The sequence below is a fragment of the Pseudophryne corroboree genome, chromosome 4 (genome assembly GCF_028390025.1).
Source record: "Pseudophryne corroboree isolate aPseCor3 chromosome 4, aPseCor3.hap2, whole genome shotgun sequence".
NCBI lineage: Eukaryota > Metazoa > Chordata > Amphibia > Anura > Myobatrachidae > Pseudophryne > Pseudophryne corroboree.
The window spans coordinates 921,065,798-921,209,976 of NC_086447.1; the positions used below are offsets into that span (position 1 = coordinate 921,065,798).

General features: G+C 49.6%; 1 protein-coding gene across 1 annotated transcript; it reads right to left on the reverse strand.

The window, feature by feature from the left end:
* Positions 1 to 4,384: 4,384 nt before the first annotated feature.
* FBXO28 (F-box protein 28) lies at positions 4,385 to 69,894 on the reverse strand. Its single transcript, XM_063919010.1, has 5 exons — positions 69,535 to 69,894; positions 37,165 to 37,274; positions 26,100 to 26,238; positions 12,441 to 12,636; positions 4,385 to 5,837 (listed from the first exon to the last, which is right to left on the reverse strand). The coding sequence occupies exons 1-5, from the start codon at positions 69,877 to 69,879 to the stop codon at positions 5,446 to 5,448; spliced, it is 1,182 nt and encodes a 393-aa protein (XP_063775080.1). The 5' UTR covers positions 69,880 to 69,894; the 3' UTR covers positions 4,385 to 5,445.
* Positions 69,895 to 144,179: the final 74,285 nt, after the last annotated feature.

A 144,179-nucleotide genomic window follows, 5' to 3' on the forward strand; every position in this document is an offset into this window, starting at 1 on the left:
CCACCTGACACACCCATCGTTTCTCACACTCCCTCTCTCCACCCGACACACCCATCGTTTCTCACACTCCCCTCACTCTCTCCACCTGACACACCCATCGTTTCTCACACTCCCCTCACTCTCTCCACCTGACACACCCATCGTTTCTCACACTCCCCTCACTCTCTTCACCTGACACACCCATCGTTTCTCACACTCCCTCTCTCCACCCGACACACCCATCGTTTCTCACACTCCCCTCACTCTCTCTCTCCACCTGACACACCCATCGTTTCTCACACTCCCCTCACTCTCTCTCTCCACCTGACACACCCATCGTTTCTCACACTCCCTCTCTCCACCCGACACACCCATCGTTTCTCACACTCCCCTCCCTCTCTCCACCCGACACACCCATCGTTTCTCACACTCCCCTCACTCTCCACCTGACACACCCATCGTTTCTCACACTCCCCTCACTCTCTTCACCTGACACACCCATCGTTTCTCACACTCCCTCTCTCCACCCGACACACCCATCGTTTCTCACACTCCCCTCACTCTCTCCACCTGACACACCCATCGTTTCTCACACTCCCCTCACTCTCTCTCCACCTGACACACCCATCGTTTCTCACACTCCCCTCACTCTCTCTCTCCACCTGACACACCCATCGTTTCTCACACTCCCCTCACTCTCTCTCTCCACCTGACACACCCATCGTTTCTCACACTCCCCTCACTCTCTCTCCACCTGACACACCCATCGTTTCTCACACTCCCCTCACTCTCTCTCCACCTGACACACCCATCGTTTCTCACACTCCCCTCACTCTCTCCACCTGACACACCCATCGTTTCTCACACTCCCCTCTCTCTCCACCTGACACCCATTATTTCTCACACTTCCCTCACTCACTCTCTCCACCTGACACATCCATCATTTCTCACACTCCTCTCTCTCTCCACCTGACACACCCATCGTTTCTCACTCCCCTCACTCGCTCTTTCCGTCTGACACACCCATCGTTTCTCACTCCCCTCTCTCTCCCCTCCTGACACACCCATCATTTCTCACTCCCCTCACTCTCCACCTGACACACCCATAGTTTCTCACTCCCCTTACTCTCTCCACATGACACACCCATCGTTTCACTCCCCTCACTCTCTCTCCACCTGACACACCCATCGTTTCTCACACTCCCCACCCGACACACCCATCGTTTCTCACACTCCCCTCACTCTCTCTCTCCACCCGACACACCCATCGTTTCTCACACTCCCCTCACTCTCTCTCCACCTGACACACTCATCGTTTCTCACAATCCCCTCTCTCTCCACCTGACACACCCATCGTTTCTCACACTCCCCTCACTCTCTCCACCTGACACCCATCGTTTCTCACACTCCTCTCTCCACCTGACACACCCATCGTTTCTCACACTCCCCTCACTCTCTCCACCTGACACCCATCGTTTCACTCCCCTCACTCTCTCCACCCGACACACCCATCGTTTCTCACACTCCCCTCACTCTCTCTCCCCCTGACACACCCATCGTTTCTCACACTCCCCTCACACACTCTCCACCTGACACACCCATCGTTTCACACTCCCCTCACTCGCTCTTTCCGCCTGACACACCCATCATTTCTCACACTCCCCTCACTCGCTCTCTCCGCCTGACACACCCATCATTTCTCACACTCCCCTCACTCGCTCTCCCCTCCTGACACACCCATCGTTTCTCACTCCCCTCACTCTCTCCACCTGACACACCCATCGTTTCTCACACTCCCCTCACTCTCTCCACCTGACACACCCATCGTTTCTCACACTCCCCTCACACTCTCTCCACCTGACACACCCATCGTTTCTCACACTCCCCTCACTCTCTCTCTCCACCTGACACACCCATCGTTTCTCACTCCCCTCACTCTCTCCACCTGACACCCATCGTTTCACTCCCCTCACTCTCTCCACCTGACACACCCATCGTTTCACACAATCCCCTCTCTCTCTCCACCTGACACACCCATCGTTTCTCACACTCCCCTCACTCTCTCCACCTGACACCCATCGTTTCTCACTCTCCTCACTCTCTCTCTCTCTACCTGACACACCCATTATTTCTCACACTCCCCTCACTCGCTCTTTCCGTCTGACACACCCATCGTTTCTCACACTCCCCTCACTCGCTCTCCCCACCTGACACCCATCGTTTCTCACACTCCCCTCACTCTTTAGCTGACACACCCATCGTTTCTCACACTCCCCTCACACTCTCTCCACCTGACACACCCATCATTTATCACTCCCCTCACTCTCTCCTCCTGACACCCATCATTTCTCTCCCTCCCCTCACTCTCTCCACCTGACACACCCATCGTTTCTCACACTCCCCTCACTCTCTCCACCTGACACACCCATCGTTTCTCACTCCCCTCTCTCTCCACCTGACACCCATTATTTCTCACTCCCCTCACTCTCTCCACCTGACACACCCATCGTTTCTCACTCCCCTCTCTCTCCACCTGACACCCATCATTTCTCACTCCCCTCACTCTTCTCCTGACACACCCATCGTTTCTCACACTCCCCTCACTCTCTCTCTCCACCTGACACACCCATCGTTTCTCACTCCCCTCACTCTCTCCACCTGACACACCCATCGTTTCTCACACTCCCCTCTCTCCTCCTGACACACCCATCGTTTCTCACACTCTCCTCTCTCTCCACCTGACACACCCATCGTTTCTCACACTCCCCTCACTCTCCCTCCTCCTGACACATCCATCGTTTCTCACACACCCCTCACTCTCTCCTCCTGACACACCCATCGTTTCTCTCACTCCTCTCACTCTCCCCACCTGACACACCCATTGTTTCTCTCTCCCCTCACTTTCTCCACCTGACACACCCATCGTTTCACTCCCCTCACACTCTCTCCACCTGACACACCCATCGTTTCTCACACTCCCCTCACTCTCTTGCTCCCCTAAGGTACATTGTAGTGACAATGGCAGAGGAGGGGAGCCCTCTTAGAATTTTGCTATGGGGTCTTCAAAGTTCTAGTTTTGCCCCAGATGGCGGCTATCAATATCCCCGACAGCGACAGTCCGCCCACCAGAATGCCAGCAGCAGGGCAAGCGAGTCCTCTTGCGGGCTTGCTGCACTCGCCACAGGCTCTATTCCCACTGCAGGGGTGTAGTGGACAACTACGAGTTGGAATAGCCCTGGTGCACTGGGATTCCGGCTGTCCGCATTATCGGCTGGCGGGATCCTGACAGCCGGCATTTTAACTGCATCCTATTCCCATGACATCATCATCGTACACCGCAATCAGTTGGCACTGGATTTCAGCTGCCGATGTACCAGACATTTACACAGAAAGTGACTTCGGGTCTAGCAAGACCAAGAGAAGCTTTGAGGGCCCTGCCCTGACAGACAGCTAAGCTCATGTTATTGCATACTATAGTTTGTATTAAAAATTACAATAAAAAATAAAATAAAAAAAGAAATAAAGTCTACATAAACATAAGATGTAAAGGCTGAACCGTCATGAAGGAGCGTTTCTACCGCACATACTGTCCCCCATTCTTTCCTCCGCAGAAGGCTGCTTCATTGGGTGGGAGTTGTCTACCTTCCAGAACACGTACAGAAGGACTGGCACCTTGTTAAGCTTGCTTTGTAGGAATGCACTTTGTGGACTGGTCATTTCAGTCACAGGGGAGGAGTCGATGTCACAGCACCTTAAGTGACTGCAGTCTCACCTGACGTAGATTCCACACCTACGTCAGTCTTAAAGCCATGGAGGAAGTCCAGCTGTCTGCTCAATGGTAATAAGACATTTACAGACGTCTTTAGAAATCCTCGCACTAATTTTAGTGTATTGTCCTTTGTACACTTCTTTAGTTTTAGTGATGCACAAAGAAATGTAATTGTAGAGCCTGGACAGATCCTAGCTGTACAGCACCGTGACCCAACCACCCTATGAAATATATATTCAGAGAGATCGTTTACCAGAGGAAGCAGCCACACCCAGAGGATGACACTGATGAAAGGGAACATTCTCATCACTATCACCCATGAGCAGGAAAACATAGCGAGGATCCTGTTGCCTTCCTTCTATGTAAAGGGATTTAATACTGCACTTTTATTTCCTAGTCTAAACTCGTCTCAGACTTTCCAGGAACTGTGGAACTAAAAATCCCAGCATGTCCTACCCTTGGCCTGAGCTAGCTACTGTAGATCATCATCTTCAACAGCGTCCGGCTCCAACAAACATGTAAAGTAACTTTCCCCCGAGAGGGGACTTTAGATCGTGAAACTCGAGTCCGAGAAAACAGCAAATAATTGGAACAGCAGTCAGACGACACAAAAGGATGCTTAGCTCACAAGGGAAAAAAGGTATCATATATATTTATATGGATATATATACGGTGTATACACAATTCAAGTCTAAGTGATGTTTTACAAAGACTGGCTTTTTCAGACATTAGTGGATCATATACCAGTACCCAGCATTGAACTCAAAGGAAAAGGAACAGTGTCACGTATACAATCTGCCGCGTTTCGCTCAATGTGAAACTGGTGCAAGGGTCGAAACTTCTAACAGTCCAACGTCTGGATGTTACAAATCTGTTAACAGGAAAATAGGCACTGAGGAGTTAGGTTACCAATAACAAACGGAACATAAATAACACTTAAAAAAATAATAATAAAGAAGCGTATGGTGGGTGCTAGGTAACGCCACGCAGTATGTTCTAGACTTCATGACAGGTTCACAACTAATCTGAAGTAGTGGATCTAGTGACGTTTTAGACATTTTGACGAAAAGGTGGGTGTGGTGTGTAGAGTGCATGCTGTCTGCCCGCACACAGGGGAGGGTAACAACTTGGGGGCTGCACCAAAATACCATTCACTGCAGACCAGCGACATGACAAAACTTTACGCTGGTGCACGGTTGATTGTTTCCGAATGAGCAAGTTGCATTTTCTGGAATATTGGTTTAGCCCCACAAGATCGCCACCTCCGCTGCATCTGGGCGCCAAGTACACTTTAAATGCGCGCCGTCATTTCTTAGCCTAGATAAAGAGATGAGGACCCTCGTCCATTAAATAAATAGGTTAAGGATTCTCGACAGGAGAAATACCCAGCGTGCGTGAAGAGTTTAGCCTAGTGTTGTGAAGAAATTCATCAGGGAACCCCCTTACGCTGTGTCGTGCAGGTCCTCGGAAATCCATGACCAAGAACGCATCCCTGCTGTAACCTACCAATGGCTGCAAATGAAAAAGACAGGACTACAGAGTAACCCACAGAAGGTGCTCATCTTTGTATGTGGCATTTCAATTGCAAGGAAGGGAAAGTGTAACCTACACCAAAGCTGAGGTTCGGTTGCACCTTGGTTGCCAACCAGTGCCCAGTCCAGGAACCATGCCGCTAGCTAAACACAGTTTTAATAGAATTACTTCCTGGTTCGGAGCCGTTTTGATTTCCTAGGGCAGTCCACAACCTCGGCTACTTTCTTCCTCTTCCGGGGGGAGTCGTCCCTTGGACCCGTTCCCGAGGTGCCTACCGCGCTGTCCACCACATCACGCAGTTTGTGCTCTAACTCCGTGAGGCGAACGTTCTGCTCGCCTATGATTTGGGTCTGTTCTAGAAGTTTCTGGTCCTGGTCCTGAAGCTGTTTCTGCTGCTCCTGTACCTTGGTGCGCAGTTCCGTCACCTCCCGCCTGAGGACGGTCAGGCCGGCCCCGTTGGCTTTCACTTGCTGTACCAGTTTCGTCACCTCCTGCCTGGAAGGGTTCTGCTTGGAGAACAGCTGCATGGTACTCAGAGTCGTGGAGGGACCAGGAACTATATACGGGGGGGAAAAAAAATGTAAATTAGTACCTCTTAGTCCACAGTCCTACGGTGTTCCGACACTATATAATAAATAGACTACAAGAGACAGACTACTGCAGATGGGTAGAATATACAGATGCAACAGTCCTTCGTGTAGTTTTATGGAACAATTGGGACTGCAAATGAAGCCGGTTTATTCTTCCGTAATGACCACTAGATGGCAAATAGGCCAAACTTTGTTCTTTGTCATAACCTAGTGGAAATAATGATTAAATCATCAGAGGCTGATTTTGCGTCACCCGAGAACGGCGAGCTTTTGCATACAGCGCAGATGCAGGTTTACGCACATCCGTCTTTTTCAGAGTCGGACGGAACCCGGACGCACCCGTCTTTCCCTGTAATGGGGCGTTTGGGGACGTGAACTGGTGACAATGCCATCACACATGGGCGTGTATCTGAAGCATAGGAAAGAGGGAAGCCCGTTTCTAGCGGATCTCTTACACTTTAGATGCTACTGGTGCATTGCTGGCACTAATGATGATGCTTGCGGGACCCGGCGTCCAATGAATGGATAGCGCAGCTTTCCGTTGCATGCACACAGACACCTGCATACGTATAAGGTAGTAATCTGGGCTGCCGCCAACTACAGCCATTGTTTATGCCAGTCTGAATCAGCCTCTAACTGAGCCATGGATTTCAGTGAAAAAATAAGAATTTACTTACCGATAATTCTATTTCTCGTAGTCCGTAGTGGATGCTGGGGACTCCGTCAGGACCATGGGGTTTAGCGGCTCCGCAGGAGACAGGGCACAATAATAAAAGCTTTAGGATCAGGTGGTGTGCACTGGCTCCTCCCCCTATGACCCTCCTCCAAGCCTCAGTTAGGATACTGTGCCCGGACGAGCGTGCATAATAAGGAAGGATATTGAATCCCGGGTAAGACTCATACCAGCCACACCAATCACACCGTACAACCTGTGATCTGAACCCAGTTAACAGTATGATAACAACGAAGGAGCCTCTGAAAAGATGACTCACAACAAGAATAACCCGATTTTTGTAACAATAACTATGTCCAAGTATTGCAGACAATCCGCACTTGGGATGGGCGCCCAGCATCCACTACGGACTACGAGAAATAGAATTATCGGTAAGTAAATTCTTATTTTCTCTAACGTCCTAAGTGGATGCTGGGGACTCCGTCAGGACCATGGGGATTATACCAAAGCTCCCAAACGGGCGGGAGAGTGCGGATGACTCTGCAGCACCGAATGAGAGAACTCCAGGTCCTCCTCAGTCAGGGTGTGCCCCTGACCAAGTAGCAGCTCGGCAAAGTTGTAAAGCCGAGACCCCTCGGGCAGCCGCCCAAGATGAGCCCACTTCCTTGTGGAATGGGCTTTTACTGATTTTGGCTGTGGCAAGCCTGCCACAGAATGTGCAAGCTGAATTGTACTACAAATCCAGCGAGCAATCGTCTGCTTAGAAGCAGGAACACCCATCTTGTTGGGTGCATACAGGCTAAACAGCGAGTCAGATTTTCTGACTCCAGTCGTCCTGGAAACATATTTTCAGGGCCCTGACAACGTCAAGTAACTTGGAGTCCTCCAAGTCCCTAGTAGCCGCAGGTACCACAATAGGTTGGTTCATGTGAAAAACAGAAAACACCTTAAGGAGAAATTGAGGATGAGTCCTCAATTCTGCCCTGTCAGAATGAAAAATTAAGTAAGGGCTTTTATATGATAAAGCCGCCCATTCTGACACACGCCTGGCTGAAGCCAGGGCTAATAGAATCTTCACCTTCCATGTGAAATATTTTAATTCCACAGTGGTGAGTGGATCAAACCAATGTGACTTTAGGAAACTCAAAACAACATTGAGATCCCAAGGTGCCACTGGGGGCACAAAAGGAGGCTGTATATGCAGTACCCCTTTTACAAACGTCTGAACTTCAGGCACTGAAGCCAGTTCTTTCTGGAAGAAATTCGACAGGGTCGAAATTTGAACCTTAATGGACCCTAATTTTAGGCCCATAGACAGTCCTGTTTTCAGGAAATGTAGGAAACGACCCAGTTGGAATTCCTCTGTAGGGACCTTCTTGGCCTCACACCACGCAACATATTTTCGCCAAATGCGGTGAAAATGTTTTGCGGTTACATCCTTCCTGGCTTCGACCAGGGTAGGGATGACTTCATCTGGAATGCCCTTTCAGGATCCGGCGTTCAACTGCCATGCCGTCAAACGCAGCCGCGGTAAGTCTTGGAACAGACAAGGCCCCTGCTGGAGCAGGTCCTTTCTTAAAAGGTAGAGGCCACGGTTCTTCCGTGAGCATCTCTTGAAGTTCCGGGTACCAAGTCCTTCTTGACCCATCCGGAACCACGAGTATCGTTCTTACTCATCTCCTTCTTATGATTCTCAGTACTTTTGGTATGAGATGCATAGGAGGGAACACATACCCTGACTGGTACACCCACAGTGTTACCAGAGCGTCCACCACTATTGCCTGAGGGTCCCTTGACCTGGCGCAATATTTGTCTAGTTTTTTTGTTCAGGCGGGACGCCATCATGTCCACCTTTGGTTTTTCCCAACGGTTTACAATCATGTGGAAGACTTCCCGCTGAAGTCCCCACTCTCCCGGGTGGAGGTTATGCCTGCTGAGGAAGTCTGCTTCCCAGTTTTCCACTCCCGGAATTAACACTGCTGAGAGTGTTATCACATGATTTTTCGCCCAGCGAAGAATCCTTGCAATTTCTGCCATTTCCCTCCTGCTTCATGTGCCGCCCTGTCTGTTTACGTGGGCGACTGCCGTGATGTTGTCCCACTGGATCAATACCGGCTGACCTTGAAGCAGAGGTCTTGCTAAGCTTAGAGCCTTGTAAATTGCCCTTAGCTCCAGTATATTTATGTGGAGAGAAGTCTCCAGACTTGATCACACTCCCTGGAAATTTTTTCCTTGTGTGACTGCTCCCCAGCCACTCAGGCTGGCATCCGTGGTCACCAGGACCCAGTCCTGAATGTCGAATCTGCGGCCCTTTCATAGATGAGCACTCTGCAGCCACCGCAGAAGAAAACACCCTTGTCCTTGGAGACAGGGTTATCCGCTGATGCATCTGAAGATGCGATCCGGACCATTTTCCCAGCAGATTCCACTGAAAGGTTCTTGCGTGAAATCTACCGAATGGGATCGCTTTGTAAGAAACCACCATTTTTCACAGGACCCTTGTGCAATGATGCACTGATACTTTTCCTGGTTTTAGGAGGTTCCTGACTAGCTCGGATAACTCCCTGGCCTTCTTCTCCGGGAGAAAACATCCTTTTCTGGACTGTGTCCAGAATCATTCCTAGGAACATTAGACGTGTCGTCGGAAAAAGCTGCGATTTTGGAATATTTAGAATCCACTCGTGCTGTCGTAGAACTACTTGAGATAGTGCTACTCCGACCGCCAACTGTTCTCTGGACCTTGCCCTTATCAGGAAAGCGTCCATATATCTTTTAGGAAGAATCATCATTTCGGCCATTACCATGGTAAAGACCCGGGGTGCCGTGGACAATCCAAACGGCAGCTTCTGAACTGATAGTGACAGTTCTGTACCACGAACCTGAGATACCCTTGGTGAGAAGGGCAAAATTTGGACATGTAGGTAAGCGTCCCTGATATCCAGTGACACCATATCGTCCTGGTTCGCTATCACTGCTCTGAGTGACTCCATCTTGATTTGAACCCTTGTATGTAATTGTTCAAATCTTTTAGATCTCACCGAGCCGTTTGGCTTCAGTACCACAATATAGTGTGGAATAATACCCCTTCCCTTGTTGTAGGAGGGGTACTTTGATTATCACCTGCTGGGAATACAGCCTGTGAATTTTTTCCCAATACTGCCTCCCTGTCGGAGGGAGACGTTGGTAAAGCAGACTTCAGGAACTTGTGAGGGGAAGACGTCTCGAATTTCCAATGTACACCTGGGATACTACGTGTAGGATCCAGGAGTCCACTTGCGAGTGAGCCCACTGCGTGCTGAAACTCTTGAGATGACCCCCCACCGCACCTGAGTCCGCTTGTATGGCCCCAGCGTCATGCTGCGGACTTGGCAGAAGCTGTGGAGGACTTCTGTTCCTGGGAATGGGCTGCCTGCTGCAGTCTTCTTCCCTTTCCTCTAACCCTGGGCAGATATGACTGGCCTTTTGCCCGCCTGCCTTTATGGGTACGAAAGGACTGAGACTGAAAAGACTGTGTCCTTTTCTGCTGAGATGTGACTTGGGGTAACAAAAGTGGATTTTCCAGCTGTTGCCATGGCCACCAGGTCCGATGGACCGCCCCTTTATACGGCAATACTTCCATGTGCCGTCTGGAATCTGCATCACCTGACCACTGTCGTGTCTATAAACATCGTCTGGCAGATATGGACATCACATCTACTCTTGATGCCAGAATGCAAATATCCCTCTGCGCATCTCGCATATATAGAAATGCATCCTTAAAATGCTCTATAGTCAATAAAATATTGTTCCTGTCAAGGGTATCAATATTTTCAGTCAGGAAATCCGACCAAGCCCCCCCAGCGCTGCACATCCAGGCTGAGGCGATTGCTGGTCGTAGTATAACACCAGTATGTGTGTATATACTTTTTAGGATATTTTTCAGCTTCCTATCAGCTGGCTCTTTGAGGGCGGCCGTATCTGGAGACGGTAACGCCACTTGTTTTTATAAGCGTGTGAGCGCCTTATCCACCCTAAGGTGTGTTTCCCAACTCGCCCTCACTTCTGGCGGGAAAGGGTATACCTCCAATAATTTTCTATCGGAGGAAACCCACGTATCATCACACACTTTAATTTATCTGATTCAGGAAAAACTACAAGTAGATTATTCCCACCCTACATAATACCCTTATTTGTGGTACTTGTAGTATCAGAAATATGTAACACCTCCTTCATTGCCCTTAACATGTAACGTGTGGCCCTAAAGGAAAATACGTTTGTTTCTTCACCGTCGACACTGAAGTCAGTGTCCGTGTCTGTGTCGACCAACTGAGGTAAATGGGCGTTTTTACAAGCCCCTGACGGTGTCTGAGACGCCTGGACAGGTACTAATTTGTTTGCCGGCCGTCTCATGTCGTCAACCGACCTTGCATCGTGTTGACATTATCACGTAATTCCTAAATAAGCCATCCATTCCGGTGTCGACTCCCTAGAGAGTGACATCACCAATACAGGCAATTTGCTCCGCCTCCTCACCAACATCGTCCTCCTACATGTCGACACACACGTACCGACACACAGCACACACACAGGGAATGCTCTGATAGAGGACAGGACCCCACTAGCCCTTTGGGGAGACAGAGGGAGAGTTTGCCAGCACACACCAAAAACGCTATAATTATACAGGGACAACCCCTTATACAAGTGTTTTCCCTTATAGCATTTTCACATATGTAATCATATCGCCAAATAAGTGCCCCCCCTCTCTGTTTTAACCCTGTTTCTGTAGTGCAGTGCAGGGGAGAGCCTGGGAGCCTTCCTCACAGCAGAGCTGAGCAGGAAAATGGCGCCGTGTGCTGAGGAGAATAGGCCCCGCCCCCTAAAACGGCGGGCTCTTCTCCCGGAGTTTGTGAGATCTGGCAGGGGTTAAATGCATCCATATAGCCTCAAGGGCTATATGTGATGTATTTTAGCCATAAAAAAGGTATAATACATTGCTGCCCAGGGCGCCCCCCCCAGCGCCCTGCACCCTCAGTGACCGCTGGTATGAAGTGTGCTGACAACAATGGCGCACAGCTGCAGTGCTGTGCGCTACCTTATGAAGACTGAAAGTCTTCTGCCGCCTGTTTCTGGACCTCTGGACCTCTTCAACTTCGGCATCTGCAAGGGGGGTCGGCGGCACGGCTCCGGGACGAACCCCAGGGTGAGACCTGTGTTCCGACTCCCTCTGGAGCTAATGGTGTCCAGTAGCCTAAGAAGCAAATCCATCCTGCACGCAGGTGAGTTTACTTCTCTCCCCTAAGTCCCTCGTAGCAGTGAGCCTGTTGCCAGCAGGACTCACTGAAAATAAAAAACCTAACTTAAACTTTTATTCTAAGCAGCTCAGGAGAGCCACCTAGATTGCACCCTTCTCGGCCGGGCACAAAAATCTAACTGAGGCTTTGAGGAGGGTCATAGGGGGAGGAGCCAGTGCACACCACCTGATCCTAAAGCTTTTATTATTGTGCCCTGTCTCCTGCGGAGCCGCTAAACCCCATGGTCCTGACGGAGTCCCCAGCATCCACTTAGGACGTTAGAGAAATCATGACCTATATGGGGAACGCACACAGGGTGAGCAAAAATTACCTAGCAATTTATATTATATCTGATTAAGGCACGACTGACAACTTCTACAAAACCTTTGAAGCTTTAACACCAAAGTAGAGAAAACAAAACGGGAAGGCCCAGTCAGTCTGGAAGCCGCCGAGTGCCCTGTAGGATGCAGCAGCGGAGGACTCGCGCCTCCGTAATAGCGCTGACATGAAGATGTATGGCGAGTAAGGCTCTCTCAGCTTTATGTGCTGCGGGGGATCAGTAGGAGCGTGACTATATATACCATAGGTTGGGTAAGTTCTCGTCATCAACCACAGCGCACACATACCTGGCGGAGAGCCCATGAGACGGCCGGACACTTCAGAGCCTGGCAACTTCTTTTTAAGTATTGGAACAATCTTTTCATCAAAATATTCCATTGCCATAGAGGAGATGTCCCGTAACTCCTGCAGGACCTCGTGGGCTCTCTGGGGGGACCTTGTAGAATTGACGTATCTCAGTACACTGTAGATTTCATCAATAACCTGCCACGAAACAGAAAATAAATGTATTAGGGACAATTTTCCCAATGTATGCCGGGACCTCAGATAACCTCTAAGGTGGCAGATTAGAAGTTTGTTATTAAAAGACATTGTGGTTGTATTTTCGGGCGCTGATTACATTGCACTGGCAATCACGCGTACATTAAACAAGGACCCTTCTGTCCGTTGCTGGGATATAGGGGGTCATTCAGAGTTGATCGCTTGCTAGCAGCTTTTAGCAGCCGTGCAAACGCTATGCCGCCGCCCACTGCGGAGTGTATTTTAGCTTAGCAGAAGTGCGAACGCTTGTGCAGCCGCCCACTGGGGAGTGTATTTTAGCAGAAGTGTGAACACTATGCCGCTGCCCACTGGGGAGTGTATTTTAGCTTAGCAGAAGTGTGAACGCTATGCCGCCGCCCACTGCGGAGTGTATTTTAGCTTAGCAGAAGTGTGAACACTATGCCGCTGCCCACTGCGGAGTGTATTTTAGCTTAGCAGAAGTGTGAACGCTATGCCGCCGCCCACTGCGGAGTGTATTTTAGCTTAGCAGAAGTGTGAACACTATGCCGCCGCCCACTGGGGAGTGTATTTTAGCTTAGCAGAAGTGTGAACACTATGCCGCTGCCCACTGGGGAGTGTATTTTAGCTTAGCAGAAGTGCGAACGCATGTGCAGCCGAGCTCTGCAAAAACATTTTGTGCAGTGTCAGAGTAGCTTTGAGCCTACTCAGCGCTTGCGATCACTTCAGCCTATTTGTGTCCGGATTTGATGTCATACATCCGCCCAGCGACCGCCCAGCCATGCCTGCGTTTTTTCAGACACGCCTGCGTTTTTTCAGACACGCCTGCGTTTTTGCAAACACTCCCTGAAAATGGTCAGTTGACACCCAGAAACGCCCCCTTCCTGTCAATCTTCTTGCGGCCGTCAGTGCGACTGAATACTTTGCTAGAACCTGTGCAAAACAACAACTGGCTTTGTACTCATACGACGCGCGTGCGCATTGCGGCCCATATGCATGCACAGAAATGACGATTTTTAGCCTGATCGCTGCGCTGCGAACAACGGCAGCTAGCGATCAACTCGGAATGACCCCCATAATCCAGTCGGAGCTACACAAATGTCTGCAAGGCCAAGAATGAGCTTTAATACAGGGCTGGAGAGACGATCTCAATATAGATATGGATGGGGCAGTCTGGTCACGTGGCAATATATTGTGGGCCGATGGTCACGTGGCAATATATTGTGGGCCGATGGTCACGTGGCAATATATTGTGGGCCGATGGTCACGTGGCAATATATTGTGGGCCGATGGTCACGTGGCAATATATTGTGGGCCGATGGTCACGTGGCAATATATTGTGGGCCGATGGTCACGTGGCAATGTATGGGGCCGATGGGCACGTGGCAATGTATGGGGCCGATGGGCACGTGGCAATGTATGGGGCCGATGGGCACGTGGCAATGTATGGGGCCGATGGGCACGTGGCAATGTATGGGGCCGATGGTCACGTGACTACATATTCCATATTGATAGTGGCAGTATTTGTCCAACAACGTTTAAAAAATAAGAATTTACTTACCGATAATTCTATTTCTCGGAGTCCGTAGTGGATGCTGGGGTTCCTGAAAGGACCATGGGGAATAGCGGCTCCGCAGGAGACAGGGCACAAAAGTAAAGCTTTCCGATCAGGTGGTGTGCACTGGCTCCTACCCCTATGACCCTCCTCCAAGCCAGTTAGGTACTGTGCCCGGACGAGCGTACACAATAAGGGAGGAATTTTGAATCCCGGGTAAGACTCATACCAGCCACACCAATCACACCGTACAACTTGTGATCTAAACCCAGTTAACAGTATGATAACAGCGGAGCCTCTGAAAAGATGGCTCACAACAATAATAACCCGATTTTTGTAACTATGTACAAGTATTGCAGATAATCCGCACTTGGGATGGGCGCCCAGCATCCACTACGGACTCCGAGAAATAGAATTATCGGTAAGTAAATTCTTATTTTCTCTATCGTCCTAGTGGATGCTGGGGTTCCTGAAAGGACCATGGGGATTATACCAAAGCTCCCAAACGGGCGGGAGAGTGCGGATGACTCTGCAGCACCGAATGAGAGAACTCCAGGTCCTCCTTAGCCAGGGTATCAAATTTGTAGAATTTAGCAAACGTGTTTGCCCCTGACCAAGTAGCTGCTCGGCAAAGTTGTAAAGCCGAGACCCCTCGGGCAGCCGCCCAAGATGAGCCCACTTTCCTTGTGGAATGGGCTTTTACAGATTTTGGCTGTGGCAGGCCTGCCACAGAATGTGCAAGCTGAATTGTATTACACATCCAACTAGCAATAGTCTGCTTAGAAGCAAGAGCACCCAGTTTGTTGGGTGCATACAGGATAACAGCAAGTCAGTTTTCCTGACTCCAGCCGTCCTGGAACATATTTTCAGGGCCCTGACAACATCTAGCAACTTGGAGTCCTCCAAGTCCCTAGTAGGTGCAAGGCACCACAATAAGCTGGTTCAGGTGAAACACTGACACCACCTTAGGGAGAGAACTGGGGACGAGTCCGCAGCTCTGCCCTGTCCGAATGGACAAACAGATATGGGCTTTTTTGAGAAAAAACCACCAATTTGACACTCGCCTGGTCCAGGCCAGGGCCAAGAGCATGGTCACTTTTCATGTGAGATGCTTCAAATCCACAGATTTGACTGGTTTTAAACCAATGTGATTTGAGGAATCCCAGAACTACGTTGAGATCCCACAGTGCCACTGGAGGCACAAAAGGGGGTTGTATATGCAATACTCCCTTGACAAACTTCTGGACTTCAGGAACTGAAGCCAATTCTTTCTGGAAGAAAATCGACAGGGCCGAAATTTGAACCTTAATGGACCCCAATTTGAGGCCCATAGACACTCCTGTTTGCAGGAAATGCAGGAAACGACCGAGTTGAAATTTCTTTGTGGGGCCTTCCTGGCCTCACACCACGCAACATATTTTCGCCACATGTGGTGATAATGTTGTGCGGTCACCTCCTTTCTGGCTTTGACCAGGGTAGGAATGACCTCTTCCGGAATGCCTTTTTCCCTTAGGATCCGGCTTTCCACCGCCATGCCGACAAACGCAGCTGCGGTAAGTCTTGGAACAGACATGGTACTTGCTGAAGCAAGTCCCTTCTTAGCGGCAGAGGCCATAAGACCTCTGTAAGCATCTCTTGAAGTTCCGGGTACCAAGTCCTTCTTGGCCAATCCGGAGCCATGAGTATAGTTCTTACTCCTCTACGTCTTATAATTCTCAGCACCTTAGGTATGAGAAGCAGAGGAGGGAACACATACACCGACTGGTACACCCACGGTGTTACCAGAACGTCCACAGCTATTGCCTGAGGGTCTCTTGACCTGGCGCAATACCTGTCCCGTTTTTTTGTTCAGACGGGACGCCATCATGTCCACCTTTGGTATTTCCCAACGGTTTACAATCATGTGGAAAAAACTTCCCGATGAAGTTTCCACTCTCCCGGGTGGAGGTCGTGCCTGCTGAGGAAGTCTGCTTCCCAGTTTCCATTCCCGGGATGAAACACTGCTGACAGTGCTATCACATGATTTTCCGCCCAGCGAAAAGTCCTTGCAGTTTTTGCCATTGCCCTCCTGCTTCTTGTGTCGCCCTGTCTGTTTACGTGGGCGACTGCCGTGATGTTTTTCCCACTGGATCAATACCGGCTGACCTTGAAGCAGAGGTCTTGCTAAGCTTAGAGCATTATAAATTTACCCTTAGCTCCAGTATATTTATGTGGAGAAAAGTCTCCAGACTTGATCACACTCCCTGGAAATTTTTTCCTTGTGTGACTGCTCCCCAGCCTCTCGGGCTGGGCTCCGTGGTCACCAGCATCCAATCCTGAATGCCGAATCTGCGGCCCTCTAGAAGATGAGCACTCTATAACCACCACAGGAGAGACACCCTTGTCCTTGGATATAGGGTTATCCGCTGATGCATCTGAAGATGCGATCCGGACCATTTGTCCAGCAGATCCCACTGAAAAGTTCTTGCGTGAAATCTGCCGAATGGAATTGCTTCGTAGGAAGCCACCATTTTTACCAGGACCCTTGTGCAATGATGCACTGTTTTTAGGAGGTTCCTGACTAGCTCGGATAACTCCCTGGCTTTCTCTTCCGGGAGAAACACCTTTTTCTGGACTGTGTCCAGAATCATCCCTAGGCACAGCAGACGTGTCGTCGGGATCAGCTGCGATTTTGGAATATTTAGAATCCACCCGTGCTGTTGTAGCAGTATCCGAGATAGTGCTACTCCGACCTCCAACTGTTCCCTGGACTATGCCCTTATCAGGAGATCGTCCAAGTAAGGGATAATTAAGACGCCTTTTCTTCGAAGAAGAATCATCATTTCGGCCATTACCTTGGTAAAGACCCGGGGTGCCGTGGACAATCCAAACGGCAGCGTCTGAAACTGATAGTGACAGTTCTGCACCACGAACCTGAGGTACCCTTAGTGAGAAGGGCAAATTTGGGACATAGAGGTAAGCATCCCTGATGTCCCGGGACACTATATAGTCCCCTTCTTCCTGGTTCGTTATCACTGCTCTGAGTGACTCCATCTTGATTTGAACCTTTGTAAGTGTTCAAAAAATTTTTTAGAATAAGTCTCACCTAGCCTTCTGGCTTCAGTACCACAATATAGTGTGGAATAATACCCCTTTTCTTGTAGTAGGAGGGGTAATTTAATTATCACCTGCTGGGAATACAGCTTGTGAATTTTTTCCCATACTGCCTCCTTGTCGGAGGGAGACCTTGGTAAAGCAGACTTCAGGAGCCTGCGAAGGGGAAACGTCTCGACATTCCAATCTGTACCCCTGGGATACTACTTGTAGGATCCAGGGGTCCTGTACGGTCTCAGCGCCATGCTGAGAACTTGTCAGAAGCGGTGGAACGCTTCTGTTCCTGGGAATGGGCTGCCTGCTGCAGTCTTCTTCCCTTTCCTCTATCCCTGGGCAGATATGATCTTATAGGGACGAAAGGACTGAGGCTGAAAAGACGGTGTCTTTTTCTGCAGAGATGTGACTTAGGGTAAAAACGGCGGATTTTCCAGCAGTTGCCGTGGCCACCAGGTCCGATGGACCGACCCCAAATAACTCCTCTTCCTTTATACGGCAATACACCTTTGTGCCGTTTGGAATCTGCATCACCTGACCACTGTCGTGTCCATAACATCTTCTGGCAGATATGGACATCGCATTTACTCTTGATGCCAGAGTGCAAATATCCCTCTGTGCATCTCGCATATATAGAAATGCATCCTTTAAATGCTCTATAGTCAATAAAATACTGTCCCTGTCAAGGGTATCAATATGTTTAGTCAGGGAATCCGACCAAGCCACCCCAGCTCTGCACATCCAGGCTGAGGCGATCGCTGGTCGCAGTATAACACCAGTATGTGTGTATATACCTTTTATGATATTTTCCAGCCTCCTGTCAGCTGGTCCTTGAGGACGGCCCTATCTATAGACGGTACCGCCACTTGTTTTGATAAGCGTGTGAGCGCCTTATCCACCCTAAGGGGTGTTTCCCAACGCGCCCTAACTTCTGGCGGGAAAGGGTATACCGCCCATAATTTTCTATCGGGGGGAACCCACGCATCATCACACACTTTATTTAATTTATCTGATTCAGGAAAAACTACGGTAGTTTTTTCACATCCCACATAATACCCTCTTTTGTGGTACTTGTAGTATCAGAAATATGAAACACCTCCTTCATTGCCTTTAACGTGTGGCCCTAATAAGGAATACGTTTGTTTATTCACCGTCGACACTGGATTCAGTGTCCCTGTCTGTGTCTGTGTCGACCGACTAAAGTAAACGGGCGTTTTAAAAACCCCTGACGGTGTTTTTGAGACGTCTGGACCGGTACTAATTGTTTGTCGGCCGTCTCATGTCGTCAACCGACCTTGCAGCGTGTTGACATTATCACGTAATTCCCTAAATAAGCCATCCATTCCGGTGTCGACTCCCTAGAGAGTGACATCACCATTACAGGCAATTGCTCCGCCTCCTCACCAACATCGTCCTCATACATGTCGACACACACGTACCGACACACAGCACACACACAGGGAATGCTCTGATAGAGGACAGGACCCACTAGCCCTTTGGAGAGACAGAGGGAGAGTTTACCAGCACACACCAAAAACGCTATAATTATATAGGGACAACCTTATATAAGTGTTTTCCCTTATAGCATCTTTTTTATATATTTCTAACGCCAAATTAGTGCCCCCCCTCTCTGTTTTAACCCTGTTTCTGTAGTGCAGTGCAGGGGAGAGCCTGGGAGCCTTCCCTCCAGCCTTTCTGTGAGGGAAAATGGCGCTGTGTGCTGAGGAGATAGGCCCCGCCCCTTTTTCGGCGGCCTCGTCTCCCGCTCTTAACGGATTCTGGCAGGGGTTAAATATCTCCATATAGCCTCCGGAGGCTATATGTGAGGTATTTTTAGCCAAAATAGGTATTCATTTGCCTCCCAGGGCGCCCCCCTCCCAGCGCCCTGCACCCTCAGTGACTGCCGTGTGAAGTGTGCTGAGAGGAAAATGGCGCACAGCTGCAGTGCTGTGCGCTACCTTTAGAAGACTGAGGAGTCTTCTGCCGCCGATTCTGGACCTCTTCTTACTTCAGCATCTGCAAGGGGGCCGGCGGCAAGGCTCCGGTGACCCATCCAGGCTGTACCTGTGATCGTCCCTCTGGAGCTGATGTCCAGTAGCCAAGAAGCCAATCCATCCTGCACGCAGGTGAGTTCACTTCTTCTCCCCTAAGTCCCTCGTTGCAGTGATCCTGTTGCCAGCAGGACTCACTGTAAAATAAAAAACCTAAGCTAAACTTTTCTAAGCAGCTCTTTAGGAGAGCCACCTAGATTGCACCCTTCTCGGCCGGGCACAAAAATCTAACTGGCTTGGAGGAGGGTCATAGGGGGAGGAGCCAGTGCACACCACCTGATCGGAAAGCTTTACTTTTGTGCCCTGTCTCCTGCGGAGCCGCTATTCCCCATGGTCCTTTCAGGAACCCCAGCATCCACTAGGACGATAGAGAAATTGCAAATAGCTCTTGGTTTATTCTTTGTGGGGAACATTGATCAGTGCATCCTAGAGCAGTCTAGGTCAGTGATGGGAAACCTTTGGCAATCCAGCTGTTGTTGGCCAAATAGCAGAAAGGTAGCAGGGCATGCTGGGATGTGTAGTTCAACAACAGCTGGAGTGCCAAAGGATCCCCATCACTGGTCTAGGTCAAAGGGCTGCCATGGAAAAGATTTTGTATAAATCAATACAGGGCAGTTTTTAAATAAATTGCCTGCAAACGTATGGTATTTTCATTTATATATTTTCAATGTTAAACTAAGAATGTTTAAAAAAAATAAGAATTTACTCACCGGTAATTCTATTTCTCGTAGTCCGTAGTGGATGCTGGGAACTCCGTAAGGACCATGGGGAATAGCGGCTCCGAAGGAGGCTGGGCACTCTAGAAAGATTTAGGACTACCTGGTGTGCACTGGCTCCTCCCACTATGACCCTCCTCCAAGCCTCAGTTAGGACACTGTGCCCGGACGAGCGTACACAATAAGGAAGGATTTTGAATCCCGGGTAAGACTCATACCAGCCACACCAATCACACCGTACAACCTGTGATACTATATCCAGTTTGACAGTATGAAAAACAACTGAGCCTCTCAACAGATGGCTCAACAATAACCCTTTAGTTAACAATAACTATTTACAAGTATTGCAGACAAACCGCACTTGGGATGGGCGCCCAGCATCCACTACGGACTACGAGAAATAGAAATACCGGTGAGTAAATTCTTATTTTCTCTGACGTCCTAGTGGATGCTGGGAACTCCGTAAAGGACCATGGGGATTATACCAAAGCTCCCAAACGGGCAGGAGAGTGCGGATGACTCTGTAGCACCGAATGAGAGAACTCCAGGTCCTCCTCAGCCAGGGTATCAAATTTGTAGAATTTTGCAAATGTGTTCTCCCCTGACCAAGTAGCTGCTCTGCAAAGTTGTAAAGCCGAGACCCCTCGGGCAGCCGCCCAAGATGAGCCCACCTTCCTTGTGGAATGGGCTTTTACAGATTTTGGCTGTGGCATGCCTGCCACTGAATGTGCAAGCTGAATTGTACTACAAATCCAACGAGCAATAGTCTGCTTAGAAGCAGGAGCACCCAGCTTGTTGGGTGCATACAGGATAAACAGCGAGTCAGATTTTCTGACTCCAGCCGTCCTGGAAACATATTTTCAGGGCCCTGACAACGTCTAGCAACTTGGAGTCCTCCAAATCCCTAGTAGCCGCAGGCACCACAATAGGCTGGTTCAGGTGAAACGCTGACACCACCTTAGGGAGAAACTGGGGACGAGTCCTCAATTCTGCCCTATCCATATGGAAAATCAGATAAGGGCTTTTACATGATAAAGCCGCCAATTCTGACACTCGCCTGGCTGAAGCCAAGGCCAATAACATGACCACTTTCCACGTGAGATATTTCAGATCCACGGTTTTTAGTGGCTCAAACCAATGTGATTTTAAGAAGCTCAACATCACGTTGAGATCCCAAGGTGCCACAGGAGGCACAAATGGGGGCTGAATATGCAGCACTCCTTTCACAAATGTCTGAACTTCAGGTACTGAAGCTAGTTCTTTTTGAAAGAAAATCGACAGAGCCGAGATCTGTACTTTAATGGAGCCTAGTTTTAGGCCCATATTCACTCCTGCTTGCAGGAAATGCAGAAATCGACCTAGTTGAAATTCCTCTGTTGGGGCCTTTTTGGCCTCGCACCATGCAACATATTTCCGCCATATGCGGTGATAATGCTTTGCCGTAACATCTTTCCTGGCCTTAATAAGCGTAGGAATGACTTCTTCCGGAATACCCTTTTCCTTTAGGATCCGGTGTTCAACCGCCATGCCGTCAAACGCAGCCGCGGTAAGTCTTGGAACAGACAGGGCCCCTGTTGTAGCAGGTCCTGTCTGAGCGGTAGAGGCCACGGGTCCTCTGAGAGCATCTCTTGAAGTTCCGGGTACCACGCTCGTCTTGGCCAATCCGGAACCACGAGAATGGTGTTTACTCCTCGCTTTCTTATTATTCTCAATACCTTTGGTATGAGAGGCAGAAGAGGGAACACATAAACCGACTGGTACACCCACGGTGTCACTAGAGCGTCCACAGCTATCGCCTGAGGGTCCTTTGACCTGGCGCAATATCTTTTTAACTTTTTGTTGAGGCGGGACGCCATCATGTCCACCTGTGGTTTTTCCCAACGGTTTACCAGCATCTGGAAGACTTCTGGATGAAGTCCCCACTCTCCCGGGTGGAGGTCGTGGCTGCTGAGGAAGTCTGCTTCCCAGTTGTCCACTTCCGGAATGAACACTGCTGACAGTGCTAGTACATGATTCTCCGCCCATCGGAGAATTCTTGTGGCTTCCGCCATCGCCATCCTGCTTCTTGTGCCGCCCTGTCGATTCACATGGGCGACAGCCGTGATGTTGTCTGACTGGATCAGCACCGGCTGGTGTAGGAGCAGTGATTTTGCTTGACTTAGGGCATTGTAAATGGCCCTTAGTTCCAGAATATTTATGTGAAGGGAAGTCTCCTGACTCGACCATAGTCCTTGGAAGTTTCTTCCCTGTGTGACTGCCCCCCCCCCAGCCTCGAAGGCTGGCATCCGTGGTCACCAGGACCCAGTCCTGTATGCCGAACCTGCGGCCCTCCAGAAGATGAGCACTCTGCAGCCACCACAGTAGAGACACCCTGGTTCTTGGAGACAGGGTTATCAAGCGATGCATCTGAAGATGTGATCCGGACCACTGGTCCAACAGGTCCCACTGAAAGATTCTGGCATGGAACCTGCCGAAGGGAATTGCTTCGTAAGAAGCTACCATCTTTCCCAGGACCCGCGTGCAGCGATGCACTGATACCTGTTTTGGTTTCAGGAGGTCTCTGACTAGAGATGACAACTCCCTGGCTTTCTCCTCCGGGAGAAACACTTTTTTCTGGACTGTATCCAGAATCATACCCAGGAACATTAGACGTGTCGTGGGGACCAGCTGTGACTTTGGGATATTCAGAATCCAGCCGTGCTGGTGCAGCACCTCCTGAGATAGTGCTACTCCCACCAACAACTGTTCCTTGGACCTCGCTTTTATTAGGAGATCGTCCAAGTACGGGATAATTAAAACTCCCTTTTTTCGAAGGAGTATCATCATTTCCGCCATCACCTTGGTAAATACCCTCGGTGCCGTGGACAGTCCAAACGGCAGCGTCTGGAATTGGTAATGGCAATCCTGTACCACAAATCTGAGGTACTTCTGGTGAGGATGGTAAATGGGGACATGCAAGTAAGCATCCTTGATGTCCAGGGATACCATGTAATCCCCCTCGTCCAGGCTCGCAATAACAGCCTTGAGCGATTCCATCTTGAACTTGAATTTTTTTATGTATGTGTTCAAGGATTTCAAATTTAAAATGGGTCTCACCGAACCGTCCGGTTTCGGTACCACAAATAGTGTGGAATAGTAACCCCGGCCTTGTTGAAGTAGGGGCACCTTGACTATCACCTGCTGGGAATACAGCTTGTGAATTGCCGCTATCACCGCCTCCCTGTCTGAGGGAGCAATCGGCAAGGCAGATTTTAGGAACCGGTGGGGTGGAGACGCCTCGAATTCCAGTTTGTACCCCTGAGATACTATTTGAAGGATCCAGGGATCCACCTGTGAGCGAGCCCACTGATCGCTGAAATTCTTGAGGCGGCCCCCCACCGTACCTGGCTCCGCCTGTGGAGCCCCACCGTCATGCGGCGGACTCCGGAGACGGTAGTGCCACCTTTTTAGACAAACGTGTGAGCGCTTTATCCACTCTAGGGGGTGTTTCCCAACGTGACCTATCCTCTGGCGGGAAAGGGAACGCCATTAGTACCTTCTCAGGAATTACCAATTTTTTATCAGGGAAAACCCACGCTTCTTCACACACTTCATTTAATTCATCTGATGGGGGAAAAACTACCGGTAGTTTTTTCTCTCCAAACATAATACCCTTTTTAGTGGTACCAGTAGTTATATCAGAAATGTTTAACACCTCTTTCATTGCCTCAATCATACAGTGAATGGCCTTAGTGGGCATCAGGTTTGACTCATCGTCGTCGACACTGGTGTCAGTATCCGTGTCGACATCTGGGTCTGCTTGAGGTAGCGGGCGTTTTAGAGCCCCTGACGACCCATGCGACGCCTGGGCGGCAGGCACGAGCTGAGAAGTCGGCTGTCCCACATTTGGCATGTCGTCGATTTTCTTATATAAGGAGTCTATACGTGCACTCATTACTTTCCATAAGCCCATCCACTCAGGTGTCTGCCCCGCAGGGGGTGACATCCCTTCTAAAGGCATCTGCTCCGCCTCCACATCATTATCCTCATCAAACATGTCGACACAGCCGTACCGACACACCGCACACACACAAGGAATGCTCCGAATGAGGACAGGACCCACAAAAGCCCTTTGGGGGGACAGAGTGAGAGTATGCCAGCACACACCAGAGCGCTATATAATGCAGGGACTAACTAAGTTATGTCCCCTATAGCTGCTTTTTATATTATATATGTATTGCGCCCAAATTTAGTGCCCCCCCTCTCTGTTTTTACCCTGTTCTGAAGTGTAGACTGCAGGGGAGAGCCAGGGAGCTTCCTTCCAGCGGATCTGTGAAGGAGAAATGGCGCCAGTGTGTCTGAGGAAGATAGCTCCGCCCCTTTTCCGCGGCCTATTCTCCCGCTTTTTTCTGGATTCTGGCAGGGGAATTTACCACATATATAGCCTCTAGGGCTATATATTGTGGTATTTTTGCCAGCCAAGGTGTTTTTATTGCAGCTCAGGGCGCCCCCCCCCCCCCCCCCCCAAGCGCCCTGCACCCTCAGTGACCGGAGTGTGAAGTGTGCATGAGGAGCAATGGCGCACAGCTGCAGTGCTGTGCGCTACCTTGGTGAAGACTGATGTCTTCTGCCGCCGATTTTCCGGACCTCTTCTTGCTTCTGGCTCTGTAAGGGGGACGGCGGCGCGGCTCCGGGACCGAACACCAAGGACTGGGCCTGCGGTCGATCCCTCTGGAGCTAATGGTGTCCAGTAGCCTAAGAAGCCCAATCAGGCTGCAAGCAGGCGAGTTCGCTTCTTCTCCCCTTAGTCCCTCGCTGCAGTGAGCCTGTTGCCAAGCAGGTCTCACTGAAAATAAAAAACCTAAAATTATACTTTCTATCTAAGGGCTCAGGAGAGCCCCTAGTGTGCATCCAACCTCGGCCGGGCACGAAATCTAACTGAGGCTTGGAGGAGGGTCATAGTGGGAGGAGCCAGTGCACACCAGGTAGTCCTAAATCTTTCTAGAGTGCCCAGCCTCCTTCGGAGCCCGCTTTTCCCCATGGTCCTTACGGAGTTCCCAGCATCCACTAGGACGTTAGAGAAATATATATATTAATAAAAATCAGATTTGCAAAACCAAGTCATAATCTTATAATGCCATATAAAAGGTATAAAGTGCAGACAGGCTAGGCACTGGGGTAATGAAGCATCCTACACTGACACCTAGTGGAGACTGGAGGAAAGTGACCATCGTGCCTATACACCCATTTCAACAGTTTAATGAGCATCAGGCTTCCAACTACCAGCTGCAGAATCTGTTACCACGAAAGCTGCCAAACCCACACGGGCGCCATCAACTTGTCGCTGTTCACTCTCCAAGCATTGGGGCGATGTATCATTGAGCGCCTGTTTTAGTGTGTTAATGGGATGTAAAGATCTATTAGCAAAAGGACAAATTCATGCTAAAATGTCTAATTATTTCCTTCGCACTAAAGAGGAATAATGCCTAGAGTATGGAAACCTGAAGGAGTGTATGTAATGGGCTGCATGAAACGTGGCTAAATCTGCCAGAACAGGGATTAGTAGATGCAACAGAACACCAGGCCCCTGTACTATTTACCTAACCACGCCCCAATAATTACCTCCATAGCTCATTGGCGCAGCCTATCAGAAGAAGAGGAACCTGCGCTGCGTTAGGGTCTCATTATTACAGCAATACGTTTTGCGCTATGAGGATCTGTTGCGTACGGAAACGAGAACAGATTCCATAGTGGGGTGTGGAAGGTGCAGATACGCCGCACTAGTAACGCGGAATCCGCACACAACGAGCCCCTGTCACTGGGCGGACTCTTCCCGTTGCGTCTTTTCACAGAGAACTAAGCGCTTGCTCAAGAGCTGTAAACCGCAGCATCGTCTGATGACGGCAGATCCTGCATTACGTCTGGTCACATCAGAACGTGATCTAGACTCGCGGGTCTCTGAGCGGCATAAAGGCAGATGAATACGGAGGATGACAGGGATGCCAGTTTGGTGGTAAATAACAGCTTATGTCCACACTCACATGCCTGCGTTATACCTACCTTTCCCGGTATGAAGCAGCAGAGGTTAGAGTCCACATATTTCATAAATGTCATGTTAAGCAAAGACAGCCTGGTCTCCACCGCAGCGAGGATATCTGCGTGACGCGCCAGCGAGTGATTCCTCCTTTCTGATTCTCGCCTGCGAGAGAGAGAGAGAGAGAGAGAGAGAGAGAGAGAGAGAGAGAGAGAGAGAGAGAGAGAGAGAGAGAGATGACTGAGAGAACAAAAAACACAAAGCAGGATCCAAATATCAGGAATGGAAACGACCACTGAAACTCAATACACAATCCCCTGACAAATAACTATCAGAAGAGCACGAAACCTGTGACTGGGGCACACTCACATCCCAACATAAATGCCAGGTATGCCCGGTCGCTGCCAAAATGTATCAAGATGTTATTTATGGAGGAACTGCCACATTCATTCACCCATTCCAGGGAAAGGTGCTAATATTTCTACTACAGGGGCAACTACACACCAGCGGCCGGGCCCCCATCCCCTCATCACAGGAGCAGCTACACACCAGCGGCCGGGCCCCCCCATCATCACAGGAGCAGCTACACACCAGCGGCCGGGCCCCCCCATCATCACAGGAGCAGCTACACACCAGCGGCCGGGCCCCCCGACATCACAGGAGCAACTACACACCAGCGGCCGGGCCCCCCGACATCACAGGAGCAACTACACACCAGCGGCCCCCCCCTCATCACAGGAGCAGCTACACACCAGCGCCCCCATCCCCTCATCACAGGAGCAGCTACACACCAGCGGCCGCCCCCCCCTTCTCACAGGAGCAGCTACACACCAGCAGCCGGACCCCCCCCCCCCCCGTCATCACAGGAGCAGCTACACACCAGCGCCCCCCCCCCCCCTCATCACAGGAGCAGCTACACACCAGCGCCCCCATCCCCTCATCACAGGAGCAGCTACACACCAGCGGCCCCATCCCCTCATCACAGGAGCAGCTACACACCAGCGGCCCCATCCCCTCATCACAGGAGCAGCTACACACCAGCGCCCCCCTCATCACAGGAGCAGCTACACACCAGCGGCCCCATCCCCTCATCACAGGAGCAGCTACACACCAGCGGCCGGGCCCCCCGACATCACAGGAGCAGCTACACACCAGCGGCCCCATCCCCTCATCACAGGAGCAGCTACACACCAGCGCCCCCATCCCCTCATCACAGGAGCAGCTACACACCAGCGCCCCCATCCCCTCATCACAGGAGCAGCTACACACCAGCGCCCCCATCCCCTCATCACAGGAGCAGCTACACACCAGCGGCCGGGCCCCCCGACATCACAGGAGCAGCTACACACCAGCGGCCGGGCCCCATCCCCTCATCACAGGAGCAGCTACACACCAGCGGCCGGGCCCCATCCCCTCATCACAGGAGCAGCTACACACCAGCGGCCGGGCCCCCCGACATCACAGGAGCAGCTACACACCAGCGGCCGGGCCCCCCGACATCACAGGAGCAGCTACACACCAGCGGCCGGGCCCCCCGACATCACAGGAGCAGCTACACACCAGCGGCCGGGCCCCCCGACATCACAGGAGCAGCTACACACCAGCGGCCGGGCCCCCCGACATCACAGGAGCAGCTACACACCAGCGCTCCCCCCCCTCATCACAGGAGCAGCTACACACCAGCGGCCGGGCCCCCCGACATCACAGGAGCAGCTACACACCAGCGGCCGGGCCCCATCCCCTCATCACAGGAGCAGCTACACACCAGCGGCCGGGCCCCCCGACATCACAGGAGCAGCTACACACCAGCGGCCCCCCCTCATCACAGGAGCAGCTACACACCAGCGCCCCCCCCCCCTCATCACAGGAGCAGCTACACACCAGCAGCCGCCCCACCCCCTCATCACAGGAGCAGCTACACACCAGCGCCCCCCCTCATCACAGGAGCAGCTACACACCAGCGGCCGGACCCCCCCACCATCACAGGATCAGCTACACACCAGCGGCCGCCCCCCCCCCACATCACAGGAGCAGCTAAACACCAGCGGCCGGGCCCCCCCCTATCACAGGAGCAGCTACACACCAGCGGCCGGGCCCCCCCCCATCACAGGAGCAGCTACACACCAGCGCCCCCATCCCCTCATCACAGGAGCAGCTACACACCAGCGGCCGCCCCCCCTCATCACAGGAGCAGCTACACACCAGCGCCCCCCCTCGTCACAGGAGCAGCTACACACCAGCGCCCCCCCCCCTCATCACAGGAGCAGCTACACACCAGCGCCCCCCCCCCTCATCACAGGAGCATCTACACACCAGTGGCCGGGCCCCCCCTCATCACAGGAGCAGCTACACACCAGCGCCCCCCCCTCATCACAGGAGCAGCTACACACCAGCGGCCCCCCCTCATCACAGGAGCAGCTACACACCAGTGGCCGGGCCCCCCCTCATCACAGGAGCAGCTACACACCAGCTGCCCCCCCCTTATCACAGGAGCAGCTACACACCAGCGCCCCCCCCCTCATCACAGGAGCAGCTACACACCAGCGCCCCCCCCTCATCACAGGAGCAGCTACACACCAGTGGCCGGGCCCCCCCCTCATCACAGGAGCAGCTACACACCAGTGGCCGGGCCCCCCCTTATCACAGGAGCAGCTACACACCAGCGCCCCCCCCCTCATCACAGGAGCAGCTACACACCAGCGCCCCCCCCCCCTCATCACAGGAGCAGCTACACACCAGCGCCCCCATCCCCTCATCACAGGAGCAGCTACACACCAGCGCCCCCCCCTCGTCACAGGAGCAGCTACACACCAGCGCCCCCCCTCATCACAGGAGCAGCTACACACCAGCGGCCGGACCCCCCCCCCCCCCCTCATCACAGGAGCAGCTACACACCAGCGCCCCCCCTCATCACAGGAGCAGCTACACACCAGCGCCCCCCCTCATCACAGGAGCAGCTACACACCAGTGGCCGGGCCCCCCCTCATCACAGGAGCAGCTACACACCAGCGCCCCCCCCTCATCACAGGAGCAGCTACACACCAGCGCCCCCCCCCCCCCCTCATCACAGGAGCAGCTACACACCAGCGCCCCCCCCCCCTCATCACAGGAGCAGCTACACACCAGCGCCCCCCCTCATCACAGGAGCAGCTACACACCAGCGCCCCCCCCTCATCACAGGAGCAGCTACACACCAGCAGCCGCCCCCCCCACATCACAGGAGCAGCTACACACCAGCAGCCGGACCCCCCCCCCCCTCATCACAGGAGCAGCTACACACCAGCGCCCCCCCTCATCACAGGAGCAGCTACACACCAGCGCCCCCCCCTCATCACAGGAGCAGCTACACACCAGCGCCCCCCCCCTCATCACAGGAGCAGCTACACACCAGCGCCCCCCCCCTCATCACAGGAGCAGCTACACACCAGCGCCCCCCCCCCTCATCACAGGAGCAGCTACACACCAGCGCCCCCCCCTCATCACAGGAGCAGCTACACACCAGCGCCCCCCCCTCATCACAGGAGCAGCTACACACCAGCGGCCGCCCCCCCTTATCACAGGAGCAGCTACACACCAGCGCCCCCCCCTCATCACAGGAGCAGCTACACACCAGCGGCCGCCCCCCCTTATCACAGGAGCAGCTACACACCAGCGCCCCCCCCTCATCACAGGAGCAGCTACACACCAGCGGCCGCCCCCCCTTATCACAGGAGCAGCTACACACCAGCGCCCCCCCCTCATCACAGGAGCAGCTACACACCAGCGCCCCCCCCCTCATCACAGGAGCAGCTACAAACCAGCGGCCCCCCCCTCATCACAGGAGCAGCTACACACCAGCGCCCCCATCCCCTCATCACAGGAGCAGCTACACACCAGCGCCCCCCGACATCACAGGAGCAGCTACACACCAGCGCCCCCCCCTCATCACAGGAGCAGCTACACACCAGCAGCCGCCGCCCCTCATCACAGGAGCAGCTACACACCAGCGCCCCCCCTCATCACAGGAGCAGCTACACACCAGCGCCCCCCCCCTCATCACAGGAGCAGCTACACACCAGCGCCCCCCCCTCATCACAGGAGCAGCTACACACCAGCGCCCCCCCCCATCACAGGAGCAGCTACACACCAGCAGCCGCCCCCCCCACCACAGGAGCAGCTACACACCAGCGCCCCCCCCCTCATCACAGGAGCAGCTACACACCAGCGCCCCCCCCCTCATCACAGGAGCAGCTACACACCAGCGCCCCCCCCATCATCACAGGAGCAGCTACACACCAGCGCCCCCCCCCTCATCACAGGAGCAGCTACACACCAGCGCCCCCCCCTCATCACAGGAGCAGCTACACACCAGCGCCCCCCCCCTCATCACAGGAGCAGCTACACACCAGCGGCCGCCCCCCCTCATCACAGGAGCAGCTACACACCAGCGCCCCCCCTCATCACAGGAGCAGCTACACACCAGCGCCCCCCCCTCATCACAGGAGCAGCTACACACCAGCGCCCCCCTCATCACAGGAGCAGCTACACACCAGCGGCCCCCCCACCCCCATCACAGGAGCAGCTACACACCAGCGCCCCCCCCTCATCACAGGAGCAGCTACACACCAGCGCCCCCCTCATCACAGGAGCAGCTACACACCAGCGCCCCCCCTCATCACAGGAGCAGCTACACACCAGCGCCCCCCCCCTCATCACAGGAGCAGCTACACACCAGCGCCCCCCCCCTCATCACAGGAGCAGCTACACACCAGTGGCCCCCCCCTCATCACAGGAGCAGCTACACACCAGCGCCCCCCCTCATCACAGGAGCAGCTACACACCAGCGCCCCCCCCCTCATCACAGGAGCAGCTACACACCAGCGCCCCCCCCCCTCATCACAGGAGCAGCTACACACCAGCGCCCCCCCCTCATCACAGGAGCAGCTACACACCAGCGCCCCCCCCCTCATCACAGGAGCAGCTACACACCAGCGCCCCCCCCCTCATCACAGGAGCAGCTACACACCAGCGCCCCCATCCCCTCATCACAGGAGCAGCTACACACCAGCGCCCCCCCCTCATCACAGGAGCAGCTACACACCAGCGCCCCCATCCCCTCATCACAGGAGCAGCTACACACCAGCGCCCCCCCCTCATCACAGGAGCAGCTACACACCAGCGCCCCCCCCTCATCACAGGAGCAGCTACACACCAGCGGCCCCCCCCCCTCATCACAGGAGCAGCTACACACCAGCGCCCCCCCCCCTCATCACAGGAGCAGCTACACACCAGCAGCCGCCCCCCATCACAGGAGCAGCTACACACCAGCGCCCCCCCCTCATCACAGGAGCAGCTACACACCAGCGCCCCCATCCCCTCATCACAGGAGCAGCTACACACCAGCGCCCCCCCCTCATCACAGGAGCAGCTACACACCAGCGGCCCCCCCCCCTCATCACAGGAGCAGCTACACACCAGCGCCCCCCCCCCTCATCACAGGAGCAGCTACACACCAGCAGCCGCCCCCCCCTCATCACAGGAGCAGCTACACACCAGCAGCCGCCCCCCCCTCATCACAGGAGCAGCTACACACCAGCGCCCCCATCCCCTCATCACAGGAGCAGCTACACACCAGCGGCCCCCCCCCCCTCATCACAGGAGCAGCTACACACCAGCGCCCCCATCCCCTCATCACAGGAGCAGCTACACACCAGCGCCCCCATCCCCTCATCACAGGAGCAGCTACACACCAGCGGCCGGGCCCCCCGACATCACAGGAGCAGCTACACACCAGCGGCCGGGCCCCCCGACATCACAGGAGCAGCTACACACCAGCGCCCCCCCCCTCATCACAGGAGCAGCTACACACCAGCGGCCGCCCCCCCTCATCACAGGAGCAGCTACACACCAGCGGCCGCCCCCCCTCATCACAGGAGCAGCTACACACCAGCGCCCCCCCTCATCACAGGAGCAGCTACACACCAGCGCCCCCCCCTCATCACAGGAGCAGCTACACACCAGCGCCCCCCCCCTCATCACAGGAGCAGCTACACACCAGCGCCCCCCCTCATCACAGGAGCAGCTACACACCAGCGCCCCCCCCTCATCACAGGAGCAGCTACACACCAGTGGCCGGCCCCCCCTCATCACAGGAGCAGCTACACACCAGCGCCCTCATCCCCTCATCACAGGAGCAGCTACACACCAGCGCCCCCCCTCATCACAGGAGCAGCTACACACCAGCGGCCTCATCCCCTCATCACAGGAGCAGCTACACACCAGCGCCCTCATCCCCTCATCACAGGAGCAGCTACACACCAGCGCCCCCCCTCATCACAGGAGCAGCTACACACCAGCGCCCTCATCCCCTCATCACAGGAGCAGCTACACACCAGCGCCCCCATCCCCTCATCACAGGAGCAGCTACACACCAGCGGCCCCCCCCCCCTCATCACAGGAGCAGCTACACACCAGCGGCCCCCCCCCCCCCTCATCACAGGAGCAGCTACACACCAGCGCCCTCATCCCCTCATCACAGGAGCAGCTACACACCAGCGGCCCCCCCCCCCCTCATCACAGGAGCAGCTACACACCAGCGGCCCCCCCCCCCCCTCATCACAGGAGCAGCTACACACCAGCGGCCTCATCCCCTCATCACAGGAGCAGCTACACACCAGCGCCCCCATCCCCTCATCACAGGAGCAGCTACACACCAGCGGCCTCATCCCCTCATCACAGGAGCAGCTACACACCAGCGGCCGCCCCCCCTCATCACAGGAGCAGCTACACACCAGCGCCCCCATCCCCTCATCACAGGAGCAGCTACACACCAGCAGCCGCCCCCCCACATCACAGGAGCAGCTACACACCAGCAGCCGCCCCCCCACATCACAGGAGCAGCTACACACCAGGGAGACTTGAAGGGAGCACAGCGCTGCACAGCCACTTCAGTGGTTACTATGGGCCTAATTCAGACCTGATCCATCGCTAGGGGTTTTGGCACTGCTGCAAGCACATATTCACCGCCCACAGGGGAGTGTATTTTTGCTTTGCAGGTGTGCGATCGCATGTGCAGCCGGCCGGTACAAAAAAGTTTTGTGCAGTTTCTGAGTTGCTCAGAAGTTAAGGGCCCTACACACTTAAAGATTATCTGTCCAATCTGGGTGATTGGAAAGAAAATCTGGCAATGTCTGGGAGCAAATGACAATTGACCATTTGCTCTCAAACACTGGAAAACAGACAAAAATGGACTTTCAGACTTATCGGTTAAGTTTGTTTCATTAACCAATTTACCCTAACAACCGTTTTTGTCCATTTTCTGAATTTTGGGAGCAAATGGTTGTCATTTGCTCCCAGACGTGGCCAGATTTTCTTCCCAATCACCCAGATTGGACAGATGATCTTTAAGTGTGTAGGGCCCTTCACTCAGCCGCTGCGATCACTTCAGCCTGTCCGGGGCCGGAATGGACGTCAGACACCCGCCCTGCAAACGATTGGACACTCCTGCATTTTTCCAAACACTCTCAGAAAACGGTCAGTTGCCACCCACAAACGCCCTCTTCCTGCCAATCTCCTTGCAATCGGCTGTGCGAATGGATTATTCGTACAATCCATCGCACAGCAACGATCCGCTTTGTACCCGTGCGACGCGCGTGCGCATTGCGGTGCATACGCATGCACAGTTCTGACCTGATCGCAGCGCAGCAAAAAAAAACTAGCGTGCGATCAAGTTTGAATGACCCCCCCTGACTAAAAGGGGGCACAGTGCTGTGCTTCCACCTCTGTGGTTACTATGACTAGAAGGGAGCACAGTGCTGTGCTGCCACCTCCGTGGTTACTATGACTAGAAGGGAGCACAGGTGCTGCACAGCCACCTCAGCGATTACCATGACTAGAAGGGGGCACAGGTGCTGCACAGCCACCTCAGCGGTTACTATGACTAGAAGGGGACACAGTGCTGCACAGCCACCGCAGTGGTTACTATGACTAGAAGGAGCACAGTGCTGTGTTGCCACCTCCGTGGTTAATATGACTAGAAGGGAGCACAGTGCTGCGCAGCCACCTCAGTGGTTACTATGACTAGAAGGGAGCACAGTGCTGTGTTGCCACCTCCGTGGTTAATATGACTAGAAGGGAGCACAGTGCTGCGCAGCCACCTCAGTGGTTACTATGACTAGAAGGGGGCACAGGTGCTGTCACCTCAGTGGTTACTATGACTAGAAGGGGGAACATTGCTGTGCTGTCACCTCAGTGGTTACTATGACTAGAAAAGGGCACATTGCTGTGCTGCCACCTCAGTGGTTACTATGACTAGAAGGGGGCACAGGTGCTGTCACCTCAGTGGTTACTATGACTAGAAGGGGGAACATTGCTGTGCTGTCACCTCAGTGGTTACTATGACTAGAAAAGGGCACATTGCTGTGCTGTCACCTCAGTGGTTACTTTGACTAGAAGGGAGCACAGTGCTGCACAGCCACCTCAGTGGTTACTATGACTAGAAAGGGGCACAGTGCTGCACAGCCACCTCAGTGGTTACTATGACTAGAAGGAGCACAGTGCTGTGTTGTCACCTCAGTGGTTACTATGACTAGAAGGGAGCACAGTGCTGCACAGCCACCTCAGTGGTTACTATGACTAGAAAGGGGCACAGTGCTGCACAACCACCTCAGTGGTTACTATGACTAGAAGGGGGCACAATGCTGTGCTGTCACCTCAGTGGTTACTATGACTAGAAGGGAGCACAGTGCTGCACAGCCACCTCAGTGGTTACCATGACTAGAAAGGGGCACATTGCTGTGCTGCCACCTCTGTGGTTATTATGACTAGAAGGGGGCACAGGTGCTGCACAGCCACCTCAGCGATTACCATGACTAGAAGGGGGCACAGGTGCTGCACAGCCACCTCAGCGGTTACTATGACTAGAAGGGGACACAGTGCTGCACAGCCACCGCAGTGGTTACTATGACTAGAAGGGGACACAGTGCTGCACAGCCACCACAGTGGTTACTACGACTAGAAGGGGGCACAATGCTGTGCTGTCACCTCAGTGGTTACTACGACTAGAAGGAGGCACAATGCTGTGCTGTCACCTCAATGGTTACTATGACTAGAAGGGAGCACAGTGCTGTGCTGCCACCTCAGTGGTTACTATGACTAGAAAGGGGCACATAGCTGTGCTGACACCTCAGTGGTTACTATGACTAGAAGGGGGCACATTGCTGTGCTGTCACCTCAATGGTTACTATGACTAGAAGGGAGCACATTGCTGTGCTGTCACCTCAGTGGTTACGATGACTAGAAGGGAGCACATTGCTGTGCTGTCACCTCAGTGGTTACTATAACTAGAAGGGGGCACATTGCTGTGCTGTCACCTCAGTGGTTACTATGACTAGAAGGGGGCACATTGCTGTGCTGTCACCTCAGTGGTTACGATGACTAGAAGGGAGCACATTGCTGTGCTGTCACCTCAGTGGTTACTATGACTAGAAGGGGGCACATTGCTGTGCTGTCACCTCAGTGGTTACTATGACTAGAAGGGAGCAGTGCTGCACAGCCACCTCAGTAGTTACTATGACTAGAAAGGGGCACATTGCTGTGTTGTCACCTCAGTGGTTACTACGACTAGAAGGAGGCACAATGCTGTGCTGTCACCTCAATGGTTACTATGACTAGAAGGGAGCACAGTGCTGTGCTGCCACCTCAGTGGTTACTATGACTAGAAAGGGGCACATAGCTGTGCTGACACCTCAGTGGTTACTATGACTAGAAGGGGGCACATTGCTGTGCTGTCACCTCAGTGGTTACGATGACTAGAAGGGAGCACATTGCTGTGCTGTCACCTCAGTGGTTACGATGACTAGAAGGGAGCACATTGCTGTGCTGTCACCTCAGTGGTTACGATGACTAGAAGGGAGCACATTGCTGTGCTGTCACCTCAGTGGTTACTATGACTAGAAGGGGGCACATTGCTGTGCTGTCACCTCAGTGGTTACTATGACTAGAAGGGGGCACATTGCTGTGCTGTCACCTCAGTGGTTACGATGACTAGAAGGGAGCACATTGCTGTGCTGTCACCTCAGTGGTTACTATGACTAGAAGGGGGCACATTGCTGTGCTGTCACCTCAATGGTTACTATGACTAGAAGGGGGCACATTGCTGTGCTGTCACCTCAGTGGTTACTATGACTAGAAGGGGGCACATTGCTGTGCTGTCACCTCAGTGGTTACGATGACTAGAAGGGAGCACATTGCTGTGCTGTCACCTCAGTGGTTACTATGACTAGAAGGGGGCACATTGCTGTGCTGTCACCTCAATGGTTACTATGACTAGAAGGGGGCACATTGCTGTGCTGTCACCTCAGTGGTTACTATGACTAGAAGGGGGCACATTGCTGTGCTGTCACCTCAGTGGTTACTATGACTAGAAGGGAGCAGTGCTGCACAGCCACCTCAGTAGTTACTATGACTAGAAAGGGGCACATTGCTGTGTTGTCACCTCAGTGGTTACTATGACTAGAAGGGAGCACAGTGCTGCACAGCCACCTCAGTAGTTACTATGACTAGAAAGGGGCACATTGCTGTGTTGTCACCTCAGTGGTTACTATGACTAGAAGGGAGCACAGTGCTGCACAGCCACCTCAGTGGTTACGATGACTAGAAGGGAGCACAGTGCTGCACAGCCACCTTAGTGGTTACTATGACAACAAGGGTGCACACTACAGATGTGTCTAATAAAGCACAAATCAGGGGTCAACAAAATTCTATTGAACTCAGAAGCCACACAGTCAATTCTTGGAGCCAATAAGTTATTAGGGGCCTTGGAAACATGTCCACACTGAGTAGAAGGAAACAGGTGCACTGGTTACCTGGCTCCTGGCCTCTGACCGGCCCTGGTATGTATCGCCTCGCTCACCAATTCCATACCATAATTTTCTGGATCAAACAGTGCCTCATGCCTCATTGATGTTACAGTCTCCCAGTGACGGCTACAGTCTCACTTCAACCCATGTATGGGCAACGAGCACAAGTTACAGTACTGTATAAACGTCAAATCTGCCGATAAGAAAAGTTTTCCTGTGCGTGACAGAGAAGGCGGTTGCCGCCGGGACGTACCTTGGCAGCTGGGCCTTGACCTGTTTCTGACACAAGTTGTGATACCGCTCCACCCGCAGGAAGCCCTGATTGAGGATGCGCTGGCACTCCAGATCCATCCGTTTGCAGACCTGCAAGACACAGAGCACACGTGATAAACAGCAGACACACGTGGTCAAGTTCACAGAACGGAACACACCTCTCTAAAAGGAGACTGCTTCATCTCAGCGTCTGGCGAGAACTAAAAAACTCTTCTGAAAACTGGTGCAAAAGGAAATAAAATAATAAGATTTTAAACCTACCGGTAAATCTTTTTCTCGTAGTCCGTAGAGGATGCTGGGGACTTCGTAAGGACCATGGGGATAGACGGGCTCCGCAGGAGACATGGGCACTTTAAGAAAGACTTTAGGTCTGGGTGTGCTCTGGCTCCTCCCTCTATGCCCCTCCTCCAGACCTCAGTTAGAGAAACTGTGCCCAGAGGAGACGGACAGTACGAGGAAAGGATTTTCGTTAATCCAAGGGCAAGATTCATACCAGACACACCAATCACACCGTATAACTTGTGATATACTACCCAGTTAACAGTATGAAAACAACATAGCATTAGTCCAAGACCGATGAAAACTATAACATAACCCTTATGTAAGCAAAACTATATACAAGTCTTGCAGTAGTAGTACGCACTTGGGACGGGCGCCCAGCATCCTCTACGGACTACGAGAAAAATATTTACCGGTAGGTTTAAAATCTTATTTTCTCTTACGTCCTAGAGGATGCTGGGGACTCCGTAAGGACCATGGGGTTTATACCAAAGCTCCAAAAACGGGCGGGAGAGTGTGGATGACTCTGCAGCACCGATTGAGCAAACAGGAGGTCCTCCTCAGCCAGGGTATCAAACTTATAAAACCTTGCAAGGTGTTTGAACCTGACCAAGTAGCCGCTCGGCACAGCTGTAGTGCCGAGACCCCTCGGGCAGCCGCCCAAGACGAGCCCACCTTCCTAGTGGAATGGGCCTTGACCAATTTAGGTAACAGCAATCCCGCCGTTGCACGCTCGCTGAATCGTGTTACAGATCCAGTGCGCAATAGTCTGCTTTGAAGCAGGAGCGCCAACCCCGTTGGCTGCATACAGGACAAACAGTGCTTCTGTTTTTCTGACTAGCAGTTCTGGCTACGTAAGTTTTCAAAACCCTGACCACATCAAGGGACTCGGAATCCTCCAAGTCACGTGTAGCCACAGGCACCACAATAGGTTGGTTCATATAAAACGATGACATCACCGTAGGTAAGAATTGAGGACGGGTCCGCAATTCCGCTCTATCCATATGGAAAAACCAGATAGGGGCTTTTATGAGACAAAGCCGCCAATTCCGACACTCACCTAGCCGAAGCCAAGGCTAACCACAAGACCAATTTTCAAGTGAGATATCTTCACTCCACCATTTTAAGTGGTTCAAAACAGTGCGACTCAAGGAAACTCAACACCACGTTAAGGTCCCAAAGCGCCACCGGAGGTACAAAAGGAGGCTGAATATGCAGCACTCCCTTCACAAAAGTCTGTACTTCTGGGAGAGAAGCCAATTCTTTTTGAAAGAAAATGGATAAGGCCGAAATCTGAACCTTAATGGAGCCTAATTCAAGGCCCAAATTCACTCCAGTTTGTAGGAAGTGAAGGAAAACGGCCCAGATGGAATTCTGCCGTAGGAGTATTCCTGGCCTCTCACCAAGAAACATATTTTCGCCATATATACGGTGATGATGTTTAGTTGTCACGTCTTTTCTAGCCTTTATCAGCGTAGGAATGACCTCATCCGGAATGCTCTTTTCCGCTAGGATCCGGCGTTCAACCGCCATTCCGTCAAACGCAGCCGCGGTAAGTCTTGGAACAGACAGGGCCCCTGTTGCAACAGGTCCTGTCTTAGAGGATGATGCCACTGATCTTCTGTGAGCATCTCCTGCAGATCCGGATATCAGGCCCTTCATGGCCAATCTGGAACAATGAGAATTGTGTACTCCTCTTTTTCTTATTATTCTCAACATCTTTGGGATGAGAGGAAGAGGAGGAAACACCTAGACCGACTGGAACACCCACGGTGTCACTAGGGCGTCCACAGCTACCGTCTGAGGGTCTACTGACCTGGCGCAATACCTTTTCAGCTTTTTGTTGAGGTGGGACGTCCTCATGTCTATTTGGGGCAGTCCCCACTGACTTGCAATCTGTGTGGAAACCTCCTGATGAAGTCCCCACTCCTGGATGCAGGTCGTGTTTGCTGAGGAAGTCTGCTTCCCAGTTGTCCACTCCTGGAATGAACACTGCTTACAGTGCGCTTACATGATTTTTAGCCCAGCGAAGAATCCTGGTGGCTTCTTGCCACTCTGCTCCTTGTGCCGTCCTGGCGGCTTACATGAGCCACTGCGGTGATGTTGTCTGATTGGATCAGAACTGGTAAGTCGCGAAGCAAGGTCTCCACTTGACGAAGGGCGTTGTATATGGCCCTCAGCTCCAGGACGTTGATGTGAAGACAAGTCTCTTGACTTGACCCAAGACCCTGGAAGTTTCTCCCCTGTGTGACTGCTCCCCAACCTCGGAAGCTCGCGTCTGTGGTCACCAGAATCCAGTCCTGAATGCCGAACCTGCAGCCCTCTAGAAGGTGAACACCATCACAGGAGAGATACCCTGGCCCTGGGGGACAGGGCGATCAAATGATGAATCTGTAGATGTGATTCGGACCACTTGCCAGTAGGTCCCATTGGAAGGCTTTGTATGACGCCACCATCTTTTCCAGGACTCGAGTGCAGTAATGCACTGACACCTGTTTTGGCTTCAATAGGTTCCTGACCAGAGTCATCAGTTCCTGAGCCTTTTCTATCTGAAGATAAACCCTTTTCTGGACCGTATCCAGAATCAAGTCCAAGAAGGTCAGACCAGTTGTAGGAACCAACTGCGACTTCGGGATATTGAGTAAACAGCTGTGTTGCTGTAACACCTTCAGTGAAAGTGATACGCTGTTTAGTAACTGCTTTCTTGATCTCGCTTTTATGAGGAGATCGTCCAAGTACGGGATAATTGCGACATCCTGCTTGCGCAGGAGCACCATCATTTCCGCCATTACCTTGGTGAAAATCCTCGGTGGAAAGCCCTGGTAATGATTACCTGTACCGCAATTCTTAGGTACGCCTGATGAGGTGGATATATGGGAACATAAAAGGTATGAATCCTTTATGTCCTGGATATATGGGAACATGAAGGTATGAATCCTTTATGTCCAGGGATACCATAAAGTCTCCCCCTTTCTAGGCTGGCGATGACCGCTCTGAGCGATTGCACCTTGAACTTGAACCTTTTCAAGTATAGGTTCAAGGATTTTAAATGTAAAATGGGTCTGACCGAACCGTCCGGTTTCGGGACTACTAACAGGGTTGATTTACTACCCCTTCTCATGTAGAAGTAGGGGAACTTTAACCACCACCTGTTGATGATACACTTTGTGAATTGCATTTAACAGTAGCTCCCTTTCTGGGGGAGAAGCTGTTAAGGCCGATTTGAAAAACCGGCGAGGAGACACTTGTTCGAATTCCAGCTTGTAACCCTGGGAAATAATTTCTATTGCCCCGGGATCCACCTGTGAGTGAACCCAGATGTGGCTGACAAGTCGAAGACGTGCCCCCCCTGGGGCGCACTCCCTCAGCGGAGTTCCTGCATCACGCTGTGGATTTTATAGAGGCCGGGGAGGACTTCTGCTCCTGGGAACTAGCTGTGGTTGGCAGCTTGTTTCCCCTGACCTTACCTCTGGCAAGAAAAGACGATCTTCGTACTCTCTTGTTTCTATATAACCGAAAGGACCGCATGTGATAATATGGTGCTTTCTTAGGCTGTGAGGAAATACATGGCAAAAAATAAGAATTTACTCACCGGTAATTCTATTTCTCGTAGTCCGTAGTGGATGCTGGGAACTCCGTAAGGACCATGGGGAATAGACGGGCTCCGCAGGAGACTGGGCACTCTTAAAAGAAAGATTAGGTACTATATCTGGTGTGCACTGGCTCCTCCCTCTATGCCCCTCCTCCAGACCTCAGTTAGGGAAACTGTGCCCGGACGAGCTGACATTACAAGGAAAGGAAATTTGAAACCAGGGTAAGACTCATACCAGCCACACCAATCACACCGTACAACTTGTGATAACTGGGTAAGGTTAACAGTATGAACAACAACTGAGCCTCACTCAACGGATGGCTCATAACAATAACCCTTATTTAAGCAATAACTATATACACGTATTGCAGAAAGTCTGCACTTGGGACGGGCGCCCAGCATCCACTACGGACTACGAGAAATAGAATTACCGGTGAGTAAATTCTTATTTTCTCTGACGTCCTAGTGGATGCTGGGAACTCTGTAAGGACCATGGGGATTATACCAAAGCTCCCAAACGGGCGGAAGAGTGCGGATGACTATGCAGCACCGAATGAGCAAATACAAGGTCCTCCTCAGCCAGGGTATCAAACTTGTAGAACTTTGCAAATGTGTTTGAACCCGACCAAGTAGCCGCTCGGCAAAGCTGTAAAGCCGAGACCCCTCGGGCAGCCGCCCAAGAAGAGCCCACCTTCCTTGTGGAATGGGCTTTTACTGATTTTGGATGCGGCAATCCAGCCGCAGAATGAGCTAGCTGAATCGTGCTACAGATCCAGCGCGCAATAGTTTGCTTTGAAGCAGGAGCACCCAGCTTGTTGAGTGCATGCAGGATAAACAGCGAGTCAGTCTTCCTGACTCCAGCCGTTCTGGAAACATATATTTTCAAAGCCCTGACTACGTCCAGTAACTTGGAGTCCTCCAAGTCCCGAGTAGCCGCAGGCACCACAATAGGTTGGTTCAAATGAAACGATGATACCACCTTTGGGAGAAATTGGGGACGAGTCCTCAATTCTGCCCTGTCCATATGGAAGATCAGATATGGGCTTTTACATGACAAAGCCGCCAATTCCGACACACGCCTAGCCGATGCTAAGGCCAACAGCATGACCACTTTCCACGTGAGATACTTTAGTTCCATGGTCCTAAGTGGCTCAAACCAGTGGGATTTCTGGAAATCCAACACAACGTTAAGATCCCAGGGTGCCACTGGTGGCACAAAAGGGGGCTGCATATGCAGCACTCCCTTAACAAACGTCTGAACCTCAGGCAGTGAAGCCAGTTCTTTTTGAAAGAAAATGGATAGGGCCGAAATCTGGACCTTTATGGACCCCAATTTTAGGCCCATAGTCACCCCTGACTGTAGGAAGTGCAGGAAACGACCCAGCTGGAATTCCTCTGTAGGGGCCTTCCTGGCCTCACACCAAGCAACATATTTTCGCCATATACGGTGATAATGCTTTGCTGTCACGTCTTTCCTAGCCTTTATCAGCGTAGGAATAACTTCATCCGGAATGCCTTTTTCAGCTAGGATCCGGCGTTCAACTGCCATGCCGTCAAACGCAGCCGCGGTGTGTCTTGGAACAGACAGGGCCCTTGTTGCATCAGGTCCTGTCTGAGAGGCAGAGGCCATGGGTCCTCTGTGCGCATTTCTTGCAGTTCCGGGTACCAAGTCCTTCTTGGCCAATCCGGAACAATGAGTATTGTTCTTATTCCTCTCTTTCTTACTATTCTCAGTACCTTGGGTATGAGAGGAAGAGGAGGAAACGCATATACCGACTGGTACACCCACGGTGTCACTAGGGCGTCCACAGCTATCACCTGAGGGTCCCTTGACCTGGCGCAATATCTTTTTAGCTTTTTGTTGAGGCGGGACGCCATCATGTCCACCTGTGGCATTTCCCATCGCTTTGCGATCTGTGTGAAGACTTCTTGATGAAGTCCCCACTCTCCCGGGTGGAGGTCGTGTCTGCTGAGGAAGTCTGCTTCCCAGTTGTCCACTCCCGGAATGAACACTGCTGACAGTGCTTGCACGTGATTCTCCGCCCACCGAAGAATCTTTGTGGCTTCCACCATTGCCATCCTGCTTCTTGTGCCGCCCTGGCGGTTTACATGGGCGACCGCCGTGATGTTGTCTGACTGAATCAGTACTGGCCGGTTTCGAAGCAGGGGCTCTGCTTGACTCAGGGCGTTGTAAATGGCCCTTAGTTCCAGTATATTTATGTTTAGAGAAGTCTCCAGACTTGACCACAGCCCTTGGAAGTTTCTTCCCTGAGTGACTGCCCCCCCATCCTCGGAGGCTTGCATCCGTGGTCACCAGGACCCAGTCCTGTATGCCGAACCTGCGGCCCTTGAGAAGGTGAGCACTCTGCAGCCACCACAGAAGAGACACCCTGGCCCTTGGGGACAGGGTGATCAGCCGATGCATCTGAAGATGCGATCCGGACCACTTGTCCAACAGATCCCACTGAAAGATCCTCGCATGGAACCTGCCGAAGGGAATGGCTTCGTATGAAGCCACTATCTTTCCCAGGACTCGCGTGCAGTGATGCACCGATACCTGTTTTGGTTTTAGGAGGTCCCTGACCAGAGATGCTAATTCCTGGGCCTTCTCCACCGGGAGAAACACCTTCTTCTGTTCTGTGTCCAGAATCATGCCCAGGAAAAGCAGACGCGTCGTAGGAATCAGCTGCGACTTTGGAACATTCAGAATCCAGCCGTGCTGTTGCAACACTTCCTTAGAGAGTGCTACGCTGATCAACAACTGCTCCCTGGACCTCGCCTTTATGAGGAGATCGTCCAAGTACGGGATAATTATAACTCCCTTCTGCCGAAGGAGTATCATCATTTCGGCCATTACCTTGGTAAATATTCTCGGTGACGTGGACAGGCCAAACGGCAACGTCTGGAACTGGTAATGACAGTCCTGTACCACAAACCTGAGGTACTCCTGGTGAGGTGGGTAAATGGGGACATGCAAGTAAGCATCTTTGATGTCCAGCGACACCATAAAATCCCCCTCTTCCAGGCTTGCAATAACCGCTCTGAGCGATTCCATTTTGAACTTGAATTTCTTTATATAAGTGTTCAAGGGTTTTAAATTCAGAATGGGTCTCACCGAACCGTCCGGTTTCGGTACCACAAACATTGTGGAATAGTAACCCCTTCCCTGTTGAAGGAGGGGGACCCTGACAATCACTTGCTGGAGGTACAGCTTGTGAATTGCCGCCAGTACTACCTCCCTTTCCATGGGGGAAGCTGGCAAGGCTGATTTGAGGTAACGGCGGGGGGGAGTCGCTTCGAATTCCAGCTTGTATCCCTGAGATACAATTTGTATAGCCCAGAGATCCACCTGTGAGCTAACCCACTGGTTGCTGAAGTTTCGGAGACGCGCCCCCACCGCACCTGGCTCCGCCTGTGGATCCCCAACGTCATGCGGTGGACTTCGTGGAAGCAGGGGAGGGTTTTTGTTCCTGGGAACTGGCTGCCTGGTGCAGCTTCTTTCCTCTACCCTTGCCTCTGGCCATGATGACAGCTAAATACCCCCGCAGATTCTGTGGCATGCAGGACGGGGGTATTTAGCTGTCATCATTACTATCTGGACTTGCAAAAGTGGGTGCAAAAGTTCCATCTGAAACCGACGGGAAATCGTGACTCTGGGCTTCAGCACAATCCATGAAAGTAGGAACATAAAGGCTTTGTTGCAGCAGAAGAGAGTAGACACATCAGTGGCCGTCAGCTTCTTAAGAGCAACCTTGAGGAAGGGAGAGATCCCGAAACGCGTCGGCACTGTATGACAGGAAACTAATTGTTGGAAGGAGATTTGCCAGACGGACGGAGTTGTGTGGACCTTTTGGGGACAGTTTCCGGAGCTGTTATCTCCTCATCTTCACATCTTAAAGGAACATACCTCAAGAAAATCTGGTAAACCTCCACCTATTTCTTACGCACTGAGATGTCTGTATTACAAGGTTAACACCAGCAATTAACATCTTAAAGACACCGTTAAAAGGCTTCCATTATACCTGATTTTGGTAAACCTCCACCTGACACCATTTTAAATTGTGCATGTCAAATCAGCCTTGTGGGCAAATTTTATTGCTTGATTATATTAAATTTGTTTGGATTTTAACATACTACACTATATGCGGAATTATTTATTTTTATGCCCACATGTGGATTCCGTTTCTCTGAAGTACTTACACACCCTACGACAGAAGATTTACAATTAAGGGAAGTACGATTTGCATATTTTTTATTTGATAAGCGCACCACATCTGGTCTAATTTCTCTATTTTCATAAGCAGGGGAGAGTCCGGGGAGCTTCCTCTCAGCTGTGCTGTGGAGAAAATGGCGCTGGTGAGTGCTGAGGGAGAAGCCCCGCCCCCTCGGCGGCGGGCTTCTGTCTAGCTGAAATACACTAAAAATTGGCGGGGGTTCATACATGTATATATATATATATATATATATATATATATATATATATATATATATATATATATATATATATATATATATAATAAGAATTTACTTACCGATAATTCTATTTCTCGGAGTCCGTAGTGGATGCTGGGGTTCCTGAAAGGACCATGGGGAATAGCGGCTCCGCAGGAGACAGGGCACAAAAAGTAAAGCTTTCCGATCAGGTGGTGTGCACTGGCTCCTCCCCCTATGACCCTCCTCCAGACTCCAGTTAGGTACTGTGCCCGGACGAGCGTACACAATAAGGGAGGAATTTTGAATCCCGGGTAAGACTCATACCAGCCACACCAATCACACTGTACAACCTGTGATCTGAACCCAGTTAACAGTATGATAACAGCGGAGCCTCTGAAAAGATGGCTCACAACAACAATAACCCGATTTAGTTAGCAATAACTATGTACAAGTATTGCAGATAATCCGCACTTGGGATGGGCGCCCAGCATCCACTACGGACTCCGAGAAATAGAATTATCGGTAAGTAAATTCTTATTTTCTCTATCGTCCTTGTGGATGCTGGGGTTCCTGAAAGGACCATGGGGATTATACCAAAGCTCCCAAACGGGCGGGAGAGTGCGGATGACTCTGCAGCACCGAATGAGAGAACTCCAGGTCCTCTTTTGCCAGGGTATCAAATTTGTAGAATTTTACAAACGTGTTCTCCCCCGACCACGTAGCTGCTCGGCAAAGATGTAATGCCGAGACCCCTCGGGCAGCCGCCCAAGATGAGCCCACCTTCCTTGTGGAATGGGCCTTAACAGATTTAGACTGTGGCAGGCCTGCCACAGAATGTGCAAGTTGAATTGTGCTACCAATCCCACGAGCAATCGACTGCTTAGAAGCAGAAGCACCCAGCATTGTTGGGTGCATACAGGATAAACAGCAAGTCAGATTTCCTGACTCCAGCCAACCTGGAAACTATATTTTCAGGGCCCTGATAACATCCAGCAACTTGGAGTCCTCCAAGTCCCTAGTAGCCGCAGGTACCACAATAAGCTGGTTCAGGTGAAACGCTGACACCACCTTAAGGAGAAACTGGGGACGAGTCCGCAGCTTTGCTCTGTCCGAATGGACAATCAGATATGGCTTTGTGAGATAAAGCCGCCAATTCTGACACTCGCCTGGCCGAGGCCAGGACCAACAGCATGGTCATTTTCCATGTGAGATATATCAAATCCACAGATTTGAGTTGTTTAAACCAATGTGATTTTTTAGGAATCCCAAAACTACGTTGAGATCGCCCAGTGCCACTGGAGACATCAAAGGGGCTGTATATGCAGTACTCCCTTAACAACTTCTGGACTTCAGGAACTGAAGCCAATTTCTTTCTGGAAGAAAATCAACAGGCCGAAATTTGAACCCTAATGGACCCAATTTGAGACCCATAGACACTCCTGTTTGCAGGAAATGTAGAAATTAACCTAGTTGAAATTCTTCCGTGGAGCCTTCCTGGACTCACACCCTGGCACATATTTTCACCTAAGTGGTGATAATGTTGTGCGGTCACCTCCTTCCTGGCTCTGACCAGGGTAGGGATGACCTCTTCCGGAATGCCTCTTTCCCTTAGGATCCGGCGTTCACCCGCCTTGGCGTCAACGCAGCTGCGGTAAGTCCCGGAACAGACACGGTTCTTGCCGAATCAAGACCCTTCTTAGTATCTCTTGAAGTTCCGGGAACCAAGTCCTTCTTGGCCAAACCGGAGCCACGAGTATAGTTCTTACTCCTCTCCTTCCTATCATTTTCAATACATTGGGTATGAAAAGCAGAGGATGGAACACATACACCGACTGGTACACCGACGGTGTTACCAGAGCGTCCCAGCTATTGCCTGAGTGTCTCTTGACCTGGCGCTTCAGGTGGGACGCCATCATAACCACCTTTGGTCTTTCCCAACGGTTTACAATCATGTGGAAACTTCCAGATTAAGTTTCCACTTTTCCGGGTGGAATTCATTTATGCTGAGGAAATCTTCCCAGTTGCCCACTCCCGGAATGAACACTGCTGACAGTGTTATCACATGATTTTCCGCCCAGCGAAGAATCTGTCATTGCCCTCCTGCTTCTTGTGTCGCCCCGTCTGATAACGTGGGCGACCGCCATGATGATGTCCTACTGGATCAGCACCGGTTGACTTTGAAGCAGGAGTCTTCCTAGGCTCAGAGCATTGTAAATTGCCCTTAGCTCCAGTATATTCATGTGGAGAGAAGTCTCCAGACTTGACCACACTTCCTTGGAAATTTTTTCCCTGTGTGACTACTCCCCAGCCTCTCAGGCTGGTATCCGTGGTCCCCAGAACACAGTCCTGAATGCTGAGTGTGCTGCCCTCTAAAAGATGAGCACTCTGCAGCCCCCACAGAAGAGACACCCTTGTCCTTGGAGACAGGATTATCCGCTGATGCATCTGAAAATGCGATCCGGACCATTCGTCCAGCAAATCCCCTGAGATCTGCCGAATGGAATCGCTTCGTAAGAAGCCACCATTTTTCCCAGGACTCCTGTGCATTGATGCACTGATACTTGGCCTGGTTTTAGGAGGTTTCTGACTAGGTCGAATAACTCCTTGGCTTTTTCCTCCCGGAGGAACACCTTTTTCTGGACTATGCCCAGAATCATTCCTAGGAACAGCAGACGTATCGTCGGAAAACAGCTGCGATTCTTGGAATATTTAGAACCCAGTCGTGCTGTCGTAGAACTACTTTAGATAGTGCTCTTCCGACCTCCAACTGTTCTCTGGAACTTGCCCTTTTCAGGATATCGTCCAAGTAAGGGATAATTTAGATGCCTTTTTTCTTTGAAGAAACATCTTTTCGGCCATTACCTTGGTAAAAGGCCCGGGGTGCCGTGGATAATTCAAACGGCATCGTCTGAAACTGATATTGACAGTTCTGTACCACGAACCAGAGGTACCCTTGTTGAGAAGGGCAAATTTGGACATGGAGGTAATCCTTGATGTCCAGGGACACCATATAGTCCCCTTTTTTCCGGTTCGCTATCACTGCTCTGAGTGACTCCATCTCGATTTGAACCTTTTATGTAAGTGTTCAAAGATTTCAGTTTAGACTATGTCTCACCAAGCCGTCTGGCGTCAGTACCACAATATAGTGTGGAAAAATAATACCCTTTTCCTTGTTGTAGGAGGGGTACTTTGATTATCACCTGCTGGATATACAGCTTGTGAATTGTTTCCAATGCTGCCTCCCTGTCGGAGGGAGCCGTTGGTAAAGCAGACTTCAGAAACCTGCGAGGAGAAGATGTCTCGACTCTCCAATCTGTACCCCTGGGATAATACTTGTACTATCTAGGGGTCAACCTGCGAGTGATCCCACTGCGCGCTGAGACTCTTGAGACTACCCCCCCACCTTGAGTCCGCTTGCATGGCCCCAGCGTCATGCTGAGGACTTGGCAGACGCGGTGGAGGGCTTCTTTTCCTGGGAAGGGGCTGCCTGCTGCAGTCTACTTCCCTTACCTCTATGTCTGGGCAGATATGACTGGCCTTTTGCCTGCATGCCCTCATGGGAAAGGAAGGATTGAGGCTGAAAAGACGGTGTCTTTTTCAGCTGAGATGTAACTTGGGGTAAAAAGGTTGGATTTCCCAGCTGTTGCCGTGGTCCCCAGGTCCGATGGACCGACCCCAACTAACTCCTTCCCTTTATACGGCAATACTTCCATGTGCCGTATGGGATCTGTATCACCTGACCACTGTCGTGTCCATGACATCTTCTGGGTGATATGGACAACGTACTTATCTTGATGCCAGAGAGCAAATATCCCTCTGTGCATCTCACGTACATATATATAGAATGCATCCTATTAAATGCCCTATATGAATAAAATATTTTCAGTCAGGGAATCCGACCAAGCCAACCCAGCACTGCATCTCCAGGCTGATGGCGATCGCTGGTCGCAGTATAACCACCGTATGTGTGTATATACTTTTTAGGATATCTTTCCAGCTTCCTATCAGCTGGCTCCTTGAGGGCGGCCGTATCTGGAGACGGTAACGCCACTTGATAAGCGTGTGAGCGCCTTATCACCCTAAGGGGTGTTTCCCAACGCGCCCTAATTTCTGGCGGGAAAGGGTATAACGCCAATATTTGCTATCGGGGTAACCCCACGCATCATCACACACTTCATTTTATTTTATCTGATTCAGGAAAAACTACAGGTAGTTTTTTCACTCCCACATAATACCCTTTTTTGTGGTACTTGTAGTATCAGAAATATGCAACACCTCCTTCATTGCCCTTAACGTGTGGCCCTAATGAGAAATACGTTTGTTTATTCACCGTCGACACTGGATTCAGTGTCCGTGTCTGTGTCTGTGTCGACCGACTGAGGTAAATGGGCGTTTTTAACGCCCCTGACGGTGTTTCTGAGACGCCTGGACCGGTACTAATAGTTTGTCGGCCGTCTCACGTCGTCAACCGACCTTGCAGCGTGTTGACATTCTCACGTAATTCCCTAAATAAGCCATCCATTTCGGTGTCGACTCCCTAGAGAGTGACATCACCATTACAGGCAATTTCTCCGCCTCCTCACCAACATCGTCCTCATACATGTCGACACACACGTACCGACACACAGCACACACACCGGGAATGCTCTGACAGAGGACAGGACCCACACTAGCCCTTTGGGGAGACAGAGGGAGAGTTTGCCAGCACACACCAAAACGCTATAATTATATAGGGACAACCTTATATAAGTGTTTTCCCTTATAGCATCTTTATATATATCTCAATATCGCCAAAATCAGTGCCCCCCCTCTCTGTTTTAACCCTGTTTCTGTAGTGCAGTGCAGGGGAGAGCCTGGGAGCCTTCTCTCCAGGCTTTCTGTGAGAGAAAATGGCGCTGTGTGCTGAGGAGATAGGCCCCGCCCCTTTTTCGGCGGGCTCGTCTCCCGCTATTTAGTGAATCTTGGCAGGGGTTAAATATCTCCATATAGCCTCTGGGGGCTATATGTGAGGTATTTTTCGCCAAAAAAGGTTTTCATTTGCCTCCCAGGGCGCCCCCCTCCCAGCGCCCTGCACCCTCAGTGACTGCCGTGTGAAGTGTGCTGAGAGGAAAATGGCGCACAGCTGCAGTGCTGTGCGCTACCTTTAGAAGACTGCAGGAGTCTTCAGCCGCCGATTCTGGACCTCTTCTTACTTCAGCATCTGCAAGGGGGCCGGCGGCGCGGCTCCGGTGACCATCCAGGCTGTACCTGTGATCGTCCCTCTGGAGCTGATGTCCAGTAGCCAAGAAGCCAATCCATCCTGCACGCAGGTGAGTTCACTCCTTCTCCCCTAAGTCCCTCGTTGCAGTGATCCTGTTGCCAGCAGGACTCACTGTAAAATAAAAAACCTAAGCTAAACTTTCTCTAAGCAGCTCTTTAGGAGAGCCACCTAGATTGCACCCTTCTCGGCCGGGCACAAAAATCTAACTGGAGTCTGGAGGAGGGTCATAGGGGGAGGAGCCAGTGCACACCACCTGATCGGAAAGCTTTACTTTTTGTGCCCTGTCTCCTGCGGAGCCGCTATTCCCCATGGTCCTTTCAGGAACCCCAGCATCCACAAGGACGATAGAGAAATATATATATATATATATATATATATATATATATACACACACACACACACACACACACACACACTGGCCAGCTGTATACATATATACTTTTGCCAAAAAAGAGGTTTATATGCTGCCCAGGGCGCCCCCCCTGCGCCCTTACAGTGACTGCCGCGTGTGAGGTGTATGGGAGCAATGGCGCACAGTGTTACCTCAGTGAAGATCATGAAGTCTTCTGCCGCCTCTGAAGTCTTCTTTTCTTCTCATACTCACCCGGCTTCTATCTTCCGGCTCTGCAAGGAGGACGGCGGCGCGGCTCTGGGACGGACGGCGAGGGTGAGACCTGCGTACCAATCCCTCTGGAGCTAATGGTGTCCAGTAGCCTAAGAAACAGAGCCTTGAAACTCACAGAAGTAGGTCTGCTTCTCTCTCCTCAGTCCCTCGATGCAGGGAGTCTGTTGCCAGCAGGCTCCCTGAAAATGAAAACCTAACTAAAATACTTTCTGACAGGAAACTCAGGAGAGCTCCCTGTAAAGCACCCAGTCTCCACTGGGCACAGTATCAAACTGAGGTCTGGAGGAGGGGCATAGAGGGAGGAGCCAGTGCACACCCAGACCTGAAGTCTTTCTTAAAGTGCCCATGTCTCCTGCGGAGCCCATCTATCCCCATGGTCCTTACGGAGTCCCCAGCATCCTCTAGGACATAAGAGAAAAAATACATAAATAAAGTGGTGTCGTCCATAGCAACCAAATAATTTTCATTTTCTAACTTGCATTACAAAAATGCCAAAATCTGATTGGCTGCTGAGGACAAAGGCCAGATCTTTCTTGCTCAGATTTACAGACTTAGGGCTGTAACACACACTCCGGTTTTTCCCGGATGGCAAAAAGCCGGACAAACTTTGTCCGGCTTTTTGCCATCCGGGAGAAACCGGCAGTGTCTGTCACACAGGACGGCTTTGAGCCGTGTGTGATGCTGTGCGCATGCGCAGCATCAGACACGGCTGCAGAAAAAACCGTTGTGTGTGAAAGCTCCCCTTCACACACACGGTTTACTGGCTGCAAAGACGGCCCGGCGGCCGCCCGGCAGCCGGACCTTCCAGTGGAGAGACCCGGCTGCAACCCGGCAGCTGGGCCGGGGCCGTGCAGTGTGAAGGGACCCTACCCCTCACACTGTTAACTACAATGCCGGCACGGGAAAAAGCCGTCCGGCTTTTTCAAGGCCGGCAAAAGCCGGGTAGTGTGTTTTAGCCCTAAGGCAGTGGTTTCCAAACTTTTTTTAATCACGGCGCCCTAGAATATCAGAATTTTTTTCACGGCAACCCTAGGCCAAAAATTTCTTATTGAGAAATTTAGAAAGAAATATTACATTAAGTAGATGGCGTTTATATGTCATCCTTAGGGTCAGTTATGTGGTGAGGGACAAGATTTGCTTCTGTTTGGCCACATATTTTATGACTGGCAGCCACCAGCACTGGTTTTGCCTATTATATTGACCATGAATAATTTGAATTGGTCCTGGACCACCAACCCAGGGCACCCCTGCAAGTGTCCCGAGGCACCCCAGGGAGCCACGGCACACAGTTTGGGAACCTCTGGACTAAGGACTTGCTTCATTGGCAAATAAGTCTAGTTTAAACAACCTCTTTATAAAGGGTAAGATCACCAAGTACGACATGACCACATATCAAAGGCTGTTAATTGCCCAAATAAAGGAGCCAGATATTTACTGAAGGTGAACAAATAAAAGTGATGGTGCCTCACAGCGATGCAAACGGAGGCCGATAAGACTAGTAGTCCCCTAACAATGTCAGGGGCTCGATAGTTTTATCGGCCTCCCAGGTCTGGCTCCTACAGAGACTTTATACGCCCAACATCTATTGCTGCATAGAAAAGGAGTCTTGTATATTTGTCTACCTAATTATTTCCTATACCCCGAGTAGGGAAAGGGTTAGCCTGAAGCAATGGAAGAGGAGGCCTGGCATTTTACCAGGTCACCGCCACCTAGTAGCAGCCTAGAGATTGGCACACAATGCCTTGCTTGGCACCGCCAAGGAGAATTCGTTACAAACACACAGCAGGAACCCAGCAGAGACTGCAGTGCCAGCGCACAGGAATCCGCACTAACGTGCACAGAACGCTCTCCCGCAAACCTCCGGATCATCCCGAGACACATACGCCTGAATCTCCTGCAGATCACCGCTTTATAGATCCCCCACAGCTGAGGAGCTTTATGGTGCCCGCCAGGTGAAGTGCAGCAAGGGGGAACCTACGGCGAAATTCCGCAGATACCAGGATTACTGATCCCAGTACGCGCCGCCCTCCGCTTTTTCCCCCAACAGGAGTATAAGCTGCGGGCCAGGGTATAATGCAGAAGAAAAATATCTGCAGCCGTGCATTACATCACTACGCATGCGCACAGCGGAGGTGCAAAACACCAGGGCCAATTATCGGGTGCCAGCGGGATTTTAACCGTGGTGGTTGGACCGAATCATATTTGGAACTGGTTAAGTCTGTGTCCCTCCCAAACACCATTTTGCTAGTGAAACAGACCCCGTCAACGATCCCCCTGCTTTCACATTCATCTTCTTTTGTGCATTTTATAGGTACCAGGAGCCTGGCTACAAAATGACACAAATTATAAAGACTCCGCAGTTTAAGAGACCTCTGGCCGGTGGCAGCCGGTGACCATCTGAATATAGCTCTCTGTATACTATGCTACAATCAGACATACCGCTACCCCCCCCCCCCCCCCCCCTTAACAAAGAGCTTACAACCCGAATCCTCTTATCTCTCAGCAACACATAGAAAACAATCTTGTTTAAGTATGAGGCAATCAGCCCACCAGTGTCCTTCCTACTGCTTGCTGGCACCATAACGGGGTGTTATGATTGGAAGGGAAAGGGGGGGGGGGGGGTAAGAGGCACCTAGTGTAATCTCTTTGCCCTTGCCAAGCTCTGTCATGCCAGCCTGGAGATGCCTCCAGCTATGAGAGTCTAGGCTACATGATAGGATCAGTCTGCAGCCAAAATAGCTTTTTATTCCCAGTTGCAGGGAACCCAAAACCAACATATGATCTGAGGCAGGACAGGGCGACTTTTCAAGGCCACATTATAACTAGGTGCTCTGGATCTTACGGTGTAATATCAGGCACTTCGTTCATTTTGCATAGAATTAGAACTTCTAGAGGCATTTAAAAAAAAAAAAAAAAAAGCTAGCATTAGTTTCTCAGATCACCGTCCTGCATTAATGATATCGCCCGCCGTGCTCAGGTTCTCAGTTACAGCGACATAAAGGTAGCAAAAGCTGCTCCAGATTACTGGCCGCTCTGGTGTTGCAGGAGAAAGTCTCCCCTTCCTGCAGGTAGCGGAGCTCAGGGGTAATGTTACCAACTTCACTGTCCCACCGTAAATTGATTTCTATGTGGCCTGAGCGTTGGCTGTCTGATGGGGTATAGGGCTCCCCCTAGCTGCAAGGAGAGGTTATTTTGATTCAGTGATTAATTACAGCTACCAAAGTAATTGCAAAATGACAAGAGCGGGCGTCATTTATAACTGGCGCACATGAATTATAACTGGCGCACATGAAAATGGTGCTATAGGCAGTAGGGATCAAATCACAAAGTCGGTCATCTTTACAGGAGGGTGCAGAATATAAAACACACAAGAATAATATAATAATAACAAAAAATAAAAAACAATGTTTCACTTCCGGCATGTTTACATGGCACAAAACCGCTGTTGTTGCTCACTCACTTGAATGGGCCATGTGTTTCAATGGGCAAATAAAGCCCTTTGCCACAAATGGGAAGGTATCAGCCAACCGCAAGTAGTGTTTACATGCCGTCAGCTTGCGATTGGCTGAGCAGTCATTGGCCTCCAGCTACACTAATGACGATGGCGTTAGCTGGGACGCACTTCCGCATTTTTCAGACCCTGCTTCAGCATGCCCCGAGTGTTGTAGTTCCACCAGCCTCAGCCAGTAAGGGCAACTTGAGTGGTTGCTTCTTGTGCTCGTTCTACCACACAGACTGTTTAAAGGGGGCGATATGCCGCCGTACATCAACGATTTTCCTGCACACCTCTATGGGGTGCGAGGCAAAAGAGGCGGTATTTAATCAGTCTCCGAATCAATGATCCCTGTTCCTCACCCAATCAACCTCCCAGCAGACACTGAGGTATCTGGCAACTGATCCATCCGCGTTACCCGTGACAACAGCGCCGCGTGCATACTCTACCGCGCCACAGAACAGCTAACCAATCACACAGTCAGGGCTGCGGAGGGACAACCAAGAAATGAAATACGAGTGGTTTCCAATGGGAAAAGAAGCATTTTTGCACCTTTATTATCCCGCAGACACACATGGCTATATCTGCGCATTACATGTATCTGAACAATTACACGTTTCATTTGTACGTTACACGACAATATATTCCTTCTTAATTCCCCCTTTTTACATGTGCAAAATCAGTTATCACCTGGCAATATAACAAAAACATGACCATCTTATTATATACGGCCTACCTAACCTTTTGTATATAACCTATTGGATATGTACGTCTGTTTGTAGATAGCATTTGATGCAAAGTTTGTAGTATGTCGCTCTTAAATAAGAAGCAGTATTAGAAGTTATTTGAATTTTTTTCTTCTAAGTGGATAATAAGAATTTACTTACCGATAATTCTATTTCTCGTAGTCCGTAGTGGATGCTGGGAACTCCGTAAGGACCATGGGGAATAGCGGCTCCGCAGGAGACTGGGCACAAAAGTAAAGCTTTAGGACTACCTGGTGTGCACTGGCTCCTCCCCCTATGACCCTCCTCCAAGCCTCAGTTAGGATACTGTGCCTGGACGAGCGTACACAATAAGGAAGGATTTTGAATCCCGGGTAAGACTCATACCAGCCACACCAATCACACCGTATAACTTGTGATCTGAACCCAGTTAACAGCATGATAACAGAGGAGCCTCTTGAAAGATGGCTCACAACAACAATAACCCGATTTAGTTAACAATAACTATGTACAAGTATTGCAGACAATCCGCACTTGGGATGGGCGCCCAGCATCCACTACGGACTACGAGAAATAGAATTACCGGTGAGTAAATTCTTATTTTCTCTGACGTCCTAGTGGATGCTGGGAACTCCGTAAGGACCATGGGGATTATACCAAAGCTCCCGGGCGGGAGAGTGCGGATGACTCTGCAGCACCGAATGAGAGAACTCCAGGTCCTCCTCAGCCAGGGTATCAAATTTGTAGAATTTAGCAAACGTGTTTGCCCCTGACCAAGTAGCTGCTCGGCAAAGTTGTAAAGCCGAGACCCCTCGGGCAGCCGCCCAAGATGAGCCCACCTTCCTTGTGGAATGGGCTTTTACAGATTTTGGCTGTGGCAGGCCTGCCACAGAATGTGCAAGCTGAATTGTACTACAAATCCAACGAGCAATCGTCTGCTTAGAAGCAGGAGCACCCAGCTTGTTGGGTGCATACAGGATAAACAGCGAGTCAGATTTTCTGACTCCAGCCATCCTGGAAACATATTTTCAGGGCCCTGACTACGTCCAGCAACTTGGAGTCCTCCAAGTCCCTAGTAGCCGCAGGTACCACAATAGGCTGGTTCAAGTGAAACGCTGAAACCACCTTAGGGAGAAATTGGGGACGAGTCCTTAATTCTGCCCTGTCCGTATGAAAAATTAGGTAAGGGCTTTTATAGGATAAAGCCGCCAATTCTGAGACACGCCTGGCTGAAGCCAGGGCCAACAGCATTACCACTTTCCATGTGAGATATTTTAAGTCCACAGTGGTGAGTGGTTCAAACCAATGTGATTTTAGGAACCCCAAAACTACATTGAGATCCCAAGGTGCCACTGGAGGCACAAAAGGAGGCTGTATATGCAGTACCCCCTTGACAAACATCTGAACTTCAGGAACTGAAGCCAGTTCTTTCTGGAAGAAAATCGACAGGGCCGAAATTTGAACCTTAATGGACCCTAATTTTAGGCCCATAGACAGTCCTGTTTGCAGGAAATGCAGGAAACGACCCAGTTGAAATTCCTCTGTAGGGGCCTTCCTGGCCTCGCACCACGCAACATATTTACGCCAAATACGGTGATAATGCTGTACGGTTACATCCTTCCTGGCTTTGATCAGGGTAGGGATGACTTCATCCGGAATGCATTTTTCCTTCAGGATCCGGCGTTCAACCGCCATGCCGTCAAACGCAGCCGCGGTAAGTCTTGGAACAGACAGGGTCCCTGCTGGAGCAGGTCCCTTCTTAGAGGTAGAGGCCACGGGTCCTCTGTGAGCATCTCTTGAAGTTCCGGGTACCAAATCCTTCTTGGCCAATCCGGAGCCACGAGTATAGTCCTTACTCCTCTCCTTCTTATGATTCTCAGTACCTTGGGTATGAGAGGCAGAGGAGGGAACACATACACTGACTGGTACACCCACGGTGTTACCAGAGCGTCCACAGCTATTGCCTGAGGGTCCCTTGACTATTTTGGTTATTTGGTTATTATATTTATTCGTTAAATTTGTAGACCAGTGCGGTATTTCCCCCCTAGACCGCAATACCTGTCTAGTTTTTTGTTGAGGCGGGACGCCATCATGTCCACCTTTGGTTTTTCCCAACGGTTCACAATCATGTGGAAGACTTCTGGGTGAAGTCCCCACTCTCCCGGGTGGAGGTCGTGTCTGCTGAGGAAGTCTGCTTCCCAGTTGTCCACTCCCGGAATGAACACTGCTGACAGTGCTATCACATGATTTTCCGCCCAGCGAAGAATCCTTGCAACTTCTGCCATTGCCCTCCTGCTTCTTGTGCCGCCCTGTCTGTTTACGTGGGCGACTGCCGTGATGTTGTCTGACTGGATCAGCACCGGCTGACCTTGAAGCAGAGGTCTTGCTAGGCTTAGAGCATTGTAGATGGCCCTTAGCTCCAGGATATTTATGTGAAGTGATGTCTCCAGGCTTGACCACAAGCCCTGGAAATTTCTTCCCTGTGTGACTGCTCCCCAGCCTCTCAGGCTGGCATCCGTGGTCACCAGGACCCAGTCCTGAATGCCGAATCTGCGGCCCTCTAGAAGATGAGCACTCTGCAACCACCACAGGAGAGACACCCTTGTCCTTGGTGACAAGATTATCCGCTGATGCATCTGAAGATGCGACCCGGACCATTTGTCTAGCAGATCCAACTGGAAGGTTCTTGCGTGGAATCTGCCGAATGGGATTGCTTCGTAAGAAGCCACCATCTTTCCCAGGACCCTTGTGCATTGATGCACTGAGACTTGGCCTGGTTTTAGGAGATTTCTGACTAGTTCGGATAACTCCCTGGCTTTCTCCTCCGGGAGAAACACCTTTTTCTGGACTGTGTCCAGGATCATCCCTAGGAATAGAAGTCGTGTCGTCGGGATCAGCTGCGATTTTGGAATATTGAGAATCCAACCGTGCTGGCGCAGCACTATCTGAGATAGTGCTACTCCGACTTCCAACTGTTCCCTGGATCTTGTCCTTATCAGGAGATCGTCCAAGTAAGGGATAACTAAAACTCCCTTCCTTCGAAGGAGTATCATCATTTCGGCCATTACCTTGGTAAAGACCCGGGGTGCCGTGGACAATCCAAACGGCAGCGTCTGAAACTGATAGTGACAGTTCTGTACCACAAACCTGAGGTACCCTTGGTGAGAAGGGTAAATTGGGACATGTAGGTAAGCATCTTTGATGTCCAGAGACACCATATAGTCCCCTTCTTCCAGGTTTGCAATCACTGCTCCGAGTGACTCCATCTTGAATTTGAACCTTTGTATATAAGTGTTCAAGGATTTTAGGTTTAAAATTGGTCTCACCGAGCCGTCCGGCTTCGGTACCACAAATAGTGTGGAATAGTACCTCTTTCCCTGTTGTAGGAGGGGTACCTTGATTATCACCTGCTGGGAATATAGCTTGTGAATGGCTTCCAATACTGCCTCCCTGTCTGAGGGAGACGTCGGTAAAGCAGACTTTAGAAAACGGCGAGGGGGAGACGTCTCGAATTCCAATTTGTACCCCTGAGATACCACCTGAAGGATCCAGGGGTCCACTTGCGAGTGGGCCCACTGCGCACTGAACTTCTTGAGACGGGCCCCCACCGTGCCTGAGTCCGCTTGTAAAGCCCCAGCGTCATGCTGAGGACTTTGCGGAGGCGGGAGAGGGCTTTTGTTCCTGGGAACTGGCTGTTTGTTGCAGCCTTTTTCCTCTCCCTCTGCCACGGGGCAGAAATGAGGCGCCTTTTGCCCGCTTGCCCTTATGGGGCCGAAAGGACTGCGCCTGATAATACGGCGTCTTCTTAGGTTGAGAAGCTACCTGGGGTAAAAATGTGGATTTTCCAGCAGTTGCCGTGGCTACCAGGTCTGATAGACCTACCCCAAATAACTCCTCCCCCTTATAAGGCAATACTTCCATGTGCCTTTTAGAATCCGCATCACCTGACCACTGCCGCGTCCATAAACCTCTTCTTGCAGAAATGGACAGCGCACTTACTCTTGATGCCAGTCGGCAAATATCCCTCTGTGCATCACGCATATATAGAAATGCATCCTTCAAATGCTCTATAGTCAGTAATATACTGTCCCTATCTAGGGTATCAATATTTTCAGTCAGGGAATCCGACCACGCCAGGCCCGCACTGCACATCCAGGCTGAGGCGATTGCTGGTCGCAGTATAACACCCGTGTGAGTGTATATACATTTTAGGATATTCTCCAGCTTTCTATCGGCAGGTTCCTTTAGGGCGGCCGTATCAGGAGAGGGTAGTGCTACCTGTTTAGACAAGCGTGTGAGCGCTTTATGCACCCTAGGGGGTGTTTCCCAACGTGCCCTATCCTCTGGCGGGAAAGGGTACGATGCCAATAACCTTTTAGGAATTATCAGTTTTTTATCGGGGGAAACCCACGCCTCATCACACACTTCATTTAATTCCTCGGATACAGGAAAAACTACAGGCAGTTTTTTCACACCAAACATAATACCCTTTTTAGTGGTACTTGTATTATCAGAGATATGCAATACATTTTTCATTGCTTCAATCATGTAACGTGTGGCCCTAGTGGAAGTCACGTTGGTCTCCTCATCATCGACACTGGAGTCAGTATCCGTGTCTGTGTCTGCCATTTGAGGTAACGGGCGTTTTAAAGCCCCTGATGGCGTTTGAGACCCCTGGACAGGCACAAGCTGAGTAGCCGGCTGTCTCATGTCGTCAACTGTCTGTCGTAAAGAGCTGACACTGTCACGCAATTCCTTCCATAAGCTCATCCACTCAGGTGTCGACTCCCTAGGGGGTGACAACTCTATAATAGGCAATTGCTCTGCCTCCATCTCATTTTCCTCCTCAAACATGTCGACACAATCGTACCGACACACCGCACACACACAGGGAATGCTCTGATAGAGGACAGGACCCCACTAGCCCTTTGGGGAGACAGAGGGAGAGTATGCCAGCACACACCAGAGCGCTATATATAGACAGGAATACCACTATAAAATGTGCTTTTCCCTTTATAGCTGCTGTTAGTATTAAAACTGCGCCAAATTAGTGCCCCCCTCTCTTTTTTACCCTTTTCTGTAGTGCAGGACTGCAGGGGAGAGTCAGGGAGACGTCCTTCCAGCGGAGCTGTGATGGAAAATGGCGCCCGTGTGCTGAGGAGATAGGCTCCGCCCCCTTCTCGGCGGCCTTTTCTCCCGCTTTTTGGTGAGTTCTGGCAGGGGTTAAAATACATCCATATAGCCCTGGGGGTTATATGTGGTGTATTTATGCCAGCCAAGGTGTTTACATTGCTGCTCAGGGCGCCCCCCCCTAGCGCCCTGCACCCTCAGTGACCGAAGTGTGAAGTGTGCCTGAGTAACAATGGCGCACAGCTGCAGTGCTGTGCGCTACCTTGTTGAAGACTGATGTCTTCTGCCGCCGATTTTTCCGGACCTCTTCTTGCTTCTGGCTCTGTAAGGGGGCCGGCGGCGCGGCTCTGGGACCGAGCTCCGAGGCTGGGCCTGTGTTCGGTCCCTCTGGAGCTAATGGTGTCCAGTAGCCTAAGAAGCCCAATCCACTCTGCACGCAGGTGAGTTCGCTTCTTCTCCCCTTAGTCCCTCGATGCAGTGAGCCTGTTGCCAGCAGGTCTCACTGAAAATAAAAAACCTAAAACTAAACTTTCACTAAGAAGCTCAGGAGAGCCCCTAGTGTGCACCCTTCTCGGCCGGGCACAAAAATCTAACTGAGGCTTGGAGGAGGGTCATAGGGGGAGGAGCCAGTGCACACCAGGTAGTCCTAAAGCTTTACTTTTGTGCCCAGTCTCCTGCGGAGCCGCTATTCCCCATGGTCCTTACGGAGTTCCCAGCATCCACTAGGACGTCAGAGAAAAGATTTTAAACCTACCGGTAAATCTTTTTCTTCTAGTCCGTAGAGGATGCTGGGGACTCCGTAAGGACCATGGGGTATAGACGGGCTCCGCAGGAGACATGGGCACTCTAAAGACTTTAGATGGGTGTGCACTGGCTCCTCCCTCTATGCCCCTCCTCCAGACCTCAGTTAAAGAACTGTGCCCAGAGGAGACTGACAGTACAAGGAAAGGATTTTTGTTATCTAAGGGCGAGATACACACCAGCCCACACCATACAACATGGAATATATCAAACCAGTTAACAGTATGAATAAAACAGCATCAGCCAGAGACTGATCCCAACTGTAACATAACCCTTATATAAGCAACAACTATATACAAGCCTTGCAGAAATAGTCCGCACTGGGACGGGCGCCCACCATCCTCTACGGACTAGGAGAAAAAGATTTACCGGTAGGTTTAAAATCTTATTTTCTTTTATGTCCTAGAGGATGCTGGGGACTCCGTAAGGACCATGGGGTTTATACCAAAGCTCCCGACCGTGCGGGAGAGTGCGGATGACTCTGCAGCACCAATTGAGCAAATAGGATGTCCTCCTCAGCCAGGGTATCAAACTTGTAGAATTTTGCAAAAGTGTTTGAACCCGACCAAGTAACTGCTCGGCAAAGCTGTAATGCCGAGACGCCTCGGGCAGCCGCCCAAGAAGAGCCCACCTTCCTAGTGGAATGGGCCTCTACCGAATTTGGTAACGGCAATCCAGCCGAAAAAATGAGCCTGCTGAATCGTGTTACAGATCCAGCGAGCATTAGTCTGCTTAGAAGCAGGAGCGCCAATCTTATTGGCCGCATACAGGACAAACAGAGCCTCTGTTTTCCTAACCCGAGCTGTCCTGGCTACATAAATTTTTAAGGCCCTGACTGCATCAAGGGACTTGGAATCCTCCAAGTCCCCCGTAGCCACAGGCACCACAATAGGTTGGTTCATATGAAGCGACGAAACCACCTTAGGTAGAAATTGAGGACGAGTTCTCAACTCTGCTCGATCTACATGGAAAATCAGATAGAGGCTCTTGTGAGACAAAGCCGCCAATTCGGACACCCGCCTCGCAGATGCCAAGGCCAACAACATGACCACTTTCCAAGTGAGATATTTTAACTCCAGTGTTTGAAGAGGTTCAAACCAGTGTAATTTAAGGAACTGTAACACCACATTAAGGTCCCATGGTGCCACCGGAGGCACAAAAGGAGGCTGGATGTGCAGCACTCCCTTTACAAAAGTCTGGACTTCTGGGAGAGAAGCCAATTCCTTCTGAAAGAATACAGATAAGGCCAAATCTGCACCTTAATGGAGCCTAACTTTAGGCCCATATCCACTCCTGTCTGTAGAAAATGGAGAAAACGACCCAGCTGAAAATCTTCCGTAGGAGCATTCTTGGCTTCACACCAAGATACATATTTCCTCCAGATACGGTGATAATGCTTCGCCGTTACCTCCTTCCTAGCTTTGATCAGAGTAGGGATGACTTCCCCCGGAATACCTTTCCTAGCTAGGATTTGGTGTTCAACCACCATGCCGTCAAACGTAACCGCGGTAAGTCTTGGAACACGCAGGGCCCCTGCTGCAACAGGTCCTCCCTGGGAGGAAGAGGCCACGGATCTTCTGTGAGCATTTCCTGAAGATCTGAATACCAGGCCCTTCGAGGCCAATCTGGAACAATGAGTATTGTCTGCACTCTTTTTAGTCTTATGATTCTCAATATTATTGAGATGAGCGGAAGAGGGGGGCACATAGACCAACTGAAACACCCTTGGTGTCACCAGGGCGTTCACCGCTACTGCCTGAGGGTCCCTTGACCTAAAACAATACCTCCGAAGCTTCTTGTTGAGGCGTGACGCCATCATGTCTATTTGAGGAAGTCCCCAACGACTTGTTATCTCTGCAAAAACTTCTTGATGAAGACCCCACTCTCCTGGATGGAGATCGTGTCTGTTGAGAAAGTCTGCTTCCCAGTTATCCACTCCCGGAATGTAGACTGCTGACAGAGCCCTTGCGTGATTTTCCGCCCAGCGAAGAATCCTGGTGGCTTCCACCATTGCCACTCTGCTCCTTATCCCGCCTTGGCGGTTTACGTGAGCCACGGATGTGACGTTGTCTGATTGAATCAGAACGGGTAGGTCACAAAGAAGATTCTCTGCTTGTCGTAGACCGTTGTATATGGCCCTTAATTCCAGCACGTTGATGTGCAGACAAGCCTCCTGGCTTGACCACAGTCTTTGAAAATTTCTTCCTTGTGTGACTGCTCCCCATCCTCGGAGGCTCGCGTCCGTGGTCACTAGAACCCAGTCTTGAATGCCGAACCTGCGACCCTCTAGTAGGTGAGCACTCTGCAGTCACCACAGGAGAGACACCCTGGCCCTGGGGGACAGGCTTATTTTCTGATGTAATTGTAGATGGGACCCCGACCACTTGTCCAGAAGGTCCCACTGAAACGTCCTCGCATGAAACCTGCCGAAGGGGATGGCCTCGTAGGCCGCCACCATTTATCCCAGTACTCGAGTGCATTGATGAACTGACACTCTTTTTGGTTTTAGCAGGTCTCTGACCATGTTCTGGAGTACCTGGGCTTTTTCCGTTGGGAGAAAAACCCTCTTCTTTTACGTGTCCAGAATCATGCCTAGAAACGATAGCAGAGTCGTTGGAATCAACTGTGACTTTGGTAGATTGAGAATCCAGCCGTGTTGCTGCAGCACTCTCAGGGAGAGCGACACGCTTTTCAGCAACTGATCTCTCGATCTCGCTTTTATCAGGAGATCGTCCAAGTACGGGATAATTGTGACTCCCTGCCTGCGCAGGAGCACCATCATTTCCGCCATCACCTTGGTGAAAATCCTCGGGCCGTGGAAAGTCCAAACGGCAACGTCTGAAACTGGTAATGACAGTCCTGTACAGCGAATCTCAGGTACGCCTGATGAGGGGGATAAATGGGGACATGAAGGTATGCATCCTTTATGTCTAGTGATACCATAAAACCCCCCCCCTTCCAGGCTGGAGATCACTGCCCGGAGAGATTCCATCTTGAATTTGAACTTTTTCAAATACAGGTTCAGGGATTTTAGATTCAGAATGGGTCTGACCGAGCCATCCGGCTTCGGGACCACAAATAGGGTTGAATAGCACCCTTTCCCCTGTTGCATTAGGGGAACCTTGATAATCACTTGTTGTTGTTGACACAGCTTTTGTATGGCAGCTGAAACTATTTCCCTCTCTGGGGGAGAAGCTGGAAAATCCGATTTGAAAAATCGGCAAGGAGGCACTTCCATTCCAGTTTGTAGCCTTGGGATACAATTTCGATCGCCCAATGATCCACATCCGACTGAACCCAGACCTGGCTGATGAGTCAAAGACGTGCCCCCACCGGCGCGGACTCCCTCAGTGGAGCCCCAGCGTCATGCGGTGGATTTTGTAGAAGCCGGGGAGGACTTTTGTTCCTGGGAACTAGCCGTAGCAGGCATTCTTTTCCCTCTACCCTTACCTCTGGCGAGGAAGGAAGAGCCCCGACCTCTTCTGGATTTATGCGACCGAAAAGAGTGCATCTGATATTGTGGTGTTTTCTTTTGCTGTGGGGGAACATAAGGCAAAAAAGAAAACTTACTCGCGGTAGCTGTGGAAACCAGGTCCGCGAGGCCCTCCCCAAATAAAACTTCACCCTAGTAAGGTAAAGTTTCCATATGTCTCTTTGAATCTGCATCACCCGTCCATTGGCGGGTCCACAGGGACCGTCTAGCAGAAATTGCCATGGCATTGGCTCTTGAACCCAACAGCCCAATGTCTCTCGCAGCCTCTCTCTTATATAACGCTGCGTCCTTAATGTGACCCAAGGTCAATAAAATGCTATCCTTATCTAGGGTGTCAATGTCAGATGACAAGTTATCTGCCCATGCTGCAACTGCGCTACCCACCCATGCCGACGCTACTGCCGGTCTGAGCAAGGCACCCGTATGTGTATAAATCGATTTCAAGGTAGTTTCCTGTCTGCGATCAGCAGGATCCTTGAGGGCTGCCATGTCTGGAGACGGTAGCGCCACCTTTTTGGACAAGCGCGTCAAAGCCTTGTCCACCGTGGGCGAGGATTCCCACCGTAACCTGTCCTGTGAGGGGAAAGGATACGCCATAATAATTCTCTTGGGAATCTGCAGTTTGTCTGGAGTTCCCAAGCTTTTTCAAATAAGGCGTTCAGCTCATGAGAAGGAGGAAACGTTACCTCAGGTTTCTTTTCCTTAAACATGCAAAACCTCGTGTCAGGGACAGAGGGGGTCATCTGTGATATGCAAAACATCTTTAATTGCAATAATCATATATTGAATACTCTTGGCCACCCTTGGGTGTAACCTCGCATAATCATAGTCGACACTGGAGTCAGAATCCGTGTCGGTATCAGTGTCTGCTATCTGTGAAAGGGGACGTTTTGGAGACGCCGAAGGGCCTTGTGACACAGTCAAAGCCATGGATTGACTCCCTGCTTTTTCCCTGGACTCTGCTTTGTCCAATCTTTTATGTAATAAAGTCACATTTGCATTTAAAACATTCCACATATCCAACCAATCAGGTGTCGGCGGCGCCGACAGACACCATAATCATCTGCTCCACCTCCTCCCTAGACGAGTCTTCCGCTTCAGACATGCCGACACACACGTACCGACACCCCCACACACACACTGGGATATATAAATATGGAGACAGTCCCCCAATAAGGCCCTTTGGAGAGACAGAGAGAGAGTATGCCTGCACACACCCAGCGCCATTGGACACTGGAACAAAATCCCAGTCTGTACAGCGCTTTTATATACCAATAATACACTCACTGCGCCAATTAAATGTGCCCCCCCCCCCTCGTTTTTTGCCCTCTGTACTTGCTCAGCAGGAGAGAGTCCGGGGAGCAGCTTCTCTGCAGCGTGCTGTGGAGAAAATGGCGCTGGTTAGTGCTGAAGGATCAAGTACCGCCCCCTCAACGGCGGGCTTCGGTCCAGCTCAAATTCTTTCTACTGGCGTTTTTTTTTTTTAATATACTGCCTCCGCAGTATATAATATGTCAGCCAGTGTCCCTTGAGGTTTATTATTGCTGCCAAGGGCGCCCCCCCTGCGCCCTGCACCCTTACAGTGCCGTCAGTGTGTGTGAATGTGGGAGCAATGGCGCGCAGCGTTACCGCTGCGCGGTACCTCAGTGAAGATCTGAAGTCTTCTGCCGCCTCTGAAGTCTTCTTTCTTCTTATACCCACCCGGCTTCTATCTTCCGGCTCTGTGAGGAGGACGGCAGCGCGGCTCCGGTACGAACAGCGAGGATGAGACCTGTGTTCCGACCCTCTGGAGCTAATGGTGTCCAGTAGCCTAAGAAGCAGAGCCTATCAGTTAAGTAGGTCTGCTTCTCTCTCCTCAGTCCCATGATGCAAGGAGCCTGTTGCCAGCAGTGCTCCCTGAAAATAAAAAACCTAACAAAAGTCTTTTTCAGAGAAACTCAGTAGAGCTCCCCTGCAGTGCATCCAGTCTCCTCTGGGCACAGGATCTAACTGAGGTCTGGAGGAGGGGCATAGAGGGAGGAGCCAGTGCACACCCATCTAAAGTCTTTAGAGTGCCCATGTCTCCTGCGGAGCCTGTCTATACCCCATGGTCCTTACGGAGTCCCCAGCATCCTCTAGGACGTAAGAGAAATTATTTTAGAAAAGCAACATATACCGCTATAAGTTATTGCCATCGAATTATGCATTTTGCCATCTTTGTACGTAGCGACTGTACAAAATGGTTTACGTTAAACCTTGAAATTGCACCTACCTCTGAATCAGCCCCACAGCTGCCACCATTTTTAAAGTGATCCAAATTTAGGCAGATCAGGAACGACTGGAGGGGACAGTTCACATGTCAGGACTCCTGCCCCAATTGCAGGACATATGGGAAGTGCCGGCAGTACCAGTGGCAGGTGGAGGGGTATGTATGAGAAGGGGAAGAGCGTAGGCCACGCCCAATTCTGCGCAAAATGACAAAAGTTGTATGGGATGCGACTGTCCAGTATATATAGAGAACAGTATTATTATATGGTGAAGCTAGTGAGTTACGGCGGGGTCATCTGAAGATTCCAATAACATTTTAAAACAGACGTTTTATGCCTGTCTAGATATTCTAGAGCACACAGTAACAGACATCTTACTGCCACCTTAAATACATTCCTCCAACCCGGCTGTCCCTACATATACTAAAGACCGCAAAGTCAGCAAATTTGATGTTTCATATGCAAATACGTTGACGGTGATGTCAGACTGGAGCTCCGAGGAGAAGCTGCCATCAGCAAAGAGCGCACTCCAGCGCTGCGGAACCCATGCACTAATGCATTCGGGCCAGCTGCTGCTGCAGGTCACTGCACATTATAACCTGCAGCGCCGACGCTCAGTGTCATTAAATGCATCAGCCTAGAACTCAATACAGCAGGATACTGTAGTGGGTTGCAGGACATACACTGCTCATCCCACCTGGCAAGTTCAGGGGTGGAGAAGTCCAGGCAATAGGCTACCGAGCATTGGAGGAAGGCAAAATGCTTACACGAATCATCATTCACCATATTCTCAACAGACACGGTTGTGGCACCAACCAAGCGAACTTTGCAGCCATGCAAGCTGGTTTCAGGGTTCTGGTGGCTCCATATATTGCTGGGCACTACGGCTTGGCATAAGGAGTTCCTTCCGAAGCCAAGGTCATTGCAGCTTAGTGGCACCTAGTGATCCTCACCCACTGTTGCAGAAGGGTGCACCATAGGACAACAATACCACCACCCTTGCAGTACATGTGGTGGGCCAACAGATTCATGATGCTGCCGTTTCCCCATATCACGTGGACTCCTCAATCACCAAACATGAATCCAACCTAGCATTTAGGCCAATGGGTAGGCAATGTTGTCTCTTTGCATGCCAGACGTCCAATATTACGAAAGAAAACAATTTTTTTTGCCACTTTATACTGTCATTTTCTTTTTTTTGTCCACTACCTGTATCTGTTCTGATGGTTACAGCATGAAACCCAAGATGGCGGACACAATGTCCTTCAGAGTAGATGCGAGAGAAATACAATTTTAAACCCCCACGCAATCTGGAGACACACGCAGTGAAATTTATCCGCAAGTCCTTCGCCGGCTAACAGCGCGCGTGTCGCCTACAGCCTGCACGGCAGCCATTTTCTGAATTCAATCGTGGGCGCAGCCCTTTCAACTGACCGAAGTCACCACAGCAAGGCCCGAGGCACCACGTACCTCATTCCCAACAATGCCATAGGCTGGACATTGCAATGTTTAGGCTGCAGATGCACCCTGAAGCTCAGTTCTGTGTATTAAACATTTACAGGGACATCATACATCAGTTAAACATTGACAGACACCAACCTGTACTTAGTAAATATTGGCAGACACGGACCGCTACAGAACAGGAAAACGGGCGCGCCACAACATAACTCTGTACCGCACAGCCATGGTAATGCAGCAACAAGATGTAGGGGACAGGGCATTCAATGGGCACCTGCATAATAGAGGGGCATTCAATGGGCACCTGCATAATAGAGGGGCATTCAATGGGCACCTGCATAATAGAGGGGCATTCAATGGGCACCTGCATAATAGAGGGGCAAAGCTGGCAGTAAATGCCCGTCTCCTACTATACTATTACCTGTGGGCAATAAGTGGCCCTCCAACTGCTGTGGAACTACACATCCCAGCATGCCATGCCAAAGGTTTAGCATGCATTTGTAACAAAACCGAGGGCTTGCTGGGGTGTGTAGTCCCCCAACAGCTGGAAGGCCGCTCATTGCCCAGCCCTGAGCAAAGCCACACGCGCACAGAAGCAACCACTGAATTACAAGAGGTTCTGCAGCAGTTACATATATATTGATATATATATGACCAATTTATTTTGCAGATGCAAGCCTAGCCTGGATGTATAATGGGGGTGCAGCCTGTAGCCCAATGCACCAGTGACCCCCAGCCCAGAGGGGTGCATGCCCCCACCCCCTATCCCCGGTGCCCCCCACCCCAGCAGCGCCCCCCTCCCCGGGCATCTCACCAGCCGGAGTTGGCTGATCTCGTCGTAGGTCAGGAAGTTGAGGATGTTCTCGATGGCCACAATGGGCAGGCCGAGCAGGGTGTTGCTCTGGTGGAGCTGGTTCGGGCCGGGGGAGGCGGACCTCGGCCTCTGGCCGCCTGAGGAGCCCGGGCCCCCCGAGCCGCCTTCGCTCCCCCGATCCTCCTCAGCTGCCGACATCTTTCTCTCTTCCTCCTCTCCTGTAGCAGCAGCAGCAGCTACGTCCCCGTGTGAGGTCACTTCCGCCAGGCGGAGCCGACATTGTAACTCCTGGCAACTCCCCCTAGTGCTCATCATTGCCATGACGCCATCGTGGCCGGCCGCCATTTTGTGGCCTTGCCCTCAGAGCTGGCACTCTAGCAGGGGCTCCTGTAACTCCATCATGATAGGCTTCCCTGTGGGTTCCCCTTTTCCCTACAGAGTGGTCCATAAGTGTGGAAACCCCCTCTTTTAAAAGGAGATATTAATGTCACTGCCTGCAAAAGGAAACTCAGTTAAAACTCCAGAATGAATTAAGATACGTTAAAATGAAGAACGGCGTTGTTTTTCTTATGAAATTCTGCATCTGTTCGATGTGTAAAATGGCCACATTCATTCTCCTTTAAAAAATTTGAGTTGTATCCAAAATGGGCGACTTCAAGATGGCCGCCATACTGGTGACATGCCCTAAAAAGTTTTCCCTCACTCCCATGTCCTATGTGTAGACATTGAATTAATATTGTCCTTTTTATACGGCCATTTCCACGCTGTATTATTGAAAGGATATGTCCCTATATTCTTTAACCCTCGATGTGATGGCCTCTCAGACGTCTGTGAGTGTAAACCTTTAGCCACAAGGAACATGCACAACACAAGCAGTAAAGATTCACACTGTTTATTGTTCGTTTAACAAAAGTATATAAAAGAAAGGATTTAGGGCGTGTATATCCCAAGTCAATAACTAATTGGACAGAACACAAAAAGGGGCTAACATAACATGATTGGCTAGGAACTGCCGCAGTGGAAGGATATGCATATATGGGCAAGTTTGTATTTCAAATAGGGAGGTTGTTCACACGGTATAAGAAAAAGATAAGAGACAAGGACAGTAGCAAGGAATGTGCTGGAACATTAAGTTCTATAACACAAGCAATTCTATGACATTGAAGCAGAGACGAGCTTTAACCCTTTCAATCCCCTCTTAGAATCATTATTGTTATACTATATGATTCTTGCAAAGCTTACGTCTTTCTGCACACCAATGGCGCAATTTTTAGCCTGAGCGGGAGTTGCAGTAATTGTTGGGCATTTTAAGAAGGGTTAATCGTTGAGTTAATGATGTTCCGTGTTTACCCTTTTCATCTAAGGCTTCAGCGGGCTTATAGCCCCATGGGGTACCTGTGTTCCAGGCAGCCGCGGACCATGAGCTGCAATCATTTCCCCAGTTATGGCCTGTAACGCAAATATAGGGTACCTCGGGGCTTAGGTTGTCTGTGGTGTCAGCGCGGATCTGGTAGTCAACAGACTTTTGGACAGCAGCTAGTTGGGGGAATTGGAAATAATCTAGTATGTAGGTTGCGGTGTATGTGGTGGAAGAGTTATACCATAGTGTCAGTTTCCCTTATTCTGAGTTATATCAACCTCAGTCATTGAGAGGGGAAAATGGGCCAGTAGGGCTATCAAGATAGTCCCCAGGGTAAAGATAGGGGGCAGGTTCTTCATCGTTTTCTGTTCTTCTGTCTTCGCTAGGTGGGAGGTCAGGGCTGTCTGCCCCGGTTCGTACCTCACTGGAATCACTTGCTTCCCTCTCTAGGTCTGGTCTAGGAACCTTTTTTACTCGGGATGCATGGATCCAGGTAGGACTTTCCTCTGTCAGGACTGCTGTTCGGGTAACTGCTACGACCTCTGTCTCTGGACCATAGGTGAAGTCTCCTGGGCTCTTGTTCCTGGGGAGCACCTTCACCACGACTCTGTCTCTGACTTTAAAGGGGTGTGTAGGTTCCTGTGGATTCAAAGGGTTTTTACAAACAACCTCATGTTCAATTTCATTCAGTTTTGTTATCAGGGACCTGACATACTCTTCTCTTATAAATTCTAGATCTCCTTCCTGTATCATCAACGGTTTCTTAGCCCAGGGTGTGGGGAAGGGTCTACCCATTAGTATTTCAAAGGGTTCAAAGGGTGAGTATCCTAGAGTTTTCTGTGGGGTCATTCTGATTTCTGCTAGGATAATGGGAAGGACCTGCTTCCACTTGTGGAAGGTACCTCCTGTGGCCTTCCTTAGTTTGTCTTTGAGGGTCCTATTCATTCTTCCTACGACCCCTGAACTCTGCAGGTGGTACGGGATGTGAAACTTCCACTCCACCTGCAGAGCTTTTACTAAGGCCTGTGTGATTTTGGCTGTAAAGGCTGAGCCTTTATCACTATTTATTTGCAGGGGGCACCCCCATCTAGGGATGATTTTCTGTGTTAGGATTCTTGCTACTGTCTTGGCATCCTCTGACTTAGTTAGGAATACTTCTGGCCAGCGAGAGAACATATCTACAATGACCAGGGCATATTCTTGTTTACCTGTACCAGGGATATGGGTAAAATCAATTTGTAAGTGTGTAAAAGGGGTGGTGGGGTATTCAAGATGCTGGTGTTTAGCTTTATTAGGGTTGTTAGGGTTGTTCCTGAGGCAAGTGATGCATCTGCTAACATACTGGTCCACAAGTGATTTGGCATTAGTAACATAAAAATCATTGGTTAGTAGGAGGAGTGTTGTGGCTTCACCACGGTGACCAACACCACGGCACTGGGCAACGAGCAAAGGGGCACTGGACTGGGGTATACAGGGTTTCCCCTCTTTGCAGATTAATCCTGATTTAGGATTTTTTCTGCAGAATTGGGTAAGTCCAGTCGGAGAGATCAGTATTAGTCGCAGCAGCTTGAAGTTGAGTGAGCAGATGGACGCTGTCAAGGGAGGGACATGCTCTAGTGAGTGCAATGAGTTCTGCAGCTTGCGCGGACTGATAAGGTATTGGCAGGGTTTCCAACACAGTGTCAGGGAGGGTGACAATGGCATAGCCAGCCTGGTATGTATTGTCATTGGGCCTACTACAGGAGCCGTCAACAAAAACTATGTCTGCGCCTGGTATGGGAACGGGAGACATGTCAAGTCTGGGAGAAGTTTCAGCTTCAATGGAAGCAGCACAGCCATGTAGGTCGGGTGATTCATCCTCGGGACCTTTCAAGCCTAAAAGGGCATTGAGAATGGGTGCAGGGCCAGAAGAACTAGCAGTGTACTTGATGGTAAGGGTAGGGTTACTCAAAAGGAGTACTTCATATCCACTAAGGCGTTGTGCTGACATGTGCTGTGTGTGCAAGCCTTTAAGTATTGCCAGGACATCATGTGTGGTGTGGAGTACTGTGATGTGGCCTAAAGTGAGGGTAGTGGCCATTTCTGCAACCATTGCACAGGCTGCCAAAGCCCTGAGGCAGGCAGGCATACCTTGCACAGACACTGGCATGACTTTGGAAAAAAAATGCCACGGGGCGCAACTTCCCTCCATGAAACTGTGTGAGCACCCCCGCCATGGTTTTACAATTGTCCCTTGCATATAGATGGAAAGGTAGTACATAATTGGGGAGGCCAAGTGCCGGACTTTTCATCAACATACATTTTAAACTTTCATATGCAGTTAACATTTCTTGTGACCATTGTACAGTTTTAGGTTTGTCCTTCAGTGTGGCTTGTCTCAAAATGTTATCATAATAAGAGCAATCAGAAATCCACTGTCTGCAGTAATTTACCATACCCAGGAAGGACAGTAGTTCCCTCTGGGTAGTTGGGGTGACCAGGCCCAATACAGACTGTATGCGTTGTGGACTGATTTTCCTCTCTCCCTGAGTGAGCACAAAACCTAAGTAATCAACATGCTTTTTACACCATTGCATTTTTGTTTTGGACACCTTGTGTCCACATTCACAAAGCCAGTTTAGTAATGAAACACCATCCTCTCGGCAGGCCTCCTCAGTTTGACTACAGAGCAGCAGATCATCTGCATACTGTAGCAGGACTGAACCATGGTGAGGTTGCCAGGGCCCCAATGTGGCCTGGAGACAACAGGTGCGTCAGTAATCTGCACCAGGTAAGTTGTTTACCCTCAAAAGAAAAGGCAAAAAGTAATTGTGTCTGTGAATCTACAGGTATGCTGAAAAAAGGCATTCTTCAAATCAATTACAGAGAAGAACGCAGCATCTGCAGGGATTGCAGAAATGAGTGAGTTTACATCTGGAACAATTGGTGCAATTGGGACAATTAACTGATTGATCGCTCTGAGATCCTGTACAAATCTTATACTGCCATCAGCTTTGGCAACAGGGTTCACAGGAGTACAGTATGGTGATACAATATGTCTGAGAATACCCTGTTGTAAGAATTGCTGTATCATGGGGCGGAGACCTTCTATCTTTTCTGGTGAGAGGGGATACTGCATAGGTCAGAACACAAAACACTGGTTGTTGCACCGCTGTCCACTAAAAAGGGAATTTTACTTCCATTTATAATAAGTGGCAGCAGAGGTGAATCTTTACTATGACGGGTGAGTTGAATAAAGGCTGGGATACCCTCCTCCGGGCCCCGTCAGTGCGCGGGGTCTTTGGAATGTAAGGGGGAGGGAGAGGGTTTTCAAAGATTTTACAGTTTCTCACTTCTTCGCTTCTGTGCTGTTGGGAACTGACATTTTTGTAATCCTCCATATAGAAAGGGTAATTACTGCCTTCCCGTAGGAATGGGTCCTGTCCTGCTTTCTCTGTCCATCCCGCTAAATTATCCACCCATGGGTTAACTAAGTAATACTCTGAGGTAGAGTTGCGGGCGACATACATCTTGCATGTCTCACCAGGGAGGGGCGGGGGATATGTAGTTTTTTTTTTTTTTTTCTCTGACTAGAGCCCATTGTCAGACAGTAATATAAATCAACAGTACAACTTTAAAAGAAAATATCTAAAATTTACAACACTCTACTTACTATATGCATCAGCTAACCAGTTAATTAGTCATTGACAATATCACAATATTATCTGTATAGTGAGAACATGAAATCTTTTGACGTGTACGATACTTACCATTCGTACAAGATGTCAGAAAAATACAGCGTTTTAAACAGGAAGCAGGAAAAGTGTTTGAGTAAAGATATCTGGCAGACGAAAACTTACCAGCCGTCTGGACCAAATATAAGAACTTATCTCACTACAAACATACAAGAATATATAGACGATCAAATCGAGGTATTCTCTACGTTACGTATAGACCCCAGGTCTATTTTTAAGTATCCCAGATACTAACGTCACGTTATGTATAGACTCCCAGGTCTATTTTAAGTATCCCAGATACTAACGTCTTTGGAGAATTGCGCTTGGACCCCTGGTCCCTTCTCAGACGTATCTTTAAGTCCCAGACATTAAAGATGTTTGGTCACGTGTTCCCAGAACACTGACACGGATTCAGCTTCAGTGTATGACCGCAATCCCGTATGGCAAAGACAGACAATAAATTCTCTATCTTTACCATCCAGGGACGATCACTGAATCGCGGACGTAGCCCCCACTTGAAAGGATATGTCCCTATATTCTTTAACCCTCGATGTGATGGCCTCTCAGACGTCTGTGAGTGTAAACCTTTAGCCACAAGGAACATGCACAACACAAGCAGTAAAGATTCACACTGTTTATTGTTCGTTTAACAAAAGTATATAAAAGAAAGGATTTAGGGCGTGTATATCCCAAGTCAATAACTAATTGGACAGAACACAAAAAGGGGCTAACATAACATGATTGGCTAGGAACTGCCGCAGTGGAAGGATATGCATATATGGGCAAGTTTGTATTTCAAATAGGGAGGTTGTTCACACGGTATAAGAAAAAGATAAGAGACAAGGACAGTAGCAAGGAATGTGCTGGAACATTAAGTTCTATAACACAAGCAATTCTATGACATTGAAGCAGAGACGAGCTTTAACCCTTTCAATTATGTCGGGAAAGTAATTATATTGCACAGTTTGCCATAACCAAGGTGTAGGTTCTTCCTCCTCACGTGAAGAGCCTGCAACTCTGGCAGTTCCATACACCAGTCCATACACCAGCTGCAAATGGAAGCCTAATGCAGATCTCTATGAGTGCACCGTCCCCAGTCCTTCATTATTATTATTATTATTATTGTTTAACGTCCTAAGTGGATGCTGGGGACTCCGTAAGGACCATGGGGGGGATAGCGGCTCCGCAGGAGACTGGGCACAAAAGTAAAGCTTTAGAACTACCTGGTGTGCACTGGCTCCTCCCCCTATGACCCTCCTCCAAGCCTCAGTTAGATTTTTGTGCCCGAACGAGAAGGGTGCACACTAGGTGGCTCTCCTGAGCTGCTTAGTGAAAAGTTTAGTTTTAGGTTTTTTATGTTCAGTGAGACCTGCTGGCAACAGGCTCACTGCATCGAGGGACTAAGGGGAGAAGAAGCGAACTCACCTGCGTGCAGAGTGGATTGGGCTTCTTAGGCTACTGGACATTAGCTCCAGAGGGACCGATCACAGGCCCAGCCATGGATAGGTCCCAGAGCCGCGCCGCCGGCCCCCTTACAGAGCCAGAAGACAGAAGAGGTCCGGAAAATCGGCGGCAGAAGACGTCCTGTCTTCAACAAGGTAGCGCACAGCACTGCAGCTGTGCGCCATTGCTCTCAGCACACTTCACACTCCGGTCACTGAGGGTGCAGGGCGCTGGGGGGGGCGCCCTGAGACGCAATAAAAACACCTTGGATGGCAAAAAAAAAATGCATCACATATAGCTCCTGGGCTATATGGATGAATTTAACCCCTGCCAGAATACACAGAAAAACGGGAGATAAGGCCGCCGAGAAGGGGGCGGAGCCTATCTCCTCAGCACACTGGCGCCATTTTCCCTCACAGCTCCGTTGGAGGGAAGCTCCCTGGCTCTCCCCTGCAGTCACTACACTACAGAAAGGGTTAAAAAAGAGAGGGGGGCGCTAATTACGCGCAGTATTAAAAATACAGCAGCTATAAGGGGAAAAACACTTATATAAGGTTATCCCTGTATATATATAGCGCTCTGGTGTGTGCTGGCAAACTCTCCCTCTGTCTCCCCAAAGGGCTAGTGGGGTCCTGTCCTCTATCAGAGCATTCCCTGTGTGTGTGCTCTGTGTCGGTACGTTTGTGTCGACATGTATGAAGAGAAAAATGATGTGGAGACGGAGCAGATTGCCTGTAATAGTGATGTCACCCCCTAGGGGGTCGACACCTGAGTGGATGAACTGTTGGAAGGAATTACGTGACAGTGTCAGCTCTGTATAAAAGACAGTGGTTGACATGAGACAGCCGGCTACTCTGCTTGTGCCTGTCCAGACGTCTCATAGGCCGTCAGGGGCTCTAAAGCGCCCGTTACCTCAGATGGCAGATATAGACGCCGACACGGATACTGACTCCAGTGTCGACGGTGAAGAGACAAATGTGACTTCCAGTAGGGCCACACGTTACATGATTGAGGCAATGAAAAATGTTTTACACATTTCTGATAATACGAGTACCACCAAAAAGGGGTATTATGTTCGGTGAGGAAAAACTACCTGTAGTTTTCCTGAATCTGAGAAATTAAATGAGGTGTGTGATGATGCGTGGGTTTCCCCCGATAACAACTGATAATTTCTAAAATGTTATTGGCATTATATCCTTTCCCGCCAGAGGTTAGGGTGCGTTGGGAAACACCCCCTAGGGTGGATAAAGCGCTCACACGCTTGTAAGAACAAGGGCTCTACCCTCTCCTGAGATGGCCGCCCTTAAGGATCCTGCTGATAGAAAGCAGGAGGGTATCCTAAAATGTATTTACACACATACTGGTGTTATACTGCGACCAGCAATCGCATCAGCCTGGATGTGCAGTGCTGGGTTGGCGTGGTCGGATTCCCTGACTGAAAATATTGATACCCTAGATAGGGACAGTATATTATTGCCTATAGAGCATTTAAAAGATGCATTTCTATATATGCGTGATGCACAGCGGAATATTTGCCGACTGGCATCAAGTCTAAGTGCGTTGTCCATTTCTGCCAGTAGAGGGTTATGGACACGACAGTGGTCAGGTGATGCGGATTCCAAACGGCATTTGGAAGTATTGCCTTATTAAGGGGAGGAGTTATTTGGGGTCGGTCTTTCAGACCTGGTGGCCACGGCAACAGCTGGGAAATCCACGTTTGTACCCCAGGTCGCCTCTCAACATAAGAAGACGCCGTATTATCAGGCGCAGTCTTTTCGTGGGCAAGCGGGCAAAAGGTTCCTCATTTCTGCCCCGTGACAGAGGGAGAGGAAAAAGGCTGCAGAAATCAGCCAGCTCCCAGGAACAGAAGCCCTCTCCCGCCTCTGCCAAGCCCTCAGTATGACGCTGGGGCTTTACAAGCAGAATCAGGCACGGTGGGGGCCCGTCTCAATGAATTTCAGCGCGCAGTGGGCTCACTCGCAAGTAGACCCCTGGATCCTTCAGGTGATATCTCAGGGGTACAAATTGGAATTCGAGACGTCTCCCCCTCGCCGTTTCCTAAAGTCGGCTTTACCGATGTCTCCTTCTGACAGGGAGGCAGTTTTGGAAGCCATTCACAAGCTGTATTCCCAGCAGGTGATAATCAAGGTACCCCTCCTGCAACAGGGAACGGGGTATTATTCCACACTGTTGTGGTACCGAAGCCGGACGGCTCGGTGAGACCGATTCTAAATCTAAAATCTTGAACACTTACATACGGAGGTTCAAATTCAAGATTGAGTCACTCAGAGCAGTGATTGCGAACCTGGAAGAAGGGGACTACATGATGTCTCGGGACATCAAGGATGCTTACCTTCATGTCCCAATTTACCCTTCTCACCAAGGGTACCTCAGGTTTATGGTACAGAACTGTCACTATCAGTTTCAGACGCTGCCGTATGGATGGTCCACGGCACCCCGGGTCTTTACCAAGGTAATGGCCGAAATTATGATACTCCTTTGAAGGAAGGGAATTTTAGTTATCCCTTACTTGGACGATTCCCTGATAAGGGTAAGATCCAGGGAACAGTTGGAGGTCGGTGTAGCACTATCTCAGGTAGTGTTGCGGCAGCACGATTGGATTCTCAATATTCCAAAATCGCAGCTGATTCCGACGACTCGTCTTCTGTTCCTAGGGATGATCCTGGACACAGTCCAGAAAAAGGTGTTTCTCCCGGAGGAGAAAGTCAGGGAGTTATCCGAGCTAGTCGGGAACCTCCTATAACCGAGCCAAGTCTCAGTACATCAATGAAATGGTTCTGGGAAAAATGGTGGCTTCCTACGAAGCAATCCCATTCGGCAGATTCCACGCGAGAACTTTCCAGTGGGACCTGCTGGACAAATGGTCCCGGTCGCATCTTCAGATGCATCAGCGGATAACCCTGTCACCAAGCACAAGGGTGTCTCTCCTGTGGTGGTTGCAGAGTGCTCATCTTCTAGAGGGCCGCACATTCAGGACTGGGTCCTGGTGACCACGGATGCCAGCCTGCGAGGCTGGGGAGCAGTCACACAGGGAAGGAATTTCCAGAGCTTATGGTCAAGCCTGGAGACATCACTTCACATAAATATCCTAAAGCTAAGGGCCATTTACAATGCTCTAAGCTCAGCAAGACCTCTGCTTCAATGTCACCCGGAGTTGATCCATTCGGACAACATCACGGCAGTCACCCACGTAAACAGACAGGGTGACACAAGAAGCAGGAGGGCAATGGCAGAAGCTGCAAGGATTCTTCGCTGGGCGGAAAATCATGTGATAGCACTGTCAGCAGTATTCATTCCGGGAGTGGACAACAGGGAAGCAGACTTCCTCAGCAGACACGACCTCCACCCGGGAGAGTGGGGACTTCACCCAGAAGTCTTCCACATGTTTATAAAACTCGACAAGTATTGCGCCAGGTCAAGGGACCCTCAGGCAATAGCTGTGGACGCTCTGGTAACACAGTGGGTGTACCAGTCAGTGTATGTGTTCCCTCCTCTGCCTCTCATACCCAAGGTACTGAGAATTATAAGATGGAGAGGAGTAAGCACTATATTCGTGGCTCCGGATTGGCCAAGAAGGACTTGGTAACCGGAACTTCAAGAGATGCTCACGGAGGATCCGTGGCCTCTACCTCTAAGAAGGGACCTGCTCCAGCAAGGACCCTGTCTGTTCCAAGACTTACCGCGGCTGCGTTTGACGGAATGGCGGTTGAACGCCGGATCCTGAAGGAGAAAGGCATTCCGGATGAAGTCATTCCTATCCTGATCAAAGCCAGGAAAGATATAACCGCAAAACATTATCACCGCATTTAGCGAAAATATGTTGCGTGGTGCGAGGCCAGTAAGGCCCCGACGGAGGAATTTTCAACTAGGTCGATTCCTACATTTCCTGCAAATAGGAGTGTCTATGGGCCTGAAATGGGGGTCCATTAAGGTTCAAATTTCGGCCCTGTCAATTTTCTTCCAAAAAGAACTAGCTTCAGTCCCTGAAGTTCAGACGTTTGTGAAAGGGGTACTGTATATACAGCCTCCTTTTGTGCCTCCAGTGGCACCTTGGGATCTAAATGTAGTTTTTGGGTTCCAAAAGTCACATTGGTTTGAACCACTTAAATATGTGGAGTTAAAATATCTCACATGGAAAGTGGTCATGCTGTTGGCCCTGGCCTGGGCCAGGTGCGTGTCAGAATTGGCGGCTTTATCCTGTAAAAGCCCTCATCTGATTTTCCATTCGGACAGGGCGGAATTGAGGACTTGTCCTCAGTTTCTCCCTAAGGTGGTTTTCAGCGTTTCACCTGAATCAACCTATTGTGGTGCCTGCGGCTACTAGGGACTTGGAGGACTCCAAGTTGCTAGACGTTGTCAGAGCCCTGGAAATATAGGTTTCCAGGACGGCTGGAGTCAGAAAATCTGACTCGTTGTTTATTCTGTATGCACCCAACAAGCTGGGTGCTCCTGCTTCTAAGCAGACTATTGCTCGTTGGATTTGTAGTACAATTCAGCTTGCACATTCTGTGGCAGGCCTGCCACAGCCAAAATCTGTAAAAGCCCATTCCACAAGGAAGGTGGGCTCATTTTGGGCGGCTGCTCGAGGGGTCTCGGCTTTACAACTTTGCCGAGCAGCTACTTGGTCAGGAGCAAATACGTTTGTAAAATTCTACACATTTGATACCCTGGCTGAGGAGGACCTGGAGTTCTCTCATTTGGTGCTGCAGAGTCATCCGCACTCTCCCGCCCGTTTGGGAGCTTTGGTATAATCCCCATGGTCCTTACGGAGTCCCCAGCATCCACTTAGGACGTTAGAGAAAATAAGAATTTACTTACCGATAATTCTATTTCTCGTAGTCCGTACTGGATGCTGGGCGCCCATCCCAAGTGCGGATTGTCTGCAATACTGGTACATAGTTATTGTTACCAAAAAATCGGGTTATTGCTGTAGTGAGCCATCTTTTCTAGAGGCTCCTCTGTTATCATGCTGTTAACTGGGTTTAGATCACAAGTTATATGGTGTGATTGGTGTGGCTGGTATGAGTCTTACCCGGGATTCAAAATCCTTCCTTATTGTGTACGCTCGTCCAGGCACAGTATCCTAACTGAGGCTTGGAGCAGGGTCATAGGGGGAGGAGCCAGTGCACACCAGGTAGTTCTAAAGCTTTACTTTTGTGCCCAGTCTCCTGCGGAGCCGCTATCCCCCCCATGGTCCTTACGGAGTCCCCAGCATCCACTACGGACTACGAGAAATAGAATTATCGGTAAGTAAATTCTTATTATTATTGCTTTTATTATTATTATTATTATTATTATTATTATTAATAATAAACTTTATTTATAGCGTGCCACAAGGGTACAATACAGAATACTAGCCTACTCTCCTGGAACGGAAGGAATACTCCAGAGCATTTGAGTCTCCCGCAGCTGTCCGGCGCCACCTACTTCACGACTAAAGTGGGCGGCGTCCGGGCAGCCGAGGATGCAATTCACGCTTAAATGTGTCATTGTAGCCGCACCCCTCACTTTTAGGCCGCATCATGGCGTCACTACAGGGCCAAAATATTCCTGTATTCATTGTTGATTGCACATTTGGTGTTTTTTTATATGTTTATCTCATTGTTATCTTGGGTGTCGTTGCCTTCCTCCCTGGAGGTAATAATAACATAGTAACATAGTTTCTGCAGCAGGGTACATTGGTTTCCACAGGGAAACATCGTGCTTGGGGGTGTAGAGCGGGATCTTGATCCAGAGGCACCATCAGGCAAAGCTTTGATTGTCCCAGGCTGCATTGGGGCCTTCTCTATAACCCCGCCTCCAGGCACTGAGAGCTCAGTTTCGAGTGGTGCCTGCAGCAGCAGGTCATCTAACAGGCGGGCTGCACTGGGCAGCCCTGAAAAAGCTAAGAAGACTTCAAGGGCCGCAGCACTGATATGTCAGGGTGACATTCAGTGTTGCGTCTCCGTCACCTCCCAAGCAGCGTCGCATACTCCCGCGGCTTAGTTCCCAGGTACTTGCGGTGGAGACGCCACCGGCTCTAGGCACACGGTCGCAGACACTCTCCTGGTTCGCGTGGCTGCTACGAAGGGAGGAGGTAAGAAAGTCCCCCAGGCGGGACCCGCCACTAAATCGCGTTCCTGATCACAGTCTAGGGAGACGGACTGCGACGCTGGTGTGGACACTGTTACCGAGCAGGGACCCCACTATATCCACCAGGGCTTAGGAGTACAGGTCGGGTGTACTAACGCCCCTATTGATAAGGCTCCAATTTGTCCATCGAGTTCAACCTATTTGTGGTCTCCTACGCTATATTATTTTCAGGACTAATTTTAACTTGTGCTAAAGTCAGCCGTTATGTTTATTACTCTTTTTTATAACTATAGTGTGTGATCTATGCACCATAACCCTGTATATCCTTATCCATTACGAATGTATCTAGCCCATTTTTAAAAGTATTGACCAAGTCTGCCATTACTACTCTCTCAGGCAGGGAATTCCAAACTCGTATTGTCCTTACTGTGAAAAAACCTTTTCGCCTTAGTGTGTGGAACCTCCTCTCCTCTAACCTAAGTGGGTTCCACGAGTCCTCTGTGTCGATCTTACTAAAAACAGATCCCCCGCAAGCTCTGTGTATTGTCCCCTTATATATTTATAAATGTTGATCATGTCCCCTCTTAATCTCCTCTTTTCCAGTGTAAACATACCTAGCCTTGCAACTCTTTCCTGGTATTCCAGCGTCTCCATTCCTCTGATTAGTTTGGTCGCCCGCCTCTGAACCTTTTCTAGCTCCAGGATATCCTTTTTGTAGTATGGTGCCCAAAATTGTGAAAAGTATTCAATATGTAGCCTCACTAGGGATTTATAAAATGGGAGTATAACACTCTTATCCTTTGCATCAATTCCCCGCTTTATGCATGCTGATACCCTGATAGCCTACTTTGCTGCAATCCTACTTTGGGTACTGCTGCTCAGTTTGCTATCTATGTGAACACCTAAGTCTTTTTCCAGTACAGAAACCCATAAATTCACCCGATTTAGTGTGTATGTGTTATTTTTGTTCTTGCTACCAAAGTGCATTACCTTACACTTATCTGTATTGAAACTCATTCTCCATTTTGCTGTCCATGATTCCAGTTTAGCTGAATCGTTCTGGAGAGACTCAGCATCACCCTTTCCGAATTTATAACCTTACACAGTCTGGTATCGTCTGCTAAAAATTCACACCATGCTCTCTAGACCTACTGCGAGATCGTTAATGAAAATATTGAACAATAGTTGTCCAAGTACAGATCCTTGTGGCACGCCACTTAGTACTTTTGTCCAATTTGAAAAAGTTCTATTTACCACTACTCGTTGTTCCCTATTATCCAACCAGTTACTAACCCGAGTGTATATTGTGCTCTCTAGTCCCAGTTCTTGTAATTTATAGATAAGTCTCATGTGCGGTACTGTGTCAAACGCTTTAGCAAAGTCTAAAAAGATTACATCCAGGAGCGGTCCTAGGTGCGGGCAAGCAGTGCCTGCGCCCGGGGCACTGCAACCTGGGGGCGCGGCCGCAGTCACCCCGCAGGCACCGCCACCTACCCGCTCCCTGCTCCCCGGCTGCAGCGGACGCCGTGGCCTGTGTGGGCGTCCGCTGCAGCCGGCTCCAGTGACAGACACTAGAGGTCAGGATTGACCTCTAGTATCTGTGCGGCGCTGCTATGGGAGAGACGTCATGACGTCTCTCCCATACAGAGGAGCCGGCGGCCAGACGGAGCGGCAGCAGCAGCCGGTCGGGAAGCAGGAGCGGGGCAGTGGTAAGTATTGTTTTTTTTAATTTTTTTGTGTGTGTGTTAACAGGGGGCACAGCAGCAGAGGCCACAACTATTGGCACAACGGGGCACAGCAGCAGAGGGCACAACGGGGCACAGCAAGAGAGGGCACAACAGGGGGCACAGCAAGAGAGGGCACAACAGGGGGAACAGCAGCAGAGGCCACAACTATTGGCACAACGGGGCACAGCAGCAGAGGGCACAACGGGGCACAGCAGCAGAGGGCACAATGGGGCACAGCAGCAGAGGGCACAATGGGGCACAGCAAGAGAGGGCACAACAGGGGGCACAGCAGCAGAGGGCACAACTATCAGGGGCACAGCAACAGGGGGCACAGCAGCAGAGGGCACAACAGGGGGCACAGCAGCAGAGGGCACAACCATTGGGGGCACAGCAGCAGAGGGCACAACTATTGGGGGCACAGCAGCAGAGGGCACAACTACTGGGGGCAAAGCAACTGGGGGCACAACTACTGGGGCAAAGCAACAGAGGGCACAGCAGCAGAGGGCACAACTATTGGGGGCACAGCGACAGGGGACACAACTACTGGGGGCAAGTCAACTGGAGGGCACAACTACTTGGGGCAAATCTGGGGGCATAACTGTGGCCACGCCTCTCCCCTACGAAGCCATGCCCCTACTTTTTGAAACGCGGGGGGGCGCCAGTGCAAACTTTCGCACTGGGCGCCACAAGGTGTAGAACCGGCCCTGATTACATCCACCTCCTTACCCTGATCAAGGTTCACACTAACTGTTTCATAAAAGCCTAGTAAGTTTGTTTGACATGATCTATCCTTCACAAATCCATGTTGGTTCTTATTAATAATAACCTTCATTTTTGCTGCTACCTTTTTTCCTGGTTGTGGGTATAACACTACAAAAATAATTGATTTGCTCCATTATGTCTCCTCTTCTGAATTGCCTGTTGTCCTCTCTCTACTGATGCCGAGAAGGATTTTAACCAAATAAATTGGTGTTTTCTCAGCAAGGTTCTGGAGCATTTGGCTCTAGGTGAGGCATGTCTCCCTCGTTTACCTTCTCTTTACTGCTGTCCATTCGCTTAGGTTTTCGCCAGTGGCACTCGCAGGGCTGTCCCATGTCCCCACATATCTTTTTTTGTGTGCATGTGTTATGATTCCAGCACTCTGGTCTGAGGAGATCTTTTTGCGAGGACCGGAGCACTGGAACGATATGCTGGGGAAGGGAGCGGGAATGGAAAATAGCCCCTGGCGCCCTAACTCCGTTGTCTCACCCGTGCTGTCGGAAATCCCCTGCGAGACTATGGTTGCTTGAGCCCATGGCAGCCGCGTTTGAAGGGCGGATTATGTCTGCCCAACTCCGATGCCCCCCCAGGTCTTAATGAGAGACAAAGGGAAATCCGAGACAGGGTGATAACAAGGGGCCCTCTGACTAAACAACCAGGCCAGGGGCTACAAGCTAACTTAAAACTAGAATATGTGCGGAAACACCGCCAGGGAAAAGGACAACCAAAATATCCACTTGTCCACTTCTCCTACCCAGCACCGCCGAGTTCCAGAGAGGACTTGTGGAAGCGGAACCCTCCGCAAATGCTCCAAAAACAGAATATATAAAGATAAAGCGGCTGAGCCGCAACACACGGCAGAGCCGCAACTCACGGAACACCACTCGATATACAAAGGTGATCAGTCAGGACAACTGGGGACCAAACGACTTCCTGGGATGAGATGACAACTCCCGAATACAGGACTTCTGAGGACAGGAATGACCGGATACAGCAGGACTGGAACAGACTCTCAGCAAACCAAAGCAGCATGCAGGAAGCTATTACCGGCGTCTGTGAGAAGTACTGGGAAGGTATTTAACAGGGAGTCCTCCAATCAGCTGCTTAGAGCCTGATTTGGAATAAATGCCGTGCAGCTGCCTTGCTGCACGGCCAGAGGACAAGTGTGTGTGCTTGTTAATTAGGCCCTGCAACGGGGAACGCGGTCCGCCCGTGGCGTCCCCGTTGCTAGGGTCCGTGCGGCTCAGCGCGCCCGGTGTCTAGCGTTGCTAGGGAGCCAGCGGCTGAACGCGCACGGCGTCCCTAGTTGCTAGGCGCTGGGCCGCGCGGACATGCGGACCCCGGCGCCTAACAGCATGGAAGCCCTTGCTCAGGCAATTAGGGCCAGCCTTGATATTACTGGTGTTATGGTGGGCGGTGTAGGGCGTAAACTTGTGCTACTTGCTGATGACTTGCTTGCTATCTTTTCAATCCCATAATCTACCTTTCCCGGGAATTCCAGAGATTCAGGTCCTTATCGCATTTCAAAATAAATTACTCTACATATGTCACTTTGAATCTTGTATCCCACGGGTGGTATCTGGCCTGTAGCTAGCTTTCCAGTACACATGGCTTCCCTCACATGTGAAATACCTGGGTGTGTATTTCTTATTAATCAGACCTCACTTTGAACCTTCCCAACAGAAGGTTAAAACGGACTTGAAGGGCTGGCAGGACCTTCACCTTTCCTGATTCAGTAGACTTAACCTATTTGATTCAAGCTCTTCCAATCCAAGTGCCATTGGGCTTTTTTCAAGGAACTACAGAAAGCAGTGAGGACCTTTATTTGGGGGAGCAGTAGGGCAAGATTGAAAATGGAAACCCTCAGTAGGAGGAGGGATCAGGGTGGTCTTCAACTCCCTAACCTTTTATATTATTATCATACTGCCTATTTGTTTTGGATCTTGGTCTGGACTCAGCCAAGAGTGGGTGAACTCCTTCGCTACTTACATCTAAGCTGTATTATGCTTTGAGAATTGTGGTGCTCTTTGTTACCTGCACTCCATTTTTGTTATTTATTTACTGTTATGCTAAGTTTTGTCTCCCTGTACTGTCCTTTGTACGGCGCTGCGAAACACTTGTGGCGCACTATAAATAAACTGTAATAATAATAATAATAACAATGGCCACAAGTGGAGGAATGGCTTCCAGTTATCCCTCAAATTTCTCATCCAACCTACTTTAGCTTGTTGGAAGAAGCTCTGAAGTATTCATGGTGTTTCATCCATTGTCCCCCCTTAAACTGACTGATGCATAAGTCTAATTTCCCGTAGAGATGTTCGGCAAGGTTGATGGAGGTCAGTCAGTTAGTGGCTGCTGAAGCACGTTGTCTGTGTGAGGTCCTGCGGACAACATTGAATCTGTCTGCTAGGGAGTTCTGTACCTATTGCCAAGTGAAACACAATTTACCGTCTTTGGCTAAGGAGATACCCCTGAGAAGGCTTTAACTCCCTCTGAATCATGGTGTGTGTCCAAGACTCCAGAGGGAACACTCCATCACTCTGATTTATAAATTGTTGACCGAACACCATTATGAGAGTCTTCCCCTCTTTGTTCTCCAGTGGCAGGAAAAATGTAGCCTTGATTTAAGTGAAGCAGACTGGCTGAGGGTTTTAGAGTACACACAGGCAACCATTCCAGTGTATTGGAGAACCACCACCTCTCCGTTATGGTTTTATTGGCTGATAATTATTTTCACTAAGTCAGGTCTTCTTATGACCACCTTATCCCCCCTTGCTGCTTTTTTACTCAATAAATACATATTACAAAAAAAGAATAGAGGATGGTTACTTATCTATGAGCAACCTATGTAGGCTTACTTTTCCACTCTAAGGGATTTCCTCTCCCATTACTGACTCCTCCCACTGCATAGTGGGCGGGTAACTTGCTGCCACCACCAGGCTTCTACACTGGCATCTGGAACCACTTCTCCCAGGCTCCTACCACTGGCACCTGGAATCACTTAACTCTGGGTTTGTGTAGTGAACACACTGCTGAAACACCTGTTTGGAGTTAGCTACTTCCCGCCGGTCCCTTACTATATGGACCAGCCTGCACGGGTAACTTGCAAAGGGCTTAAGCTTGGAGACACTGGGTTCAATCCAGAACAGCCGGAGAATAGAATAGCATTTTGTGCTAATAGTGATATTCTGGTAGTCACAGGATACAGGCAGATGCCAGTGTCTTAAGGCAAGATGTTTATTGCTGAAATGTCTTGAAAAAGACAATTCCCCTGGCAGAAGGTGCTTGGGGTGATCACATACAGATGTCACAGTGGTACAGGCCTTGATGTTCAGAGGATACACTCATTCAGGGCACACAGATCCTCTTTTTATCCTATTCTAACATACAATGCCACAGGGGTAAGCCCGCCAAGTGTCCCTTAACCAGTCAAGCTAAGTGCATGTGCTGTGTATGTCCTGTGCATGCACACATTTTTACATTGTCCTCTGAGTGTGAGCTCTTTGCAGCTCAGTGAAAACAATTAGCTGGCTGTGATGGCCAGGTCTACCAGCATTTCCTCGTGCCGCTCTGCTGCAGGAGGCTTCACGGGAGGACAATCCATTTCCCTGGAAGGGGACTGGGGAACCAGCAGCCCATAGGGAGCTCCAGATCCCCACTGGACCACTAAGGAAAGAATAAATGTATTGTATTACTTTAAATACATTTAAACATGTTGAATACACTGTGAAATAATAGGAGTTTATTATTATTTATTATTATTATTATCCTTTATTTATATGGCGCCACAAGGGTTCCGCAGCGCCCAATTACAGAGTACATATGCACATAATCAAAACAGGAAAACAGTAACTTACAGCTGAAGACAATATAGGACAAGTACAGGGCAACTAAGCATAACTACACAGTAAACATAGAGATAAGTTCCAGGTGGCCAAAAAACTGCGGGATCTGGGCAGTTGAGGATTATTAAAGTAAGAAAAGTATAAGCACATGAGGGAAGAGGGCCCTACTCGTGAGAGCTTACATTCTAAGGGGAGGGGTAGACAGACAGGGGTGACACAGATGGGGTACATAGAGAGCATGGAACAGAGGGTTAGGTTGACATTTGGCTAGGTTTGGTAAAGAAATGGGTCTTAAGAGCCCGTTTGAAGTTTTGTAGAGAGGTGGAGAGTCTGAGGGGGAGAGGTAAAGAATTCCAGAGAAAGGGAGCAGCACGTGAAAAATCTTGGAGATAGGAGTGGGAGGAAGTAATCAGAAGACAGGAGAGTCGGCGTGCATTAGCAGAGCGAAGAGGACGGGTGGGAGAGTAAAGGGAGATAAGGTCAGAGATGTAGATGGGAGAGGAGTGGGTGAGAGCTTTGTAAGTGAGTGTGAGAAGTTTGAATTGGATTCTGAAAGGGAAGGGAAGCCAGTGGAGGGCCTGTAGGAGAGGGGAGGTAGACGTAGTGCGTTTGGTGAGGAAGATGAGCCGGGCAGCAGCATTGAGGATAGATTGGAGTGGAGAGAGGTAATTGTCAGGGAGGCCAGTTAGGAGGAGATTACAGTAGTCCAGTCTGGAAATAATCAGTGAGTGAATAATGATCTTAGTGGCATCCTGGGTGAGAAAAGATCTGATTCTAGAAATGTTTTTGAGATGAAAATGACAGGTTTGTGAGAGGTGCTGAATGTGTGGTTTGAAGGAGAGGGAGGAGTCAAGGATTACGCCAAGACAGCGTACTTGGGGGCTAGGGGAGATAGTCGTGCCTTCAATGGATAATGAGATTGTGGGATGTGAGGCTGTGCGGGAGGGTGGGAAGATGATCAGCTCAGTCTTAGACATGTTGAGTTTAAGAAAGCGCTGAGACATCCAGGAAGAGATAGCAGAAAGACAGTTTGAGGTCCGAGTGAGGAGAGCCGTGGAGAGATCAGGGGAGGAGAGGTAGATTTGAGTGTCATCAGCATAGAGGTGGTATTGGAAGTTAAAAGAACTAATGAGTTCACCTAAAGAGGACGTATAGAGAGAGAAAAGGAGAGGACCAAGAACAGAGCCTTGGGGGACAACAACATTTAGTGGAAGTGGGGGGGAAATAGCATCATGAGAGGAGACAGAGAAGGAACGATCAGAGAGGTAGGAGGACAGCCAGGAGACGGCAGTATCACGCAGACCAAGAGAGTGAAGGATTGCAGAAGGAGAGGGTGGTCCACAGTGTCAAAAGCAGCAGAGAGGTCAAGAAGAATAAGCAGAGAGTAGTGGCCCTTAGATTTGGCTGCATGGAGGTCATTGCAGACTTTTGTGAGGGCAGTTTCAGTGGAGTGGAGAGAACGGAAACCAGACTGGAATGGGTCAAGCAGTGAGTGAGAGGAAAGAAAGGCAGTGAGGCGATTATAGACAATACGCTCAAGAAGTTTGGAGGCAAAGGGGAGGAGAGAGATGGGTCGATAGTTGGAGAGAGTGTTAGGATCAAGGGTAGGTTTTTTAAGAATAGGGGAGACAAGAGCATGCTTGAAGGCAGAGGGGACAGTGCCTGATGAAAGGGAGAGATTGAGAAGGTGGGCAAGATGGGAACAGGCAGAAGGAGAGAGGTAGCGGAGGAGGTGGGAGGGGATAGGGTCGAGCGGTGAGGTTGTGGGGGGGGAGGAACGGATGAGGGCCATGACTTCCTCGCCAGATACATGGGAGAAATATGTCAGAGTTGGTAAGAGGGAAGGGGAGGGGTGGCAAGGGATGGGTGGTGGCTGGTTGCTGGTCTGGTGGGATGTGATATCCTGACGTATGGAGTCAATCTTGGATGTGAAATAAGTGGCAAAGTCAAGAGCAGACAATGAGGAAGGGAGAGGAGGTGGTGGTGGGCAGAGGAGGGAGTTAACAGTGGCAAAGAGGCGCCGGGGGTTGGAAGACTGGGTAGAAATGAGGATTTTGAAGTATGATTGTTTAGCAAGGGAAAGGGCAGTACTGAAGGATGAGAGCATGAATTTGAAATGGAGGAAGTCTGCTTTAGAGCGTGATTTCCTCCACTGTCGCTCGGCAGTACGTGAGCATTTTTGTAGATATCTGGTGCATTTGTTGTGCCAGGGTTGAGGTGTTGATCTGCGAGGGTGAATAGTGGTTGGCGGAGCAACAGAGTCAAGGGCAGAAGTAAGAGATGCATTCTATAGGGATGTGGCTTGTTCAGGGCATGTGAGAGAGAGAAGAGGAGAGAGAAGGAAGTCAAACGGAGGATAGGGATGAGGTGTCAATAGCTTCAATGTTACGCTTCGTGATGGTAGCCTTAGGAGGGAGAGATGGGGAAGCAGAGATAGATAAGTTGAAAGAGAGCAAGTGGTGGTCAGAGAGGGGAAAAGGGGAATTGGAGAAATCAGAAATATCACAGCGGTGAGTGAAAACCAGATCCAGTGAGCTCCCGTTCACATGGGAGGGTGAGGTGGTCCACTGGGAGAGACCAAGTGAAGAGGTGAGGTTAAGGAGTTTAGAGGCAGGTGATTTTGTGGGGTTATCGATAGGGATGTTGAAATCACCTAGAATAATGGAGGGAATGTCAGAAGAGAGGAAGTGAGGTAGCCAGGAAGCAAAGTTGTCGAGGAATTTGGAGGAAATGCCAGGTGGACGGTAAATTACAGCAACTCGAAGATTAGTAGGTTGGTAGAGGCGTATTGCATGGACCTCAAATGTAGAGAATGTAAGAGAAGGTTCTGGAGGTATAAGTTGGTATGTGTAGTTTGAGGGTAAAAGGATCCCAACACCACCCCCATGGCGACCCCCGGGTCGGGGTGTGTGTGAGAATGTGAGGCCCCCAGCAGAGAGAGCAGCAGGAGAAGTGGTGTCATGAGGAGTAATTCAGGTTTCTGTAATGGCCAGGAGGTGCAGGGAGTTGGAAATGAAAAGGTCATGAGTGGGGGCCAGTTTGTTGCAAATAGATCTGGCATTCCAGAGTGCACAGGATAGGGGGTATGAGTTTGTGGGAGAGATGTGAATGAGATTATCAGGATTGCTGTAGCGTTGAGGTAGGAGTAATTTGGAAGGAAAGGATAAAGAGGGTGTGATGATGGTGCTGGGGCCTTGGCTAGGAAGGGAGACTGCATGAGTGAGACAGGGAGGGAGCGCAGTTTGATACTGGTGGAGGAGAGGTGAGGAGACAGGCAGAGGAGGGAGAGAGCAGGGTTGAGTGGTGGGGTATACATGGTGTGAAGGGGCAGAAGTTAATTGCAATGGGGAAACAGAAGAGGGGTAGGGAGGCAGACAGAGGAGAGGAGAGAGGATGAGATGTAGGAGACTGGGAGAGAGGGATAGAGGTAACAGGGGACAGAATAAAGGATTAGAAAGACAATGAGTAATGGGGTTTGCCAGCCTGGCCATAGTGTGGATGGGGTGTAAACTGGTAGTAAAATGAGAATAGGAGGAGGAGTGGTGGCTGTATGAGAGAGCAGTAAAGTTTGCAGAAAGAAATACGATTTGCAAGTATTTAAAATGATGTTAATATCTACAGATTACCAGTAAATCAAATATTTGTTGATGTTAGATGGAAAATTACACAGTGTTGGCAAACCACAAGTCAGTGTTACTTCATCAAATATGCTTCTCAATAAAACATTTGTTTTCCAGGTATTTGCAGGGTCAGAGTAAAAGTTGTATTGCAGGTGTTTTTGCAGAAAGTGAGTGTATAGTTTCCTGGGTAAGTGAGGTTTGGAGAATAATAGGTGTACAAACATTTGAAGCTGCAGTCAAAGTATTGGTGTATTGGTGGATTGTGATGATTTATTTGCTGTTGTTTGGAGTTTCCATGCAGTTTCCGTCCAGTTAAAGTCCAGTATAATTTCCAGACGAAACCCTTAGAAATTTTCTCCCTTTGAAATCTTTCTCCCAAAAATGATTCAGCTACGCTAATTCAGCTAAACTACACACTAATATAAAGCCCAAACATGTGTATGTAAGCACATTGATTGATTGGACCCTCCCCTAGCCCATCACCCATTTGGAGCAATAAAACTTAAACAAACAAATGGTGAGTAGGGATGAAACCATTACACATTCCCCAAATAACTACAAATAAAACTTGAATAAATCTGCTAATAATATTTAATACACTAGACATACCTATGGCTAGGCATTCATGATAATCCTATATGATAATTAGCAGACTCAGTACAGCTTGCTGGGAATTGTTGTTCCACTAGACATACCTATGGCTAGGCATTCATGATAATCCTATATGATAATTAGCAGACTCAGTACAGCTTGCTGGGAATTGTTGTTCCACTAGACATACCTATGGCTAGGCATTCATGATAATCCTATATGATAATTAGCAGACTCAGTACAGCTTGCTGGGAATTGTTGTTCCACTACCTACCTGTATTTCCTACCTGTATTACCTACCTGTAATTCCTTTTCTCGTAGTCCGTAGGGGATACTGGGAATCCATTTAGTACCATGGGGTACAGACGGGTCCACTAGGAGCCTTGGGCACTTTAAGAATTTGATAGTGTGCGCTGGCTCCTCCCTCTATGCCCCTCCTACCAGACTCAGTCTAGGAAACTGTGCCCGAGGAGACAGACATACTTTGAGAGAAGGATTAAGGAAAGTGGTGAGATTACGAACCAGCACACACAAAACAAGAGGAAAGCCATGCTAACCAAACTTGAAACCAGGAACAGCAACAGCTGAACCAACCAGAATACTTAGCCAAGTAACAGTGCAGGAAGAACGAAGCACCGGGCGTGCGCCCAGTATCCCCTACGGACTACGAGAAAAGGATTTATCGGTAGTTAATTAAAATCCTATTTTCTCTTACATCCTTGGGGATACTGGGAATCCATTTAGTACCACGGGGAAGTACCAAAGCTACCAAACCGGGTGGGAGAGTGCTGAGGTTCCTGCAGAACTGATTGACCAAATTGAAAGTCCTCATAGGCCAAAGTATCGAACTTGTAAAACTTTGCAAACATATTCGAACCTGACTAAGTAGCTGCTCAGCAGAGCTGTAAATCCGAGAGACGCCGGGCAGCCGCCCAAGAAGAACCCACCGATCTAGTAGAGTGGGCCTGTACAGATTTTGGAACCGGCAATCCTGCTGTGGAATAAGCATGCTGGATAGTGAGCCTGATCCAGCATGCAATCGACTGCTTTGAAGCAGGACACCCAATTTTATTGGGATCATAGAGAACGAACAGCGATTTCCTGTGACGAGCTGTTCTCTTTACATACACCTTCAAAGCCCTTACAACATCCAAAGACTTTGAAGTAGCAGAGGTGTCCGTATCAGCCGAAACCACAATAGGTTGGTTGATGTGAAACGTGGACACCACCTTAGGAAAAAATTGCTGACGAGTTCTGAGATCAGCTCTGTTCTCATGGAAAATTAAGTAGGGACTCTTGTGAGACAATGCCCCTAGCTCCGACACACGATTTTGCTGAAGCCAAGGCCAACAGTGTGACGGTCTTCCACGTAAGGTACTTTACGTCAACCTCCTGTAATGGTTCAGACCAGTCCGATTGGAGGAACTTCAGCACCAAATTGAGATCCCAAGGTGCCGTGGGAAGCACAAATGGAGGCTGGATGTGCAGAACACCTTTCAAGAATGTTTGGACCTCAGGGAGAGAAGCCAATTGTTTCTTAAAGTTAATAGACAAGGCCGAAATCTGGACTTTAATGGAGCCCAGGTTTAGGCCCACATCCACTCCCGACTGCAGAAAAAGCAGGAGACGTCCCAGATGAAATTCCACCGCAGATTATTGTCTGCTCTCACACCAAGAGACATACTTCTATCATATACAGTGGTAATTTTTAGACGTTACCCCTTTCCTGGCTTGGATCATAGTCGGGATAACTTTGTCAGGAATCCCTCTCCTGGCTAGAATCAGCCGCTCAACTTCAAAGCCGTTACACATAGCCGCAGTAAGTCTTGATAGATGAACGGGCCCTGTTGCAGAAGATCCTCGCAAAGAGGTAGAGGCCACGGATCTTCGATCAGCATCTCGAGAAGATCCGCGTACCAGGCCCTTCGAGGCCAGTCCGAAGCAATGAGGATTGTTTGAACCTTTTCCCTTTTTATTCTCTTTAAAATTCTTGGGATCAGCGGAATTTGAGGAAACACGTACACCAGCTGGTAGACCCATGGAGTTGTCAGAGCGTCTACCGCCACTGCTTGTGGGTCCCTCGACCTGGAACAGTAACGCTTGAGCTTCTTGTTGAGTTGAGAGGCCATCATGTCGATCTGTGGTTATCCCCACCGACATGTCAACCACCGTAACACCTCCGGGTGGAGGACCCACTCCCTCTGGTGCAGGTCGTGTCTGCTGAGGAAGTCTGCTGCCCAGTTGTCTACTCCCGGAATGAAGACCGCAGACAATGCCACGGCGTGTTTTTCCGCCCAGAGGAGAATTCTTGACACCTCTGACATTGCTGTTCTGCTTTTCGTTCCGCCCTGTCTGTTTATGTACGTTACTGCCGTAAGCCGTTACATTGTCTGACTGGACCTGAATGGCCTGATTCCGAAGTAGAGATGAGGCCTGCAGAAGGGCGTTGTAGATTGCCCTGCATTCCAGGATGTTTATTGGAAGGACGACTTCCTGACTTGACCATCTTCCCTGAAACTGCACCCCTTGGGTGACTCCTCCCCCAACCTCTGAGGCTTGCATCTGTGGTTAGCAGAATCCAATTCTGAATCCCGAACCTCCGACCCTCGACGAGGTGAGACATCTGTAGCCACCACAGAAGGGAGATTCTGGCTCTTGGTGACAGACAGATCCTCTGGTGCATGTGAAGATGCGATCCGGACCATTTGTCTAACAGACCCAGCTGGAAGGGCCTCGCATGAAACCTTCCGTACTGAAGCACCTCGTAAGAGGCCACCATTTTCCCCAGGAGGCAAATGCACAGATGCACCGAGATCCGGGCTGGCTTCAGGACAGCCCGAACCATCGACTGGATTACCATAGCCTTCTCCAAGGGAAGGAACACTCTCTGAGACTCTGTGCCCAGTATCATTCCCAGGAAAGGAAGCCTCTGCGTCAGTTCCAGGTGAGAATTTGGTAAGTTCAGAATCCACCCATGATCCAGGAGTAGTCTGGTTGAGAGGCCAATGCTGTCCAACAACCACTCCCTGAACCGTGCCTTTATCAGAAGATCGTCCAGGTACGGAATTATGTTCACTCCCTGTTTGCGGAGTAGAAACATCATCTCTGCCATCACTTTGGTGAACACTCTCGGTGCCGTGGAGAGACCAAATGGCAGGGCTCGGAACTGGTAGTGGCAGTCCTGCAGTGCAAACCGTAGATAAGCCTGATGAGGCGGCCAGATCGGAATATGAAGGTATACATCCTTGATATCCAGAGACACTAGGAATTCCCCCTCCTCCAGACCTGAGATCACCGCTCTGAGAGACTCCATCTTGAATTTGAACATTTGTAAGAACGGGTTCAATGATTTGAGGTTCAAAATCGGTCTTACCGAACCGTCTGGTTTTGGTACTACAAACAAGTTGGAACAATATCCCTTGTTTTGCAGATGAGGTGGAACTGGAACAATGACCTGAGTCTGTACCAGTTTTTGAATGGCGTCCTGTAAGGTTATACTTGCCTTTTGTGAAACTGGTAAGTCTGATTTGAAGAATCTGTGAGGTGGGATCTTCTGAAACTTTAGTCTGTAGCCCTGGGAAATAAGATCTATGAACCAGGGATCCTGGCACGAACCTGTCCAGATGTGACTGAAAAATTTTAGTCGGGCTCCCACCTGCCAGTCCTCCAGTCCTCCATTCATCGTGGTCCACCATCATGCTGAAGGCTTTGAGGAAGCAGAGCTTGAGCTCTGTTCCTGTGAACCGGCAGTTGCAGGTTTGCCTGTTTTACCTCTAGCCTTCCTGGCTGGGGGAGCTGCAGAATGAAGATATGTGGACTTACCCGCAGTAGCTTTGGAGATCCATTTGTCTATTTCATCTCCAAATAAGGCCTCTCCTGTGAAGGGTAGGCCTTCCACGCCTTTCCTGGAGTCCACGTCAACAGTCCACTGGCGTAGCCATAAGCCTCTGTGTGCTGACACTGCCATAGCAGTGGTGTGTGCATTAAGCAAACCTATTTCTTTTATGGCTTCCACCATAAAGAGTTCTGTATATGTTGCAGGAGTAATATAATCTCCCACTCAGGCAAGGTACCTAACCCCTCAAGTAGGTTACCTGACCATTTGTCGATGGCCTTAGTAATCCACCCATATGCTATAGTGGGTCTCTGGGCCACCCCAGCAGCTGTATACAAAGATTTGAGTGTAGTCTCAATTCTACGATCAACCGTGTCTTTTATGGAGCCTGCACCCGGGACAGGCAATACAATTTTCTGTGACAGTCTGGATACTGATGCATCCACTATCGGTGGATTTTCCCATTTTTTTCCTATCCACAGGAGGAAAAGGAAAAGATGAGAGCAACCTTTTAGGGATTTGAAATTTCCTATCAGGATTAACCCGCGGTTCTTCAAACAGGGTATTTAGGCCCTCATTCCAAGTTGATCGCTAGCTGCCATTGTTCACTGCGTAGCGATCATTTAAAAAAATGGCAAATCTGTGTATGCACCGCAATGCGCACGTACAAAGAGCATCGTGGTTTTGCACAGGTTCTAGCGACGCTTTCAGTCGCACTGGCGGACGCAAGGAGATTGACAAGAAGTGGGAGTTTCTGGGTGTCAACTGACCGTTTTCTGGGAGTGTTTGGAAAAACGCAGGCGTGGCGGGGCGTTTGCTGGGCGGGTATCTGACGTCATTACCGTGTCGCAGCAATCATCGCACAGAATAAGTAACTACAGGGCTGATCTTGTTTTGCACAAAATGTGTTTGCAGCCGCTCTCCTGCACAGGCGTTCGCACTCCTGCAAAGCGAAAATACACTCCCCCGTGGGCGGCGAGTATACGTTTGCACGGCTGCTAAAAGTAGCTAGCGAGCAATCAACTCGGAATGAGGGCCTTAGTTCCTTTGACACAGGAAAAGTGGCTGAGGATTTCTTTTTTTATAATAAAATAAGATTTCTCAGTCTCCTCTGTCACCTTATCAGGGATATGCAGCACTTCTCTGATAGCTTCTATGAGAGCCTCTGTTCCCTGTGACAGAGTAGCCTCCCCCACCTCTGAGTCCACCTCCCCCTCCTCCATGTCTGACCCATCATCATCAGAGTCAGACTGCAGGGTATGGGCCAAAGGACGTTTTTTTGCGGACAAATGGCACGGGACTGAGACGCTGGTTTGGGTACTGAGTCTCTTTTCATAAACTCAGTCATCGATTGTCTTAAGTATTGCGTCTCTTTCTCATTGCGGGACGATTTAGTAGAAATATTGGAAATCATTCCCCTTATGGAGTCCAGCCATGCTGGCTCTGCCCCGCTTTCCTGGGAAGGTACACTGCACTGAGTACACTGTAGTGAACCCCCTGGAGAAGAGGAACACTGTGCCTTACATGAAACACACTCTTTGTTTGAGATACTGTGACAGTGACAGCACACACAGGAACAGGTTAAATGCACAATTAACCCACAAAGAGCCCTTCCAGGGAGACACAGATGTAGTATGGAGCCAGCACACCGCGCCCTTACCGCTAATGCCAAGCTTAGCCAAGTTGCAGACTAAGTACCTAGATTGGGGACTTAGTACACTAATAATCGCTCCCCCCCTGCTATCACCCCCTGGTACCACTGAGGTAATCTGGAGTCTCTCTGGAGGAGCTCCGTGTCCCTGTCAGTAAGCGTCTGTGTCCACTGCAGAGGGAAAATGGCGCTGGTCAGCTGCTGGATCCGCTCATAGTGAAGCCCCTCCCCTTCAATGGTGCGCAGTCTTCCCTCACTTTTTTATACTGGCTGAGGTAATTTTGTGCCTAAAACAGAGTAAGCCCCCTTTTAAGTCTGTAATGCCAGTCTGGGTACTGTGTACACATATAGTGCACTGAGACTCAGTTCGCTCCCTCAGAAGCCGTGCGTCTGCACTGTGTACTGAGTCTGGAGACCCAGCCGCCCCATGTAGAAGCCGTACGACTCTGTACCCTCATGCCGCCATAATGGCTGGCGACCCGCTAACCGGGATGCCTGCTCAGTACTCACCACTCTTCTATCTTCTGGCTCTGTTAGGGGTGGCGGCGTGCTGCGGGAATGTACGCTCGCCGTGGTGGGGCTTGCGAATAGTTCCCTCAGGAGCTAGTGTCCAGTTGAAACCCCCCCCCCCCTCCCCAAGGCCCACGAACCAGGCAGGCTGGTGCCATCCAGTCCTGCCTGAAAATAAACAGATAAAATAAATGCAGAAAACTCTTCAGGAGCTTCCGTGCGACGTGACCGGCTCCTCCGGGCACATTTTCTAAACTGAGTCTGGTAGGAGGGGCATAGAGGGAGGAGCCAGCGCACACTACCAAATTCTTAAAGTGCCCAAGGCTCCTAGTGGACCCGTCTATACCCCATGGTACTAAATGGATTCCCAGTATTCCCAAGGACGTAAGAGAAATATACATACTTTGTGCCTGGTGCCCCACAATATTAATACTTATGATTCATGCCACCGTGATGATGGGCCTATTTTTATGTGAGGCCTCAGGCTGTAGTTCCATCTGTCCCATTGTTAATCTGGCCCTGGTTATCACGTATTTTACTATTTGCGCTTTCTAAATGAATCCCTGACTTAACTCAAGTCCTTCACACATAATAAATGTATATCTGGGATATCTGCAAGCCACTGACTTCAATCACAACATACACTGTCCGCCACTGTATCTTCTCCATGTCCAGGGCCGGCAACAGAAATCTTCGGTCTCGGTACACTGAAATTTTTGGGGCCCTTATACCTCCAAGGTAGATACTGGCTAGTCGGTCACTGGCTTATTCACCCCTCCCCCCCCTCGCCTCTCTCCAGCCTCACTCCTCGCCTGTATTGGTCCAGTACTCCAGCCTCATCCTCACCTCCTCCAGCACCATCCTTCCCACCCACCCTGTGTCTCTCAGCCCCCCATTCCACCGTGTCTCCCAGCCTTCCACTGTCTATCAGCCTCCCCATTCCCATGTCTCTTAACCTCCTCACTCCCATGCCTCCCCATTGTCCTGTGTCTTTCATCCCTGCCATCACCTTGTGTCTCTCAGCCCCCGCCCCCTATCACCCTGTGTCTCTCAGCCTCCCCCTGTCTCTCAGCCCAGGAGCAAATGCAGGATTAGTGTGGAAGGGTGGGTTCCTTCTATTTAAGCATCAATCTAAAATCTTTGATCCCGGGAAAGTTCTGCTTTGCCAGGATCAAAGTTCTTTGATTGATTATGCTGCCTACCTCAGTCTGGATCAGCAGCACACAGGGCACCGACTGGACTCCCGAGATTCCTGAGGGTCCAGGTCCCCTCGGAATCATGGGGCCCATCACAAGTGTCCCATTTGCCTCCCCATGTAATTTCAAAACTATCTACATTGAATCATAAGGGCCCCCTCAGCAGCTCACCTGGGCCCCCTCTAACAAGCCCATGCCTTTGTAATCAATACCCACTCCCCCAATCTGCAGCACTGGCTCCGGTGAAAGCAATCTCTGATTGGGCACGTGCCGCACCACGTATGAGCGCCTTGATGGATGTTAATTATTTGCTTTGTATGTCGTGGCCGCTTCTCTGTGTCCGTGAATTGGGAATATTTGTATGGCAAGTGCGCAGTTGCCGTACAGAAGCACGTTAACAAATCCATCTCATGGGTGCGCAGTCTGACTTCTGTGCCTGTTTAAGACTTTATCATGAGGCCTACTGTGACAAATTACATGGCCCTATGTGGGCACTGCTATTATGTAGTGTTAGGACTGCTGAAGTGGCTCAGCAGCTAAACATGTGTTTGCAAACATGTGTGACTAATTCTCTGAATTTCTATTACCAGATAGGTTCAGGTATGTTAACAGGTAAATTTTAGTGTGCTGGGGGGGAAATTTAGGGTTGGGGATTTGCACCCTCCCCCTTTCTGTCTGTTGTTTGTCTGTGACCCCTCCCCCTTTCTAGCACCTGATATATAATTATCTCCAGGAATGACCGAGCAACTGCCATTGTTTGTCTGCATGTGTGTGAGAGGCATTGAATGGGAGCAGTATTTGGAAGGCATGCTGTTTCTTGTAGTGCCAATGGGAGATCCTGGGGGTGGCTCCCGGGTAAGTTAGCTCTCTGTCTGGATGTGTTTTAGTAATAGCCTTTATCATGAGGCCTACTGTGACAAATTACATGGCCCTATGTGGGCACTGCTATTATGTAGTGTTAGGACTGCACAGCTGATATCGGAGAAGCCGTGAAGTGGCTCAGCAGCTAAACATGTGTTTGCAAACATGTGTGACTAATTCTCTGAATTTCTATTACCAGATAGGTTCAGCTATGGTTACAGGTAAATTTTAGTGTGCTGGGGGGAATTTTAGGGGTGGGGATTTGCACCCCCCCCCCTTTTTGTCTATTGTTTGTCTGTGACCCCTCTCCCTTTCTAGCACCTGATATATAATTATCTCCAGGAATGACCGAGCAACTACCATTGTTTGTCTGCCTGTTTAAGACGTGCAGGCGGAGATGGAGCGCCTGTTTCAGATAGTTCTTTTGCACCCAGCATGGTGACGGCCACAGCTGGAAGAATAGTGGGTGGAGCAGCGCATACGCATGAAGCCCGCAAGGATACTTGGATAGACAGATGGATATTGGCATCAACATAGGGCATAATTCAGACCTGATCGCTAGGCTGCTAAAATTGTCCTGTGATCAGACAGTCGCCGCCCAAGGGGAGTGCATATTCGCCGTGCAAGTATGCGATCGCATGTGTACGCCGTGCTGCTAAAAATCCCTCAGTCAACGGACAGCTGCAAATCCGTTCGCACCTCACTCACCAGTGAATGGTTTTTCCAGTGTGTGCGCAGCCCAGGACTTACTCCTCCAGTGCGATGAGAACAGGCTGATCGGGGCCGGAGCCGACGTCACACACCCTCCCTGAAAACGCTTGGACACGCCTGCATTTTCCCTGACACTCCCCAAAAACGGTCAGTTACCACCCACAAACGTTGCCTTCCTGTCAATCAGCATGTGAATGGCTGTGTGACTGGAATTTTTGCAGCAGCCTGTCGCTGACCGGCACTGCCTGTTGTTGTTTGCCGACGCACGTGCGCATTGCGGTGCATGCGCATGCGCAGTTAATGGCTGATCGCCCACTGTGCGAAAATGCACAGCAACAATCAGGTCTGAATCGGGCCCATAATGTAGCAAGTGTGGCAGCCGTGTCGGTTCACATATGTCGGCACATTGCAACTATCTCAGAATCAGGGCCAAAATGTCTGAGTGTATTACCCATTCAGCAACGCTTATAAAAATCCTGACACATTCTGAACATGTCAACATCCTAAGTGTCGTTATCCTGAAAATCAACGTTTTTACAACGCCCGTCTCTACAATAGTCAAGTGGCAGCCTTGCGTGTTGTTCACGTGTGACATGTAGGTGTGACATCCCTAATTTTATCATTACCAATATTGCTGTCATTTGCGCAGAGACATGCGAGCTTACTACGGAACACCGCAGGTAACTGTCGGTTTAGGGTGTCATCCTTAACGCAGCACAGCAAATGGGTCCCTACTGCACATGCGCCGGTGCATGCCAGATGGCCGAAGGCTGTAGCAGGGATGCGATCGCCTCTGCCTGATTGACAGGCAGAGGCGATCGCTGGGCGGGAGGGGTTTGGCCGCCGTTTCGTGGGTTTGGTCCGGCCAATGCAGGCATGGCCAGACCGAACGGGGGGTAGGCCGCAGCGGCTGCGGGCCGGGGAGCGATGAGTAGCTCGCGGCCAGCACGCTAAAGCTGTGCTGGCCGGGTGCTACCCTTGAAATGCAAAGGCATCGCCGCTGTGCGATGCCTTTGCACTTCTGCGAGGGGGGGGCCGGACTGACATGCTGGGCGGGCTAGCGCTGAGCTGGGCGTCCTCCCGCATGTCATGGAAGATGATCGTAGCTGTACTAAATTTAGCACAGCTACGATCAACTCGGAATGACCCCCTTAATTCAGACCTGATCGCTCCTCTGCAGAGGTTTGCGATCAGATAGTCGCCGCCCAGACAGAGTGAAAATCCACTCCGTGTAAGTCTGCGTACGCCATGCGAAAAGCTTTGCAAACGCCGGTCAGCTGCAAATCCTTTTCCATCTCACCATTGAATGTTTTTTTCCAGTCTGTGCGCAGCCCAGGACTTACTCCTACAGTGCAAAAGAAACGGGCTGATCGGGGTCGGAGCTGACGTCACACACCCGCCCTGAAAACCCTTGGGCACGCCTGCGTTTATCCTGACACTCCCAGAAAACAGCCAGTTACCACCCACAAACGTCTGCTTCCTGTCTATCAACCTGCGAACACCTAGCGATCAATAAAAGACACTGATTTTTTTCGCAGTTTGGTCTCGCACGTGCACATTACGATCTGTACACATGCGCAGTATATACTGCTGCACCTGTGTATAATACCCACATGCAGGGGTGTCGGAATGGTGGGGGGCAGCTCGCTCCCCCAAAACATGAGAGAGGCACCATCCACCCAGACCCACACGACTGTGCAGCTGCCAGCTTCAGCACTGGACGCGCTGCTGTATTAGCAGCGGTGCATCCGGCACTGTTACTATAACTTTACACAGTCACAGCGGGCAGCGCTGAAGCTGCCTTCCCCATGTGTTCCGCCCCCCCACTCCCCCACATAATTTCCTGCAGTGTCTGTGCGCTGCGCATAGCCGGAGATGTGCTGGCTGTGACACCAGAGGTAAGCAGCAGAATAGTTGCTGACTGTGGGGGGAAGGTGTAGGGAGAGGAGGAATGAGGAGGAGGAGGAGGCGCTCTACTTGACAAATGTGGGTAACGGGCTCTACCAGGTGTAATGTGTAACGGGCTCTACCAGGCGTAATGTGTAATGTGTAACGGGCTCTGCCAGGCGTAATGTGTAACGGGCTCTACCAGGTATAATGTGTAACGTGCTCTACCAGGCGTAATGTGTATAGGGGCTCTACCAGGCGTAATGTGTATAATGGTCTCTACCAGGCGTAATGTGTATAATGGTCTCTACCAGGCGTAATGTGTATAGGGGCTCTAGCAGACGTAATGTGTATAGAGGCTCTATCAGACATAATGTGTACAAACGGCTCTACCAGGTGTAATGTGTATAATGGGCTCTACCTGGCATAATGTGTATAATGGGATCTACCAGGCGTAATGTGTATAATGTGCTATATCTAGCGTGATATGTATAATGGTCTCTACCTGGCGTAATGTGTATAGGGGCTCTACCAGGCATAATGTGTACAAGCGGCTCTACTAGGTGTAATGTGTACAAGCGGCTCTACCAGGCGTACTGTGTGTAATGGCCTCTACCTGGTATAATGTATGTAATGGGCTGTACCTGGTATAATGTGTATAAGGGGCTCTACCAGGTGTAATGTGTACAAGGGGCCACTCCCAGCTGCTCCATAGAGTTCCATGCAGGTGCAAGAGACCTGTCTATGAAGGCCAGGAGCTAGGGGCACCAAACTGAGATTTTATCTTGCCCCCCAACCAAAAAAACGTTCTGACGCTCTTGTCCACATGTATATACCGCTGCACCTGTGTATAATGCACACATGTATATACCGCTGCACCTGTGTATAATGACCACATGTATATACCGCTGCACCTGTGTATAATGCCTACATGTATATACCGATGCGCCTTTGTATAATGCCCACATGTATATACTGCTGCCCCTGTGTATAATGCCCACAAGTATATACCGCTGCGTCTGTGTATAATGCCCACATGTATATACCTCTGCACTGGTGTATAATGCCCACATGTATATACTGCTGCACCTGTGTACAATGCCCACATATACATACTGCTGCACCTGTGTATAATGCCCACATGTATATACCGCTGCACCTGTGTATAATGCCCACATGTATATACTGCTGCGCCTGTGTATAATGCCCACATGTATATACCGCTGCACTTGTGTATAATTCCCACATGTATCTACTGCTGCACCTGTGTATAATGCCCACATTTATGTACTGCTGCACCTGTGTATAATGCCCACATGTATATACCGCTGCACCTGTGTATACTGCCCACATGTATCTACTGCTGCACCTGTGTATAATGTCTACATGTATATACCGCTGCACCTGTGTATAATGTCCACATGTATATACCCGCTGCACCCGTGTATAATGCCCACATGTATCTACTGCTGCACCTGTGTATAATGCCCACATGTATCTACTGCTGCACCTGTGTATAATGTCCACATGTATATACCGCTGCACCTGTGTATAATGTCCACATGTATATACCCGCTGCACCCGTGTATAATGCCCACATGTATATACTGCTGCACCTGTGTATAATGCCCACATTTATGTACTGCTGCACCTGTGTATAATGCCCACATGTATATACCGCTGCACCTGTGTATACTGCCCACATGTATCTACTGCTGCACCTGTGTATAATGTCTACATGTATATACCGCTGCACCTGTGTATAATGTCCACATGTATATACCCGCTGCACCCATGTATAATGCCCACATGTATCTACTGCTGCACCTGTGTATAATGCCCACATGTATCTACTGCTGCACCTGTGTATAATGTCCACATGTATATACCGCTGCACCTGTGTATAATGTCCACATGTATATACCCGCTGCACCCGTGTATAATGCCCACATGTATATACTGCTGCACCTGTGTATAACGCCCACATGTATATACCGCTGCACCTGTGTATAACGTCCACATGTATCTACTGCTGCACCTGTGTATAATGCCCACATGTATCTACTGCTGCACCTGTGTATAATGCCCACATGTATATACCGCTGCACCTGTGTATAATGCCCACATGTATCTACTGCTGCACCTGTGTATAATGCCCACATGTATATATACTGCTGCCCCTGTGTATAACGCCCACATGTATATACCGCTGCACCTGTGTATAACGTCCACATGTATATACCCGCTGCACCTGTGTATAATGCCCACATGTATCTACTGCTGCACCTGTGTATAATGCCCACATGTATCTACTGCTGCACCTGTGTATAATGCCCACATGTATATACCGCTGCACCTGTGTATAATGCCCACATGTATATACTGCTGCACCTGTCTATAATGCCCAAATGTATATACTGCTGCACCTGTGTGTAATGCCCACATGTATATACTGCTGCACCTGTGTATAATGCCCACATGTATATACTGCTGCACCTGTGTATAATGCACACATGGACCCTTGGGCTCATATATTGTGTATAAATCTGGCTCTGGTACTAGCCAGCACCTCCTCAGCCATTTACCTCACCACACGTCCCTGGTTCTCAAACCTTGCTCGCGTTGCTGCAGGGTCTGCCGCAACATCCTTTACTTTGATTAGCCATGTACCCTATTTGCCGGAACATTTCCACCCAAGACAGGACAGGTTTGTTTTGTGGTGCAGGTCTCAGGAATTTATCCTGGAACCCAGTTGTTACGGGTGCTGCCCCCATTCCATCCTGTACCATAACGCCGTATCCCGTTCCACACACCATGCACATGGCGTACTGTGGCATACCGGCTGTTACGCAACGTCTACTGTAACACATATGATACACCTATAAATTTTAATTACCTGTATGTCATATCTCCTATATCACAGGTTCTCAAACTCGGTCCTCAGGACCCCACACAGTGCATGTTTTGCAGGTCTCCTCACAGAATCACAAGTGAAATAATAAGCTCCACCTGTAGACCTTTTAAAATGTGTCAGTGAGTAATTAAAACACCTGTGCACCTGCTGGGTTACCTGCAAAACATGCACTGTGTGGGGTCCTGAGGACCGAGTTTGAGAACCTCTGTCCTATATAATATAATATCTCCTATATAATAGCCCAGATCTGTGACTCTGTGCCTGGGCCTCTAACACTGGGCGTGGCTAGGAGCTCTCATTGGGTTAGCATCATGTCTATCACACCCAGTCCACAGCTGTTTGGGCGAGAAACGCCCTCCCACACAGGTTACATCCAATGGGAGGCTCTGCCCTTTGGCTGCTGTGTGATCCCAGAGCAGGATTAGCAATGGGGCTGATGGAGCTGCAGTTCCAGGTCCACACCCCAAAATAGGCCCACTGCATCTGCAGCAACACACCCTCCAACAATTTACACATAAACATCGTTGCAAATTTGGGAAGGGGGCGTGGCCACGGGTAAAATGTCGTGGCCACGCCCCCTTTCCGATACTTTCAATGGGAGTTTGGAGAGCCAATAACCGGTACAGACCATAAAAGAAAGGGACTGTACCTGACAAAAAGGTCCAGCTGGAGGATATGCCACTGCATCTGCAGCAACTCTCTGTGCTGTAGATAGGGGGGGGGAATCCATTTACTGCAGCGTCCTATGGGGGTCATTCCGACCCGTTCGCACGCTGCACTTTTTCGCAGCCGTGCGAACGGGTCAGAACCGCCCATGCGCGCCGGCAGCAATGCGCAGCTGCCTGGCGACGGCTGGCGCCGGGCAGCAACGAAAATTACGAAGAAAGAGTTCGCAGTGGCGAACGCAAGAAGATTGACAGGAAGAGGTCGGCCGGAGGCGTCAACTGACCGTTTTCAGGGAGTGTCCGTCTGAACACAGGCGTGCCCAGCCGTTTCCAGGGAGGGATCCTGACGTCAGCTCCGTCCTGGATGATCGCAGCGGGTGAGTAAGTCCTGAGCCGTGCAGAGACTGCAAAAACTTTTGTTTGTGCAGCTCTCTGCACAAGCGTTTGCGGCCCTGCACAGCGATTCCCCCCTCCCCTGTAGGCGACGACTACCTGATTGCAGCAGTGATAAAAGTAGCCTGCTAGCGATCAGGTCGGAATGACCCCCTATGTCCTGTTGCCAGTTCACCTGCCCCCTCCGGCATCAACAATCCCCACTCCCTAGCCGCTGCGCAGGTGGAACAAAAGCTGCTGCGGCCACCGGCATAGATGTGTATGAAAGCGGCGCAGCGGAAGGCTTTCATAGCCCACCCTGCGTCGCATACTCTCTGAGCCCCGGAGCCTCCTCTGTGTGTGATGTCACAGAAATGCCTCCCCACCACAGCCACGCCGAGATCCCAGAGACCCTGACTCCCCAACACAGCACCTGGGCTGCCGGCCTGGAAGCGCCGAGATGGCTAATGTAACGGATAGAGTGGGTGATATCGCGGAGGGGAATGTCTGGACGCTGAATCAATGTAAAAGGTGACAGTGCTGTGCAGTGCAGTGGGTGGTGTGCAGTGTCACTGACACTGCACAGCACTCTCACCTTTTACATTGATACAGCCAGTCAGTCAGTTCTGCCAGCCAGTCACTATTGTTAGCGCCGGTGTCCCAACGCGCCGCATTACACAGAATTACACGCACTAAATAAACTACAGCTCCCAGCAGCCCTTAGCGCCGAAGCATCCCGGCCCTTAGGGCTGCTGGTAGCTGTAGTTTATTGAGTGCATCTTCTTCCCTGTAATGCGGCGCGTCGGGACACCGGCGCTAACAATAGTGACTGGCTGCTGTGCGAGTCTCCGGGAGAGCCACTGCCAAAGGGAAGACAGAAGCTTAACTGCTGACAGGAGGAGAAGCAGGAGAAGCATTACCCGCCACTCCCCCACTCACAGTACCTCCGGGCCCCATCCGCGGCACCCCCACACACACCCCTCCACCACCCGCGGTGGCTCCAGTCCCCTCCCCCACCCGCAGCACCCCCGCACCCACCCCTTCCCCACTCGCGGCACCACCGCACCCGCCCCTCCCCCACCCGCAACACCCCCGCAACCGCTCCTCCCCCACCCGCGGAGGCTCCGGACCCCCTCCCCCATTCGCGGCACCACTGGACCCCCTCCCCTATCTGCGCCTCCCCCGCACCCGCCACTCCCCCAACCACAGCACCTACTAGGTGATTCATCAGGCCCTGCATGCGCTGTTCACGCCGTTGCAAGGCGCTACAACCCCTTAACCATCGCACGCCCTTTTTCCGTGCAATATTTAACCACTCACACAATTATGATTGGAGGTAATACTCCATATAATACAAATATTGCATGCCACAAGGGCGTGCAAGGGTTAAGGGGGGCGTAGCCCCTTACGACGGTGTGAAGAGCGCCCGTAGCGCACGATGAATCACCTAGTATAGTATATCTACTGTTATAAATGCTTTTTTCCCCAATAGCTGCTTCTCTTCCTGCACTAGATAGGTCTTAAAGTATTGTTAAATGGTGACCGGGATAGGCATATAATGATGGCATGTGACCCATCAGCCTGGTAATATCCATACACCGCAGCGTAAATTGCTTAATACAACGTGCCAGCTTTTGTTTCCTGTGGTAATTGTGTTTCATGTTCTCAATCTGTTCTCTGTGGATGTTTTCTCTTATATCTACGTGTTCGTGCCTACCATAGCTGTGCTGATCGATGTGTCATTATACAGTCATCTGAGCAACGTGCATCTACAAATGTTTTATTTTGTGCAGAAAGGAGTGTATATATTTAGAAATGATTTGCATGTATACCTTCTGCCGCCCACGCCAAGGTGCATGTTGTCCCGCAGGCTCATTCTGCTTGTAATTAGTCTTCTGTGTAAAACTGGAAACTGACGTCATTAATTTCTAATACACCTAGTGGGAAAAAGTGTCCCAATGTTGGATTTATTTTTAACTGTATTAGTACAGTGACTCAGTATTAACTCCTGTTACCGAGTTCAGATCCCCGTCCGATTAGTTTCTGGAAAACGTGGGTAGAGGGAAATTGCTGCATTCTATATAACAAGGTATATTTATTTATTACCAGTTATTTATATAGCGCACACATATTCCGCAGCGCTTTACAGAGAATATTTGGCCATCCACATCAGTCCCTGCCCCAGTGGAGCTTACAATCTATGGGGGTCATTCTGAGTTGATCGCTAGCTGCTGTTGTTCGCAGCGCAGCGATCAGTGAAAAAAAAACAGCTAATCTGCGCATGCGTACGCACCGCAATGCGCACGCGTGTTGTACGGGTACAAAGAGCATCGTGGTTTTGCACAGGTTCTAGCGAAGCTTTCAGTCGCACGACCGAACGCAGGAAGATTGACATGAAGTGGGCGTTTCTGAGAGGCAACCGGCCGTTTTAAGGGAGTTCTTAGAAAAATGAGGGCGTGTCGGGGGAAAACGCAGGCGTGGCTGGGCGAACGCTGGCCGGGTGTGTGACGTCAAAAGCCGTCCCTCCATCATTAGAATCAACGCACACGAAGAGTAACTACAGGGCTGGTCTTGTTTTGCACAAAATGTATTTGCAGGCGCTCGGCTGCACAGGCGTTCGCTCTTCTGCAAAGCGAAAATACACTCCCCGTGGGCGGCAACAATGCGCTTGCACGACTGCTAAAAGTAGCTAGCGAGCGATCAACTCGGAATGATCCCCTATATTCCCTACCACATGCACACTAGGGTTAATTTTGTTTGGAGCCTTTTAACCTACAAGTATATTTTTGGATTGTGGGAGGAAACCAGAGTACCCGGAAGAAGCCCACACGGCATAGGAAGAACGTACAAACTCCACACAGTTAGGGGCCATGGTGGGAATTGAACCCATGACCTCAGTGCTGTGAGGCAGTAATGCTAACCACTACACCATCCATGCTGCCCACATATTATTATTATTTACAATGTTTGCTTTAAAGGTGATATTAAAGTAATTGCAGGGAAAATGACAGTACAGGATAATAGGATCTATTGTGTAAAAACTTAGGCCCTCATTCCGAGTTGTTCGCTCGTTAGATTTTTTCGCAACGGAGCGATTAGTCGCAAACTGCGCATGCGCAACGTTCGCAGTGCGCCTGCGCTAAGTAAATTTGCAAAAAAGTTTGGTATTTTACTCACGGCTTAACGAAGAAATGTCATTGTTCTGGTGATCGGGTGTGATTGACAGGAAGTGGGTGTTTCTGGGCGGAAACTGGCCGTTTTATGGGTGTGTGCGAAAAAACGCTGCCGTTTCTGGGAAAAACGCGGGAGTGTCTGAAGAAACGGGGTAGTGTCTGGGCGAACGCTAAGTGTGTTTGTGACGTCAAACCAGGAATGAAACTGACTGAACTGATCGCTATGTGTAAGTAGGTCTGGAGCTACTCAGAAACTGCAAATAAATTTCTATTCGCAATTCTGCTAATCTTTCGTTCGCAATTCTGCAAAGCTAGGATTCACTCCCAGTAGGCGGCGGCTTAGCGTGTGCAATGCTGCTAAAAGCAGCTAGCGAGCGAACAACATGGAATAAGGGCCTTAGAACCAGTGGCGGTTCTTGCCACGGGCAAGCGGTACTTTTGCCCGGGGCGCCGCCTTCCGGAGGGCGCCGGCGCCATCCGGAGGGCGCCGCACCAGGGCAAGATCCGGCACTGTGCCCCCCGCAGTGCCCTGCTGTGCCCCCCCCCCCCCCCCCGCTTTGAAGGGAACCAGACGCGTAGTGTCTAGTTTCCCTTCATTGAGAGGACCTTAGTTGTGCGGTGCACAGCAAAGGTCCTCTCCATGAAGGGAAACTAGATGCAACGGTCTAGTTTCCCTTCGTGTAGAGGACCTTTGCTGTGCGATGCGCGATGACGTCATCGCGCACCGCACAGCATAGTGGCACAGACACTAGGGGTCATAATTGACCTCTAGTGTCTATGCTGTTCTATGGGAGAGACGTAATAACGTCTCTCCCATAGATCAAAGAGAAGAGAGGAGAGGAGAAGAGCGGCGCCGCCGGCGGAGGGGGTCTGGATCAGGAACGGGGATGGTAAGTATACTTTTTATTTATTTTTATTTTTTCTTGCAGCGTCGTGACCACGCCCCCAATTGAAGCCACGCCCCCATATTTTGCCCGGGGCGCCACAAGTCTTAGAACCGGCCCTGCTTAGAACATATATTTTAGTCTTTTTTTTATTTTTGGGAACTTTACAAATCCCCAGACACAAAAGTTTTTAAAAATGTTTTTATAAGCAGCCTAGTCTGTGCGTAGTCTGTACATAGGCTGCGCTAGTCTTCTTCTAGTTTGCATAACTATGGACTAGCGGCATTATACACAGGTGCAGCAGTATATACATGTGGGCATTATACAGAGGTGCAGCGGTATATACATGTGGGCATTATACACAGGTGCAGCGGTATATACATGTGGGCATTATACACAGGTGCAGCGGTATATACATGTAGACATTATACACAGGTGCAGCGGTATATACATGTGGGCGTTATACACAGGTGCAGCAGTATATACATGTGTGAATTATACACAGGTGCAGCGGTATATACATGTGGGCAAGGGCAACAGAATGTTTTTTTGGTTGGGGGGCAAGATAAAATCTCAGTTTGGCGCCCCTAGCTCCTGGCCTTCATAGACAGGTCACTTGCACCTGCATGGAACTCTATGGAGCAGCTGGGAGTGGCCCCTTGTACACATTACACCTGGTAGAGCCCCTTATAAACATTATACCAGGTACAGCCCATTACACACATTATGCCAGGTAGAGGTCATTACACACAGTACGCCTGGTAGAGCCGCTTGTACACATTACACCTAGTAGAGCCGCTTGTACACATTATGCCTGGTAGAGCCCCTATGCACATTATGCCTGCTAGAGCCCCTATACACATTACGCCTGGTAGAGACCATTATACACATTATGCCTGGTAGAGCCCCTATACACATTACGCCTGATAGAGCCCCTATACACATTACGCCTGGTAGAGCACGTTACACATTATACCTGGTAGAGCCCGTTACACGTTACACATTACGCCTGGCAGAGCCCTTTACACATTACACATTACGCCTGGTAGAGCCCGTTACACATTACGCCTGGTAGAGCCCGTTACCCACATTTGTCAAGTAGAGCGCCTCCTCCTCCTCATTCCTCCTCTCCCTACACCTTCCCCACAGTCAGCAACTATGCTGCTGCTTACCTCTGGTGTCACAGCCAGCACGTCTCCGGCTATGCGCAGCGCACAGACACTGCAGGAAATGATGTGGGGGGGCGGAACACATGGGGAAGGCAGCTTCAGCGCTGCCCGCTGTGACTGTGTAAAGTTATAGTAACAGTGCTGGACGCACCGCTGCTAATACAGCAGCGCGTGCAGTGCTGAAGCTGGCAGCTGCACAGGCGTGTGGGTCCGGGTGGATGGCGCCTCTCTCATGTTTTGGGGGAGCGAGCAGCCCCCCCCCCCATTCCGACGCCCCCGCATGTGGGTACTATACACAGGTGCAGCAGTATATACATGTGGCCATTATACACAGGTTTAGCAGTATATACATGTAGGCATTATACACAGGTGCAGTGGTACATACATGTAAGCATTATACACAGGTGCAGCAGTATATACATGTGGGCGTTATACACAGGTGCAGCAGTATATACATGTGGGCGTTATACACAGGTGCAGCAGTATATACATGTGGGCATTATACACAGGTGCAGCAGTATATACATGTGGCCATTATACACAGATGCAGCAGTATATACATGTCGGCATTATACACAGGTGCAGCAGTATATATGTGTGGGCATTATACACAGGTGCAGCGGTATATACACGTGGGTGTTATACACAGGTGTAGCAGTATATACATGTGGGCATTATAGACAGGTGCGGCAGTATATACATGTGGCCATTATACACAGACGCAGCAGTATATACATGTGGCCGTTATACACAGGTGTAGCAGCATATACATGTGTAGGGCTGCCATCAGAAATTGTGGGGCCCGAGACTAACAAAATAGGCAGCCCCACCCTCCATTTTTTTTTAAATCAAATATATATATATATATATATATATATATATATATTACATTCCTATATTCCTATGCACATATGAAGCACCGCCATATTATGCCACTTGCACCATATTAAGTCCCCACAGTAATGCCCCTGCCACCATGTTATGCCCATCACCATGTTATGCCCCCACAGGTATGCCCCTGCCACCATATTATGCCCCACACAGTAATGCCTCTGACACCATATTATTCCCCCCCCCCCTTTAATGTCCTTGTCACCATATTATGCCCCACATAGTAATTATATCAGTACCTGCTCGTTGTCAGGGGATTACCCACCCCCCTACTCCCGCTATTCGCGCCTGCCTACCTGCTTCAAATGAAAACTATTGAAAATGTCCATCCCAAAATGGCCGCCGCCTCAGAGTAGACAGTTATTAAAGATACTAGCGCGAAGCGAGCCATGCGAGGGGACACGGTGCACTAACTGGGGTTCACCGTCACTTTACGAAGAAAACAACACCAAAAAAAGTCCAAAAACTCTTGTCGACCTTTTCACCTGGCGACCTAGTACATATTGACCTAATGCTCGACCTAGTGCATGTCGACAGTCGACATAAGTTGAGTCGACCCAACGACCCGTACCCGTTGTTGGGGCAAGGACCCAGGACTGTCTACTCGTGTCGGTACTTTTCAGACGTACGCCTGACCTGGGTTGTTTTGCCGTGCCCCGGCAAATTCCTGGGTTTGCAAGGGGTATAACTGATGAACTCCTTGCGTGCTGTGATGCGTCCTCTCTTATCACTGCCGTATTACATCATTGTATTTTATAGTAAATCAATCATTTATATACTGCTGTCTCAATGTTTATTGTACAGCCCTACACAAGAGACGGGAACCTTTATGGGGAAACGCTCCCGAGGCACCGACTGGGGATAGTAGAACCAGCTCCGTCATCCATACACACTGACTGCACTGTGGTGTCTATATACAGGTCACTGCCTTCATATATCCTGCAGTCACCTGTCCAAGATGTAACAGAGGAGCAGCACAAATTATCAATGCCACCGAAGATATACCCTTACAATCCATCAGATTCAGCTGTAGAGATCTCTGCCCCTCCTGAAGTGTACCGGTGTGTATGATAGTATCACAGGAGGCTTATAGTATTGGTATCCGGACTCTGGGTCGACACTAGAAATAGGTCGACACAACCATTATGTCGACCTGAACAAAGTCGTCATGCAAAAAGGTCGACATGAGTTTTTAAAATATTTTTTTGTACTTTTTCATACTTTACGATCCACGTGGACTACGATTGGGAATGGTAACCTGTGCCGAGCGCAGCGGTAGCAGAGCGAGGCACCTTGCCCGAACGCGACCCATGTGAGGGGACACGGTGCACTAATTGGGGTTCCCGGTCACTCTACGAAGAAAACGACACAAAAAACCCCATGAAAAACTCACTGCCACTGTCGACCAATAGGTGTCGACCTAGACACTGTCGACCCTGAGTCCCATACCCATAGTATTTCGGGTGTGGTATTGAAAGTCGACAGTAACTAGGTCGACAATGTCTAGGTCGACCACTATTGGTCGACAGTAACTAGGTCGATAGGGTGTCTAGGTCGACAGGGTCTTTAGGTCGACATGTTCTAGGTCGACAGGTCAAAAAGTCGATATGAGTTTTAAATGTTATTTTGGTGTCATTTTCTTCGCACAGATAACCGTTCCAATCGTAGTCCACGTGGATCGTTAAGTATGAAAAGGTTCAAAAAAAGAAAAAAATTGTGAAAAACTCATGTCGACCTTTTGACCTGTCGACCTAGAACATGTCGACCTAAAGACCATGTCGACCTAGACACCATGTCGACATAGTTACTGTCGACCAATAGTGGTCGACCTAGACATTGTCGACCTAGTTACTGTCGACTTTCAGTCCGGATTCCAGTATTTCAGGGTCCAGACATCCCACCCAGATAATGTTTTTTTGTTTCTGATTGATAACAGAATTATGACTTCTGCAGCACAAATAGTTCTCCAAAGTGCTGCAACATTGTTTCAAAAAATGTCCAAAACAGAAGTCCTTGATTCCCACCACATCCTGCTGTACTGATTAGGGTGGGAAGGTGGTGTCCGAGCGCAGACTTCTGAACCTCAACCTAAGGACAACTGATACGTATATTGGCCCTCATTCCGAGTTGTTCGCTCGTTAGTTATTTTCGCAATGGAGCGATTAGTCGCAAACTGCGCATGCGCAATGTTCGCAGTGCGTTTGCGCCAAGTAAATTTGCAAAAAAGTTTGGTATTTTACTGACGGCTTAACAATGAAATTTCTTCATTCTGGTGATCGTAGTAAGATTGACAGGAAGTGGGTGTTTCTGGGCGGAAACTGTCCGTTTTATGGGTGTGTGCGAAAAAACGCTGCCGTTTCTTGGAAAAACGCGGGAGTGGCTGTAGAAACGGGGGAGTGTCTGGGCGAACGCTGGGTGTGTTTGTGACGTCAAACCAGGAACGAAACTGACTGAACTGATCGCAGTGTAGGAGTAAGTCTCAAGCTACTCGGAAACTGCAAAGAAATTTCTTTTAGCAATTCTGCGAATCTTTCATTCGCAATTCTGCAAAGCTAAGATTCACTCCCAGTAGGCGGCGGCTTAGCGTGTGCAAAGCTGCTAAAAGCAGCTAGCGAGCGAACAACTCGGAATGAGGGCCATTATTTTCATGTTACGTTTTGGGCATTATATCAATAGGTAACTTTTGGCCTAAGGGTTTTGTAAAAGAAAAAAAAATGCTGAGGCTCTAGGGTGCCAGAATATTTTTTTAGAAAATGTGGGAACCACTGCGCTAGTGTGTTTAAGAGGGGAACAGGTGCCTGGGTTCCCCCCAAATCGAAAATGCTGTGTGTGAAAAAAAAAACCAAACACCTGCAGTATCAACTGTGACAGCCAGGTGGCGATGTAGGACTCATCCAACTGTTTTGTATATCAATATATCTTATAAATGAGAACGTCTGTTTGCAGTGCCGTAACTAGGCATTTTAGCGCTGTGTGCAAAAACCGGCATTGGCGCTCCCTCCCACCTTATGCAAAACACGGGCAGTGCGCGCCATAGGCGCGCGCCAAAAAAGGGGCATGGCTTCATGGGGAAAGGGTGTGGCCACAACATAATATCAATTCATACTACGGTGCACAGTAGTCTCCATTATTCAAATTACGCCGCACAGTAGCACCACTACACCAGGTAGAGCCCCTTTTATACATTACGGCAGACAGTCCCCCTTTTTACACATTACAGCAGACAGCGTCCTCTTATTACACATTACAGTAGACATCGTCCCCTTTTTACACATTACGGCAGACAGCGTCCCCTTTTTTGCACATTATGGCAGACAGCGTCCCCCTTTTTACACATTACGCAGACAGCGTCCTCTGTTTACACATTACGGCAGCCAGTCCCCCTTTTTTACACATTACGGCAGACAGCGTCCCCCTTTTTACACATTACGGCAGACAGCGTCCCCTTTTTTACACATTACGGCAGACAGCGTCCCCCTTTTTACACATTACGGCAGACAGCGTCCCCTTTTTTACACATTACGGCAGACAGCGTCGCCCTTTTTACACATTACGGCAGACAGCGTCGCCCTTTTTACACATTACGGCAGACAGCGTCGCCCTTTTTACACATTACGGCAGACAGCGTCGCCCTTTTTACACATTACGGCAGACAGCGTCCCCCTTTTTACACATTATGGCAGACAGCGTCCTCCTTTTTACACATTACGGCAGACAGCGTCCCCTTTTTACACATTACGGCAGACAGCGTTCCCCTTTTTACCCATTACGGCAGACAGCGTCCCCTTTTTACCCATTACGGCAGACAGGGTCCCCCTTTTTACCCATCACGGCAGACAGATTCCCCTTTTTACACATTATGGCAGACAGCGTCGATAGAGAGAGACAGACAGACAGACAGACACTTACCATCTTTCCCCGCTGTCCTCTGTGACACTGGCTGGTGCTGCTGTGCTGTGCTGGGCTGCGGCTGGGCAATGGAGCTGAGCGGCGCCGGCGGCTGGAGCATGCTTGCAGGTCCTCCCCGCTCTGAAGCTCCGTACAGTGGAGCTGAGGCAGAGTTGGATTAAGGCTTCGGGGGGCCCAAGGTACTTAGGACAAGGGGGCCCCAAGATCTAAAATAAAAATAAAACAGATTGCAATGGCGGCGGGCACTCACGGTTATGCAAGAAATGTAATGCAAAATGCAACGTTTTTTTAATAAACGAAAATTAGAAGCATTTAACATTACATTTCTTGCATGACCATGAGTGCCACCGCCATTGCAATCTATGTATGTATCGTTGTGACAGGACGATACCGTACGGAAGCACTCGCCGCTTGCCGCGTCCCGTTGACTGCGCACAGAATGGAAGGTCAAGCCGCACGAGGCCTGACCACATAGGGGATTCCCGCTTACCGTCAGTAACCGCCTGTTACTGACTCCACCCACTGCGCTGTGGGCGGGTTCTTGCTGCCACCACCAAACTCCTAACCTGCCGTGGCGTTTGGAACCACGGTTCTGCTCTGTATGTGCCGACGCACTGCTTTACCACACCTGTGTGGTGTCGACGAATCCCCACTAGCCACTTGCTAGGCCTCTACCGGTAGCTGGCGGAAGGCGGAGCTTGGAGACGTCAGGTGCTTCCCTGGACAGCCGGAGAACGGGGCTAGGTTTGGCCTAACCCTGTTGGTCACAAGATGAAGCAGTCTTCTTGAGGCAAAGGTGTTTTATTGCTCAAAAACCTTTAAAAGGGCTCCTCCCTATTGCTAGGGGCAACAGCATACAATTAAGATGTTTCAGCAGAAGATGTTACAATACACAACCTGGAGGCACGCAGGTCTCCTTTTTATGTCAGTTTTCCACACAGTACCACAGGGGGGTAAGCCCTCCCTGTCTTCTCCAACCAATCAGGTTATTTTACAAAATACCAATAAATTACATTTTACAAGGATATAAGTGCAATAAAACAATATCCTCCTTCCTGTCACCCAGACAACGTTTGGTATCAGATTAACATCACTGTTGATAAATTTATCACATATCTTCAAAATACAGATGTTTCTGGTCATTCACATCTCCAGGCAATCCCAGTGTTTAAGATTACAACAGGAATGGCTACAATACAAACAAACAGTCTTCCTTCCTACATCGGTCGTTCATATGTCAATTCCAAGCCCATAAACCCAATGATTAGCATCTCTCCTAAGGAACTTACACATCAAAAGGTATTGTCCTTCACACCTCTCTGATAGAACAGGGCCATTAGCATGCCACTTCCTATTTCCAGAGGATAAGAGATGCGTATTCAGACATCTATATTAACTGCATTTTTCCTTTAAATATACACCAAGCCTGTCTTGAATATAAAATAGATACAGTTAAACATGCATTCCTGCAATAGTGCACAGAGCACTACATATGACATGTTAAAAGTAAAACACATGATTCAACAAACTTTTAAACAGTCCGCAACATGGCGCTGGGCACGAGGGTTAACCCCTTCAGTGCCGCAGACGCCATTACACGTGTGGCTGGCTAGTCTCTCCGGCCACATTCCTTCCCCCCCATTCAAGCGGGTCAACCAGGGACCCATGTCCCAACGATTTGGGTCCTGGTCCCGCAGTCCCTTGTGTTGAAGGGGACGCTACCTAGGGTGTGTAGGCTCCGGCCTAGACAGTTCATCCATAGTGCAGTGGGCCTCTCTTCGTGGGTGCACAATGTTCAAATAGTCCACCTGAAGTCCAAGTTCAAGGCTCCACCACAAAAGTCTGTCCAATTCCCCCAAGGTAGGTTGCAGCCACCTAACAGGTAGGTGGTAAGTCACCACGGTGGGGGGCCGGTTACAAACAAGTGCCACCCACGGTGTCCCAACTGTGGCATACCCCACCTCCAACAATAGCAGTATACTGCTCAACCAGGCCACAGGGTGCTCCTGCCCATATGGCTCTTTCTGGCTCAGTACTGCTCCCAGTCCGTGCAGTGGCGCAATAGTTCGTAACACACAGTCCTGGTCAAAAATGTGCGCCATCAGCACTGGAGCGGGTACCCAAGCCTCCTTCAATGACTGGAATGCCAACTCGCAAGCGGGTGCAAAGTCCACTGACTTGGGAATGCCCTTCCTAGCCATCTCTGTCAAGGGGTTCACTACAGGACTAAAGTCAATGACAACATGTCCGTAGGGCCTTACAGGTTCTAAGGTCAGTACCGGTCTGGGTGATGTGGGTCGGGGACAGCCTCTGGTTGCCTCCACCCCCTCTGGGTTGGGCCTACCCCTGTCTCCTCCCACATGGTGCCCCAGGCACTGCACCTCCGTCATACCCATCTGGCAACTGTCTGCCCTAACTGTCAGACCTGCCCTCCCATCCTCCTCTGTCGACCTATGACTCGGGAAACCTACCCTGTCACCTAGGCCTACTCTTCCCTCCTCGTCCGCTACCTGTGCCACAGTGATGGCGGCCAGACCACCAGCCTCTGGATCCTGTGTGGCATCCACTACAGGGAGGCTGCGTGTCTTCCCCGATCTACGGTGCACAGGTAGGGGACCTGCTATGTCCACAGCAACTTGCTGCAAGGGTTCTCCTATGGGCAGAGGCCCAGAGACAACACAAACGCTGGAGTGCCCCGGCTGCCAACGCATGGCACCAGCCTTACAGTTGGTCTGGGCGTCATCCGACATTCCAGACCAGGGTAAGCTCTGTGTCAGGCACTTCAGGGTATGGTCTGTCTCCGGGTTACTGTCCAAAGGGGTTTCGCTGGCAACCGACACCGGTTGCGCAGGAACGTTCCCTGAGGGGACCAGTTGGACACATTCCCTATCTGGCCTATCCCCTCCCACTTTCCTGGCTACCCTGTACCTTAACCCTTCCCGCCAGGTCAACCTCCCCGCCCCAACCCTGTCAAGGCCGCTGCCAGAGTGGCGCCTCATGCCTTTCAGGGATGGGTCAGAGAGTTGAGCCTCCCTAAACTCCTGCCTGTGGCCCTCAATCTCTCCTAAATTGGGACACTCTACAGGGGGATCTAGGTGGGGACTACTAGGGTCAGTCTGGTAAGGGTCAGTCATGGAAAAGTCAGTGTGGTTTCTCATACTCACCGCCGGAGTTGGCAAACCACTTGGGTCAGGAGCATCATTGGGCACCCCCACAGGATCACACGAGCTGGAACCGACATCCTCTGCGTTGCTAGGGGACGTAGGCATACCAGAGGCAAAAGGCATGCGGGGTCGATGTACTAATCTAGCCGCTGTGATCTTTTCCTCTGGGCTGGTTGATGCTGTGGTTGGCTGTGCTGGCAGTTGTCTAGCAGCTGTAGTCTTTTCCTCTGGGCTGGGCTGTGCTGGAGTAGCTGATGTCAACGGTGGTTTTGGAACTTGACTCCGGGGAATGGCGCCAACAAACATAGTGACGATCCCACCACCCAGATCATTTCCTAGGACCACATCAGTTGGGAGACCATCCATGACGGCAACTTCTCGCAACTCTGGTCCAGCTCCCCAGTCCAGGTAGACTCTTGCCATGGGAACCGCTTTTTCTGTTCCTTCTGCCAGGGTGACCGTGGCAGTGCGACCCTGCAATACTGCAGCAGGATCTATGAGGTGGGGGCTCACCACAGTGATTGAGGCCCCAGAGTCTCTTAGGCCTTCTCCCTGCAGGGGTCCCACGTGGACTGGCTGCAGGTGCCTCCACATGTTGTGTAGGGGCTGTTTGGCCATGCAGGTGACTCTCTCCGCAGAGTGCACCTGTCTCTCGCCACACTCCATCGGACTGACTGGAGGGGGAACAGTCTCTGTAGGCTCATCTCCTCTCGTCAAACAAGCGAGCCGGGCTCCAGCACTCGGATTTGGGGCACGAGTCTGGGGTGCTTGGGATGCAGGACAGTTCATCCTCAGATGTCCGATTTTCCCACAGCCGTAGCACTTCTTCTCCAGTCGTGGCACCGATGATCTCTGATCAGTTGCAGGGACGCTGCGGTGCGGTTGCTGGCCAAGAGCACCCGGGTTGGAAGATGCTTGTCTTTGGGGGTGATGAGCTGAAGAGGGTGGTCCCCTTGGTGGTACAGTCTGTTGGAGCTGGCTGCTGGCGGGGCGCTTCTGCCCCCGTGGCCGAATTGCCACATATTTGTCGGCTAATTGGGCAGCCATTTTTAAGCTGGGTGGCTCCCGATCTAGCACCCACTCCTTCACTTCTTGGGCGCACCTGTGGTAGAACTGCTCCCTGCAGATCAGGTCAATCAGTGCGTCCCATGTAGTGGCTTCAGAATCCTTCACCCACTTCACCACGTACTGCCGCAGCTGGGTGGCGAACTGCTCATGGGTGCTGCTAGGATTCTTGGGCAAGTCTCTGAACTTCTTCCTGTAAGACTCTGGAGTGATGAAGAATCGCTGGAGGAGGGCCTTCGCGACTTCGTCGTAGTTCCCACAGTCCTCCGTCGCCACTCCTCGATAGGCCTCCAAGGCCTCTCCATGCAGAGTGGGCACAAGGTGTCTCACCCACTCTGACTTGGGTAGATCGTGTAGTTTACAAGTCCTTTCAAAAACTTGCAAATGTCCATCAATGTCCCCATCACTGTCTGCAAACTTGGCAAACTGAATACGTCCTGATCTGTGTACAACAGCTGACAACGGCTCCCGGGGTACCACGGCCTGTGGTGCCCGCTCCGCATGCCACATCCGAATGACAAGCATGCGTTCTTGCTCCGTTGCCCTTTCCCCCAATTCCGCTAGCCGATCTGCTAGGGTATCCGGGCCGCCCCCCCTGGGACGTTGGGATCCTGGCCCTGCTAGGGATTGCTGGGAAACATTGCTGCTGTGAGAGAGGGCGGGGCTTGTGGTTCTCACCGGTTCCTTACGAAGGTCCACCGTTGGGCCGTCCTCTGCGATGCTGACGCCGTCAGTGCTTTCCACCTCCGCCCGATGAGACTCCTCCGTGCTCCTGAGCGCCGCCTTCATGACGCTTCTGGACGCGTTGGGAGGGATATCCACACCCTTCTCCTGGCATACGATCTCCAGATCATCCTTGGACATTCCGCTGAATTCCGCCATCTTGTGCGTCCTCCTGCGCTGCAGTTACTCCTCTCCTGAGTAACTCGGCTTCTCCAATCGGGTGATGAAAAGCCGCCTGGGAATATCCCACCACTATGCCACCAATTTCTGTGACAGGACGATACCGTACGGAAGCACTCGCCGCTTGCCGCGTCCCGTTGACTGCTCACAGAATGGAAGGTCAAGCCGCACGAGGCCTGACCACATAGGGGATTCCCGCTTACCGTCAGTAACCGCCTGTTACTGACTCCACCCACTGCGCTGTGGGCGGGTTCTTGCTGCCACCACCAAACTCCTAACCTGCCGTGGCGTTTGGAACCACGGTTCTGCTCTGTATGTGCCGACGCACTGCTTTACCACACCTGTGTGGTGTCGACGAATCCCCACTAGCCACTTGCTAGGCCTCTACCGGTAGCTGGCGGAAGGCGGAGCTTGGAGACGTCAGGTGCTTCCCTGGACAGCCGGAGAACGGGGCTAGGTTTGGCCTAACCCTGTTGGTCACAAGATGAAGCAGTCTTCTTGAGGCAAAGGTGTTTTATTGCTCAAAAACCTTTAAAAGGGCTCCTCCCTATTGCTAGGGGCAACAGCATACAATTAAGATGTTTCAGCAGAAGATGTTACAATACACAACCTGGAGGCACGCAGGTCTCCTTTTTATGTCAGTTTTCCACACAGTACCACAGGGGGGTAAGCCCTCCCTGTCTTCTCCAACCAATCAGGTTATTTTACAAAATACCAATAAATTACATTTTACAAGGATATAAGTGCAATAAAACAATATCCTCCTTCCTGTCACCCAGACAACGTTTGGTATCAGATTAACATCACTGTTGATAAATTTATCACATATCTTCAAAATACAGATGTTTCTGGTCATTCACATCTCCAGGCAATCCCAGTGTTTAAGATTACAACAGGAATGGCTACAATACAAACAAACAGTCTTCCTTCCTACATCGGTCGTTCATATGTCAATTCCAAGCCCATAAACCCAATGATTAGCATCTCTCCTAAGGAACTTACACATCAAAAGGTATTGTCCTTCACACCTCTATGATAGAACAGGGCCATTAGCATGCCACTTCCTATTTCCAGAGGATAAGAGATGCGTATTCAGACATCTATATTAACTGCATTTTTCCTTTAAATATACACCAAGCCTGTCTTGAATATAAAATAGATACAGTTAAACATGCATTCCTGCAATAGTGCACAGAGCACTACATATGACATGTTAAAAGTAAAACACATGATTCAACAAACTTTTAAACAGTCCGCAACATGGCGCTGGGCACGAGGGTTAACCCCTTCAGTGCCGCAGACGCCATTACACGTGTGGCTGGCTAGTCTCTCCGGCCACAATCGTGTATATATATATATATATATATATATATATTTCTCTGACGTCCTAGTGGATGCTGGGGACTCCGTCAGGACCATGGGGATTAGCGGCTCCGCAGGAGACAGGGCACAAAAATAAAGCTTTAGGATCAGGTGGTGTGCACTGGCTCCTCCCCCTATGACCCTCCTCCAAGCCTCAGTTAGGTTTTTGTGCCCGTCCGAGCAGGGTGCAATCTAGGTGGCTCTCCTAAAGAGCTGCTTAGAAAAAGTTTTGAGGTTTTTTATTTTACAGTGAGTCCTGCTGGCAACAGGCTCACTGCAACGAGGGACTTAGGGGAGAAGAAGTGAACTCACCTGCGTGCAGGATGGATTGGCTTCTTAGGCTACTGGACACCATTAGCTCCAGAGGGATCGAACACAGGCCCAGCCATGGAGTCCGGTCCCGGAGCCGCGCCGCCGACCCCCTTGCAGATGCCGAAAAGTGAAGAGGTCCAGAAACCGGCGGCAGAAGACTTTTCAGTCTTCATGAGGTAGCGCACAGCACTGCAGCTGTGCGCCATTGTTGTCACACACTTCACACCAGCGGTCACTGAGGGTGCAGGGCGCTGTGGGGGGCGCCCTGGGCAGCAATGAAATACCTATACTGGCTAAAAGATACATCACATATAGCCCCTGGGGCTATATGGATGTATTTAACCCCTGCCAGGTCTCAGAAAAACGGGAGAAGAAGCCCGCCGAAAAGGGGGCGGGGCCTATTCTCCTCAGCACACAGCGCCATTTTCCCTCACAGAAATGCTGGTGGGAAGGCTCCCAGGCTCTCCCCTGCACTGCACTACAGAAACAGGGTTAAAACAGAGAGGGGGGGCACTTATTTGGCGATATGATTATATATATTAAGATGCTATAAGGGAAAAACACTTATATAAAGGTTGTCCCTGTATAATTATAGCGTTTTGGTGTGTGCTGGCAAACTCTCCCTCTGTCTCTCCAAAGGGCTAGTGGGGTCCTGTCCTCTATCAGAGCATTCCCTGTGTGTGTGCTGTGTGTCGGTACGTGTGTGTCGACATGTATGAGGACGATGTTGGTGAGGAGGCGGAGCAATTGCCTGTAATGGTGATGTCACTCTCTAGGGAGTCGACACCGGAATGGATGGCTTATTTAAGGAATTACGTGATAATGTCAACACGCTGCAAGGTCGGTTGACGACATGAGACGGCCGGCAAACCAATTAGTACCTGTACAGGCGTCTCAAACACCGTCAGGGGCGTTAAAACGTCTTTTTACCTCAGTCGGTCGACACAGACACAGACACGGACACTGACTCCAGTGTCGACGGTGAAGAAACAAACTTATTTTTCTTTTAGGGCCACACGTTACTTGTTAAGGGCAATGAAGGAGGTGTTACATATTTCTGATACTACAAGTACCACAAAAAAGGGTATTTTGTGGAGTGTGAAAAAACTACCTGTAGTTTTTCCTGAATCAGATAAATTAAATGAAGTGTGTGATGATGCGTGGGTTTCCCCCGATAGAAAATTATTGGCGGTATACCCTTTCCCGCCAGAAGTTAGGGCGCGTTGGGAAACACCCCTTAGGGTGGATAAGGCGCTCACACGCTTATCAAAACAAGTGGCGGTACCGTCTCCAGATAGGGCCGCCCTCAAGGAGCCAGCTGATAGGAGGCTGAAAAATATCCTAAAAAGTATATACACACATACTGGTGTTATACTGCGACCAGCGATCGCCTCAGCCTGGATGTGCAGCGCTGGGGTGGCTTGGTCGGATTCCCTGACTGAAAATATTGATACCCTTGACAGGGACAGTATTTTATTGACTATAGAGCATTTAAAGGATGCATTTCTATATATGCGAGATGCACAGAGGGATATTGGCACTCTGGCATCAAGAGTAAGTGCGATGTCCATATCTGCCAGAAGTTGTTTATGGACACGACAGTGGTCAGGTGATGCAGATTCCAAACGGCACATGGAAGTATTGCCGTATAAAGGAGAAAAAGACAACGTCTTTTCAGCCTCAGTCCTTTCGTCCCCATAAGGGCAAGCGGTCAAAAGGCCAGTCATATCTGCCATGGGATAGAGGAAAGGGAAGAAGACTGCAGCAGGCAGCCCATTCCCAGGAACAGAAGCCCTCCACCGCTTCTGCCAAGTCCTCAGCATGACGCTGGGGCCGTACAAGCGGACTCAGGTGCGGTGGGGGGTCGTCTCAAGAGTTTCAGCACGCAGTGGGCTCACTCGCAAGTGGACCCCTGGATCCTACAAGTAGTATCCCAGGGGTACAGATTGGAAATTCGAGACGTCTCCCCCTCGCAGGTTCCTGAAGTCTGCTTTACCAACGTCTCCCTCCGACAGGGAGGCAGTAGTGGAAACAATTCACAAGCTGTATTCCCAGCAGGTGATAATCAAAGTACCCCTCCTACAACAAGGAAAGGGGTATTATTCCACACTATATTGTGGTACTGAAGCCAGACGGCTCGGTGAGACCTATTCTAAATCTGAAATATTTGAACACTTACATAAAAAGGTTCAAATCAAGATGGAGTCACTCAGAGCAGTGATAGCGAACCAGGAAAAAGGGGGGCTATATGGTGTCCCGGGACAGATGCTTACCTCCATGTCCCAATTTGCCCTTCTCACCAAGGGTACCTCAGGTTCGTGGTACAGAACTGTCACTATCAGTTTCAGACGCTGCCGGTTGGATTGTCCACGGCACCCCGGGTCCTTACCAAGGTAATGGCCGAAATGATGATTCTTCTTCAAAGAAAATGGACGATCTCCTGATAAGGGCAAGGTCCAGAGAACAGTTGGAGGTCGGAGTAGCACTATCTCAAGTAGTTCTACGACAGCACGGGTGGATTATAAATATTCCAAAACCGCAGCTGTTTCCGACGACACGTCTGCTGTTCCTAGGGATGATTCTGGACACAGTCCAGAAAAAGGTGTTTCTCACGGAGAAGAAAGCCAGGGAGTTATCCGAGCTAGTCAGGAACCTCCTAAAACCAGGAAAAGTGTCAGTGCATCATTGCACAAGGGTCCTGGGAAAAATGGTGGCTTCTTACGAAGCGATTCCATTCGGCAGATTTCACGCAAGAACTTTTCAGTGGGATCTGCTGGACAAATGGTCCGGATCGCATCTGCAGATGCATCAGCGGATAACCTTATCGCCACGGACAAGGGTGTCTCTTCTGTGGTGGTTGCAGAGTGCTCATCTGTTAGAGGGCCGCAGATTCGGCATACAGGACTGGGTCCTGGTGACCACGGATGCCAGTCTGAGAGGCTGGGGAGCGGTCACACAGGGAAGAAACTTCCAGGGAGTATGGTCAAGCCTGGAGATGTCTCTTCACATAAATATACTGGAGCTAAGAGCGATTTACAATGCTCTAAGCCTGGCAAAACCCCTGCTTCAGGGTCAGCCGGTGTTGATCCAGTCGGACAACATCACGGCAGTCGCCCACGTAAACAGACAGGGCGGCACAAGAAGCAGGAGAGCAATGGCAGAAGCTGCAAGGATTCTTCGCTGGGCGGAAGATCATGTGATAGCACTGTCAGCAGTGTTCATTCCGGGAGTGGACAACTGGGAAGCAGACTTCCTCAGCAGACACGATCTACACCCGGGAGAGTGGGGACTTCATCCAGAAGTCTTCCACATGATTGTGAACCGTTGGGAAAAACCAAAGGTGGATATGATGGCGTCTCGCCTCAACAAAAAACTGGACAGGTATTGCGCCAGGTCAAGAGACCCTCAGGCAATAGCTGTGGACGCTCTGGTAACACTGTGGGTGTTCCAGTCAGTGTATGTGTTTCCTCCTCTGCCTCTCATACCAAAAGTACTGAGAATTATACGGCAAAGGGGAGTAAGAACGATACTCGTGGCTCCGGATTGGCCAAGAAGAACTTGGTACCCGGAACTTCAGGAGATGCTCACGGAAGATCCGTGGCCTCTACCTCTAAGACGGGACCTGCTTCAGCAGGGACCGTGTCTATTCCAAGACTTACCGCGGCTGCGTTTGACGGCATGGCGGTTGAACGCCGAATTCTAAGGGAAAAAGGCATTCCGGAAGAGGTCATTCCTACACTGGTAAAAGCCAGGAAGGAGGTGACTGCACAACATTATCACCGCATTTGGAGAAAATATGTTGCGTGGTGTGAGGCCAGGAAGGCCCCCACGGAGGAATTTCAATTGGGTCGATTCCTACATTTCCTGCAAACAGGATTGTCTATGGGCCTCAAATTGGGGTCCATTAAGGTTCAAATTTCGGCACTGTCGATTTTCTTCCAGAAAGAATTGGCTTCAGTTCCTGAAGTCCAGACTTTTGTAAAAGGAGTACTACATATACAGCCCCCGGTTGTGCCCCCAGTGGCTCAGTGGGACCTTAATGTAGTTTTGGATTTTCTCAAATCCCATTGGTTTGAGCCACTCAAATCGGTGGATTTGAAATATCTTACATGGAAAGTAACCATGCTACTGGCCCTGGCTTCAGCCAGGAGAGTGTCAGAATTGGCGGCTTTATCGTATAAAAGCCCATATCTGATTTTCCATTCGGACAGGGCAGAACTGCGGACGCGTCCTCAGTTTCTGCCTAAGGTGGTGTCAGCGTTTCACCTGAACCAGCCTATTGTGGTGCCTGCGGCTACTAGCGATTTGGAGGATTCCAAGTTGCTGGACGTTGTCAGGGCATTGAAAATATATATTTCAAGGACGGCTGGAGTCAGAAAATCTGACTCGCTGTTTATACTGTATGCACCCAACAAGCTGGGTGCTCCTGCTTCTAAGCAGACGATTGCTCGTTGGATTTGTAGCACAATTCAAGTTGCACATTCTGTGGCAGGCCTGCCACAGCCTAAATCTGTCAAGGCCCATTCCACAAGGAAGGTGGGCTCATCCTGGGCGGCTGCCCGAGGGGTCTCGGCATTACAACTCTGCCGAGCAGCTACGTGGTCGGGGGAGAACACGTTTGTAAAATTCTACAAATTTGATACCCTGGCTAAAGAGGACCTGGAGTTCTCTCATTCGGTGCTGCAGAGTCATCCGCACTCTCCCGCCCGTTTGGGAGCTTTGGTATAATCCCCATGGTCCTGACGGAGTCCCCAGCATCCACTAGGACGTCAGAGAAAATAAGATTTTACTTACCGATAAATCTATTTCTCGTAGTCCGTAGTGGATGCTGGGCGCCCATCCCAAGTGCGGATTGTCTGCAATACTTGTACATAGTTATTGTTACAAAAAAAATCGGGTTGTTATTGTTGTGAGCCGTCTGTTCAGAGGCTCCTACGTTTGTCATACTGTTAACTGGGTTCAGATCACAAGTTGTACGGTGTGATTGGTGTGGCTGGTATGAGTCTTACCCGGGATTCAAAATCCTTCCTTATTGTGTACGCTCGTCCGGGCACAGTATCCTAACTGAGGCTTGGAGGAGGGTCATAGGGGGAGGAGCCAGTGCACACCACCTGATCCTAAAGCTTTATTTTTGTGCCCTGTCTCCTGCGGAGCCGCTAATCCCCATGGTCCTGACGGAGTCCCCAGCATCCACTACGGACTACGAGAAATAGATTTATCGGTAAGTAAAATCTTATTTTCTCTTACGTCCTAGAGGATGCTGGGGACTCCGTAAGGACCATGGGGTATAGACGGGCTCCGCAGGAGATAGGGCACCTAAAAAGAACTTTGACTATGGGTGTGCACTGGCTCCTCCCTCTATGCCCCTCCTCCAGACCTCAGTTAGATCTTGTGCCCAGAGGAGAAAGGGTACAATGCAGACCAGAGTTTTCTGTTTTAAAGAATTTTGTTAGGTTTTTTATTTTCAGGGAGTCCTGTTGGCAACAGGCTCCCTGCATCGTGGGACCGAGGAGAGAGAAGCAGAGCTGGCTTGTCAAGTTGGGCTCTGTTTCTAAGGCTACTGGACACCATTAGCTCCAGAGGGAGTCGGAACACAGGTCTCACCTGGGGTTCGTCCCGGAGCCGCGCCGCCGTCCTCCTCACAGATGCCGAAGATAGAAGCCGGGTGAGTATGAGAAGGCAAAGAAGACATCAGGCGGCAGAAGACATCAGATCTTCATGAGGTAAGCGCGCAGCAGTAAGCTGCGCGTCATTGCTCCCAGTACACACACACAAGCAGGCACTGAAGGGTGCAGGGCGCAGGGGGGGACGCCCTGGGCAGCAATAGTCCTCATTTTGTGGCAATATAAGCAGGATTAGGCTGTGGCACAGTAAATCCACAAATCCCCCGACATTTTTTATATAAGTTTACTGGGACCGAAGCCCCCCGTCGGGTGGGCGGGGCTTGATCCTCAGCACTAACCAGCGCCATTTTCTCCACAGAAACTGCACGAGGAAAGGCTGGCTCCCTGATCTCTCCCCTGCTGAACTTCACAGGCTGGAAAAAAGAGGAGGGGGGAACTTTGGAGACGCAGTGAGTGGGAATTAAGGCTATATATATAAAAAAGCGCTATCTGGTATATATATTCCAGTGTTTTTAAGCGCTGGTGTGTGCTGGCATACTCTATCTCTCTGTCTCTCCTAAGGGCCTGGTTGGGGTTTTGTCCCCTTATAGGTAACTCCCTGTGTGTGTGGGGTGTCGGTACGTGTGTGTTGACATGTCTGAGGCGGAAGGCTTCTACAAGGAGGCGGTGGAGCAAATGAGTGGTGTGTCCCCGTCGGTTGTGCCGACTCCGTATTGGATGGACATGTGGCATATGTTGAATGCAAGTGTGGCATCTTTACATAAAAGGCTTGATAAGGCTGAATTAGGGGGGACATCAGGGGGTCAATGTCCTCGGATTGGACCGACTCACAGGGCCCGTCGGGGTCTCAAAAGCGTCCCTTAACACAAGACACTACTACCGACACGGATTCTGATTCCAGTGTCGACTATGACGAAGTAAAATTGCACCCTAGGGTGAATAAAACCATTCAGTGTATGATTGTGGCAATAAGGGATGTGTTGCATATTGTGGATGAACCCTCGGTCCCCGACACAAGGGTACACATGTTTAAGGAAAAGAAACAGATTATTAATTTTCCCACATCTCATGAATTAAATGATTTCTTTGGAAAAGCTTGGGAGACTCTGGAAAAGAGACCGCAGATCCCCAAAATAATTTATATGGCATACCCTTTCCCTAAGCAGGACAGGGAGATTTGGGAATCATCCCCCACTGTGGACAAGGCCCTGACGCGCTTGTCCAAGAAAGTGGCGCTACCGTCTCCTGACACAGCGGCCCTTAAGGACCCTGCAGATCGCAGGCAAGAAACTACCTTAAAGTGTATTTATTCTCATACGGGGGCTGTGCTAAGACCGACAATTGCGTCGGCATGGGTGTGTAGCGCAATTGCAGCTTGGACAGATGAGCTGACAGATCAATTTTATAATATGGATAAGGATACTATATTCTTAACTCTAGCCCATATAAAAGATGCAGTCTTATTTATGAGGGATGCCCAAAGGGACATTGGATTGCTGGCTTCTAGGGCCAATGCCATGTCTATCTCAGCGAGAAGATCCTTATGGACTCGCCAATGGACGGGTGATGCGGATTCCAAAAAACATATGGAAGTACTACCCTATAAGGGTGATGTATTGTTTGGGGATGGGCTGACTGACCTGGTTTCCACAACTACAGCAGGTAAATCAAATTTTTTACCATATATTCCCCAACAGCAAAAGAAAGTAACACCCTATCAGATGCAGTCCTTTCTGTCAAAGTCGAAAAATATCATAATGCATATGCCTTGTACTAACCCCATGCACATGCCCGCTGCTCGTGCACTCAGTCCGCCGTGCATGCACATATCCGCAAGTTGCGTAAGATCGCTCCAGCGATCATGCGCATGATATGGGTATTTACGGCGGAGTTTGTGAGCATGTAGCGTGTTATTAGAACATTGCATATTTAACCCAAATAGCGTATATTGTAGATATAGTTCCCCTAGACCATGTCAGTGAGTATTATTAGTTTAAACAGTTCTTGGACAGAGAGATTCCTCTTTGCATGATAGGAAGGGTCAGATAAAGGTTGGAAGGTGATGTCTAGTACCCAGCTGTAGGGTATTTTGAGGGTAACATTCCGGTGTTAGTTAGAGAAAGATCGCTTGTTCCTGCGTATAGTTATGTGCAAAAGTAGATTATGAACATTAACTGTATTTACTGTAAATTACATATGCGGCGGGAATCCAGAGGATACCACCCATAAGAGCAGTTTGGAAAGACAGCGCCCACCTTTTCAAATCCACCTATGACCTTTACTGTAATGTGGAGACATATCTCTGTGTCCAATGAACAATGAGATTACAGTGACCATTGTATTGTGTATGCATGTTGTGTATAAAAGGACCATTGTTGCCTGGCCGGTCAGAAGACTCTAAACGCTATCTGCATGACGAGCGGAGGACCGAGTTCGGGTTGCGCTTGCGAAACATTCTCACGTATGTACATTCTCTGTAGCCATTATTTCTGTTTAGATTTACTTGTTAGTCTGTAGTGTATAAATTGTATTGTTTTATCTTTTGGAATCAATCCACGGAGGCCTTAGAACCCTGTGGTTTAAACTACAAACGGTGTTGTGTTTTCACTTTCCTGCCTGGGCTTTAAAGTAGTTTAACCTGTTTAAGGTGTATAAGCATTGTTAAGGTATACGCACTGCGGATACTTTGTATCGCCAGCGCTATTTAAGGTTTAAAGGTATAACATCGTTGCAGTACTTTGCTGCTAAAGGTTTAAAGTATAAGCATATCATTACATTTTATCATTAACAAGGTTTAAAGGTTATCAATTGTGTGTGCGCTCGCTGTGTGTACTCCGTACACTCAGCTCAGCGTGCGTACGCCAAGTGCGTACCACGTGCACGTAGTCTAGCGGCCATAGCGGCTCAACGGTAATAGTGTACAAAGGGGTATAGCTTTGCGGTCTAAGATAATACCGACATTATCATTTCGGTCGCACAAGTCCAAAAGAGGTCGGGGATCCTCTTTCCTCGTCAGAGGTAAGGGCAGAGGCAAAAGAGCACCTGCTTTGGCAGGTGCCCAGGAACAAAAGTCCTCCCCGGCTGCTCCTAAACCCACAGCATGACGTTGGGGCTCCCCTGAGGGAGTCCGCACCGGTGGGAGCACGTCTTCGACTTTTCAGTCAGGCCTAGGTCAGATCAGACCTGAATCCCTGGGTGTTGGAAATAGTTTCCCAGGGGTACAAACTGGAATTCGACGCGGTGCCCCCGCGCCGATTTTTCAAAACGGCCCTGCCAGCTTCCACATCGGAAAGGGATGTAGTGTTAGCTGCAATTCAAACGCTGTGTATACAGCAAGTGATAATCAAGGTTCCCCTGCACCAGCAGGGAAGAGGTTACTACTCAACCCTATTTGTGGTCCCGAAACCGGACGGTTCGCTCAGACCTATTTTGAATCTGAAATCCCTAAACCTGTACATAAAAAGATTCAAATTCAAAATGGAATCACTCAGAGCGATAATAGCCAACATGGAGGAGGGGGAGTTTATGGTGTCTCTGGACATAAAGGATGCGTACCTTCATGTCCCCATATATGCCCCCCATCAGGAATACCTGAGATTCGCTGTACAGGATTGTCATTACCAATTTCAGACGTTGCCGTTTGGACTTTCCACGGCCCGAGGATTTTCACCAAGATAATGGCGGAAATTATGGTGGTCCTGCGCAAGCATGGAGTCACAATTATCCCATACTTGGACGATCTCCTGATAAAAGCGAGATCAAGGGAGAAATTGCTGAGCAGTGTGGCACTCTCTCTGAGAGTGCTCCAGCAACATGGTTGGATTCTAAATCTACCGAAGTCACAGTTGATTCCGACAACTTGACTACCGTTCCTAGGTATGATACTGGATACGGAACAAATGAAGGTCTTCCTCCCAATAGAGAAAGCCCAGGACATCCAGAACATGGTCAGAGACCTGCTAAAACCTAAAAGGGTGTCAGTTCACCAATGCACTCGAGTTCTGGGAAAAATGGTGGCGGCCTACGAGGTGATAAAGCTAAATATTTATCTTACTTAAAACCCTTTAAGAGGTCTAAGAACACAGTACGCTATTTACGTATGGTATACCGTAAGGGTACGCACGTTGCGTAACAATCGCTTAGCCGTAGTCGAGACGCTCGAGCGTCACGTTCGCTTACGGCCAAGGGATCACAGGCAGGCACGCTATAGGCTGCCGACTAGATAAAGCCAAATGTTTATCCTATTTAACACACAATACAGAGGTTAAGAAACACTGTACGCAACCGGCGCACGAGGTACCGTAAGGGTACGCTCTTAGCGTAGCGGACACTGTATCGGGAGCGAGCCGCTCGAGCGACACAAACGCTCGCGAGAATACGCTGTTGGTATCGGGCACACTATAGGTGAGCGACTACCGTAATGCTACGCTATCAGCGTAGCGGACGCTCGAGACCACGAGGAGATCACGAGCGGCACAGACGCTCACAAGATAACAATCAGTAGACCTTGAATGTAACACACAGAAATGATATTCTTATACTGTAAACCCTTTTGTAGTGATAAGGTGAAAATGCAACACAGTGTAAGCTGGTTTACACTAAAGCTGTTTGAGCGATAGAGACGCTCCTATTACCCACTGCAATAAACACACAATACCGGTCTAAGGGTCTAACGCCTTTTAAGGAAATGAATGAACGTTCAAAAAGAATAATACAATACAAGTCATACACTATCAATATAACATAGACTACCTAACCAGATAACTACACAGGAAATACAATATCAGTACAATAACTATATAAGAGAAACGAGAGAGAAAGAGAAGAGAGAGAGAGAGAGAGATGGCTCAGAATAACAAGAAAGACAATATGATTGCGGAGAAAACTTACGCACAAAGGGGAACGATCGCATGCGCCTCTGGACATCCAGCTCCCGATTATCAGCAATGAGAACCGTTGAAGAGTGAGAGCTGGATGTGATCGGCTTGTCTATTTATGCCCCACACACAATACAATTCAATGGTCCCTACAATCTCATTGTTCATTGGACACAGGAATTCGTCTTCGCACTAAAACAAAAGGTCATAGGTTGATTCATACAGGTGGGCTGTGTCTACTTCCAACTGCTCAGGTGGGTGGGAAACTAGGTTTCCCGCCGCATGGATAAGTAAGTGCAAATAATAGTAAATGGACATAAACTTCTTATGTCCATAACTATTCGCACGAGCGATTAATTCGCTTCAAACCAACACCGGAATATTGCTAATTAAATACTCTTCCGATGGATACTAAACACCACTGTATAATCCTTGTCTGACCCTTTGTATCAGACAAAGAGGGATCTCTCTGTCCATGAACATGCTACATTAACTAAACTTTCAGAATCTATCAAAGGGACCATGATCTACAAAATACGTTATATGGTTAAAATATGTAACGATTGAGTCGCAAGCTACGCACACATAAACTCTACCGTAAATGCACATCCCGTGCGCCTGCGGGTGCACGTAACAGCGGGTATGCGCACGCACGGGAGAGCGTACGCATGCGCAGAGCGGACATGTATGAGGTGCAAATATGGCAGTGTGCATAGTGATATTTTTCTGACTTTGACAGTCCACCCTTTGGCAGTCAACAATAACTGCCACTTCCTAAAACATTTCAAAAACGAGAAAAATATATGTCAAGTGTAAATACCTTTCCATGATTGGGTAAGGGAGGAGAGGAGAAGGTAGGAAAAGGGTATGACCTAGTGAGATAGCAGAAGCATGTGTGTATGAATCCATGTTTGGGGGGTCATGTATCATCGTGCCGTACGTGTTTTAAATCAAGCTTCGAGGTATTGCGAAGTATACATTTGAATTCCTTCTTATCCCGTGGTACGGGTCTGTGGATGGGCTGTCAAACTTTACCGAGCTCTTTTCGGCTGTGGTTGTAACAAAATGGGGAAGCACATTTTAGTTGATGATACATGAATGGGGGAATATGTGATTGCTGATATCTGTGCCTGTATTCCCTATCGACTATGTGTGTCATTACCTGAAGGTTGTAGAGATGAAGATAAGACACAATTATGGTAAATGCAGTGGTATTCAATGTCAGGTTAATGAACATTTGTCGGTTGAAGTCTTGTTCGGTGTCTGTTGAATGCAGTCTTCTTTGGGCTTTTGCCAATAGGTGTGAGCAAAAGCTTTGTCAATGTCCATAGACTTACAAAAGTGTTGGGCTAGCGTAAATGTAAAATTTCTAGGGAAACTGGGGGTCTATGGCATAGTTCATAAAAATATCTGTGTATAAGGTTGTCAAAACTTCTTCTTTAATCCATCAGTTGTCTGTATATAGGCTCGTCAAATTCCTCGTCCTGGTGGGTCTTTTTACCTTGGAGAAAACGGAAAAACAGGTGAAAGAAACGGACCGTATAATCGCATTTTCATCACATCATTGTTTCTACCGTTGGGTCATAAATCAAATCCATTGGAATTATAATTTCCTCACTCCTTAAACTCATTACCCTAGTACTTCGTTTGCACTTCATTAAAGCCTGACCGCATCTAAATATCAAGCCAAACGTTATGACAACACCTAAGATACATAGGAGAAACTTCCCTACATCCATTATGACTCCTTGAGCCCATTCTCCTAAACCAGAGAACCAATTTCGCGGGTTCAACCATGACACCCAACCAGTCAGCTCATTACCCACAGCAGCAAGGGTGAGATTGTGTCTCCTGCGAAATTCCCACTTTAATTGGAGAATATCGTCCATCTTTTGGTCTATGACCTCGACCGGGTCCTCGGTACTATTCGTTATATATGTGCAGCATTTCACGCCGTACTGCGTTGCCAGTGTGACACAATATCCGCCTGTCACTGCCGTGAGATAATTGAGAATCATTCTATGCTGAACCAGTTCTGTTTTATAAGCTTGAAGTTCTCTTCCACTATACCTAAACGTGTCATCATACATTTCTGTGATATTGTCTAACAAATTTGCGAGCGCAGATATGTATTTATAATTCAACACTCCTCTGGCGGTGCGAGTGATGTCTAACGCAAGTAGAAACTGAATCCCGGTGGATTCATGGATCATGTCAGAGGCCGGATGCTCTGTTCTTTCTATCAGGTGCCGTTTAACTACGTGCTCGTAATGAGTATGAGTATAAGGAGCTTGGGCAACACGGTGTATATCTTTCATTTTGGCATGTGATACAGTCATTACTTCAGGCAGTACTTTTCCAATATAACACAATCCTTCAGAGTTTGGGGCAAGCCACTTATACGCCTTCCTCCCGCATATGAAATATGCATCATCGGGGAGAACATATGGGACGGAGTAGGACATAACCATATTACACATCTTCCATGTGAAATCTCCTAACCCTAATTCTCCCATCTGTCTAGTACACGTATCAGCTTGTACGATATGTGCACAGTATCCTGGTGATTCCTCTCCAACTCTCATAATCCTACTTCCTAGGGTATACCTATATCGGAAATATTTTCCACTACCAGCTATGTGGCGTATAAGTTCTGTATCTGTCGGCATTCTATCTGCTCTATATGAAAAGGTCATGGTTTGGTTACTCCATGACACTTCCCAATTTCCCGGCTTTCGGGGATTGGAAATGTTAAAACATATTAGGGATCTATCCACATGATATTGGTGGAGCTTCAAACTAGGAGGACTGGAGATATTAAACCTCCTGTCCACCGGCCTCCCACCACTTAGCTCAAGTACCTCCCCTACCGTTAAAGGGAATGGTACTAGTCCTGATTTGCTATGACCTTGAGGTACTTGAGAGCATACCCAACAATCTGTTTGATTTAACACACTACCCACTAAGGAGTGATAGTCACTCAAGGGATGCCGGTCCATGTGGATATTAAAACTGGATTGGCATTTCTTGATGCACCCATCCTCAACTACATTGTCACAGAGCCTACAGATACAGTTCTCTTTTCTGCTAACAATGTTTACAAATAACATGGCTGCTAGATCGTTTCCGGTACTCGCCTTTGCTTGGTGGTTGTGTTGCTATTGGAAATTTACACCTCCGTCTCAGTCATCAGAACCTTTCTGGATCCTTTCTCGACCTCACTGGTACTCTCGCCGGAACAGACTGCTCTGGTCAACATCATGGTCAACAGGAAAATCCGTATCACAGTCTCTTGGGGCAAGTCCATCTTACAGGAGGAGAAAAGGAGAAATTTGTAATGGGGGTATAGGAAAACAGTTTGAGGGGGAGAGAAACTTGCTACGATAATTAGTTCTCTAGTCTTGTTGTTCTTCTTGTTCTGCTGTCATCTCAAAGGTGCTGTCTCTCAGTCTTCCAAACGAACATTCCAGTGATGCAATATTCCTTCCAAATCAGCGATCTCTCTGTAAGGAGCAAAAATCTTGCATTACCATTTGTCTAACTGATGGGTGACATACCATCTTTAAAACATGAAAACATGAGTGAGCAGAGAGAAAACAAAAAAAAACAAAAGAGAGAGAACAATTCATAAAAATATATATTACATAAACCAACAATAAACAACAACAGGGGAAAAACATTTTTCAAACATTTTAAAACATTGTCAGATCATCAGGCTGTCATATCTACATGTCCAATGGTTTCCTTGCGCAGTCCCTCCCACCAGCACCTCCATACTCCACCCTCTGTATCTGGCCAGGATACATTGATGTGGGTAGGTCATGCTGGGGTTTGGTAGACTTCTGCAAAGACCAAGTAGATATGCAATGTTTGAGTCCTACCAATAATCGTCAGAGATGGGGAGAGAAAAGAAACATTTCACAGATACATTTACAACGTTTCACCCGGTCATTCCTGTGTCTTCAGGGAATGACCTCCCAATTTATTAACTGTTACCTCAGGCTTACCATCAGTCCTAATGATCACCTTTCCTGATTGCATATCATGAGTGTGGCTCAAAATTCTTCCTATATGCTCCCTGTTTATAATTTGGTGTGTCATAACCCTGCTCATATCTTTGTCTAGGGGGTTTATGTGAATTTGGTCTACTTCTTGGTCTACAATCTCTTGCAAAATGACCTTCCTTCTGGCAATTATAACACCTTGTCACCTTTGACTTACCCACAGGGATCTGAGGCTTCTTTGTTTCCCCTTGCTTGATGCTGGTTTGCTCATGCCCAACAGCAGAGTCCCTTAATGCAGCTACTGATTTATCTCTCCAGTATGGATTGGTGATCTGTATCCTTGCTCTCAACACTTCCTTTAAACCATCCATTAGCACAGATACTGCTACTTCTCTGTGCGGTGCACTTGTTTCGATGTTTTCTATACCCGTATACCTAGTCATGTCCTGTAATGCCCGGTGGAAATAATTAGAAGTACTTTCCCCTTTGTTTTGTCTTATGGAGAAGATTTTGTTCCACTCGACAATGGCTGGGAAATATACTTCTAACTGTTGGTTGATCTGCTTAATACATTCCTGATTGTATTCCTCCGTACAAGGTACCTCCGTGTCTAATTTACAATCAGCAATAAATTTCGCAGGGTCAACACTGGAGGGCAAACATGCCCTCAGCACTGTCCGCCACTCTTTGTTGGTGGGTTCTGTGGAGTTTCCTAGTTCTTTAACAAACCTTTGACATGCTACTAGATTTTTCCTGGGATCAGGAAATTCAGACATAATTGATCTCAATTCCATCCGGGACCAGGGACAGCGCATTGCACTGTCCTTGACGGGAAGGATTCCCTGATCGTCAGTCTTCCCATCGGGGACTGTGATCACCCTGACAGGACTAAACTCAATTACATCACCTTGTTTTGGTCTTACAATATGGGGTACATTTGTTTGTGCGTGATATAAAACATTGTACGTACCTGTGGACACGACCTCACCTGACCCTCCGTTAGGGGGTTTGATTATTGCCTTTACCGATTTGGTCGCATCCACCTGGATGTCTTGTGTGATGGCTGCTGGAAGAGGTGCCGACATCGGGCTGGGCTCACTTTCTTGTTTGTATTCCTGAGGGAAGTTTAACATGGGGTGCAACTTGCATAGGTTAATAGTTGTACATTTAACAGTATTACAATTATCATTGTTATGTTTATTACACTTATTCTTATCATCTATACTACAGTTGCTAAGAGCGTTTTTATTGTTCAACATTGTGCCTTTCTCCGCAACCATAATTCTCTCCATTGCCATGTCTCTCCTCCCAAGATAAGAGTCAGATATGTCAGTTAACTCTCTTTGCATTTCACTTTCCTGTTGCCATAACTGTAAACAATCAAAATGTTTAACTCGTCTCTTTGCTGATTTAATGAGACTTATCCTTCTCCTTAGATTCAGTAACACATCTGTGCTAAAGCTGCCTACTTTTGGGAACTTCTCCCCGTCATATACAGTCATTCTCTCCCATTCATCACATAAAACTTCTGTGTGTGATTTTCCACACATTACGTACCTTGCCGACCCGATTGGTCGGTTTATAGAATCAACCCGAACCGAGGTTGATCGCCCCCTTCCTGAACAACTGGCCCCCATAATTTGCAGGTGTTGCTTGCTCTACCTCTGACCTTTATATCAGGGTCTTCAGCGAACCCTTACAAAAAAACAAAATATTCAAAGATAGGTTGACGGTGGTGGTTTACCGAGTACCCCACTTACTCGCCCACACCGACCAATACGACCTCCACACTGATATAGTGCTGGCGTACTCGACCCAGGGCCCCTATGAACCTTTGTTACTGGAACATGTGAGTGTGATCCGCAGAGCATTAACCCTTTCCAGTAACTGTGGGGTTGTTGGATAATTCCTGAGTGACCAGCGAACTTCCCTTTTAAAAATAAATTACACAAATCACGTTAGAATGTACAAATAGCGTTTATGACCCTTTTTGTACACAAGTGGTACTAGGTCAAGTTACTAACTAATGCACACAATTACGTGCGGTACAATCGTTCAGTACATAAGCAACTAATCTTATGTACGGAGCGACCAGTGGAATCGACATTCAGCAGCTGCGAATTCCTTCAGCCTGAGCTTTATGGCCTATATGGGTTCCGCCCCAACCCTTCTTGGTGTTGGGCTACTTGACTCTATAGCGGACTTCCTTGTCTGCTGTACCTGGACCTCCTGGTCTGTTATGCGACCTCCTGGTCTGACCTCCTGGTCTGCTACAGTATGACCTCCTGGTCTGCTACACTCTAATGCTCTTTATATGTTTAACAAGGGATGCCTCCCTAGCCACCGTGCATGTCACTTACACGTATGTACTTCACGAGAACTCGATGATTTCTGTGGTTCAATCCCCAAAATTGTAAAACTTATATAATTGCAAACACTCACTCACCACATGTACACTTTTGTTTCTATTTCTATTTCTGCGCAGAAATTTCTTTCCTTTAGACCAGATGTGTTGTAAATTGGAGAAGGATCTATTAGCTTAAATTTCGGACACTGAAATAGATTTGCGCTATTTATCGCGTTGCCACCTTTTCGCCTGTTACAATAACACTAGCGTGTGATTTGAGTTACGTGGGCGTACCCGGACGCTCCGTTGCGTAATATACGCTGCGTGCGTCGGCCTTTGAGTTGCGTACGCGAGTCTCACCCTTTGTTAGAGACACGTGTACACAAAGCAACTATCCACCGTAACACAATTTTACACGTTTATCAATGTAGGTGATCCTCAATCATTCTACCGAACACCACACCAATCTCTCCTTGTATCTTTAGGTAGAGCTGCGTGTGTGCTTTGCAATTTATCTCTTAATGTATTACTTTTATACTTTAACTATGAAATAGCGGCAAATCTCTCTTAGCACGTTTATCAATTATAAAATGGCAAACAGGAGAGTGATATATGAAAATACACGAAAAAGAAATGCAGCTATATGCGTGTGTACGCAAAATAGAAATAAACAGTTTTAAAAGACACTAGCGTGTTGTTCTTACCTCCGGTTCCGGATTCCCTCAGCACCCTTTACTAAGCGAAGCAGACGCTTATCCAGACAGCACTGCGAGGAATATGATCTCCCGCCCTTTGCTGATGGATAATGTCTGCTGGAATTACCTAGCAGAGATATGTGAAGGATGGACGAGCCGCCAATTGATAAAGCTAAATATTTATCTTACTTAAAACCCTTTAAGAGGTCTAAGAACACAGTACGCTATTTACGTATGGTATACCGTAAGGGTACGCACGTTGCGTAACAATCGCTTAGCCGTAGTCGAGACGCTCGAGCGTCACGTTCGCTTACGGCCAAGGGATCACAGGCAGGCACGCTATAGGCTGCCGACTAGATAAAGCCAAGTGTTTATCCTATTTAACACACAATACAGAGGTTAAGAAACACTGTACGCAACCGGCGCACGAGGTACCGTAAGGGTACGCTCTTAGCGTAGCGGACGCTGTATCGGGAGCGAGCCGCTCGAGCGACACAAACGCTCGCGAGAATACGCTGTTGGTATCGGGCACACTATAGGTGAGCGACTACCGTAATGCTACGCTATCAGCGTAGCGGACGCTCGAGACCACGAGGAGATCACGAGCGGCGCAGACGCTCACAAGATAACAATCAGTAGACCTTGAATGTAACACACAGAAATGATATTCTTATACTGTAAACCCTTTTGTAGTGATAAGGTGAAAATGCAACACAGTGTAAGCTGGTTTACACTAAAGCTGTTTGAGCGATAGAGACGCTCCTATTACCCACTGCAATAAACACACAATACCGGTCTAAGGGTCTAACGCCTTTTAAGGAAATGAATGAACGTTCAAAAAGAATAATACAATACAAGTCATACACTACCAATATAACATAGACTACCTAACCAGATAACTACACAGGAAATACAATATCAGTACAATAACTATATAAGAGAAACGAGAGAGAAAGAGAAGAGAGAGAGAGATATGGCTCAGAATAACAAGAAAGACAATATGATTGCGGAGAAAACTTACGCACAAAGGGGAACGATCGCATGCGCCTCTGGACATCCAGCTCCCGATTATCAGCAATGAGAACCGTTGAAGAGTGAGAGCTGGATGTGATCGGCTTGTCTATTTATGCCCCACACACAATACAATTCAATGGTCCCTACAATCTCATTGTTCATTGGACACAGGAATTCGTCTTCGCACTAAAACAAAAGGTCATAGGTTGATTCATACAGGTGGGCTGTGTCTACTTCCAACTGCTCAGGTGGGTGGGAAACTAGGTTTCCCGCCGCATGGATAAGTAAGTGCAAATAATAGTAAATGGACATAAACTTCTTATGTCCATAACTATTCGCACGAGCGATTAATTCGCTTCAAACCAACACCGGAATATTGCTAATTAAATACTCTTCCGATGGATACTAAACACCACTGTATAATCCTTGTCTGACCCTTTGTATCAGACAAAGAGGGATCTCTCTGTCCTTGAACATGCTACATTAACTAAACTTTCAGAATCTATCAAAGGGACCATGATCTACAAAATACGTTATATGGTTAAAATATGTAACGATTGAGTCGCAAGCTACGCACACATAAACTCTACCGTAAATGCACATCCCGTGCACCTGCGGGTGCACGTAACAGCGGGTATGCGCACGCACGGGAGAGCGTACGCATGCGCAGAGCGGACATGTATGAGGTGCAAATATGGCAGTGTGCATAGTGATATTTTTCTGACTTTGACAGTGGCTATTCCCTTCGGAAGGTTCCATGCAAGGACTTTTCAATGGGACCTTCTGGACAAGTGGTCCGGGTCCCATCTGCACTTACATTGGAAAATAACTCTGTCCCCAGGGGCCAGAGTGTCTCTCCTGTGGTGGTTGCAAAGTGCTCACCTGCTGGAGGGTCGCCGGTTCGGGATTCAGGACTGGATCCTGGTTACCACGGACGCGAGCCTCCGAGGATGGGGAGCGGTCACACAGGGAAAAAACTTTCAGGGACTTTGGTCAGACCAGGAGTCCTGTCTACACATCAATGTGTTGGAACTCAGGGCCATATACAACGGCCTTCGACAAGCGGAGAGTCTTCTTCGAAACCTACTGGTTTGATTCAATCAGACAATGTCACAGCAGTGGCTCATGTGAACCGCCAAGGCAGGACAAGAAGCAGAGTCGCGATGGCGGAAACCACCAGGATTCTTCGCTGGGCGGAAAATCATGTAAGCGCTCTGTCGGCTGTCTTCATTCCGGGAGTGGACAACTGGGAAGCAGACTTCCTCAGCAGACACGATCTCCATCCAGGAGAGTGGAGACTTCATAAAGAAGTCTTTGCAGACATAACACGTCTTTGGGGAACTCCTCAAATAGACGTGATGGCGTCATGCCTCAACAAAAAGCTTCGGAGGTATTGTGCCAGGTCTCGGGACCCTCAGGCAGTGGCAGTAGACGCTCTGATAACACCGTGGGTGTTCAAATCGGTCTACGTGTTTCCTCCTCTTCCTCTCATCACA

Bases quoted from the DNA above. Each gene is read 5' to 3' on its own strand.
- FBXO28 (XM_063919010.1), bottom strand. From the start codon at position 69,879: ATGGCGGCCGGCCACGATGGCGTCATGGCAATGATGAGCACTAGGGGG. The intron at 26,239-37,164 runs GTACGTCCCGGC...TCTCTCTCGCAG, and splicing joins GTCAAGGCCCAGCTGCCAAG to GCGAGAATCAGAAAGGAGGA. The intron at 5,838-12,440 runs GTATGTGTGCGC...CCCCGTATATAG, and splicing joins TCTCATGGGCTCTCCGCCAG to TTCCTGGTCCCTCCACGACT.